This window comes from Carex rostrata, chromosome 16 (assembly GCF_964058835.1).
Source record: "Carex rostrata chromosome 16, lpCarRost1.2, whole genome shotgun sequence".
Classification (NCBI taxonomy): domain Eukaryota; kingdom Viridiplantae; phylum Streptophyta; class Magnoliopsida; order Poales; family Cyperaceae; genus Carex; species Carex rostrata.
Window position 1 is genome coordinate 755,924 of NC_135933.1, and position 115,509 is coordinate 871,432.

The 115,509-nt window shown below is 36.0% G+C and overlaps 11 protein-coding genes and 1 long non-coding RNA gene across 16 annotated transcripts in view; 6 read left to right on the forward strand and 6 right to left on the reverse strand.

Annotated features, from left to right (window-relative positions):
* Positions 1-4,869, forward strand: part of NOA1 (P-loop containing nucleoside triphosphate hydrolases superfamily protein) — a 5,316-nt gene extending 447 nt beyond the window's left edge. The window contains exons 1-13 of the mRNA XM_078317036.1: positions 1-25; positions 515-700; positions 1,222-1,308; positions 2,239-2,318; positions 2,411-2,492; positions 3,048-3,068; positions 3,161-3,206; positions 3,291-3,409; positions 3,487-3,600; positions 3,712-3,807; positions 3,906-3,995; positions 4,281-4,390; positions 4,532-4,869. The exon at positions 1-25 is cut by the window's left edge and continues 447 nt beyond it. Coding sequence (XP_078173162.1) covers positions 1-25; positions 515-700; positions 1,222-1,308; positions 2,239-2,318; positions 2,411-2,492; positions 3,048-3,068; positions 3,161-3,206; positions 3,291-3,409; positions 3,487-3,600; positions 3,712-3,807; positions 3,906-3,995; positions 4,281-4,390; positions 4,532-4,775 — 1,300 coding nt within the window. The 3' untranslated portion in view covers positions 4,776-4,869. The remainder of the gene's footprint in view (positions 26-514; positions 701-1,221; positions 1,309-2,238; positions 2,319-2,410; positions 2,493-3,047; positions 3,069-3,160; positions 3,207-3,290; positions 3,410-3,486; positions 3,601-3,711; positions 3,808-3,905; positions 3,996-4,280; positions 4,391-4,531) is intronic.
* A 208-nt stretch (positions 4,870-5,077) lies between these two features.
* On the reverse strand, positions 5,078-8,881 carry LOC144567016 (RGS1-HXK1-interacting protein 1-like). Its single transcript, XM_078317037.1, has 9 exons — positions 8,616-8,881; positions 8,320-8,386; positions 7,875-7,952; positions 7,486-7,538; positions 7,091-7,174; positions 5,796-5,848; positions 5,621-5,685; positions 5,483-5,541; positions 5,078-5,337 (listed from the first exon to the last, which is right to left on the reverse strand). The coding sequence occupies exons 1-9, from the start codon at positions 8,811-8,813 to the stop codon at positions 5,248-5,250; spliced, it is 747 nt and encodes a 248-aa protein (XP_078173163.1). The 5' UTR covers positions 8,814-8,881; the 3' UTR covers positions 5,078-5,247.
* A 2,973-nt stretch (positions 8,882-11,854) lies between these two features.
* LOC144567857 (RNA-binding (RRM/RBD/RNP motifs) family protein) lies at positions 11,855-14,729 on the forward strand. Of its 4 annotated transcripts, none has more exons than XM_078318061.1 (8): positions 11,855-11,991; positions 12,344-12,427; positions 12,509-12,589; positions 12,839-12,978; positions 13,317-13,371; positions 13,984-14,053; positions 14,261-14,323; positions 14,422-14,729. In XM_078318061.1, exons 1-8 carry the CDS (start codon positions 11,930-11,932, stop codon positions 14,572-14,574), a joined length of 708 nt encoding a protein of 235 aa, XP_078174187.1. In that variant the 5' UTR covers positions 11,855-11,929; the 3' UTR covers positions 14,575-14,729. The 4 variants fall into 4 exon arrangements, with proteins under 4 accessions (XP_078174187.1, XP_078174188.1, XP_078174189.1 ...); XM_078318062.1 differs by having other exon boundaries at positions 13,323-13,371; XM_078318063.1 differs by having other exon boundaries at positions 11,856-11,991; positions 14,418-14,729.
* Positions 14,730-30,821: 16,092 nt separating this feature from the next.
* LOC144567688 (WAT1-related protein At5g47470-like) lies at positions 30,822-34,108 on the forward strand. Its single transcript, XM_078317854.1, has 8 exons — positions 30,822-30,900; positions 30,998-31,208; positions 31,359-31,424; positions 32,365-32,481; positions 32,846-33,083; positions 33,202-33,363; positions 33,535-33,686; positions 33,834-34,108. Exons 2-8 carry the CDS (start codon positions 31,003-31,005, stop codon positions 33,970-33,972), a joined length of 1,080 nt encoding a protein of 359 aa, XP_078173980.1. The 5' UTR covers positions 30,822-30,900; positions 30,998-31,002; the 3' UTR covers positions 33,973-34,108.
* A 5,439-nt stretch (positions 34,109-39,547) lies between these two features.
* On the reverse strand, positions 39,548-47,235 carry LOC144567158 (protein transport protein SEC16A homolog). Its single transcript, XM_078317217.1, has 13 exons — positions 44,786-47,235; positions 44,037-44,360; positions 43,670-43,783; positions 43,459-43,581; positions 43,201-43,377; positions 42,628-42,753; positions 42,402-42,536; positions 42,174-42,301; positions 41,971-42,082; positions 41,508-41,870; positions 41,276-41,386; positions 40,866-41,191; positions 39,548-40,497 (listed from the first exon to the last, which is right to left on the reverse strand). The coding sequence occupies exons 1-13, from the start codon at positions 46,670-46,672 to the stop codon at positions 39,951-39,953; spliced, it is 4,473 nt and encodes a 1,490-aa protein (XP_078173343.1). The 5' UTR covers positions 46,673-47,235; the 3' UTR covers positions 39,548-39,950.
* Positions 47,236-51,769: 4,534 nt separating this feature from the next.
* Positions 51,770-52,511, reverse strand: LOC144567159 (uncharacterized). The gene is made up of 2 exons (XR_013515361.1): positions 52,200-52,511; positions 51,770-52,101 (listed from the first exon to the last, which is right to left on the reverse strand). It is a non-coding gene; the product is annotated as an uncharacterized LOC144567159 (long non-coding RNA).
* A 2,341-nt stretch (positions 52,512-54,852) lies between these two features.
* On the forward strand, positions 54,853-67,674 carry LOC144567161 (nucleolar protein). Of its 2 annotated transcripts, XM_078317218.1 has the most exons (25): positions 54,853-55,341; positions 56,003-56,168; positions 56,727-56,840; positions 57,143-57,276; positions 58,009-58,168; positions 59,011-59,078; positions 59,182-59,277; positions 59,791-59,906; positions 60,144-60,318; positions 60,654-60,764; positions 61,161-61,239; positions 61,564-61,707; positions 61,954-62,067; positions 62,489-62,610; positions 62,940-63,022; positions 63,254-63,378; positions 63,925-64,048; positions 64,269-64,406; positions 64,522-64,618; positions 64,845-64,970; positions 65,452-65,544; positions 66,578-66,683; positions 66,838-66,980; positions 67,086-67,172; positions 67,341-67,674. In XM_078317218.1, exons 1-25 carry the CDS (start codon positions 55,033-55,035, stop codon positions 67,485-67,487), a joined length of 3,177 nt encoding a protein of 1,058 aa, XP_078173344.1. In that variant the 5' UTR covers positions 54,853-55,032; the 3' UTR covers positions 67,488-67,674. The 2 variants fall into 2 exon arrangements, with proteins under 2 accessions (XP_078173344.1, XP_078173345.1); XM_078317219.1 differs by lacking the exons at positions 54,853-55,341; positions 56,003-56,168 and adding an exon at positions 56,329-56,452.
* Positions 67,675-68,300: 626 nt separating this feature from the next.
* On the reverse strand, positions 68,301-80,040 carry MEE44 (Nucleotidyltransferase family protein). The gene is made up of 17 exons (XM_078317220.1): positions 79,489-80,040; positions 78,559-78,934; positions 77,056-77,502; positions 76,434-76,589; positions 74,419-75,840; positions 73,937-74,041; positions 73,486-73,668; positions 72,494-72,556; positions 72,315-72,386; positions 71,742-71,987; positions 70,730-70,849; positions 70,283-70,342; positions 70,116-70,156; positions 69,943-70,020; positions 69,775-69,859; positions 68,923-69,140; positions 68,301-68,839 (listed from the first exon to the last, which is right to left on the reverse strand). The coding sequence occupies exons 1-16, from the start codon at positions 79,926-79,928 to the stop codon at positions 69,003-69,005; spliced, it is 4,032 nt and encodes a 1,343-aa protein (XP_078173346.1). The 5' UTR covers positions 79,929-80,040; the 3' UTR covers positions 68,301-68,839; positions 68,923-69,002.
* A 3,296-nt stretch (positions 80,041-83,336) lies between these two features.
* Positions 83,337-87,857, reverse strand: PRMT7 (protein arginine methyltransferase 7). The gene is made up of 14 exons (XM_078317222.1): positions 87,504-87,857; positions 87,043-87,265; positions 86,816-86,941; positions 86,394-86,558; positions 86,169-86,287; positions 85,974-86,065; positions 85,563-85,834; positions 85,094-85,321; positions 84,858-84,931; positions 84,628-84,721; positions 84,382-84,531; positions 84,115-84,189; positions 83,747-83,843; positions 83,337-83,669 (listed from the first exon to the last, which is right to left on the reverse strand). Exons 1-14 carry the CDS (start codon positions 87,815-87,817, stop codon positions 83,524-83,526), a joined length of 2,175 nt encoding a protein of 724 aa, XP_078173348.1. The 5' UTR covers positions 87,818-87,857; the 3' UTR covers positions 83,337-83,523.
* A 245-nt stretch (positions 87,858-88,102) lies between these two features.
* On the forward strand, positions 88,103-91,102 carry LOC144567163 (uncharacterized). Its single transcript, XM_078317221.1, has 2 exons — positions 88,103-90,597; positions 90,967-91,102. Exon 1 carries the CDS (start codon positions 88,239-88,241, stop codon positions 90,453-90,455), a length of 2,217 nt encoding a protein of 738 aa, XP_078173347.1. The 5' UTR covers positions 88,103-88,238; the 3' UTR covers positions 90,456-90,597; positions 90,967-91,102.
* A 362-nt stretch (positions 91,103-91,464) lies between these two features.
* LOC144567166 (ATP-dependent zinc metalloprotease FTSH 2, chloroplastic) lies at positions 91,465-95,315 on the reverse strand. The gene is made up of 5 exons (XM_078317223.1): positions 95,037-95,315; positions 93,663-94,804; positions 93,243-93,556; positions 92,591-92,831; positions 91,465-91,961 (listed from the first exon to the last, which is right to left on the reverse strand). The coding sequence occupies exons 2-5, from the start codon at positions 94,800-94,802 to the stop codon at positions 91,620-91,622; spliced, it is 2,037 nt and encodes a 678-aa protein (XP_078173349.1). The 5' UTR covers positions 94,803-94,804; positions 95,037-95,315; the 3' UTR covers positions 91,465-91,619.
* A 10,906-nt stretch (positions 95,316-106,221) lies between these two features.
* On the forward strand, positions 106,222-113,077 carry EYE (conserved oligomeric Golgi complex component-related / COG complex component-like protein). The gene is made up of 11 exons (XM_078317887.1): positions 106,222-106,689; positions 107,943-108,032; positions 108,211-108,330; positions 108,721-108,822; positions 109,140-109,387; positions 109,637-109,782; positions 110,026-110,224; positions 110,610-110,868; positions 111,118-111,513; positions 111,778-112,119; positions 112,677-113,077. Exons 1-11 carry the CDS (start codon positions 106,360-106,362, stop codon positions 112,953-112,955), a joined length of 2,511 nt encoding a protein of 836 aa, XP_078174013.1. The 5' UTR covers positions 106,222-106,359; the 3' UTR covers positions 112,956-113,077.
* Positions 113,078-115,509: the final 2,432 nt, after the last annotated feature.

Here is a 115,509-nt window from a genome sequence, read left to right on the forward strand (position 1 = left end):
TGTTGATCCTGAGACCTATGAATTGGTAATGAATTTTTATTATTTGAACGTTTTGATATATATCCTGTATCCGTATGTCATTTAAATTTCCTATATTCCTTATATATAAAGGGCTTATAGCTGTGGTGCTTCTTTCTTAAAAGGGATCATGCAAAACCTGATCTAGTGCAAACCAGCATAGAATGTTCCAGATGAGTTTTCTGATCAGTCTCCAAAAGGTTTTGCCAAAACTAATCTAGAGAGGCAAACTAACCACAAGTCAAAACTGAAAAGGCTAATTATGGTAAGCAGGCCATGAAAATAGAATTCATTTATTAGCATTCTTTTTTGCCCTGTATGGTACCTTCCCCAGCTTTACAACTGGCCCTGATACCGCTCTGATCTTCCGTAAATTAAGATTATCAACTGTTCCCTGTTTACCTGCAAATTAGAATTACTGATTCAACTGCCAACCAAGCACAATGTGTTCAAACCAGAACTGAAGCATCTATTCTACTCATCCAACCATTTTTAGAAAAAGAGGCACCGCCAGTTGAAAACAGTTCTTTGTGGGAGATGTCGGCTATTGTCGCAAGGTCATATGATAACGGCTGTAGGAGGCCACGGCGGCTATCCAGGCGGGAAGCAGTTTGTTTCGGCTGAAGAGCTTAGGCAGAAAATCTCTCACCTCCGCCATGACAAAGTTCTCATTGTTAAGCTGGTAGTAATACTTTTAATTTTTTCATAACTTCATATGGATGGTGTCACAATGGAACAAAATAAGGTTGAGGATTTGTTGCCATTTCTATTTTGAAATGCTAACCAAACCAGAATACAGTAAAAAAGGTACATATGATGTCATCAAAAGTAGCATTTGAAAATGCTTAACCAAAATGCTGCCACGGGCTAAGAAAAGCTGACATGGACATGACACTTTAACCCATTAGGTTGACTCAGGTCGATGGGTTCATATGGCCAAATTTGAAGTTCGTTTTGTTTTTATTAGTGATTGTATTTGATTCTTTCTATACATGTGTTGATGATATCCATTGGGCCAATTAGTGGTATAGCTTTTTATTTGGAGAACAAAAAAAAATAGTAAATCTTTTGCAAGTCCTTTTTTATGGGGGTTCAATACCTCCTGACATGTTAGCTCATCTGATAAAATTTATAGCCAAGGTCAACCCTAGGTATCTGTTCTTGTTGTTTGTTTCTTAATTCTCTCCCCTTTCTTTTGTGTAGGTTGACATTGTGGATTTCAATGGCAGTTTTTTGTCACGTATTCGTGATTTAGCTGGTGGTAACCCTATTATACTTGTTGTAACAAAGGTACCCTTCTTATGATGTGTAATGCATCAACTTTTTTTCTAATTTTTTTAGTGGTCGCAAAAGTATACATCATGTCAAGAGCTGGTCACTCAACTTTGAAAGGTCCACCTGATTAGTTATCTACATTCTTCCGTCAAAAAGAACAAACAGTGATCACATTTCTCTGTTTTTCTCTCCTTCCAATTTCTCGATTTTCGTAAATCTATTTCTTCTCCATCAAGCCAACAATGGTGATGTGTGAATTAAAATGGGCGAAGGAGGAGAGAAGGTTGGGATGGGTGAACAGATTAGAACAGAAAAAAAAAATGAAGCAAAAGGTCTTGAAGAAATGGAATGCAGAGAGAAATGGAGATAATATATTGGGTCTGTCTAAATTGCTGCTGGCAGCATTTCGGCAGAGGTGCTGCCGGGGCTATATTTAGCCATGTGATGTCCAAACAACAAATCCAAACCGTTAGATGTTTAATCTATATTATAATCTACTTGGAGACCAAATTTTACATTTTTTGGAATTTTTTTACTATATATTAAGTTGGTTTGAAAACCGCTGATTTCAGTAAATTTCTGCAGCATTGAAATCAGCGGTTTTCAAACCAGCTTAATATATAGTAAAAAAATTCCAAAAAATGTAAAATTTGGTCTCCAAGTAGATTATAATATAGATTAAACATCTAACGGTTTAGATTTGTCGTTTGAACATCAAAAAATAGAAAAAACAGTGGCAGCACCGCCGGCAGAAATGCTGCCGGCAGCAAATTAGCCACAGCCTAATATATTATATCAAAGAGACCAAATCTATGTTCACAGTTGAGCGACTGTTCCATGATATGTTATGCTTTAGTGGCTTAGAAGAATATGCTATTTATATTTTTCTTTTATATTTTTGCTAAGTTTGCTTTGCTTTAGTCTAAAGGGTTCTATATTAATTAGGTTGATCTTCTTCCAAGAGATACAGATATGAATTGTGTTGGAGACTGGGTTGTTCAGTCTGTTGTTAGGAAGAAATTGAAGTAAGAGATTTAATTCTTATAAAATTCTCTTCTTTCTTTAAAAGTTTTAATAATTTTAGATGCTTATAAGACATACACATATATACATGCAGTGTGCTAAGTGTCCATTTGACCAGCTCGAAGTCATTAGTTGGTATTACAGGAGTTATATCAGCTATACAGAATGAAAAGAAGGTTGTGCTTCTGATGTATCACTTTAATATTTCTTTGCTCTTTTCCTACTTGTTAAAGAACCCTACCAGAGCAAATTCTCAAACTTTAAATTAAATTCGACAGGACTGCTTATGTAAGTGAAAATGTAATAAAAAAACTCTACTTTTATATGTATGTCAAATATCTGCATAGTGACAAATTCGGAACTTGGAATAATTGGGCGATGTCTAAAATTCGTATTCAGGTATAATTAGTTTTCTTGTAATGCATGTGAATATACTGAAATTCTGATGTTTTTAGAAAGAAAATAAATTTTATAAATAATTTGAGAATAATTCGTCAAAATTGCGAATAATTCAGACATAATTCGTTTATTTGTTTGGGAAGGTGTTAAAACAAATTATAAGCTAATTATTCATGAATCTTGTTACTATTTGTATACCAGTTCTGACATGCTTGGTAGTATAAAGGTTTCAAAAAAATTAAACCTGATAAGGAGCTCATTTGTTTAAATGTCCGTTGTATACTCTTTCTATCCCATGTAGCTGCTGAAGCATTTTTGCCTTTATTTTACAGGGCCGTGATGTCTATATCCTGGTAAGCATTTCTGGCTATGTCTAGAAACTACACATTCTATTAGCCTTCACTTATTTATTCTATATCAAAAAGAATACTTGTTTCCCTTTTAGGGCTCAGCGAATGTCGGTAAATCTGCATTTATTAGTGCCTTGCTTCGTAAGTTCGAACCAAACTCTCAGTTTCGATTAGAAAACAACAACAACAAAGGGTGTTTGATTATTCAAAACTGAAAATTGGCAGAAACAATGGCAACGAAGGATCCAGTGGCAGCAGCAGCACAAAAATACAAACCAATGCAATCAGCTGTACCTGGAACAACCTTAGGTCCTATTCAAATCGATGCCTTCTTAGGAGCCGGGGTAGTTCTTCTTTCTCTCTGTCATTTCTTGATTACTATTAAAATTTTCTGTTTCTTTATGAAAAAACCTTGTTGCAGAAATTATACGACACACCAGGAGTGCATCTGCATCATAGACAAGCAGCGGTAGTACAAGCTAATGACCTCCCATCTCTTGCTCCTCAAAGCCGTTTGAGGCCCCGTTATTTTCCTGTATGATTTATTTTTCCTAGTCATTTGATTTGGTTAATTTTCTTTTAATGTTAGCGATAGCCCAAATCCTACATGCTAGTTTCAGCCTTTAGATTGCACTGATGTTTTCAGATTCCGTCAGTTAATGGGCAAACAAGCGCTTCAAACTGTGAATTGAATGGGAACTCTCTATTCTGGGGAGGACTTGTCAGAATTGATGCCATCAAGGTAACGTAATATTTGGTAGAATATTTACTAGTTTTCTTGTTGTTATTAAATAATGACTAATGCAGGCATTGGGTATTTCATTTTTTTCTCTGAACCAGGTCCTCACAAGAACCCGTTTGACCTTCTATGGTCCAAGGAGAATACAAACAACCATGGTCCCTTCTAACAAAGCAGATGACTTCTACCAAGTACGAGTTTCTAGTATATTTTATTTTATTATAGTAGTTTTGCTATGTGCTTCCAGAAATTATGCTTCCAATATTGATGGCCATCAGAACTAACTAAAAAGAGTTTGCACCCTTGTGAGAATCATTCAACAAAAATCTTATGTGAGTCAGGTAGCACAAGAGATGCAAGCAAATGCCTGTGGAAGCTTACTGGCAATGCACATGTTTTATCAAGTAGCCATTTATAATAAATTTGGTGCGTTAGCAAGCAATTTGATAGCAATACACTTTGTAAACTTTCTGCAGAGGGAGGTTGGGTTGACTTTGACGCCTCCAACCGGTAAAGACAACACAGAAACTTGGCCTGGACTTGAAGCTGTAAAGCAGTTGCAAATAAAGTTCACTAAGAAAAATGGGTATGTTACAGGAAAGCTAGCTTCTTATAATTCAGCTTCTGAACTTCTGAGGTTCTGATAGACTATTTAAAAACTAGAACACAACGTCTGGTCCTCCAAAATGAACTAAACAAATTGGTGATCTTTTAAATTATTGTACAGGCCTGCTTGTGACATTGCAATATCAGGCCTTGGGTGGATATCAGTTGAACCATTCGGTTTGCCAGGAGAAGATAATGATGACGAAGAAGAAGTTGGAGAACTCCATTTGTCAATTCATGTACCAAAACCAGTAGAGATTTTTGTTAGGCGTCCATTGCCAGTGGGCAAAGCTGCTGAAAGCTGGTACGAGTACGAGGAACTGTCTGAGAAGGAAGAGGAGTCTAGACCGAAGTGGTTTTATTGACTTATTTGATGTCCAGAGAAGATAACTCTAGATCAAAATAGTTTTACTGATTATTCTATAATATAAAATAATATTATTCTTATGGACGACCAAATTGTAGCTTTTCCTTTTCCGCTTCCAGATTTTGTAAGAAGATTTGATAGTACAATGGCGTTGCTACATTGTAAATAATGTCGTTAACAAGGCCAAATGACAGACTGATCTCGTCTTGCATGATGAAATAGTTAGGTTATCATTGAGTTTGAAATCACGTTAGCGAAGTAAAAACAATTACAACATTGGCCCGAAACACAAGTTAACTATTTTTTCTTTACTACTGTGAATTGGTATTTTTATTTTCCTCCTCACATAGTCCCAGTGGTCTCCAAAGCCCAAACTGGGATGAAAATCAGAATTTGAGAGCGGTACTCAGAAAAAAAGAAAAGAAAAAGAAAGTGATACTGATCAAAGATTAAATTCAAAAATTGCATTATTAAATGGGCACCCCATAATTGAGAATTTTTGATAGGGCAGCACTAAGTGCTTTCTTCTCCCGCTTGACTTCAGAATCCAGCTTAGCTGCCTATAAATTTCAAATTAAACAGCAATAATATTAGAAAATGTAAAAGCGGGAGTTATATTAACAAGAACCAATCCTGTAAATCAGCAAAATAATTCAACCAGCACTGTTTCGAGTGATTTTTTTTTTTTCTGAAAATGAAATTAACCTGGGACTTGAATGGAGAGGCTTGAGGCCTAGGAAGCTGATGAAGAACTTCTTTCAGATCTGGTGCAATTACAATTGTCTTATCAGTACCTAATTTTGAGGTGTAGTGAGATAAGTTGACAACATAAGTAATGTGCACCTCTTATCTCATTTTCTACTCGTTTAATGTTGCGAAGCTGACTTTCAATAGCACGGCCTTCTTCCCTTCATGCGCAATTGTGCATGTAAGATTTGATTACACAAGAAAAGGATGAAGAGGTCACAGTAAATTGGAAAATAGAAATTAAAATATGATATGAGAAAAGATTTTATACTTGAATGTAGCCAAACCCTTCTCAAATTGCCTTTCTGCATTGAGTGATCGCTCCTGTGTTAAAAAAAGAGGAGAAATTGAAATAATCTTCTAACTATATGAAACAAGAAATGCAAACAGTAACAAAAATTACTTCACAGCCAAAGAGAAACTTCCCTGCTTGCCTACAAGTCTCATAAAATCTGGTATAAACAAGTAATAGTGTTGGGCTATTGTGCTAAATGAAGGGGCATGCTTTACTTCACGCCCATATCTTTGTTACTGAAGTCTTAAGAAGTCGATCCTAACCGTTCAACATGATTTACATACTGAAATGTGTTTGGAGACCAAATTTTAATTTTTGTTGGATAACTTTTACTATTTTTTTAGATTTTTTTAAAACCACTATTTTTCAGAAAATTCTGTACCATATAAAAACAGTGATTTTCAAAATTCTAAAGAAATAATAAAAATTTCCAAAAAATGTATAATTTGGTCTCCCAACACAATTTAATATGGAGATCAAGCTGAACAGTTCGGATTGACTATTTGAACTTTGAAATGGCAATATATGAACATGAAGTCAAACATGTCCTTTATTTCATGAAGCGCAATAGCCCATCTCCAAGTAATATTCCTGTATGATCTTACATACATGTAAACTTGCCATCTGATCTCCTTAGCTAACTAGAGAAGGCTCTGGTGGCACACATTTTTATATCAGAAGCTTTTAAATACCCTATTCCAGATAAAGACACCTTCAACCAATTGCAATAGCTGACGTGGCAATTGTAATTTTAATTGCAAGAATGTAAAGCAATTGTTTAATTAGCAACCCATTCATTGTAACTTAAGGTATGGATATACTCTTGCTAATATAATTACTGCAAGTACAACTAGCAATCTAAATTGCTGGTCCTGATCTTTATCTTCATCATGAGCTCTATATCCAGATAAAACATCACAAGTACAACAGTTTTATTGGGTTATCTTAGCCAAAAGCCAATGCACCATATCAATCATGTTAGAACTTAGTATAGTGAATTTGACATGCTGGTTTTTCAACATTCTGCCCATGCACAAAGCAGACTCTTCATTTTTTCAATATTGTATGTGGATGTGGATCTCATGACTTGGATCAACAGCAACAGTAGGATTTCAAATGTTTGTTATTGAATGTGCAACTAGCCACACCAAATCTAGTGGCACCGGATTTCTCTTCAAAGAACTCCCCTAGTACAACTCGATGTCTGTGAGGAACTAAAGGACTGCACCACAAAAAATTTCCATTGAAATATATTAGCAAGAGATAATTACCATTAATTTTCTATTCTCATTAGTGATAAGATTGAGTGATTGTCTTAACCCATTGACATCTGTCTTTGCACTAGAAATCAAGACCTACAACAAAGTCAAAATGAGCACAGTTAAATTTTATTGAGATTCCACCGTAGAAACTAGAAAGTTTGGTGCTCCTATTAGCATACAAATCAATTAATTCTTCATGATGGTTAAAATCAGTATAGCAAACTTAGAGAGCTGCATCCTATTGATTTGGTTGTCGAATAGTCAATGTAAATGGCAGATGAGCTCAATTGAACAAAAAATACACACACATATATATATTCACTGGCCTGATTGAACAGAAGACTTGTTCAAGTACTGATTCTCACTTCACTTCCAAAAAAGCATGAAAGGAGACTTGTTCTTACCTCATTGCTCACAAAGGTCCGTCTCAAAGTTTGGATTAGATATTGTCTTGGACCTGCAAAATAAGAGGGGAAATCATTTCAACAAAAGAAGAAATGACAAATTGCACTGAAATGCATAAAAAACTTCTATTCAGATATCAGCATACTAATACTTCCTTAGCGTTCATTAATCATATTAAGATCAAAGAATGTGATCCAGTAAGTAAATAGAAACCTGTGGAAGGTCATACTGAACCACACGTCATGATTGGCCAGACTGTTGATGTTCACACACCAACATTACTCTTAAGTTAACCTCATTATAAGTTGGGGAATATGTGCATACATAACTAAATAGAGAACAAAACAAAGAGAATTATGATTAAAATGTATGAAGTAAGGAGGAGAACCTTTAAGAAGAACTAGCCCTGTACTAGTTGCCACCCCAAGACATAAGCCAGGGTGTGATCTCGCTACTAATACTCCCTCTACAAAACAAATTTAAATGAAGTATAGCAAATGAAATTGGCACAACCTTTTCAGTTTAATAGCATGATAATAGCCAATGATTCCCATATTTGTAGAAAACAAGAATCATTGAAGCTTTAGTGGGGGTTCTAAGTCATTGTACTTTGTAATTATGTGACTATGTAGGCAGTAAAAACTTTTCTTTACTAATACAATCGTCACTGGGCAATTGCCCAATAACCTTAAAAAAATCATTAAGCCTGATATATCTTTATACATCTTAGCCCTAATTTTAATTCGAAGTAATGTTCAATTAAATTTCTTATGGATGTTAAGCCCCCAACAACACCACGAAAGAGAAGATAAAACAATATAATGGGATTATACCTTTGATCTTTGCAATTGCCATTTCTTCATGTGAAACATATTGACTCTTGATCAATTCAACCTTTTCCTAAGATTGCACAAAAGACCAGAGAGAGTTTAGGATGTAATTCCTTGAATTCTGATGTTTTTGAAAAACATTTCGAGTTATTCTAATCTAATTTACTTTACTTTTAGCTCGCAAATTAGACATCTTCTTCCTTGACATTTGACAAAATACTCCTTTAGAACATATGCATGTAAAATATCAGGGAAAAAGAGAGAGAGAGATAGAGAGACGACGAGAGGAAAGACATTACCTTGACCTCGAGAAGGCGTTCGGAGGAGAAATCCGCGGCGGCGCCGGTGGCGACGAAGGCTGCGTCAATGGCCGAATCGATTGCTGCCTGAGCCGCCACGGACTTCTCCATGGCTTTCTCCATAGCCCGTCGCGCCAATTCTCTGACGATATCCGCTGTATCGACTGACCCTGATGATCCTCCCTCTCTTTTCTCCATTGATTCGATTGAGTGAGAAGTCGGAACTTCAGAAAAAAAAACAAAAAAAGTCGGATTAACTAGCTGTCGCTGATGTTTTCATCCTCTGCTATGGTCGTCATTACAGCAGAATGCAATCATTTTTCTGATTGAAAGCATACGGTACCCTGCAGAGTGTAGAATGAAATTTGCATTTTTTTTTTCATTCAATTTTTATTTTTTTTGAAACCTTGCCGTTGCTGTCATATATATTTTTTATTAATTAAAACGTAAAATACATTCATCGTTCTACATCTAAAACATCATTCAAACTACATCAATATCTAACAACATAAACAACTGAAACAACAAAAGAAACAAATCATATCTTTTAGTGGTAGACACCGATAACCTTCAGTATTGGTTGGCTAGCGACCAAAGAAAATGAGACATTTTTTTTTTCTTTTCTATTTGGATTGCGTGGGAGTGCAAAGATAGAGGAGAGCCGACGACTAGGGCTATTGCCGTCAACTGTCCTTAGCTCTCCCAACAATGGTGAAGGAAGAGAAGGTGCCGATAGACAAGGGAGATGGCGACTAGGGCTATTATCGTCAACTTTCTCTTCTTCCGAAAAGAGAAATCATATTATTTTTATTACATGTCTTATTTTTTAGTTAAAGAACTGAAAAGAAATGTCCGTACATTGAATTTTTTTGTTTTGGTAAAAAAGATTTTATTTTAAATTGCTTGCACATTTGTATTTTGTTTTTTTAGTAATGTGATTATATATGTGTAAAATGAATTAGTTGTCATAATTTATAAAAAAAAACTAGTTAATATATTAGTAATGTAATTACATTTTGTTGGTCCCAAAGACACTTAGAGGGGAGATGAATATGACATTTTTAAATTTTTAACCTAAGTTATAAGTCCCTGGTGTGTTTTATAGTTATTCTTGGCGAAAACTAGAATAACTTGGTCCTAAACTAAAATATAAAATAAATAAAGTAAATTGTAGAGTTTAGAGACACTTAACACGAGAGTTGTTTATAGAGTTCGGCACTGACGCCTATATCTCCGGGGCTCGTGACCTTCAAGGTGGCGCTCCTTTCTTTACCCAATGAGTAAGGATATAAGGTGGAATAGATGAGCCCTTACAATCTTCTGGGAAGTCACACAGCCTGAGCACGGAATTGGCTCACGAGTATTAAAGGCTCAAAGAAAATAATCCGAGCAACAAAAGGCTCAAGGATTGCAAGGTGAGCAACAAGGCTCAAGGTAGTAGTTGATTTGATCACGCAGGATCACCCTAGGAGTTGTTGTATTGATTGTGAGTATTGAAGTAAGCAAAGCCTAGTGTAAAGATATTGGCTCCAAACTCCCAACGGGGTGGTAGTTCACTTTCGAGTGAGCTTCCATGTGAATTTAAAAAAGGTCGCCTACAGTAATCTGATCTTGATAGATGGATAAACATGATTGACTCTTTAGTATACTCTGATCTTGATATTATGAAACATGATTGGCTATTTAGTATAGTTTGAGCTTGATACTATGAAACAAGATCGGCTGATTGTAATAGTTCGATCTTAATAGTTATCAGGGTCAGCTAGAAGTCCGATCATGATTATCCCTACTTTCAATATCGCTTGGATCAGGATCGCACCCAAATTTGATCCTGATTGCTATTTCCCCACTAGTGAAAGGGGGGTTGCTAGCCCAAACCCGGAGGGACCTCTATAGCATAACCGAACTAACGCAAATTGAGGGTCAAACATCGCACTTCCTCAAGGACCTCTCATCCTTGGTCACTTTCCTCAACTGCTCAACAGAGCATTGCACGGCCACAAGCTTGAAGACATGGAGGTGGCATAGCTCGGGGCAGTTCTCATGCTCAACAGCATACAAGATCATGCATGACATCAATGAGAGATCTACCATGAACATGAAGATATAGAAAATCAAAGTGCCGCAAAAAGTAAAGTTATTCTTGTGGTTGGTGTTCCAGGATAAAGTCCTAACCTAGAAAACACTATTGAGAAGGGAATGTCAGGTACAATCAGGGTGCAAGCTGTGCACATCCACTGCAATGGAAACAAGAGACTATATTTTCTTAGAGTGTTCCTATGCTATACGATTCCGACGAAGAATGTTCTCAACTCTCAACAAAGCATAGTACTACTGGTGCATGAAGGAGAAACAATAAGAGACATACGGTGGAAGGGAAGAAGGGGAGTGGGCAAGGTGTGGAGAGCAGCGTGGGACTTAATATGGGCGACATGCCTATGACCTCTATTGAAGGAGAGAAACAGGTGAATATTCTCTGATAAGACCAAACCGGTTCACATACTAACAAAGTAAGTGTAGATAGATGTGAATAATTGGGGGGCATTTATATAAACTAATGGAGAGTCAGGTCGGACAGTGGCCTTGTAAATAATATGTGGAAACCGAACAACAATACATATAGTATGTAGAATTAAACTAGGATTGTAAAACTTTTTTAATCATCAATTGAATCGTTGGAGCAATTAAAATTATGATATTTGTTAACACTTTGTAGTTGTAACAGAGGCGGATCTTATTTATTTATATTGAAATTTAATTAAATTTTATTTTTTTCAGGACTTTTTATATCTCAACCTCCTTCAATAATAATTAAATATTTACCTGTAATATAATAGTTGAAACTCTATTTTATAATAGAAAAATCTTAAATTCAAATCTCACTTACTGTATTTCGTATTTTAATTTGGGTCACCTTTATCAAAAATTTCTAGTTCCGCCCTCAAGTTGTAACGCGCGCAATCAAAATCGTAGTGCTGTCTTTTGCGGTGTATTTTTTCTTCGATAAAAAATAAACATTGCCCTTGTCGGCCGAACCCTCCTAATTCTCATATTTTTGTTGGATTTAAGTTCTACAGGAATAAAATAAAAATAAAGTAAAAGGAGAAAATAAAAAACCTCCAAGAAAGTTAAAATGAAATAAAAAAAGCCCATGTAAGGCCCGCATCTCTAGAAAACACCCACTCGATAATACCTCACTCTGACCTGTGTGGCCCACAACTCAGACTAACCTCCTCTTTCTTTCGCAATTTTTATTATTTTTCTGAAACCGAATTACAAATCGATCCGAGCACACGCTGCAGCGGAGGTCGAAGATGCCTCGATACAGAGACGAGCCAGCCGCAGTGCGCGTTTACACCGTCTGCGATGAATCAAAGTAATTGAAACAGTACTAGAGAAATTTTTCCGGTCGTATATAGTCAGGAGAAGAAGGGATGAATTTAAAACTAAGCTGTACACTGAATTTGATTGATTTTCGTCTAATTAGAGTTATTTTTTATTGAATTAGGGTTTAATCAGACCAAACTTTAGCTGAAATAGGCTCTGAAGCACTATACCGTGTACCATTTGGTAATCAGTACTAACCTATTGCTGCTGTTGATGCACAGAGATTGACTTGACTGGAATTTAGGCAGAAAATTTGAGACAGATTTTATAATCAATGAGTAATGAGTAATACAATTTGTTAAGGTCATTTTTACGGTCCAACCCCCTTCCTTTTTTTGCAGATATCTAATCGTGAGAAACGTTCCTTCATTAGGATGCGAAGAAGAGCTCAAGAAATTATTTGAATCATACGGTCCAGTTGAAGAGTAAGTTCATCTTTTCAAAATTCCTTTATTTCTTCTTTTGGATATCATTATGCTTTTAAGCCTAACCATTATATTTTACAGGTGTAAGCCCATGGATGCCGAGGATTGTGAACCGTATACTGATGTTTTCTTTATCAAATTCTCTCAGGTCAGCAATGCAAGGTGATTATAATTGTACTTGAAGATAAGAAAAATATTTTTGTTTATTAAAAACTTGTACCTTTGCTTCTTTTTGGTCCATCTTAATTAGAATTTAGTTAAGTTAGGTTTTAATGGATACTTACCTAAAAAGGAACATTAACAATCAGTGCTGTGCTTATTCTTTTTCAACTAGTGACCAATCTGTTAGATATTTTTAATGTCTCTAAAATATGTAAATCTTACTTCTGACAGTAACATTATGATCTGAAGGTTTTCGAAGAGAAAACTTGATGAGTCTGTTTTTCTTGGGAATCGAATACAAGTTACATATGCACCTCATTTTGAGACACTTTCTGACACAAAAGAAAAACTTGAAGCCAGGAGGCGTGAAGTATTAGGCCGCATCAATAGTAAGTTTAATTTTGCATCTAGCTCTCGAAACTTTTTGTTTGTAATATCAATTGTGTTCGACCAAATTGCATGGCTGAATCAAGGCTTAATCAGGTGTTGTAACCATATACCATCGTTATCAGACATAAACCATGCAAGTTGAGTCGGATTATAGAAAGTTACTTTACAATACCTACAACTTCACTTTCAGGCTGGGATATATTAGTACTGGACATGCGATGCCAAGCATAGTACCTGGATGCACTGGTTATGTTTGTGTAGTTGCTCTGGAATTTAAATATTAGGTAGTGCATTTCCTGAAAACTCAAATTCATCTTTGTTTTGCATTTTTTTTCTGCTACAGCTGGGAGAACAGAAGGTGCACAAGTTAAGAATTGTCTCTCTAATAAGAGGTATGGCCATAAATTCTACTGTCTTTTGCTTTTACATGCCCTTTTCGTTTTATTTCATTATTAATATGATTAAATGGGGTTTTATCCCAAGTTACTTGCATGTCAATGTAGAAATCCTAGAAATATTAAGGTAATATTTCCCATGAACCTTTGCGAGATTTCATAGCATGTTAAAATAGTTACGTAAAATCTGTGTGCTTATTCTTAACTTAAAAAATGTGCCTTAATTCTATTTATTGCTTTTAGTTTTTTATTTTTTTTCATTTTTTTTTCATTTTTTTTCATTTTTTTTCATTTTTGTTCATTTTTGTTCATTTTTGCACATTTTTGCACATTTTTGCAGCAGTCCTAACTGCTGCTGGCAGCTCTTTTTGTTACATGTTTAATTGCCAATATGGCTGGTCCTCGCCTCCTCAACAAATCAGTTGTAATACTGAATATATAGTTTCAAAACCATGAGATAATGCAAAATAAATGGCAAAAATTGAAATCTTAAAGACCTATTATGAGTGGCCAGTACCAGTCCATCTATGCCAGTTGAACAGTACGAGCACTATAATCTCTGTTCTTTTTAGATTTGGTTGCTATTTTGTAATGTTTTCATATATCCAGAGGCTATGGAAATGCAAGTCAACGATCTAGTACTGCAGACATGGTTTATGATCATGTTCCCTCCAACAAGGCATGCTATTTTCATTCTGACCATGTTAAAAATCCAAACATCATTTCTTTCTCACAAAAGAGTAAAGAAATGTTTCTTCATTTTCAATCTCAAGGAAGTTGTGCTATCAGAAATTAAAATTTAAGATGAATTTTGTTGTTATATTTTAACAATGTCAACTATGTGATGCATAATAATGAAGCATGTAATTTTTTATATTTTTTCCAGGATTATTTTCCCTCTGTATCCATGAATGCCACTGTAAATTTGGTCAGAGACAAACTGGAAAAGGTCTCTCTGTCTCTCTCTCTCTCTCTCTCTATCTCTCTAAGTATCATAATTAGAGGACCTAGCTGTTAAATTAATACTTTTGTTATTCTTTCAGATAGAATATAGCAGTAAGAGCTCAGACAGTTTACCAGCTTCGAAGAAACCAAAGGTTGACACAAGACGAAGAATATAATGGATGTTGTTATCTTTTTGAAATTAAATCTCTTGATTTTACATGTTTACATCAACATTTTCTGTATGTCTACATGTAAAATTTTGCACTATAGTCTTCCCTTGGTCTAGTATGTCGTGGTTTTAGGGTTGCTGCCAGTTTCGTATTAACTAAGCTAGATTGATTTCAATTGTTGCTCAATTTTTATAACTAGTTACTGTAAATATGAATAACTATTTATTATTTAGTTCCCTATGGCTTTAATGTTCCAAAAAAAAAAGTTACTCTTTCACAAAAATACAATCTGTTATCTGTTGTTATGTTTTTTTAACAGATGCTGGCAAAACATGCAGCACGTACGGTTTAAGGAATTTAATTGCTGACGTTTGATACTGGTTAATTTTTAATTCATCGCACTAATTAAGAAAACTTTACTTGGCAAAGAGAGGTGATCGACAATTTAACAATAACGGTTAATTAACTTGTCAGGAGTTATGCCATGTGGTCAGAATTATGGGTTCCGATTTGTGACTGTATAGGCCATATAAGCCAGAAGCCCCAGAAGTATCTTCCCCTTTTAAATGTAATTGGTTTCTTGTCCTTTGAAGTACGTTGGCGTGTGAACCTGTCCCTATGCCATTTAAGCAAGTGTTTATATTTATCGAAATATTTTCCATTTCTATGTTTTCATGCCGCATTTATTTAGTCCATCTAGAAAATCATTTAATTACTACATCAAATAATTTGTAAATTCTAAGAGTTTAGTTTTGGCTCTTTTATTGGAATAAGAAGAATTCAAAATTGGACTGAAATCAACCCTGTAGAATAAATGAGGATGGTAATAAATATATAATTTTAATCTTTGGTTCTCCCTTTCTCGTGCAATAGTTATCACTTATCAACCCTGTAGAAATTATTTGATGCACCAATAAGGCGCCTTCCCATCAATATTCGTAATGCCTCTCTAATAGAGCAGTAACAGTAGTTAAGCATGTAACAGAATATTGTTAGAGGACTGATTGAGAATAGCGAGCTGTAATTAATATGTAATTAGGTGTGACAGATTACTGTTAACAGAAACCAAAGCCTATGTATACTGGCCGTTAACGTTGTAAACAGATTGCGGGAAGAATAATACAAATTAAGATTTCATTCTCAAATTCATTCATTTCTCTGAGTTTTCACTCTCTCAAAGAAATAAAAAATCTTCAAATCGGTTGTAAAAATCTGATTTTATATGCTATCATAGTATAATATCTGTGAAAGTCCGTTTATTTCGCTATCATGTTACGAAACTTTAGGAAATGAGGACTAAATAACAAAGACCTATGATATCGACCTATTTCTCAAATTCTCCATAGATCCATCCCTAGCATAGGTAATTAATTAGACCATTTTTTTACTTGCTTCTAGTTCTTTCCCTACACAATAAGTCAATTTAAGATTCTTGCTAACATGATCTCGGTCATCTCTTGCAATCTACTTAATTAGATTATTCTATATTTTAGAAAGAATATTAATTATAGGGGCACAAGATGAAAGCCACAATTGAGGAGACCACCACGGAAATCTACAAGCTCGATCGAGTCATAAAAGATCCAAGCATGCACTTGAATATTTTCATTCTCTGTTCCTTTTTCTAAATGATGCTGTTGCTTGTACTCATTAACCTTGCTTGTGGAAATGAAATTTCACTGGCTTGCAATCCACACTCCTTTCGATCTGTTTGCTGGGTTAATTAATGCTATCTTACTACTCCATCACTACTAGTGCTAGTTTAATAAATTAACATAAGCAATAATTAATTACTGATGATATATATGTATCATTTAAAAATGATCTGATAGCAAGAAAAAAATGTGTACTTTGCATTGACGTGTCTGAAGAATGAAGATTCTCTCTTCCTTTTGGCTTTTTCTCTTTTTAAACATTTTTTTCTTATAATAATTATCCTAGATTTTCGTCCCTGTCTTAATGGTTTCCTAAATCTTGTACAAAGTAACCTTTACTTCAGGTTTAGGATTGCAAAATGGCAAGTACACAGCTTTGGAATTCAAAGTTCTCAGCAAACAAAAGAAGCATGCGTCAAAATATAAGATATCTCAGAGGATACGCACTCAGAAGTCAGAAAGGCCAACGCATAGGAGCCGAATTTTTTATTAATAGAAATAAAATAAATTAAATATTTAAAAAGAACACTACTTTTGAGTTTTTGCGAAAACTAAGTAGATCGGGCTCTGTAAACCCGTCCCGGTTAATCGGATTAGCCGTTAACCAACATCACGGAAAAAAATAAAAAAAAAAAATTCCCGGACGGGTTTAAGCATCCCGTCCCGGGCCTGAGAAAAAAAAAAAAAAAAAAAATCTGGACGGGTTAAGTAACCCCGTCCAGAATTTGAAAAAGTATATTATATTATATTATTATATTATATTATATTATTATATTATATTATATTATTATATTATATTATATTATTTTTTGTTTTTTATATTATATTATATTATATTATGATTTTATATATATTATATTTTTTTGTTTTTTATATTATATTATTATATTAATATACTTATATAGGAGTACGGCTAACGCGCTTCCTCTAGCATATGGGTCGAAATGCTTCCGGTGGAAATTTGAAATTTCAAAATCCAAAAAGTCGATCTGAACCGTTCATCTCCTTCTCCATATTAATATCTGCTTGGAGACCAAATTTTACATTTTTCTGAATTTTTTTACTATTTATTAAGCCACTTTGAAAATCGCTGATCCAACGGTGGCTTAACAAATAGTGGCTTAATAAATAGTAAAAAATTTCAGAAAAATGTAAAATTTGGTCTCCAAGCAGATATTAATATGGAGAAGAAGATGAACGGTTCAGATCGACTTTTTGGATTTTGAAATTTCAAATTTCCACCGGAAGCATTTCGGCCCATATGCTAGAGGAAGCGTGTTAGCCGTACTCTACTTATATATATATATTATATTATGAATAGAACTAGTTTAGTTGTGCTTAAGTTCACCAAAGTGTTTGGTGAGCTTAACTCCAAAACTTATTAAATCGGTTTCAAATGACGAATCCAAACCGTTAGAACCTGCCTATCTTGCGAGTGATGCGTCTACATGTGAAAATTTTAAACATTTGAATTAATTTAGTATAAAGTCAATCGGTCAAGATTAAAAGATTAATAAATTAATTTTAGTGCATTTATTTTTTGAACGTTTTTTTTTTTTTTTAAAAAGGCAAACAGCCCGTTTCATTGCCATGAAACATAGAAGTTTTACAAACAATTCAACATAGATATCTAAAAGTAAGAACCAACAGAGGCACAGCTGGCCTTACAGAACAAACACATAGTATAGTAAGTGAGATTAGTAAAAACCACGCTCGGACAGAAAAACATAGCATGTTCCTAACAAACTAAATGCTACAGTTATTCAGAGTTGTTTGAGATCCAGCCCACAATTCGTTCTGTGTCTGGCGGAGACACTTGTAGCGGTACCACATCCAAGTCCTGAGGCAGCCATGCATTAACCTCCTCCTGCAAATCAGCCCTCAAGTGTCCTGTCCAGTAAACAACAATAGAGATAATAGTTAGAATAACATTTCTACACGATTGGACAATAGAATGTGTAAAACATAGATCATTTCGTTGTTTCCAAATACACCAAACGACAGCACTAACAACTAATAAAAATGCAGTTCTAGCTTTGGTAGGTAAAGTATTAGCAAACAACAACACATCATCCATCGAGTGCCATTGGTGGCGGACATGCTGACAGTGACCCATATAAAACCAAATAGTTTGAGCATAAAAACATTGAAAAAATAAATGGTCAGTATCCTCCGGTGAATGGCAGAAATGGCATGTGGTATCCCCTTGCCATCCTTTTTCCTGTAGCTTGAGTTTAGTAAGAATTTTATTTTTACTCATGAGCCACATAAATGCCCTTATCTTGGGTGGAATTGGCAATTTCCACCATAGAAAGGGCTGTGTAGGTTGCTCCCCCTGAAAATTAAAAAATAAATACATAGACTGAACAGTATAATATCCTTTACTATCCCAAAGCCATGCTATTTGGTCTAGGTCATGTGTAAATGCGGTAAAACTAATAATGTGTAGCACACGGTGCCATTCTTGAGATAATACACCACCAAGAGATCTCCTAAATTGCAAACATTGTCCTTGGGTAGCTATCACTTCCTGCACTGTGACTTTAGGATTAAGGCATATTTCATAGAGATGTGAAAAAATAATTTTCAAAGGACAGTGTTCATACCAGGTATCCTCCCAAAACAGGACGTCCCCTTGCCTACCTGGTTGATAAGTCACCCCTAAATTACATATATGAGAGAGGGCTTGGATCTCTTTCCAGAAAGGTGACACAGGTATAGGAAGAGAGAGATTGGCCTGTAGGACAGATTTCCATATATTGGAGTAATGTTGGTCCTTAAAGCGCCACCACCATTTCAAAAGTAGGGAATAATTCATTTGTTGGAGATTAAGGATACCCATACCCCCAAATTGTTTGGCAATACATAACTCTTGCCAACACATCAAAGCATATTTGCGTTTAGATTGAGTGCCTTGCCATAGAAATTGTCTACGAATTTTATCTATTTCGCTAAGAACCATAGCAGGAATTTTATAAAATGACAAGGTGTAAAGTGGAACAGCTGAAAGGACGGAATTAATGAGAGTAATTCTCCCTCCAAGAGATAAAGATTGCCCTTTCCAACCTTGGAGTTTATGTCAAAATTTGTCGATGAGAAATCCCCAGTCTCTATTCAGAAGAGGGGCGTCAGAGATGGGAATGCCTAAATATTTGAAGGGGAATTTGGATAATCTGCATTGGAAAAGTTTAGATAGGAAGAGAGCCTCTTCGTTATCTAAATTGATCGGATATAGATCAGTCTTGTCAAGATTAAGTTTAATCCCGGAAATAGCTTCAAACAACATCATTGTCCACCAGGCTCTCTCAACATTCTGGGGATGGGCCTGTAAAAATAAAATAGTATCATCAGCATAGTGACAGTTGGTCACTGCATGCTGATGATCACAAGGAGGGCCTAGTCCAGTGATGTTGTTGTTTTCTCGACTAATTTGAAACATTTTACTAAGAGAATCAGCTGCTAGATTAAAAAGATAAGGGGATAAGGGATCACCTTGCCGGACCCCTCGTTTACAAAAGAAATACGGTGTAAGCTCTCCATTAATATTAACACAGGATTGAGAGCTCACAAGCCATTTGGCAATCCACATAACCCATCGATCTGCAAACCCTCGGGCTTGCATAAGTTGGAGGAGGTAATTCCAATTGATTTTGTCATATGCTTTCTCAAAATCAATTTTAATTACCACCCCTTTAGTATGAGTGTGTTTGCAGTGATGGATTATTTCATGACTTAATACCACATTATCTAAAATATATCTACCTTTGAGAAAGGCAGATTGATGATAATCAATAAGCCTTTGTAATATAGGTTCTACCCGGAAAGTTAAAAGTTTGGATAGGATTTTAAAACTACAATTCACCAAACTAATTGGTCTGAATTTTTTAATAACCTGCGCATTTGGTTCTTTAGGAATGAGACAAATAATATATTTATTAAGGAATTGTACGTCTAACTCTCCAGAATGAAACTGAGTGCACAATTGTATCAAGTCATGTTTAACTACGTCCCAAAAAAACTGATAGAACCTAAAAGTGAGGCCATCAGGCCCAGGTGCACCATTAGGGTCTGATTCAAAAACTGCTCGATGAATTTCACTTTCAAGGAAGGGTTGCAAGAGGTGTGCATTCTCCACAGAGGTGACCTGGTCTGGGGGCCCCCAAATGTTAGCCCCCAATTGACCAAAAGGAGTCCCAACATTACCTAACAAATCTTTATAATAGTTTTGGACATGTTCATGTATCTGTATACTATTATTAGTGAACTGGTCATTGATCTCTAAAGAGAGAATCTTGCGTTTTCTGTGTCTAGTATTAGCCATCCTATGAAAAAATTTTGTATTGTGATCACCCCCCTGAATCCATTGTTGTCTGGCTCTAAGATGCCAGTAACGTTCTTCTTCAAGATAAATATCATCTAATTGAGATTTGAAGAGTATCCAACGATTCAGTTCAGCATTGTCTAAATCTCTTTCATCTTGAATCATTTCTAGTTGTTTAAGTTGTTCGAGAATGGCTTTTTTGGAACGTTTTTTAGCCCCATAATAATTCCGAGCCCACCCTTGTATTTTCTTTTTTAGATGTTTCGTTTTTTTATGCCAAGACAGTCCCATTCGATATGAAGAAAGAGTGTATTCTTGCCACCATTTGATAACAAGAGTCACAAATTCCTCATTTTTAAGCCATTCTGGATCAAACTTAAACTGATGGTTATGCAAAAAAGTAAACCCAGTGGAAAGTATTAGAGGGTTATGATCAGACCCATAGGAACTCAAGTGTTGTACTGTGACCTCTGGAAATTGATCTAACCAATCTACTGTAACAAAATATCTATCTAATAAAGCTTTATTCCTACCACTAGCCCAAGTAAACTTCTTATGAGGTAACTTGAGTTCCACCAGATGATGATCATCCACAAAATCATTAAACTTTCCACTAAGTCTAACATCAAAATTTGTGCCAGATTTTTCATGTCTAGCCCGAAGTGCATTAAAGTCACCACATACTATCCAAGGGTCATCTCTACCTATTCTATTTTGTCTAAGTTCCTGCCAAAATTCAGATTTTAAAGTTCTATCTACAGGAGCATACACTATGGTAAGCATCCAACTACTCCCATCTTGTCTATTTTGAAGGAATATATCAACAGAATAGGTATGAACTGCAGAAGAGATGATGGTAAAATGGTCACTATCACAACCAAATAGAATGCCTCCTGATCTACCATTGGAGGCTAACCAAAGCCAAATATCAAATTTAGAAGAAATAGATCTCAAAGCCCTATGGGTAAACGTCTCCTTTTTTGTTTCTTGAATAGCTATAATATCAATATTATGCTCTACTATCATATCTCTAAGGATCCTCCTCTTTTTAGGATCATTCAATCCCCTAGCATTCCAATTTAAAATTTTCATTTAACAATTAAATGCCCCTCATTATCCTTACTAATAGCCAAAGCATGTTCAGAACCTTGAGATTTCAGCCCTGAAAAGGCTTGTCTAAGCAATTGTTCAAATTCCTGTCTACTCAATTCTTTCAAAGCAGTGACTATGGTATTGGCATCTATGTCCCCATAACCTAAACTAATGCTATACACTTTAAACAATTCAGAAACTTCCTCATCAGTCATTCTAGTGTAAGGAAAACTATTGAGAATGGGGATACCTGTAGAGCCCCCTTGGAGATTATACTTAGACTGTACTCTGGCGGTAGCTCGGGCCATCACTGGGACAGTGTCGCCACCCTGAGAGAGAATTCTAACACTTCTTCGAGGTTGAGGGAAACCACCAGGTCTAGTAGACCGCCTCTTTCGAGAGCTGCTCGGAACTTCTGTCACAACTGGAGTAGCAGTGACCAGAGTGTGTGGAGACCCAGCACTGGGGGAGGAAGGCGGGGGGTGATGGAGCAGAGGAGAGACCAGTTGGGTCATCAGAGAGGCGATGGCATGAATAGCCTGCAAAGTATCAGCAGCTTTCTGGCTAGTGATGGGTATGTCCAGTGCCGCTGACGTGTTGCACTGAAAATCGCCTTGGGGAGTATGGATAAGCACTTGGCTCTGTGGCAGGTGCTCCACTGTGACGAGAGGGAGGAGACCCACCTCTTCAGCATCCCTCTCATTCTCAGACCCGGGTGTAGTAGTAGGCTGAGAGGAACCAGGTGCTGAGGGAGCAGTGGTGGGGAAGGCAGGACCCACAAGAAGAGAGGTGGGTTTGGTATGAGGACGGATAGGAGATAAGGCTGTGGAAGGGATAGGAGAGGTGGTATTGGCATCAGGTGATATAGTAGACTCAGTGGGAGGTAGAGAATCAGCCAGTGGAAGCTTGGTAGGTTGGGGATCAGCTTCAATCTCTTCAAACGGGCCTAAATCCTCTCCAAAATAAGGGGCATAAGAAGAAGAGTTACGGCCGGATCCAGGGCCATAGGAATTGGGTATCCAGGGTGGCCAAAAAGCATGGGATGGACCACCAGGTCCCTGAGTGCTACCATTGATGGTACAATAGTTCACCGGTTCCACATCAGATCCATCAGTTTCATTTGTTTCCTCTACAGGTGCTACAGCTTTACCTTTTCTGTCAGATCCAGTAGATTGAGCAGTCTTTCGCACTGTATTATGGGAAGAACCAGATTTCTCTGAGATAACCACTCCTTTAGAACCTGGTTTGGCTTGAACAGGGTCATTGGGTTGGCCTTTCTTGGCCCAAGCACCAGAGCCCGCATTCTTAGCAAGTTCCAGTTCAAAGATCAGATCGAAACGAGAGAGATAGCCCCCAGAATCTCTGTGCATAACCCAATGTGTGGATGGTAAGAGAAGGGGGTCGCACATACCTAATCGGAGGCGAGCAACTTGTCTATCTCGTTTGATACGAGTGGCATGATCCAACTCCAAGACAGTAGCCCCAAAGTCTGAAAAGATTTTTTCAAATTCCTCCCATTGCCAAAACTTGGCCGGGAAACCCCTCACCCGCACCCACTGTGGAATCATGCGGAGGCCCTCACTATAGCATGGATCCCACGGAGACACTCGAAACTGGATGTTGTCAAGGAGAACGTGTCCCCGTGTCAAAGTAGCGTCAAGCCATTGAGGGTTCGGAGCTTCAATCAAGTAACGATGTTCATCAAATTTACTGGCAAACCATCCAAAGTAGTGGACCAATTTTTTCAGAGCCTGCTCGATCTTGATCGGACCCCAACCTAAGTGATCGGTGAGGAAAAAGCTGCGATGAAAAGCTTGCTCCTCAAGGTCACTAGCTTCGGTGGAGTACAGAGTACGAATGGGGGCGCGCATGGCATGAGCACTCATTGTCGCCGATGAACGCGGTAAGACAGAGATAGTCGGTGAAGAAAGAAGAGTACTGACAGCAGATCGCGCCGAATCCGTCTGAGATGACCCGATCGGATCTGCGGTGTGGACCGGAAGAAGGTTTCGAGACTGTTTGCGCGGTGTCGGAGGGTTGTTAGTCACCGATCGACACTCCGCCGATCGATGCCCTAGCTGATTGCAAAGAAAACAGATCACGACATTCCTACAATCGATCACCGCGTGACCCCGATCAGCACATTTGAAACAGACTGGATTGGACGGAGAGGAAGCTGCGCGAAGAGCCTCGAGTTTGTGGCGCACTATGGTGCCTCGCGTGACGAGAGACTGTATCGTGCTGCCTCGAGGATGCCAGTACGAATAGATGTTTTGGCACACCTTCGGTTTGTCTTCACGCGAAGCAGGCTGTGTCAACAGTTTTGATTTGAAAGATTCAGGCCCAATCGCCATTGCTGGACCTATACTAGCCCGAACAGGCATTTGTGGCCTCGATATGGGCTGTTCTGGATCAAGCGAGGAGAGAGGAGAGAACGCATTGGGCGACATAGGCCTGTGAGCGACTATTTTGATTTTCGCTTTTTCGCTTTTTTTTTTTTTTTTTTTTTTCAATTTCTTTTCAATCGCCTAATTGATCGCCATTATCGCCATTCTCATGCTCTCTCCCCAACTCCATTCATAATCTTTGCATTTCTTTTGAACGTTTTTTTACCGCTTGACTTTATACTAAATTAATTTGAACGTTTAAAATTTTCACATGTAGAGGCATCACTCGCAACATAGGCAGGTTCTAACGGTTTGGATTCGTCATTTGAAACCGATTTAATAAGTTTTGGAGTTAAGCTCACCAAATACTTTGGTGAACTTAAGCACAACTAAACTAGTTCTATTCATAATATAATATATATATATATAAGTATATTAATATAATAATATAATATAAAAAACAAAAAAAATATAATATATATAAAATCATAATATAATATAAAAAACAAAAAATAAAATAATATAATAATATAATATAATAATATAATAATATAATATAATATAATTTTTCAAATTCTGGACGGGGTTAGTTAACCCGTCCAGATTTTCTTTTTCTTTTCTTTTTTTTTTCTCAGGTCCGGGACGGGATGCTTAAACCCGTCCGGGAATTTTTTTTTTTTTTTCCGTGATGTTGGTTAACGGCTAATCCGATTAACCGGGACGGGTCAATTGGACCCGTCCGGTGGGACGGGTTTACAGAGCCCGATCTACTTAATTTTCGCAAAAACTCAAAAGTAGTGTTCTTTTTAAATATTTAATTTATTTTATTTCTATTAATAAAAAAACCGGCGCATAGGAGAAGTGGAGAACCTTACAAATTGACCTCCTACCTTCTGGATATTATGTATGGTCCACAAACAATTTCCCCACGCCGCCTTCCTTGGGAAGTTAATTTGGATGTTACTTTCAAACCAGCATTGGATGTTTCTCCCGTTTATTTTTTATTATTTCACTCAATATTTAGTTTTACATTATTTTTTTCTATAACTGTGTGCGATAATAAGTTTATATATTATGTATTGTAGTTTTATTTGTATTTGAATATATATCTAATATTTTTTTATATATTTTTTCTCTTCTTACTTTGAAATTAATTAATTCTTTTATTATTTATATATCATATTTTTTTAATTAATAATGTAATTTTTAATTAGTACGATATGTTCATATATAAAATTAAATTTAATAATTTTATATTAAAATGTTTTATTTCTTTCAAATAATATGTTATTAGTATTTGAAAAAACTTAATTCTCGAATTTATTTTTCATTAAATAAATGTGTTGTTACTTACAAATATAAAATATAATATGTGTATGTGTTGTTAAGAATAAATAACTGCAGTGTCATGTTATAATAATAAAATTAAGTTAAATTAAGCTTATTTAATAAGTTCAAGATTCTAAATAGCGCGCTATAGCAGTGCTACAACGTTTTCGGACCATAAAAGTTATGGCCCTATCAACGCTATAGTGCGTTATTCCATGCTATATGAGCATAGTGCCCCTTTTTTAGCCATTCTGTTATGACGCGATAAATGCTATTTAAATCTTTGAATAAGTTTGAAGAGTTAAACAAATCATTTTTAATAAATTATGAATACACACACATAATTTTAATGAAAACGATTAATTGTCCATATAATTTTTATTAATCGGTTACATACTGATTAATCACTTAGCGGTAACTCGTCCGTTCGACGAGCGCATACTATTATTTACAAAACTGCTTCAAACATCTACCCTTTTATCTGATTCGGGATGATGCATTCATAGAGGGAAATAATATTGAGCATTTTTTGTGGCATTTTATAAAATATCTATACGACATTGTTCCTTATTGATTTTGGAGTTGTGCTCTGATAATGTCTCATATTCTTCTCTCTCTCTTTTTTTTCTCTTTTTTTGTAAGATCAAAATTCGAAACTCTAAATACAATTTCCATTAAAATATACTTGGAGGTCAAATTTTATATTTGTTAGAATCTGACTATTAATTTTTCAAATAGATACAAAATCATTATTTTTGGATGGTCCAGAATCTTTTAAAAAATAGTGATTTTGTATCTATCTAAAAATATAGTAAACATATTTCGAAAAATATAAAGTTTGATCTCTAAACACGTTTTAATATGAAGATCATGTTGAGCAGTTCGAATTAAATATTTGAATTTAAAATATAGAGATAAAGATGGAGAGTATGATTGAGACACAAAATAATGAATCATTCTAACTTTACTCAAAAAGATAATAATAATAATAATAATAATAATAATAATAATAATAATAATACAACCATTTACACTTATAAAACTTAACAAAACAAAGCATCGTTTCTCAACTTTATTTGTGAAAATACATTCAAAAAACACTAATCAATGAAATATCGCCATAGAAGGGAATAATACATTAAACATTGGCAACTTTTACTAATCAACCACCACTTTCTCAAATACTGAATTATAAATTTACCATTTAATTAGCAAATTAATTACGGAAAGCTACGATATAGAAATATGAAAAGGGCTCAAATGTATCATTTCTTTCACGTCTCACATTCTTTATTTATGTTTTAAAGTTTTAATATTCGATCTGAACTGTTCAATTTTCATATTAAAATATATTTGAAGATTAAATTTTATATATTGTTTGAACTTTTTTTACTATTTTTTAAATTAGTACAAAATCATTATTTTTGATGATTCAAAAATAGTATAAAATAATCAAAAAAATATAAAATTTAATCTCTAAGTTTTTTTTACTATTTTTAAAATTAATAACAAAAACATTATTTTTAGATGGTTCAAAAAGCGTGATTTTGTATCTATTTAAAAAAATAATAAATGTTTTGAAAATAATATAAAATGTGATTTTCAAATACGTGTGATTATGAAGATCTTGTACTGTATAAAACTTTGAAAACGGAAAATAACCCGACAATATAAAGTAGATGTATTATAGGTCACGAACCCGTATCCTCTCAGGTATTGCACAATTATTGCAGAGGATGACTTACTTTACGGTTTGAGATTAAATCTCAACCGGCTTGGGATTCGGGTCACTGTAGGGGGCCCCATTTTTGGGCTTTGAGATTCGTGCCAAGTTAAAAAGTACGGTTCAGATCTAGTAATGGTAAAAGATTCCCTTATCAGGTATTGGAGAGGATATATTTTCGTCAGGTCACCACACCAGTCACCACCACCCATCCCGTGAAAACCGCACCAAGGTACCAAGCAAGTAAAAGTAATACAATGGCGCGATGTTCAAAAATATGGTCGACAAAAATGGACCACCGCCCTCGTTGATCTTTTTGCACTTAATTTGTACTTATCCCGTGCAGTGGTGTCCATGTCTCAGCGTATTTTCAGACGTTGGATATTCTCATGATTCGTGCGTAAGATACGTGGAACAATTTCAATCTTTGAGAAGCAAGTAAAATACGACAGCGTTAGAGAAGATCTCACCACGGACTTTTTTTTCTTTTTTGTGTCACCACTTTTGTTCCGTTTCATTTATTACAGCATCCCATAAAGCACGGAACTCATTTGTCTGCACTCTGCGCTACTGGATTTCAGAAATTTTTTATTTATAGAAAATGTTATAAAATAATAAAGAATAGATTAAAGAGACCGTAAAAGTTTCCTCCAATTCAACTTTTTATTTATTTTTTATTATTATGTTGTCTTAAATTCTCTTCTTGTGACTTTAAACAATTGTACAACATGTTATACAATGAGTTGAACTCTAAAATTTATCAAATTAGTTTTAAATGATGAATCCGAGCTGTTGAAATCTGTCTACCTTACAAGTGATGCATCTACATGTGAAAAATTTAAATATTCAAATTAATTTAGTATAAAGTCAAGCGGTCAAAATTTGAAGGTTAACAAAATTAATTTTAATGCATTCATTTTTTGACCACTTGACTCTATGCAAAATTAACTTCAAAATTAAAAAAAAGTTTACATGTAAACGGATTTCAACAGCTCAGATTCGTTATTTGGAGCTGATTTGATGGGTTTTAGACTTGAGTTCACCAATGAACTTGGTGAACTTAAGAACACCCTAGTTCTATACAATAACATATCAATATCTTTTTATTTAAAAAAAATTATAACATGTATGTGGAGGTCACAACAGATCCAAGTTAATTAAAAAAACACACACACACACACACTTTGGTCATGTTTGGTTGTGGACTAAAGTTAATGAGGCCTAACTTGATTATTTCAACTTAGATCGATCTAAATTATTCATGTTTGATTGATATCTAAAGTTATACCTTGACTTAAATTATTCCTTGTTTGATAAGAATTTGATGACTTAAGGTATGATTTGATATTACAAATTATTTTTGTCCCACAAAATTTGTAATAACAATAATAAAACTATTCTTTGTATTTTTTATTTCTTTTCATTTTGATTGAAAGGAATTGTACAAGAAAACGAGTTATGTATAAATTAATGTTATATCTTAGAGAAACACATTGTATTTAATGAATCTTATTTAATTAAAGTTATATATGTACTAATTTATTTGTCAAAAATGTGTTAGGTTGATGAACAAAAAATTTATTATTTTGTAGTACAATTTAACAAATATTTTATTTAATTATTTTCTAGATTGTATATTTTGTTGATTTAGAAAATTGTGTCATTTAAAAAAAATATTGATTCACGCAAATGAAAAAAAATGCTTATTTTATATTTCTTAAAAAGTGATTACAAATAATAAAAATAATCAAAAGTTAGAGCTCATACTTAATTAAAATTTAACAAATATTGTATATTTCTTATTTAGTCCAGTCTAAAAATCGACTTATTCCGTCTTAATCCAGGTCAATTAAACCACGTTTGATGAAATAAATGAGGCCTAAAGCCCTTATTCCACTGTTTAGTCCACAACCAAACATGACCTTTAGATCTAGAAAAATGTTTCGGCTCATCTATGCATCTAAATTTCAAAGTTTATTCGTTCAATACTTACTTTATATATATCATGCTTAATTTTTGGGAAGGAAACAAAAAGGTGTCTAGCGTCGAATAGGATTGTTAAATCTTATTCTTGTAGATTTTATAGGATTGCCTAAATGTTGGGTATGGTTGAATTGCATTTTTTAATTTGGTTATTCAGATTTTTAAATCTTTAAATACAATATTTTTTATTTAAAAATTTGATCATTTTATAAAATTTTCGGAATAAATGGGTTCAATATTTAGGCAACAAAACAACTTAAAAAAATAATAAAGAAGTTTTTATATATAGAAACAATTAAGCAGACTGCATGCATGCTTTGTACTTGAAAAAAAATTCAACATTGTTTCAAATGTTTGAAAGCACGAGTTTAATATAATTTGTGAATAAATGTTGTATGCAAGCAAGAGATGCGCTGGTTGCACGAGGAGTTGCCAGGTGTAACTAAACCGCCTATGCCTATGGGCTTCAACCGTTAAGGGTCTGTTCGGCGGAGGCTTGAGAATAGGAACGGGAAATTTTGAACTGAAAAATTAATGTTCTCGTGAGAAAAAAAAAATTCAGTCTGAGTGAATTTGTTTTTTCCCACGTGAACAGTAAATGCCGAACAGACCCTAAATTAATACTTAACTGTGGTTGGTGCTGCCTAGCTTTGCTCCAACGTCGATATGTATGGTTTCTGGATAATTTTTCAGTAAACATTTATTTTTACTGCTTGCTAATTTGATTGCCATCTCCGTTTCATTAAACACTTAATTTACGGGATGTTTTGTTGGTCGTTATTATAAAGATATTTTTATATTTTTATTCATCCAAATTTAGTTTTATATGTATTTTATTATTTTTTATTAAACATATATTTTATTTATTATTATCGCTAAGGTTAATAGATAACTAATAAATAATATTTTTTTAGAGAAATAATAAATAATTATTGATTAATTAAATTAAGGATACAATCCAAGTCTATAACTTAAAAATATAACAAAAAATAAATATATTACTGTAAATACACATAATGTAGATAATATCAAAAATTGTAAATTATAATTATTGGTCCTAATATTATTTTTGAGATTTATAAACTTTTTAATTAATTATACAAAACATTGTTTAGAGAGGAGGGTTCAAATGCCACTATCTTTTGTCCCCATCATATGTGCACTTTTTAATTTCTAACAATAAAAATTCTAAAAGTCTAGATGTCAATATATAAACATTAGATATCATCTATATATATTATTTTCTCCACATGTACATAAAAAAATATCATTTTTTAATTTTGATTTTATATGACACAATAAGTTGAAAAAAACAATATATATAATTTATCCACGTCGATGTTTTTTTTTTTACAAAATCTGATACTAATCAAATCAATATCAAAATATCATCTTTTACGGATGCATATATATATATAGAGACTGGACATGTTAATTATTATATATATGACTTGCAGCTAGCAGTTTGATCGGTGACTGGACATGTTAATTATTATATATATGCATTAATTAAGTGCAATTAATAATGCCTCGCTGTTGTCCATGCATGCAAGAGGTATATATGGTCGAACATATATATTAGCATAGCAAATCATACCAACTTTTCATAAGTTCATATATATATATAGCAAAATATATATCATGATGCATGTTAATAGGAAATTAATTAGGACTTGCAAATTAAATATCTAAGTAGCTAGTGTCTAAAATTAAGAAAGTGCCTGGACCGGATGATGTTGCATCAGCTATATATAATATAGTCAATTAATCGTACGTGCCAATGCATCATCATTCAAGACACAATTGATCTACTTGACACGCACACAATCTCCACTATATAGTAATGGGACAACCACCTTTCCTCTTCGAAAGAAAGAAAGAAAGAAAAGAAAGAGAGAGAAGAGCGAGGCCTCCTATACCAGTACTTATACCTTCCAAAGAAAAAAAAAACACACTCATGCATATATATATACCTCCCCTCTTTCTCTAAATAGACTAAATTAATTAACCGCATGCAGGATATATGTTGATGTTGGGTCGAGCAACTGGAAATTGGGTTGAAGAAATGCTACTCATCTCCGGGTTATTGGCTGTGCAATGCATAATGGGTTTCTACGTGATATTTGTAAACCGTGTGCTTGCGCTCGGAGTGAATCCTCTGTTTCTGGTCGCTCTTACTGGTTCAACCTCGGCTGTGGCGTTGCTTCCTTTCGCAGTTGCACTTGAGAGGTAAAGCGGTGTTCTTTTGTGTTTTCGTCCCTCGCTCTTTATTTGTTATGTTTGATTAATTAACTTCCTAGCTCTTTAATTTATGTACATGTAGGAAAAAATGGAATATATTTGATTAACTTCCTAGCTCTTTAATTTATGTACATGTAGGAAAAAATGGAATATAAAGATAACTCCAGTCTTGGTTGCTCAGATGGTGACGCTCTCTCTTGGAGGGTAAGTTTTTTTAGCATTTCTAATCTAATTTATATCAACATGTATAAATTGTAATGGTGTGGTTTTTCTTTCTTCTTCTCTTTCCCTAGCCTTCTTTCTTTGGCTGGGTATGGGTTGTAAATTTTTTCTCTACATGCTTGTTTTATTTTTATTTTCCAAAATCGACCGTACCAGCGACCCTGTGATGTGATCAGCAGGTAATTAATTGGCGAAAAAATTGTACAATTTTGAAACGAAAGTAGAGAAGTGGAACCTATCTTCTTTAATTTCCATCAAAAGCAGGTGGAACGAAAGTAGAGAAGTGGCCTAGGCCTAGCTAATGGGGTAATTTGATGATAAAATAAATAAATAAATAAATAAACTGGGTTCTACATCTACTTTCGGTAGTGGCCTAGCTAATGGAAAATGGGGTAATTGGGAAGGGTTGCTTTCATGGCAGCGACTGAATTCTCCAGTTTTAAGTGAAATATAAGCCTCCAGTTATTCACCGGCACAATTAATAATTTAATATTGCTGTGCCTGTGCAGCATTAATTATGTGCACTAGGTCTTTAGCAAATAGCAAATTAACAATTGCCAGATTTGAAAGTGATACGACTGGATGAAGAGATGCTGCCATAGAAAATCAGGGTTCAATGAAAGAAAATTAAATGAAGTTGCAGTTTTATAGTCTAAGATTCGGTTTAAAGTTGGTTGACTCAGGTTGCAGTCCTTTGTTAAAGGATGCATCAAGAGAAGGGAAAGGAACATACTAAAGGAACCGACAACAAAAAAAAGGCCATTCGATCCTTTAAACAACTCCTACTTCTATTACCTAGCTAGTTATTTTATTTTATTTTCTAAAATAGAAAATTGGCATGATGTTGAGTTGTTGACATATATATCCTTAACTATTTTGTTGAGTTAAGTGATGATGATTTTTTTTTTTTTTTTTTATGTAGAATGACTATATTTCAACTGTTGATGCTGATAGGGATAGAAAAGACTTCACCAACAATTGCTTCTGCCATGCCCAATTTATCACCTGGTCTTATCTTCATAATTGCTGCCTGTCTCGGGTATGATATATACTTATAACTTCATTTTAATTTAACAGGAATGGAGAGGACCCACAGTTTCATATTGGATAATTAATTCAGATCATACAGCTTTTCAAAATAAAGACAACTTGAGCTACTCTGGTTAGCTGCAATCAGAATATATAGTCCGATATATTTAAACCAACCGTTTTCAATTTGTGTGGGTTTCAGATTATATCAACCTGCTTTAACCCGGCAAAATTTGTATTAACCATGTTATTTTTCCTTCCATAGACACACACACACACACACACAAAAGAACTACCTCAGATGTCAGCATAGATCCTTTGAAATTTTACTCCTTTTTCGTAATACTTTTTCGCAACATATATGATTGTAATAGGTTTGAGAAGTTTGAAAAACAGTGCAAGTATAGCAAGGCCAAGATACTAGGAACCTTGGTTTGCCTGGGCGGTGTCATGGCAATGAGCTTTTTGCAAAGTCCCCCTCCCGCTTCTCCGCAACTCAACAAGCCCCACTTTGGTGAGAACACAAATAGTTATGGATACTATGACTGGATGTTAGGCTGCTTCTATCTTTTTGCTGGTGTGGTGATTCTCTCTTGTAATTCAGTTTTGCAGGTAGCTAGACCCCTTTCACCAATTAATTTTTCCTTCTTTCAATAAGACCCCAATTAATTTTAATCAGTGCTTTATTAACAAGCCTTTTACAGTTGTTGAATAATAAAATTTTCTTTAGGCGGCAACTTTGGTCAACTTCCCAGCACCTTTATCAATATGCACAGTAACATCTATGATGGGCTCAATGTTTACCGCAATCGTATTATTTATCATGAAAGGCAAGATAGATATCGGGTCACCAGACATTGGTATCATGCTAATTGGAGAGATCTGCCTACTGGTAAGATTTTACCACACCTCATATCTTTTCCCTCCTTGTATGTATTAAAAATCTTATAAAAAAGTCCCTCTAAGATCAGAAATTTATACACAACTTAAAATAGTTATCTGCTATCTTAAGCTATGGCTGCTATATATGATGTTTAGCTAATTTTTTTTTTATTGCATTAAGGGAGGGGTTGTTATCGGCGCATGTATCGCCTTTCAGGTTTGGTGTGTTCGTAAGAAGGGGCCCGTGCTTGTCTCAATTTTCAGCCCTGTTCAGACTGTTTGCTCTACCATCCTCTCGGCTGTTTTTTACCATCAGATGATCGGTCTAGGAAGGTGAGTAAACGACATTTCCATTTCTCCTGGAAATGCGTTTTAAACATTTTGATTTTCCTTTCCCTGTTAAATCAGAAAGTTGCAAACGGACTTATTATTAGTCATTGGCAAACTAATCGATCATCTAACTATTGTTGTTGAATGCAGCTTTGTAGGAATTGTGCTCATGTTTTGCGGTCTTTACGTAGTCCTTTGGGCGAAGAACAATGAAACCCATGATGTTTCAATAGAAGATGGCATCTTGGTGTCCTCTGTTGGCGATGTTGAAAAGCCCCTTCTTTCTTAGAGAATTTTGATGGCCTCCAATTTTATCAAAGGGAGGCGCGCTGTAGTTGTACATATCTCTCTACTTTTATGTGTATAGGAAATTGTATATGGGGGAAAGACACTGGTATTTCTAATGAATGCATCATATGCTGGTTTTTACTCTCTTAATCCTCCCTCTTTGGTATGGTATTGCACGGGGTAAGTGATCAGTCCACGCAATCCGAATTGCTTTATTATATTATGCATATATATAATCTATGTATGGATAAACGATCTTAATTAATATTCTCATCATCAGTGATCAGTGTCGTAGAGGATGTAAAGTGTCTTCTCTCTTTTTCTTTTTCTGGAACTTCAGCAACCGGCTGCAAAGTATAATTTCACTAAATAAATATGTAGTGTCTCCTCTCTCTCTCTCTCTCTCTCTCTCTCTCGAAACACCTTTCATTTTAAAAAATAAAATAAAATTACATCTAGCATTTCACATCTTAACAACAACATCTAAATGACCTGCACATCAACAATCCAAACTGAAAACATCATCTAATAACATAAGCATCTAAAACAACACAACATTTAATAATATAACATCTAGCAAATCGAACGAATGATAGTCAATCCCTTCTCTCATGTTCTTATATATCCTTGGTTGCATCGACTAGCGAGCAATATGAGAAAGGAGTCATCTAAGACATCATCCTTTTTTATCTTTACGCTGAGATGAGGGTGGCCGGTGTGGATCACAGCCTCCCACATTTCTATCTAAAGTTTCGGTGTATTGACTTTAGAGGTAGATAGGGCTGAGTTATGAAGCAAGGAGGTAATAGGGCTGAGTAAATGATATGGTGAAAAGGTGAGGCAAATGATGGAAGAGTAATAGAGCACTATAGGTTGTTATGGTTGTTGACCAGTCAAACATTTAGAAGCCCATTGCATAGGAACATGTTGACTGGTCAATCATTCATTGAAAGCGTAACTGAATTATTTAGGTATTGGCAACCTGTACAGAGTGTATCTAGGATTTCGGTTAGGATAGGACACTAATTGAATTTAAATAGTTAATCGGGATTAAATCTATTAATTAATCGGATATTAAATAAAGTTTGTTTTGTAATAGAAAGTTAGACAAAATTGATAAAAAATTATTAATTTTTAAAATATATATCCAAAAAAAAAATTTAATATTAATTGAAATAAAAAAAAAATTGCTTCACACCAATAAAGTAAAAATTGAAACAATAGTTACAATACCGTTGATCTCTAAAGAAAAATATTGTTGAAAAAAAAAAGATTTTGAAATATGAATAACAATTCAAAAACAAATACAAATATGCAAAAAAGTATGTGAAAATGGATGGTCCAATGAGTAAAGAAATTGAGAGGAGATAAAAAAAAAGTTAAATGCCTCAATTTACAAGTGAGATCCGGTCTCATTTATCTCATATTTCATTATTTCGACTCAACCCATAAAAACCTATTTATCCCATCTACAATAGTCTTTAATAAAGACAACTTGAGCTACTCTGGGTTAGGGGTGGCAACGAGCTGCTAAATAATGAGTTAGATCTCACTCGTAATCAGCTTGTTTATGGATCAAGCTGAGCGAGTGAGTTTGAATTTTAGGTTCTGAGCTGAAATTGTTGCTCAAGACTGACTCGTGACTTGTCCGAGCGAGCCGAGTTGGCTCGTTATCAGCTTGGTAGATTCATAAATTTGTATATTTTTTTTTCTGCTATATCTTAAATTTTCATAACACATCTTATCAATTATGGCTAAAACAAAATAATATTTATATGACTAATTATTGAGAAATACTCTTAATTCAACTGCAATTAAGCAAATCAACTACTATAAATTAAGTTTACACCTAAATTCATACATACAAAAATATCAAAATCCTAAATTCATACAAACATATTCACAAAATAAATTCATGCATACCAAATCAAAAAAATTCATACAAATTAACTTAGTTGCTTATAATTAATTCTAGGGCTGTAAATGAGCTGAATTTGAGCGAGTTACCTCCTACTCGTGCTCAGCTCATTTAGTAAATGAGCGAGTCAACTCGAGTTGGGATGTCAATAACGAGCTGTAAAGCCAACTCGAGTTGGCTCACAACTCATTTATAACTCGTTTGACCAGTCAATTTCCTTAGTTATAATTATATACTAGTAAGAGTTTATATAAACAAAAACAATTCAAATGATTTAGTAAGAGTTTATCTAAACACAAACAATTCAAACATAATTAATAAGACAACTAACAAAACAAAAAAAATCCAAACAACAACTTAGGAGTCATTTAGAAGGGCATAAGATTTATTATAACGAACTTTGTGTAACTCGAGTTGTTAATGAGCAAGTTGTGATATGCTCAAACTCAGCTCATTTATTAAACAAATCAGCCAACTCGAGTTGGAACTGACTCAAGTTATAAATGAGCGAGTTAAAGCGAGCAATTAGTGAGCGAGTTATGAGCGAGTTACGAGTTTGAGCGATTTTGTACAACCCTAATTAATTCACACATATTTCATACAAAATTATCAATTAACTTAAGCACACTCCAAAGTCCAATTACAATAAAACTGGCTATAACATCCATATACCATAATATCTCCAATCTGAAGTGATCCGATTATCATTAAACTATTAAACTACGTATATTAAATAGCTCGTTAATGACCGAGCCAGACCAAACTCAAACTCATTAATTATGACTCGAGTCTGTGGCGAACGAGCTAATTTTAACTCAGTCCACTAATGAACGAGTTGTTACCGATCAAGTCACGAGCGGATACCAAGCGGGCCACGAGCCACGAGCTTTTTTGCCAGCCCTACTCTGGGTAGGGGTGTTCATCGGTTCGATTCGGTTGAAACCGAACCGAACTTGGCAAACCAAAGTTATAATTCGATTTTAAAAATAGAACCGAACCGAATTAGCATTGCAACCGAACCGAAGTTTTATTTCGGTTTGTTCGGTTCAAACCGAAATATATTAATTTTTTTTATTTAAAACAATTGATTTATAATAAACCGAAATATATTAAGAAATAAACCGGAGTATTAAGAAATAAACCAAGTATTTAAAGCAATTGATTAAGAAATAAACTAAAGTATTAAAAAATAAACCGGGGTGGTTCCGATCAAATTCATATTATATGAAAGTTCAGTCGGTTCGGTTATTTCGGTTTTGAAATTTTTCAAACCGAACCGAACCGAAGTTATAATTCGGTTTTGAAAAGCCAACCGAACCGATCCAATAAACCGAAATAACCGAACCGTTTAAACCGAACTAATTCGGTTCGGTCCAAAACCGATTAAACCGAACCGTTTGAACACCCCTAACTCTGGGTGTGTTGCCCGGTTTTCTTTATTTTGATTATCTGTGAAAGAATCTACGTGGCATTTCGTCTATTTCGCCTCAAAGCCTTAAAATAGAGAATAACTTGTCTGCAAGACTGCAACACAGAAGATTGCACAATTGACACTCCTATGAAATGTGACAATCAGCAGAACTGCAGAAGATGTTGCAAACTTACTTATGAGCCCCTGTAAATAAACTTAATTTCAAAAATTATGCTAATTATTTTTTCTATATTTTGAACGTATACATGATTTTTTATTTCAAAATCCTCATCTTAGTTTTTTTAATAAAATGAGTTCGATATTAAATATATTTTTATGTGTTTGGCAAAAAATTTAGTATCCATATGTATAATTAATTTTGCAAATTAGGCCAAAAACTATAAAATATTTTGTTCAAATAATAAAATTTTGTATGCAAATCAGCCATATACATTTCTCTATAGATTATAAAATAAATTTTGTATTTGCTTGATTGGAAATTAATTTTTAATTATTATCCATGTCATTTTACCTACATGGTTTATTTATTCAAGGTTTTTTTTTCTTCAAAATTTGTAAAATCTGAAGTTGTAATTATCAGACAATCTACAAAATAAAAAAAATATATATATATATATATTTTTTTTGTCCTTTAGATCTTGAACCCAAAATTATTCATTTTCCTAAAACTTAATATTCATCACACAATATAAAAAGATAAGTCAATGTATATGTTTCTCAATATTTACGAACTTAAATTTCTCATAGAAATAATATTGTTTCGACCTGCTTATATATACTCCCACGTGCGTTACATGTGTTGTAATTTTCTCTTCAATTTAATATCTTGAAAAAAAAAATGTCCGCTCATATTGGTTGGTTTTATTTATTAGATTCTGTCATTATACTTTATAAAAAAATAATAATAATAAAAGAAATGGGTGATCAAGGAAACCGCTGTTTTTTTGCACAATATTAAAAAATAGGAAGCTGATATGAGTACCCGCGCTACAGTACCCGCACCTAAACTGCCATAACTGCACTTCAGATCTGTAACTTTTTTTTTAATATTAATAGTCAAATCTTGAAGTATGTAGTCCTAAGAACACAAGTATTTATATCTATATAGTAAACAATGTAAATGATAAATTAATTATTTTTAAATAATCGTACCTGCATTTTTTTTAAAATTTTTTGATGTCGTACCCACACCTAAACTGCCATAATTACTTGTGGGGACCGCAACTGTTCCAGATCTGTAACTTTATTTTAAAATATTAATAGTCAAATCTTGAAGTATATAGTTCAAAGAACACAAGTATTTATATCTATATAGTAAACAATGTAAATGATAAATTAATTACTTTTAAATAATCGTACCCGCACTTTTTTTTTAAATTTCTGACATCGTACCCGCACCTAAACTGCCGTAATTGTTTGTGGGGACCGCAACCGTTCTAGATCTATAACTTTTTTTTAATATTAATAGTCAAATCTTGAAGTATATAGTTCAAAGAACGCAAGTATTTATATCTATATAGTAAACAATGTTGTAATTTTTACATAACTGCTTGTGGGGACCTAAACTGTCATAATGCTGTAATTGGATCCCTCCTCTTTTTACATATGACATTGAAAGTATTAATATCTAAATATTGAAAGTATTTATATCTATGCACTGAAGTATTTATTTTTATGAGGTCAACTATTTTTGTTAGAGAAATGTTGACGCGGAATTAGTGCCGAGGCTTTGAAAGGGTGCTGCTGGAATTTTAGAATAATAATTAGTTAAGACTATATAATATCTTTTTAGAATAATAATTAGTGTACACAGTATAATTAGTGGGGACCGTAATACATTATTTCTCTAAATGGAGTTACTGTGGCACAGGTACTGTGCGGTACTGTAGCGCGGGTACAGTATGGATACACATAAATGGAGTTACTGTAGCACAGGTACTGTGCGGTACTGTAGCGCAGGTACAGTATGGATACTGTATAGCGGTTACAGAAATGATGATTCTAAAAAATATCCCAATTGCATAAATAAATATAATTACGAAATAATTAATTAAATGTGCCAAGCTGTGACTAAAGCTTTTCCTTCAATAAAAATTTTATGTGAGACGAAAATTCCGATCAGGTTTTTCATTGAAAACATTTCATTTGTACTAGCATTCCTTCTGTCGAGATACCATACAAAATTCATCTATTCGAGAAATATGCACAAGGTGGAAATACGGAATAAATTAATCTGAATTTAATAACTTTAAAAGAATTTAAGAATCCATTACAGTTCGTCCTACAAAGCAACTTGGAAAGAAAAAAAAAAAACAGATTTCTCTCTGTTGCCTTCCTTCGATTGGAAAAACAACATAAAAATTGAGGAAATCTACATCAAGAATAAATTTGGAACAAATTATCTGTACAGGTTTGGCATCCACATGCTGTTCTTTTTCTCGCCATGTAAATGGACACCACTTCATCATTTCAAACCATCATTTTAACTACATTGATATCCAAAATCTAAACTTGTAATACAGAAAAAGTAAACTTTTTGCTCACAACAATAATGTAAAAAAAAAGGGAACAAAATAAAAAAGAAAACAGCACCCCACCCACCAGCATTGCATCCATTTAGGTTTCAAAATCACAGCTGGATGTCCTGCAGTTCTTCTGAGGAAGAAGCATTAGGCATGAAATGCATATGAACACTAGGCGGGCTCATCTGTGTTGATTTCACAGAAAATGGGTCATTAAATGACCCACTCCAGGAGGCAGCTCGGGTCCGAGAAACTGGACCTTTACTCCCACTTCCTGGGTTTGATCCAAAAGTGGCCTTGTTCCCATGAGGGGTAATATTGTCCATGCTCGGGAAACGTTGGATGGAAGAAGAGGTAGAAGGGGTAGATTGCAAATTTTGCAGGGGTGGCGGTGAAGTGCTTGTAGAAGAAGAGAAGGATTGCTGTTTCGTGAGAGAGGTAGGTGGGTCAATTTCCTCAGTTGAACGAGGGGGTGAATTGTAGACTGATGGAATTTGGGACGTTTCCGAGGAGTCGGTGGAGGCAGCAGGAGCGGCTGTTGGTACAAAGAATTTGGCACCAACAGGTGGTTTTACGGTGGATGCAGCTGGTGAGTTGAAGAGGTTTGTAGGTGCAGCTGACGCAGAGCCACCTTTGTTGAATGTATCGACATACCTGTGAGAACATAATAGGTTTAAAGTTATTTCTCCTTTATGCTATATTCTGACTTCATAAATATGGTTAAAAGGAAAAAGAATGAAGTTATTTCTCCATGCTTGGAAACCTGACCCAGCTCTAGTAAGCCACTGAAACTAACAAAAAATTTTAAAAGAATGACGTAGCAATAAGATGGAGAAGTTTAGTACAGATACAATTCCTAAACAGACTAGTAAATACTGGATTTGGCTGGTTCAGTTGCTCAGACTAAATATACTTGGCACATGCCAATCTGCAAACCTTATAGAACAGACAAGTATAAAAGAGACCCAAAAAAATGAAATATGATACAAAGAATGATTAAAAATTAAAGTACTAAAAGCTACCTGGATCGAACACCCATCCTACCACGGGCAGAGAACTGGTTATGCGTAGGGGGCATTGGTGGCATCCCCCCAACCATGCCAGGCTCTGATAAGCTATTGCTACCGGTAGCCGGTTTTGATTCAGACAAGCCATTCATTGTCATATTACTCTCCATTTTAATACCAGAATTGTTTAATCCATAATCAGGCAATCCGGTTTGGAAAGAAGTGGTGGTAGGCGGAGGGGCAAGTGGGCCCACCTCAGCAGGAGCCACCTTTGTCCCCTTCTCAACCCATGTCTTCAAATTCTCATCATAGTAGAATTTGTTCTCATCCCCAAGCTTTGCCTTCAATAATTAATTACGACGAGAATATTTATCACATAAATATAAATTTAAATGTTAAAAAAGATAACAGAAGTCAAATATTACCTGCCGATGAGACTTAGACATCCATCCTACAGTCTTTGAAAGGGCCCCACCAATCCATCCTAATCGTGAACTACCAGGTCCATTGCCTTTTGCACCATCTGGGTTGCCACTCTGCAAAATTACAAAATCTAAGTAACTTTCAAAGACAGATTGTGTGTGTGTGTGTGGGCGCGCATGTGTGTGAGAGAGAGACTGAGAGAAACAGGAGAGGAGAAGGGAGGGAGGGAGAGACTTGTTTCGGACTTCTGGTGAAATCAGGCTCTGAAACACTGCGGTTATGCATAGACTTCTTGCCACTGATATTGCCATCATTGGCCCATTGACTGATTGACTCAACCGAGGCAGATGGCATGAGAGTAGACATGGTCATTGCCGACTGGCTGTTCACAAATTTTGGTACAGTCTGACTGGTCATGTCTCTCTGAATAGTGCCACCACTGGCACCAGCAGCAACACCACTAGTTGGCGGCATTGGGGGTAAAGAGGGTACAGCTTGTGTTGGGGCCGGTGCACCCATTACACGCTGTAACGACCGATCAAGTGAGTTAAATATGTTCTTCACAAGCTTGGTTGGAGCATTCGAGCTATAACCTCCCTGAAAGGACATGAAGACACAAGGTCAGAGTAGTGTATTCACATATATGACATCGTTTACATTTCAAGCTAGAGTGAAAATCTGTTGTTGGCCTTCTTACTTGCTGGTGAGTACGTATCCGCTCTTCTAACGAAGAGAAGAGTTGCTTCCACATCTCCAATTCAGGTGCCCGGCCAGAGGACTTTAACAATTTGAGAGAAGCCTGACAATATCTGTATTATGCAACTTTGAGTAAATACACACTCATTTAATACTTCCAAATAATTAATTTATAAAAAAGAAGGAAACTAAACAAGAACATACTTCAGTGAATCAGAAACCTTGCCAACTTCAGCAAGCATGTGTGCATAGATAAGCTTGTAAGGCTGAAATGGTAGAAGCACATACTGAGAATTGCCGAGCACCTTCGCATATTCATACAACTCCGTCCTCTAAACAAATATAGCAACTTTAGTTATATACAACATAACAAAGCTAGACACAGAGAGAGAGAGAGAGAGATTTGGGGGAGGGGGGCAAAGGGGAAATGACCTGTATGGCCTCAGGGCTAACAAAAGTTCTAGGGCATTTCCAATGATCAGCACCAACTAGGCATAACCTTGACGTATCTGAGAAGGACTCGAAATTGGCATCAGCTACTACATAACATGTATGTGCCGCAGTCACCTGCTTATTAGTAAATGTATATTCACAATTTCAGCCTTTACAGATTTACAGAAGTTATATGTGAAAGACCAGAAAGTGTAGAAATACCCACCTCCCCTTTCTCTTTCCAGAGGCAATCACCGAGATGGATCATTACCAAGCCATCATCATTGGTTCTGTTAGCAGTGATAATAGCAAGATTCTCTTCCCAATCATCTAACATCCCGCCTCCTTGAACCTACAAGTCCGACCAATAAAGGTAAAGAAATCATACTTAAACAGTAAGGTATTTAGGTTGCCAATGTGGTCTAGTTTTTTTCAGTCGTGAATGAAACTGCGATTTGGTCAAATGATAGTACTGTGCTATTTGGTTCAGCTCAGTGGAAAAAAGTACCGTTCGATTGAAGAAAATTACAGTTTTGACTTGTTTTAAGGTTTAGGTCTAGGAAACTAACAAATATTACAATATACAGTATTGGAATTGTACAGACAAGATAACACTATTAAGCTAGCTAACAATATCATCTTGTGTGGGACTTAATTTTTCTTAAAAAATTGTTTGGTTTAAATGAATAAGAGAATAATAATTGGTTCTCTTGATTAGCTATATTTCTAGTTTTACAAATGAAGCCAAGACACTCCATGAACATTATCACTTATATGATAAAATAATATTGAAAGATACCTCCATGGTTTGTGGGGCATTGGGAGCACCATATGGAGTAACCATCATGGGAACAGCAGAAGTATCAGTAGAGAAAACATCAGCTGGCTGGCCTGCAATTAAAAGGCAGAGCGTCCTTAATGGTGACCCCGATACAAACTGCCTCTGCGCCATCTTTTTCACCGTTTCTACATAAAACTGCAACATATTTTAAAGAAAAATCCATTAGGGAAAGTTAAGTATAAGAAAGTTATTGTGCGTATCCAGTACTGAATTAACCTGATCACCCAGTTGTGCTGCAAGTACAAGTGCAGGCCCCCAGAGCTGACCTTCTTGTGCAAGATGCAGTGCCTCTTTTCTCTTCCCAGATACAAGAAGGTTTTGTACCTCAAGCGCAGTTGTCTATGAAAACATTTAAAAGATTCACTTATGTCATGTTATATCAATGGAAAAAAATGGGGAGTAGCAGCAAATAAGAGCTTATAGATACCCTTATCTGACTTTCAGATGGAAAATTCTGAATGCAATGCGGGAAAGAGCCATATCTGTCCTTTTTAGCAGATGAAAAGAGCTTTGTGACTGCCATTTCAGGACCATCAACATCCTGTAATTAGAATTTGCACACTGAAGTTACAGATTCAACAAGCATACTAACAATGTAGGAACAATTTAAATTAAAAGGTGGCTCATGGTAGGGTACATCTTACAGGTCAGATGAAGCTAAAAAACTGCCTTATAGTTCCGTATTTTCACTATTAACCATACTTTTGAGACTCGTGTTGTTAGTTCCTTTATTTTATATTTAGTCGTTGCCTCTTTTTCTAGTACTATCCTTTTGTTGAGGGGGGGGAGGTTACCTGTACAGAAGGGTCGGATCCAAAAGGAGACCTCAGCTTCCCATAATGCTGACACATGATTTTGAGGAGAGAGAGAAGCAGTTTCAAATACTCGCCTTTCTGGAAATCAACCAAAGATTCGCAACCAGCAATTCTCTCATCAAGCCATTTGTTCACATCTTTTGTTGCAGCATTTGAACCAACAAGTGGGCCCGGGAAGGACTGGTGACACAAGGCACGAAAGTAGCTCAAGGCACCCTCATCTATTATGTTTGGGTTCTCAGTTTTCTCCTTCACAATTTCTGAGATGTTCAGAACTGATATGCTGCTACTAGCTGTAGCACCCTGTTTGTTAAAGAAATAAAAACAATTAACATCAAGAAAATACAGACAAAACGACAATATTTTTGGGTTTTGATTTATACTTACTCATGAATTCCAAGATCATCTATATAAATTATTTCTGCATTATTTCTTCTCATCTTATTTACTCATTGTACAATTATGCCCCGGAAATAAATGCTAGTTTTTCTACCCCTTAAGAAATTCTATCTGAACGCATAGCATTAAAGAGGACTTAGGACACTAACAAAAAATTTAAGATGGAGCTTCTTTAAGCATTCAGACCTCTGATGAAAAAAAGTCAAATCCTTCATATACCTCCTACTAGACATACTAAAATGCTATATATTGATTACAGAAATAAATGAAAAAAAAAAAAATCAGGACAAGTAGAAGATTTTTTTTTTTTTTAAATCTAGACATTTTACCTGGCTTCCGAAGTCGAAACCAGTTGCATAGGAGCTGGAGTCCTTCATGATTACAAGCTTGCCCCCAAATCCAAATGTGACCAAAGCATGTGCAGGCCGTCCAGAAGACGACCTCTCTTCCTTAGGGTTATAACCAAACTGAGAAAAGGATTCAACATTTGTGCTCCCAAAATTTTGTTGTTTAAAATTAACTGCATTCTGTTCTCCATAGAAGTTGTCTGCTGAGTTTACTTGTTTAAGGCCCATTCCCATGTTAGTCTGACCAAACTGGCCCAGAGACCGGGCCCTGCTATGCACAACTCCAAACGCATTATTTGTCACCGGCTCAAAGGCCTTGAAACCTTCATTTGAATTGAAGAAACTTCCAGAAAGGTTACCATTTAAATTATTTCCATAGAAACTCCCAGAAGGATCATTGTTTGGAAAACTTTCTACATTTGTGTTGGTTCCATAGTAACTAGATGTCACCGCACTAGTTGTTGAAGCCTCTTCGCCATAAAAACTTCCCATTAAGGTATTATTTACAGTAGTATTATCACTGTAGTAACTCTCTGCGAGCTGATTAGGGTCATGGTTTACAGTATTGCTTGCATAAGAGGAGCTCCAGTCCCCTCCCAATTCTTGACCTAACTGGGTTTGATTGTGACTCTGGTTATGGCTTAGTCCTTGGTTCACTTGCTCTTGAGTGGTACCACTGCTAGCAGTTGCCTGTTCAGCTGGTGTATATGACTCAAGAGCATACCACTGTTGCGTGTTTGTATCATAGTACCAACCCGGGTATTGTGGGTCAAAAACCATGTTAGGTGGGTACTCTGTACCAGAAACTGTATTAACTGTACTGCCATTCTCCTCTGCTATTGTTTCCAAAACAGGATGGGTTGGCTGCTGCACATAAGACACCTCTGACTGCAGATTTAAATTCTCCTGTGTTTTGGTCGTGTCACTGAAGTTACCCGGTTGGGAGTTTGAATTAAAATTTGGATCAAAATTATCCACTTGGTACCAAGTGCCAGTTGCATAATCATACTTCCAACCAGGATACTGATTCTCCCAGTTCTGTATTTCATTTGGATCAGCCTGTACCAGTTCAGTTTGAACCGCAGTTTCGACTGCTTTGGGCTGGCTCTGGTCCAAACTAGAATTGTTCAAGAACTCCGAATCATTTTGATTAAGTGGAGCGGCATAGAAACTATTGTTCAAATCTTGAAGTTCACTGAAACCCTGATTTGCAAACATTTCTGCATCCTGCTGAACAAAACTACCACCAAATTGATCACCGACAGGGTTCTGCAAAAAGTCTTGATTCAGATCTCCTGAACCAGCATCACCAAAGACACCAGTATAGGATTCAAACCCTGTATGCCCAAACTGTTGCATGCCTCTGCTGGCACCAGAATCTGACCCAAAAGCACTCCATTGTACCTGCTTTACACTTGTTCCCTTAGACCCACCTCCAGGCAACCCTGCACCTAGGTCTTCACCTTTCTTCTCTGATGTTGCATCGCTTGAAATAATAGCAGTTGGGACCAATTCCTCCTTGGTGGCATCTTTGCCTGAAGAATCAACCACTGTTTTATTTTCATCCACGAAAAGGTTTGAACTTTCGAGTGCAGCTGGGGTGGCGTCTTTGTTTATAGAATCAACCTCCGACACATGGATGGTGGAAACCTTATCATCCAAACTGATATTTGAGAGCCGATTTGCCACTTCAGTACTGGTACTGGCAGTATCTATTGCATCTGAATCCAAACTTAAATTTGAATTGGATGATTCTCTCACCAAATTTTGAGAAGCTGAAGTTGATTCAGTGACCGAAAAGTCATCTTCAACTAATTTGTCGAAAAAATCTTCATCAGTTTGATCCTCAGCTGAGAATTGAGAAGCCATCTGTTTTAAAGGTGGTAGTTGATTTTTGGGCCGAGTTAGGTAAAATTGAGCTGATTTGAAGGGACGTTATCTTGGATCTGTTCACAAACCGTAGAAAACCAGTAAGATCTATGGCTTTCTATTAGGAAAACTACTTACTCCGTCCAATTCTAATTTTCATCCGGAAAACGACAGAAAAATCAAAAGATCCAACTGGTATGCAATTGAATGTTCAGAGCTCAGTAACGTACGAGAGCACAAAAATCCAGTAGATCTAGGGTTAGTACCAGGGTTACCTGGAATAGCCCAGACGGGCGCAACTCGCGATTTGGTACGGACGTTCCCAATCGCGGGTCGCCGTCGACCCGGAACGGTTGAACCGGCGATCCGGGGAGGAAGAGAGATTTCACAGATTCTGGACTCGCGACCTTAATTTTCACTCGTGTCTCGGGGATGAGAGCAAGGAAATCGTTGTTATTTCTTGGTTTGAGATCTTAGCTGTTGCGTTTATTTTGTTTCGAAGAAACACAGCGGAGGTCGAAAGAAAATTGAAAGAATGGGGGCTTGGGGCTTCTCGTTGGGTTGGGAGGTAAATCTGCAAATATTTATTTATTCGAGTAGACACGGTGCATGCAATGCGTTACGAAATATTGGATTTTTTTTTTTTTTTTGGTTTGGTGGAGCTGGAGCACATTGATTTCATCATGTGATGTATATATGGACCAGAGATTTTATACTGAATTTCGTAAATAAAAGTTCTAAATTCCACAATTTTTCGTTAATTATCATACTAATCTGTTTAAGATCAAAAAATTGTAATATACATAATTAAGTCTCTAATTCTGTAATTCTCCTCCCACCCCACTGTCTAGTGATACGATGCCCTTGAAAAATGCTAAGATGCATAGGCAGATTCATGTAGAATAAATGGGTTGAATTGACCTTTAATTTTGTTAAACTTTTTTTATTTATATAATTTATAATAAAATGCTATGAATACTGTAAAATAAATTATAATTCTCAGCATAAAATTTTTATAAATTAATTTTTAATGTGTGTTTGATTCTTATAGTTTGAAATATAAACAAAGTAAAGATATAACTCCAAAGTTACACCGTTGTAAATTTGTGATTGTTGTATTAAAAAATGATATATTTTGAATTATATCTTGTAACTTGCTTGTCTTCTATCTTTGTATTATTTAATGCACCTACCCTCGTGGACATGAGAACTTGAGAGGATAACGGTTGTACATGCATGCACAGCACAAATGCATTATAACAAAAATGGAAAGGTAACTAAGGAGTGTTGACTTAATTTTGGTTGGAAAAAAAAATAACAGGTTGGTATTTAAGAGAATCTTTATGTTTTACGAGGTTAGAAATAGTAATTGCAATTTTGAAAAAGAAAAATTACATAATTTTGATATTTTAGAAGACTAGAATACTAGATAGAGAGTTGACGCATTAAAAGGATAATATCGTGCCCAAGTGCCCAACTATGATCCATATAAGATCTTATCTAATCTAAAAGGCGATCCAATTATGACCCGTTAGAATCCTCGATAAGCTCCAATTCGGGTTCACTGAGTTCGGCCCAACTACGACCCAGTTAATGAGAAAATCACCTACACCTAGTCATGGATTTATCATTGATCTTAGCAAAATGCTATAATAAAAAAGGACGATACATTAATTGCATCTTAATTTCTGTACGGAAAGGATGTAATTTGAGTAGTATACGAATAAGTAGAATGCAAAGTGGCATAAGCATTTGGTATGCCATCAATCATCTGCTCATCAATTTCGTCTTCTCCATTTTTTCCAAACTTTTAAACTTGTCTCTGTAGAACTCGTTTATAGTCTCGAAACCTATAGTGGAATAGCGTAGGCACAGTGCAATTAGAAAAATAATTGAAAAATGGACACATCAGTCAACTTCGCCAAATGGCAATGGTTTTGTTGAGACCACGGAAAATTCGAGAAAATTTTAAATAATTAATTTGAATTTAGTCACTCCGTTCCGTTGGCTTGAAATGTTTTTATAGCTACACAAGTTAAACAGATTCTCAAGTTGTGGCTTAAAAAAAAAAATAGTGAAGTATATGTATAAAAAAAAGGGAAAAAACTTGTCAATGAAAAAATAAACAACAATGGGAAGGTACCACGTAAAATATATATGTGTCGTCTCTCACCTCTTTTCCGTTGTTGTTGAGATTCTGTAGTAGTAAACCATTTATTTGTTATTTGTCCTTTCGTTTTTCATATTTGGAATTAGCTAGGTAACTTGATTTTAATAGCTTTTTTCTTTCAATTGTCATACAACTCAAGATTAATTACAAGACCAGTAATTTGAACCGTTTGGATTGAAATGAATAGACTATGTTTTCAAGATACTCAATGTCAGCCAATTGCAAGTATAACCGTCAGTATACTATGGCAACTTTCTGATGTAAGAGCAGGTTACAAAATCTATTTTTAATCTGCGTGTTCGGAGAATGTTTGAAGGTTGCATTTTGGTATTAGTACTTGATTGATATGTTTTAAGTATTCTGATGTTGGTAATAGAGAAATGGGTTGTAATAATTTTACCATTTTACTAGTGATGTAAACATAAAATCTTAGTATCAGATGTTTGATACTTCGATCACTGATATTTAATTTTATTAATATTTGATACTCTGATCAGTAAGAAAACACAAATCTTATGTCTCAGCTTGCAAACGACTCCAAGTTTTTACTTTCCTTCTGTCCTTTTTTTTTCATAGTGCTTGGCTCACCGGAAAATTTTTTTGCAACTCTAATGGGGATGAAATTTTGGAAATTTTTTACTATTTTTTAAGATTGTACAAAATCACTGTTTTTTTACCGTTCAAAAAACAGTGATTTTCTACCCATCTTAAAAAATAGTAAATCTTGAACTTGGTTTAAACAAACCAGGTCCAGTTTGAATTTGGTTTGAATTAATTTCGAACTATTTCGAATCAATTTTTTTACGAATTTTTTCGAGTCAAACTCGAATCGAATCATGAACTACGAATTTTTTTGCAACCCTAATGGGGATGAAATTTTGGAAATTTTTTACTATTTTTTAAGATTGTACAAAATCACTGTTTTTTTACCGTTCAAAAAACAGTGATTTTCTACCCATCTTAAAAAATAGTAAAAAAATTTCAAAAATTATAAAATTTCATCCCCAATCATATTTTAGTATGAATATCATGTTGAACGGTTCGGATCAACAATTGAGACTTTGAAAATGAAGATATAAAATATGAGGTATGAAAGGCATGAGGCACTGGAACCCTCATCTATTATAACATAACACTACGCTTATTTTTTTCTTAACGCATGCGCACTTTACATGTGTAAGTAACACATTTATTTAATGAAAAAATAAATTCAAGAATGAATCCAAGAATTTTAATCTCTTTTTCAAAGCGCTTGTTCCAACTCATTGATACTTGTTTCAAGTCATAAATGACTCTCTGAAGTTTACATACTTTGCTGCTATTTTTCGAATCTTCAAAACCTTGAGGTTGTATCATGTACACTTCCTCTTCCAATTTTCCATTTAGGAAAGCTGTTTTGACATCCAATTGTCATATTTCATAATCATAAAATGCGACAATAGCTAGCATAATTTGAATAGATTTGATCATAGCAACTGGTGAAAAAGTTTCATCATAGTCAATCCCTTGGATTTGAGTAAAACCCTTCGCTACAAGTCTTGCCTTGTAAGTTGTTATGTTACCATTCATGTTCATCTTTCTCTTGAAAACCCATTTGTTTTGAACGGTTTTCTTTCCTTCAGGAAGATCAACCAAGTTTCATACTTGGTTGTCATACATGGATTGTATTTTGGATTCCATGGCTTCTTGCCATGATTTGGAGTCTTTTCTTTCCATTGCTTCTTCGTAGGTCAAGGTATCTTCGGTATCTATTACCAAGACTTCATGAAGACCCATGTAAAATTCAGGTCTTCTTCTATCCCTTATCGACCTTCTAAGCTCTCTATGTTCTTATGACTCATATTGAGCTTCTTGAACTTCTTCCACAATTTATTGCGGAATAGATTCATGCTCAATTTGAGTTAAAGGAATACTACTTGTACTCCCACTGATTAAAGGAGCTTCGTGTGATATTTCATGATCACCTTGAATGTCATTCATTTCATGATCACTCACTTGTAGGTCTTCTTGAGTTTCCTCAAGTGTCATCCTACTACCACCGTTTTTGATTCTTTCGAGAAACTCCTTCTCTAAGAATACTGCACCCTTATTAACGAATATAGTATTCGTTGACTTGTGCCAAAAGCTATGACATTTTGTTTCTCTTGGGTATCCAATGAAGAAGCATTTATCCGCTTTGGGTTCAAGTTTTGTTGACATCATACGCTTGGCGTATGCCTCACAATCCCAAATTTTGAGAAAAGATATGTTGGGTGGTTTGCCCATCCACAACTCATGTGGAGTTTTCTCAACGGATTTTGATGGAACAATATTTAGTGTAGGAGCAGCAACCCCAAAAATATAAAGGTAGCTCCGTTTGACATATCATTGAACAAACCATATCAAGTAAGGTTCGATTTCTCCTCTCGGAAACACCATTCCACTGTGGTGTCCCGGGTGGAGTAAGTTGTGGTATAATGCCACACACTTTTAAATATGTGTTAAACTCATTGCTCAAGTATTCTCCTCCACTATCAGTTCGTAAAGCCTTAATTCTCTTGTTAAGTTGATTTTCTACTTCATTCTTGTATTCTTTGAATTTCTCAAAGAATTCACTTTTGTTCTTCATAAGATACACATAGCCATATCGGGTGTGATCGTTTATGAAGGTAATAAAGTACCTATAACCATCTCTTGCACTAGTACTCATTGGACCACATACATTAGAATGTATCAATTCCAATAAGTCATTTAATCTCTCACATTTCTTATTGAATGGTGATTTGGTCATCTTTCCAGTTAAACAAGATTCACATATTCCAATTGCTTCACCATTAAGCAAATCTAGAAGATTTGCTTGCTGCAATTTCTTTATGCGTTTCTCGTTTATGTAACCAAAGCGATAGTGCCACAAGAGTGTCTCATTCGTTTGAGACATCTTGAGTCTCTTGTTACTGATGTTCAACATATGTTTATCATCATCTAAATCAAGCAAATATAATCCATTTGAAATGAAAGTATTTGCACAAAATAAACCATCCTTCTCAATAACCATACGAGAGTTATTTATTACAAGACAAAAGTCTTCTGCATCCAAACATGATATAGATATAATGTTTTTAAATACTAAAGAAACATGATAAACATCCTTTAAACTTAAACAAAAACCACTAGATAAATGAAGATCAAGAGTGCTAATAGTGATTGCAGAAACACTTGCACAATTTTTGACCTTCAACTCCACCTCTCCTTTCGAGAGAGGTCTCCTATCTTTTAGTGCCTGCACATTAGAAACTAAGTGAGCACATGATACGGTATCCATTACCCAATTTTGGATAGTTGTGGCTAAATTTAAATTTAATTCTATAACAAGTATACCTTTAAGGCGTTTGCGTTCAACCATGCCTTCATCCACGTCACGTTTGTACTTGGGGCAATTCATTTGTAGTGTCCCTTCTCATGGCAATAGAAGCACTCCATGTTGGAGTTAGGAGCATTTCCTTTCTTGCTTCCCTTGGAGGTGCTCGCTTGAGCTCCTCCACTTTTGTCTTTGAATGAGGGATGCGCCTTACTTGTCTTGCTCTTTGCCTTGTCTTTATTCTTGACAATCTTCTTGCTATTTGGCGCAATGGCAATGACAGATTTATTCTTTGTCTTTCCCATGTCAACTTACAGCAGTTTTGAGGGCATTATGGATTCTTGAAAATTAGGCGACGGCGGTTGGCCCAATAGCAACATCGCGTACATGTATATTTACCTTAATTTAGTTCCATTAATATTTTAATAGCTTGTTAATATTCAACCTTCTAAATTTTAATCATCCAACAACGAAGAGGCTAAATATATTAATATTCCTTCCTATTCCATTCCATTTATTTCTATTCTTCACCTTATCTTCCCTCTAATCTCCATCCAAAAAGGGTGTAAGAAAATATATGTAATTATATAGTTTTTGGAGTAAAGCTAGCGTGTGACATGCTCACCAAGAAAGTTTGGTGAGCATAACTCCAAAAGTATATCGGATCGACGTCAAATGCCAAATCCAAACCGTTGAAATCCATGTACTTCATGAGTGATGCATATATATGCAAAATTTTGAAAGTTTCGAGTTTATTTGCTACACGGTCAAGTGGTCAAAGAAATAATAAAAATTGAATATATAAAATAACTTATAATAAAATGTTCATTTCTTTGACCACTTGACCGTGTAGCAAATAAACTCGAAACTTTCAAAATTTTGCATATATATGCATCACTCATGAAGTACATGGATTTCAACGGTTTGGATTTGACATTTGACGTCGATCCGATATACTTTTGGAGTTATGCTCACCAAACTTTCTTGGTGAGCATGTCACACGCTAGCTTTACTCTAGTTTTTGAATGATATAAAGTTGTCTTTTATTGAACGATTTTTTTTCTTGATTAATTAACGGTTCAAATTTCTTTTTGAAATCTTCCAAAAAAGTAAAGCTGTTAACAATTCTCAATCCTTGAATAACACCTTTTATCCTTACCAACTGAGCTATTGCTCCATCTCAAGCGGTCCAGATTTAATTCCTTAATACGTTTGGATTAAACAAGAAATAGAGCAAAAATAAAACTAATATCAAGTTTGAGAATAGTAGCTAATTCAACTTTTAGTTGAATTAGTAGAATAGTAAGCTAACCCATATAAGACAAACAAAGAATAATAGGTTAGTGCTACTCTTGAACCATCCAAACGTTGAATAGCTCAAAAGAATAGTACTATTCTCGAGTTAGTGCTATTCTTGTTCCATCCAAACACACCCATGGGTGTGTTTGGATCACCCAAGAATAGAGCTATTCTTGGGTTAGCTCCACTATTCTCAAATCTTGGTCATCCAAACACAAATTAGCAAATTGGATCAGCTCAAGAATAGCTCTATTTTACTAATTCAAAGAAATTGTGGGTTAGCAAGAATAACTCTAGTGGGGTTAGTGATATTAATAAAATATTTGATTCCTCTCAATTAAAGTATGTTTAATTATTAAATTAGTATCAAATAAAACATTTGATTAGTACTAAATATAATATAATATTAGATTAGTATTAAATAAATATCATATTAAATTAGATTAATATTAAATAAAATGTTAGATTAAATATCATATCGTAGTCATTTAAATAATAAATATAATATAATATTTGTTTAAATATTAGATTAATATTAAATAAATATAATACCAGATTAAATTAGTATTAAATAAAATATTAGATTAAATATAATATAATATTAGTTTAAATATTAAATGTAATATAATATTAATTTAAATATTAAATTAGTATTAAATAACTATAATATCAAATTAGATTAATATTAAATAAAATATTAATTTAAATATTTACTATAATATTAATTTAAATATTTACTATAATATTAATTTCAATATTATATTAGTATTAAATAAATATAATATAATATTTTTTTGAATATTAAATGTAATATAGTATTACTTTAAATATTAGATTAGTGTTAAACTAAATATTAATTTAAATAGTAAATTAAAAATAAAATAATATTAATTTAAATATTAGATTAGTATTAAATTCAATATTAATTTAAAAATAAAATAATATTAGTTCAATTATTATAATATAATATTAATTTAAATATTAGATGGAAGTATTATTGAAAATATGATGCTTCATATATATTTAACAAGCCATTATAAATATAAAAGTTAGTTGAAAAGATAAAAATAAATAAATCATTATTATATTCCTTCCCTCCATTGTTATTCCAAACATACAACCCAAACAACATTTCTACTAATTCGAAATAGTCAAAGTTAGTGCTATTCTTAAATCTCTTGGGTTAGTACTATTCTCAACCACCAACCCAAAAATCGCTATTCTTGTACTAATCCTTGCACGATTCAAACGTACACATAGAGACGGTAAGTTCGTTTTGAGATTCGTGTGAGGCTAAAATAATTGTCCGATTGTAATTGTCTTCGGTCAGGTAACTGAGGCGATGTAAATCCCCCCACACACTCACACAGGTGACACAGCACAACTAAAACCCTAATTAAACCTTTCACCTCTCGTCTCTTATTTGCGCGAGGAGCTCAAAGCCTTGAACCGCTCTCTTTGCGCCACCCCATTTGGTCTCCTTCCCCGTGCACGCCTGAAAAATAAGCCCCAAAACACACGCACACTCGCTCTTTTATCCGTCTGTCCAGCATAATGGGGCTAGAATCCGATTCAACGGATCTGAAATTGACGGAGCTCATAAAGGAGGTCCGGCTCAGTGACGGGGAGTCAGAAATTGTCAAAGGAGCCATTTCTTCTGTTATTAATGCAATTCTCTCGATACCTGACCAAGAAGTGGGGTCGGATGCTGCTTCCGGATTTGTGCGAGACCTTTCGGTGAAGCAGGATAAGGTGCGGCTCACCTTTAGGAGGCCAATGAATGCACACGTGGCAGGGAGCTATTCGTTTGGTGCAGTTGTGAAGCCAGATATTAGTGCTGATATTTTGGTCCAGATGCCAAAGGTGAAATGACCTGAAATCTTTGTGATTCTCTATGAATGCTGTAGTAACTGACTATGATACTGAATTTTCATGTCCGAGCTCTTGACACAATGCATTAAAAGGCACAATTTGACCTTGTCCAGTCTCAATTAACCCTCAGTCAGAGCAATTAGTTTAGGATTGTTTTTATTTATTGAAACTGGGCACATCCATTAACAAAGTACCATCAATTGACTCTTGAGGCACTGATTTTGTCAAACTTTTGGCCCCAGGTACTCCTAATTACAGAACTAAAAGCTGACTGTCCTTCACCAGGACTCTTCTTTTTAGCTTTATTTTACTTGTGACCTTGTTTAATTGATTAACCTAGGCAATAATCCTCTATTTCGGAGCTAAGTCAATCATCCTTAATTTAAGTGGAGTTTCTCTTACTTACCTTCAACTGTCCATTAGACAGCAGTATTCTTTAGAAAGAGAGACAATCTAATGTTGAAAAAATTTGTGCTGTGAACTAGGTGAAATATTACCAACACTGGAGGTCCCATTACTAGGTCTTTAGTTTGATGTTTCAAATCGTCAGTTATTATCCACCTTTTTTCTCTTGAAAGAAAAAGGGAAATAATCATTCTGATGAGTTCTCTGAAAGGATGTTGTTAATTTCTTTTTAATTGTTACACATTAGGAATGCTTTCACGAGAAGGACTACTTGAATTATCGCTACCATGCAAAGAGATGTCTTTATCTTTGCGTAATTGAAAAATACTTAAAATCAGAGCCTTCAATTTGCAATGTCCAATGGTCCACCTTCAGTGGCGAGGGGCGAAAACCTGTTCTTCTTGTGTACCCAGGTTTTTTTTTTTTTTTGTTACCGTGTTTTATTCTGCGAATTCAATGAGGTGAATTAGGCTTAGAGCACCATTGGGTTAATTGCCCTGGAAACCTTTTTTCCAGTTACTGTTCTGTTTTGGTACAGATTCCTTCCACAAGTATCCTCGTTTGCAAGGTCGGTTTTAGCAGGGTAATTATTTGCATGGCTTGCACCATTGAGGTCATTTGATACAGGGGGCACTTATAAGTTTTTGTTACTGTGCTTTACTGGACATTTGCCTCCACAAGACATCCCTGTTGTGAAGTCAGTTTATTCAGAGTAATTATTGCCATGGTCTGCACCATTAAGGGCTTTGGATACATGGGGCGTTACTAACTGAACTTGATTTTGTATGTTCTTTTGGCTTGTATGTAGTGGGAACAGGTGTATACTCAACTGTGATACCAGTACTTCTTTTGACCTAAATAAGTCTGAAATTCCCTGGCTCAAATAGCACTTAGTCATAAGTTAACTCCATTTCAAGCCTTACTTGAACTATTAACTGCCAATTAAATTTTTTAAGTCTTTTGTATTTCAGCTACAGGGCTTCCTGAAGCTTCCTTTTCCCTGAGGATAATCCCAACAGCTTCAGCTGTGTTCAACGTTTCTAAGCTAAATTTATCAAGAAACAATATTCGTTCATTTTCCCAGGGTATGCATGATTGAAACGTACTTGTATGTCTTGTTTACTTAGGGACTTTGTATCTTTATTACTATTTCTATTTTAATTATGAGAATTTGTTGCTGGTACTAGTAATTTCTCAAGATGACATATCTTTATGTCTTACTTGATAGTTTTTGACATCTTTTTATAACTGAGGAACTTTTGCAATTTAGGCTTAATTCAGATTTTTTCCTCTTTTGTTGGGGGGTGGGGGGTTGGTTAAATACTTATATTTACTTTTAAATATGTTTTTATTAATACTGCCATTATGGTTATGTTAATTATCAAAGGTGGCATTACTCAACCTACGCCAAATTACAACACCAGCATGTTAGAAGACATGTTTTTGGAAGAGAATTCAGAGTTTGTCAGAAAAGTTTTTCTTGAGTCAAGAAGCCTTGTGGAGGCCTTGATTTTGCTGAAGGTATGGTTTTCGTTGGAGTTTCAACTATGATTGGTCGGGTATCTGTTTTCCATATATACTTCAGTCATTGTTCAAATTTAAGCTACTTTTACAGTGTTGGCAGATGGTGAACCAATATTTTCTTGATTTGTTGTTAACACCTAAGATTATCTGGGTTATTTGCCCACAACACAAGTTCAACACCAGAGTCAAGCCTAGAATCTCAAAGTCTGATTAATTTTTTTATTTATTTTGGGTTTTAAAAAGGTCTATTTGGAGTAGGAGAGATTTCATTTGTATATGAGGAATCATGCACACGTTATCACATTATGAATGTTATTTACAAGTATGCCAAGTATATTATGGTGTTAGGGACAAGCATGAGAAATGTTGGATGGTATTTACTAATACAACAACAACAACAACCAAGCCTTTAGTCTCAAAAATGTCGGGGTAGGCTAGAAATGAAACACAATGGTATTTACTAATACAAAAATAAAATACAATCTTGGACACAATTCACAAGACAGCCAGACATTTTCTATATTCTTTAAGCCTGATAGAATGAGTTAATTAATGATAATGTAATTTGTGTTAATAAATAAAGTATAGTTGTCTACACACTTTACATAACAAGGCATTATAACAATCAACTAGGGTTGAGGGTTTGATCACTCAACCCTAGTTGAAAGAAAATAAGTACAGATATGAAAATACAAACTTTAATTTGAAATTTACTTCTAATTTATCTAGGTCTGGGCGCGGCAAAGAAGAACGGTATATACACATGATTGCATCAATGGATACTTGTTATCTGTTCTTGTGGCTTGTCTGACAGCGCAGTCTGCAGGGAATATTGTTAGCAAATCTATGACTGCACGTCAGATATTTCGTGTCATCATCAAGTATATTGGTTGGTACACTTGTACATCATAAGAACTATAATATACGATCATAAATAATGTGTGGTCTTTGGTGAATTTAAAAATGAATGAACTCAATAGAAACCAAAACAGGCAAAAGTGCACATTTGAACACTGATACTACTTCGGAAAAACAAGTTTGTCCTTGATCTGTAAATGGTGCAATTTGGTATATAAACCTTGAAAGCAACAGGATCCTTCTGTTGCTTAACACATGTTTTAGATGATAAGGATGGACAATATAGTACAAAATAATGGGCTTATAGTTATTGAATGGAATTGAGGTGATTTTATCTCAGTAGAAACTAAAAGACCCGTCCTTTCATCTCCTTCCTATCAGTAAATAATAATAACATCATTACTGCTAAATGCTAATTCACATCTGTGCAAATAGACAAATTGAGGGGTAATGGAGAAACAACAAAGAAAACATAATAAAAGGAAGCTGGCAAAAGAGGGGTAATGGAGAATCTCCATACTATTTTGGGCAATATTGTGTAGATGCAGACTGCCATTTCACTATAAACAAATATTTTCAAACAGCCTTGTCAGAATGTATCTACACATCACCACTTTTTTATTATAAATAGTTTAGCATCAAGGTGACTGCATTGTGGTTTTGTGGTCAAAATGCACTTCATGGCATGGAAAAAAGAATCCAGTGGTCCAGCACAGTTATGTATATTAGTATTATGCTGTGTATCCTGCCTGTGGGTACTGGTATGGAACTCAGCATGTATGTTTCAAACTATAAAATGAGATTGATACTTATCAGTTAAATTTCATTTCTTGGTGCATGATACCTTTTTATCAATTCAAATTCTTATATTAGGAACTTCAAATGCATGGGAAAAGGGCCTCTTTCTTCATCCACCTAGGCAGTATAATATCTCCAAGGAGGTCTTTTCTCTCTTCATCTGGTTGATTTTATTTTCAAGTAATTTTTCTGTATTAGCTTTCTTTTTGTTTTGAAATTGGTGCTAAGTCAGAATGGGTTTCTCAGGATGTAAATCAACAGAAGAAATTTCCAATTCTACTATTTGATGTATCTGGTCATTTAAACCTCATGTTTCGCATGACAAGAGCTGCCTTTTTGGAGGTACATCCCCCCCCCCCCCCTCTCTCTGTATGTCTGCTTATGTGCATGCTTGTGTGGCCGGGATCGTCATATTTATTGTGCCCTAACATGCATTTTTTTAAACTATTAATAATTCAAAATTCTAAATCAAATATGTGAACTGGTTATCTTGCTTATATTGTGAGTAACATGTTCATGTCAAAAGTCATAAAATCTGGAGTTATTTTTACAAGTCCAAGAGGCATACAAATTGACTGTTTGTTCCGAATAATTTGGTGCCTTGAGCTTTACACCTTTTGATGTTGTTCAATATGAACTCTGAATTTTAAAATTTTGGATGTGAATGCATTACTCTTGAGAAAGAATGCGATCGACGTTCTTTATGCAAAGAAAAACATAAGCATGATGGGCTTAAAAAACATGGGCATTATAATCCTCCACAGACATCTATCAGCCCCCTTCTGATGTAATTGCATGGGCATTTTATCCTCCACATTTATCTGTCTGCCCCCCTTCTGATGTAATGTCTTTCAGCTTAAAGACGAGGCAGTTTCTACACTTAATTGCCTCGAGAAACATAAAGATGATGGTTTTGAGGAGATATTTATGACCAAGGTCGACTTTGCTTCTAAATTTGATTCTTGCTTAAGGTACTCCTGGCAGCGTCTTGATTCTAAATAATCTGATTAGCTTAGGCACTTGCATTAATCAATGAATAACAATTCGACCCAAAATAGTTTTCTAATGGCTGCCATTTGATTTTACGTGAATCACTGGATACACATGAAGTCTGACAGAACCTCATTGGCCTTTCTTTGAGAGTCAATACTTTTTTAAAGGAAGTGAAAATGGTTTTCTGAAAGAATGTTATGTTGTCGTCGCAACAGGATAAACATGAAAGAGAATTCTAGGGTTCTGGGCCTGGGGTTTTGCATGGATGAGGAGCGGTGGAGGGTGTGTGAAAGGGACATACATCTGCTCCTCTCTCAAGGGTTGACTGATCGGTCAAAGTTGGTGCGGGTTGTTTGGAGAAATTCCCCCTCAAATTGGAACATTCATGATGTAAGATTATATGTTTGCTTTCAGTATTACCAGGTTATCCAACTGTAGTGCACCTTTTCTCTTTATTGTATATAATGTGGGTAATTTTCGTTATTATGAAATGTTATTAAATTTGTCCATGAGAAACTCCAGAAAGTGAGAATGTTTTATATGCCCCTGTTGGCGCCCTAAAAATTAAAAAAATGATGCCTCTTAGTAGTTTAAAACAATTGATCTAATCCTCTTTCCAATTCATTTGCAACAATACTGATCTTAGTGTTCCTCAATATCTGTGAGTCCGTGACCTCTGGTTTGCATCCAATGTAATTTCTAATTGTTTCAATCTTGGAATGTAGGGTTTCATGAAATTTGGGGAGGAACCCGTACTTGTTGGTGTATTGCTTTCTTCCCAAGAGAAGAGCTTTCGAATAGTTGACATTGGACCTAGTGCTGAAAACAAAGATGAGGTATTTCATTTTTAGCTGCATATTTCACACAGAAAGAGAAAGAAGCATCTTGGGGAAGACGATCAGTTTGAAAATCGTATTACAGTTTCTAGTTTCTTTTAATCAATGAAAATCTTTAATTGAGGGAGGGGTAGAATAACTGCAAGAAGATTAATTTATGATTTATATATTATTCTGATTGTTATTTTGTTTGTCAAAATATTTTTGAATTGCTTGTAAATTTAAAGATAGAACAGTTTATATATTTTGACCTCTGAAAGAGGGAGTCATTCTAATTTGCCACTTGTGCTGAATTTTAAGTTTGATATCTCTTGTATGAACTATGAATTGGCAAAAGTGTTTTCTCTTTTCCTTCTTTTTTTATATAGAAGCTTTTACTTTTGTAAACTGTTTTAGGTAATAAAATTTAGAAAATTCTGGGGAGAAAAGGCTGAGCTCAGGAGGTTCAAAGATGGAAACATTGCTGAAAGCACAGGCAATTTCTATTCCCCTATTTTTAACTGTTGCATATGCCCCTGGAAATGTTTTAGGTCTTTCGCATCTATCTCTAACTGCCTTTGTGACTATGATTGGGTTTCATAGCATGATAAGAAAACCCAAATAAGTACAAATTGTACATTAAACAAAATGAAAAGAAAAACACAAATAAAATGAGTACTGAGATGAATATAGCAATAAACAGGGCGAGTACAGTTTAAACATTAAATGGACAGTAAAGATAAACAGCAAGCAGAAGCTAGATAGATGAATATAGTACTCACCAATAATGTTTACTTACAAACTTTTTTTTTTGTTGCAGTGTGGGAGTGTGACCCATGGGAGAGGCATGCAATAATCAAAAGAATAGTGGAGTATGTGCTTCATCGGCATTTCAAACTAGCAAGCCAAGATTTATTTCACAGTGTAGATCAGCTTGACTTTTGTCTACACCTAAATGGAAAAGGTGCTCCTATTCTTAATTTAGTATGTTCTGTACCAGGATATTACCTGATGGTAGTCAAACTTTCCAGCCATGGCTAATTGTGTCTATCTGCTTTTGGGAACAAGCAATCTAGTAGTCCACTGGTGAGGCTGTTGCCATCTTGTGTCATCGTCAAGATCCTGTTCGAGTAATATTGCGGCAGATTTTTATTCTACAAAATGCATTGAATATGTTTGTAATGCATTTTTTGTATTTTTACTTTGATAGATCCGGTGTCACATTCTGGTAAGCTGATGGAGGCATTTGAGACATTGTCCAAAAGGCTGAGGCTTTTGGATGATATTCCTCTTAAAGTGTCTACTGTACAGCCTCTCGACCCAGGTATGTTTCATTTCCAAGTAATATACTGCATTTCACTGCCTCTTTAGTCATTCCAAATGACCATTATGTAGAAGTCCAGATAGTACATATACTAATTTTAAGACACTGGTGTTTTTTTGGTTTGTGCGGAGTTGATTTGCCATATCAATGCATAGCTGAGGAAAATAAAAATATAGGATTGGTTCAAACACATTGTACAGCTAAAGGTTCAGGAGAAATTGGGTTCTGTTTAGGATTTATTCCATTAATTGAGACAGGATTTGGCTGGATCGAGGCTTGATTAGTTGTCCTTTGTGGTTAGATTGGAGTTTAGTTGAGGGTTAGTTCAATAATTGCTTGATTTTTTATTTTTTTTTGGGGGGGGACCTAAAAATGGATTCTTTGTTTAACCCTTTATATGTTTGTGTACCTTAATGTACAGCTTTTAGACATGCATCGGTGTTCCCCCCCTTGCCTCATCCTTTGGTGCATGAAAAGCTCTCAATAAAGAGCACAGAAAGCATTGCCTTGACTTGTATCCCATCAATGGATGTTTTGATTCAGGTATCCTCCTGTATTCCTCGATCTTTTGGGCCATTTTCATGCTTTAGCACTGCAAAATGAAAAACACAATGCTTACGCTTAGAAATGTGTGAAGTATCTTATGCAGCTATCAAAATGACTTGTCATTCATCTTCTGAATTGAGGTAGAATGTAGGAGTGCTTTTGTTATTTTTTTAGAGATATTTTTTTTATGGTGGCTTAGAGATATTTCTCATTTTCCGGAGGACGCTAGTTTTTCACTTTTTAAGGCATATACATGATAGTTTTATTTTTTGTGATTTTGGGAATTGTCACTTCTCATACATTCTTGCTATGAATAATGATCACAGTTGGAGGGGTCTGGTAACTGGCCATTGGATCCCGTAGCAATTGAGAGGACGAAATCAGCATTTCTTTTGAGAATTGGAAAGAGGTACAGCCTTTAGCATGAGAGAAAAGGAACTCTAATATTTATTAACATAGAAGAGCTCTGTGTCGTGTCCACTGAGTTCGGGAATATACTATTGATATCATACAATATTTGTGGTTCTCTCTTGCTTTTTTTTTTTTTTGAATTGCTGGCTAGTGCCTTCTTTGTATTAACAAACAAAAGTATAATTCTCTCTCCCAACTAGTTAATATTCTAACAATTGAAAAAACTTAGCCTCGAGGAGAGATGGGGCATGATTTGTACGGCCAGTGAGGAAGAGGTGAATGTTCACACGTCAGGCTTTTCTTTCTCTCTTAAGATCCTTCATGAAAGAGCTCTCAGTACCTTGACGAGTCTAGGTTTGTGTTTCCTGCTTTTCCTGCTGTATAATTAAAATCTATACATATGACCTCCTTTGAAATAGAATTTATTGTGTCTTATGGTGGCACCCAGGCATGTCTTATTTAACTAGTTTCCATCCTTTTCTGGTTCAATTTTGTTTGGCATCTATTGCATTTGGGTCCATTGGATTTTCATTTTTAAGTTATTGGATTGGGCAAGTCATTGAATTCAAGTCTGATTGTGCAAGCTCTATGTATCATAAGTCCTCTATCTTACTTATTTCAGTATAGGAATGAATTTTCAGTATGTTTCATTTTCCACTTGAAGAAATGAGAAAAACAAGTGCTGGCCATTTATCTTAGTTTTTTCTTTGTTTTCTATAAATTAAGATTTCGTTAGCACTGACATCCATTTCTTTTTAGATGACTCTTGTAAAAGTTGAACCCATGTCTCTCCTTACAGAGGTCAGGGCCATCACCAGCTGTGCTGGGCCTGCAGTTCTTATTTTGGTCATCTTATTATGATGATTATTGAGTTGATATTCTTTCTCTTAATTCTGATAGCTATGAGTGGCAAGGGGAAAAGTATTCATCCTAGCATAGACAAGGAGTTATTCATGAAGAGTCAGCATTCGAGTATGATAAATGGTTTGCACGGTCGTTTTCCCATGTACGGTTCAGTTGTCAGGTACTGCAACATTGTTAGTAACTCATTCATTTCTGCCCTTGAGTTTTGTCTTATAAAAGTACCTTGAACTATCTCAGAGAGAAAGTTCCAGGCATTTCAAATTTCCAGCTATTGGTTTTTTTCTAATTTATCACTCCATCTTTCTTATTACTCCAGGCATAGAAAGTTAACATTCATTACTTTATCTTTTTTATTTATTTTTCTGATGTAACTGTCATAGGTTAGCAAAGAGATGGGTATCTGCACACCTATTTTCTTCATATTTTGCAGAAGAGGTAATCGAGTTGGTGGTGGCTCATTTATTTTTGAGACATTTTCCATTTCATGCTCCTTGTTCACGCATTACCGGTTTCCTAAGGTAAATATTCATTGTTATCATTTTATGTGCTTGTGATGTATATTGTTATTGTACTGAATTTTTAGTTTTCTGTTTTTTGCTTGTTAATTATAAGTAGTTGACTAATTAATGATAGGTTCTTGCGGCTGCTGGCTAACTTTGACTGGGCATACTCTCCATTGGTTGTTGACATAAATAATGATCTCACATCAGAAGATGAGAAAGATATTTATGTAAGACCCCACCTGTCTTTGAACTCTCGATTCTAAATGTTTCTTTCCCTTTTTGTCTGTTAGACTCCACAAGCTACAGATTGCAATTTGGTTGTTTGCAACCAAATTGTGTACTTTCAACCTCTGGGGATCACAGTGTGAAATATATTTTGCTTCATGAAGCTGTTGTATAATTTGCTAGTGGTAAAGAACTTAATAGTATATATTTTTTTTCCCCAAATTGTAGGAGAATTTTTTGTCATGTAGAAAGATGGAAGAGAAAAATGAAGGTGAAATGGATGTGGCTATGTACATTGCAACATCATATGATAAACAATCTCAAGCCTGGACCAAGTTCTCCCCTAGTAAGTTGGTAAGTTCATTTGTTTCCTTTTCTGGAAATAAAATAAATACCAGTTAGTGTCAAATGGAAGGCTGGGCCAGGTTTGAATCTGGATTGGGTTTGGTTTCTGGTTAGGGTTCTTTGGCAACTCCTGATATGATCAAATGTCCCCTGCTTTGACGTTACGATGTTATGTGTCATCTTAAGATTGTTTCAGGTTTTGGGTTGGTTGGATTCGGGTCTTGTGGTTTTTGGATGCTCTTAGGTCACATTTTTGCCAGCTTGACATTCACTGGCACTGGGTGTTCTGTTTGCCTAAACAATGTCTGGAAGCTTATATTTTGGTAGTGATTGAGACTGAAAATATACGATCTCAGGCACCAACAAAACACTGCATCAAGTGCTGCATGATGACATGCTGTAGCTACTACTTGGTGAATCTGGTTTAGCAATATCTAATTTTTCCAATTGAAAATTAAGTTAGCTTTATTTGTCGTGTCTAAATTTCTAGGTGCTTAAGAGGATTGCTTCTTATGCCAGAAGCAGTGCTGATCTTTTGACGGGTATAATCACTGATGGTGCACCTAATGAATACACATGGGAGGTAAGGCCCCAATTTATTTGCACTGACTCGGAGCATCATGAAAAAAGAGGCTTGGTTACCTAAGTTACAGCATTTAGACACACATGGGTGGTAAGGCCCCAATTTTTTTGCACTGACTCAGAGCATCATGAAAAAAGAGGCTCGGTTACCTAAGTTAGTTATAGCATTTAGACAACTGGATGTAAGCAAGTAAGACTTTTGATTCCTGTGTGGTTAAATGGGGGGTTTTCCTTGGAAGATATGCAGAGTTTGCAAAGAGACAGAGGGAGAGTGGAGGACGGACTTGTCTGGAACCAACAATATGGTAGCGATGAGGTTAGATGAGGGAATGATAGGTGCTTTGGAACAGGAGAGAGATATTTTTGTAGCCTCCTTACACCCCAATTTGGTGGGTCCAAAAATGGGTTGAAGAGGGTTTTAGCAATTCTGCTGTCTTCTCGTGCTGCCATCCCATTTCGATCGTAGGATCAAGGTTATCAGGCTCTGATATCCTCCTCCATTATTCTTTCCTCTTCTACCCCTTCCTTGAGCACTCTACACCAGCTCCTGTTGTGAATTACCAACACTGGCAGAGATCACTGCTACAAAACCTTTTGATGATAGGAAGGACTTATACTGCACCTTCCTATCATGATTTTTTTGGTAATATAGAGTTGTGTTCTCTTTTTGCATCCTATTGTTCCTTTTCTCACGGGGTTCAAGCTAATGCTGGAAGTCCTGTATCTTTGGAAACATTAATGTTTTAGCAAATAAGAGAAATCCTTTTGCTTTCTTTCTTTCATTTGCCTCTTTTTTTTTTCTTTTGAGAAACGTAATTGAAGTACTTCGGTGTAATTTGTTAGTACCACTCCTTGAGGCAGTTGTGCTGGATTGGATGATTGCATCTCTGGTAGTCCGGTGTACATATGTAATGGTTATTTGATGGGGACTGTCTTCACCAAAAGTGATGATTATGTCTTAGGTCTCAATTAGTAATAAAATTCACAAATCCATCCCTATTTTACACAACTCTTATTTTTTTGGTGGGTTACAGTGTGTATTTAGAACCCCTCTGACAAATTATGATGCGGTGATTCTCCTTCACCCTAACAAGCTGCCACAACCCCAGCATCTACTCTTCCCCTCTCAGCAACCCAAAGGTTTGCCTCATAGATACTTCTGAAATTTTGCTAATTTCTTTTCTCGTTAAAACCTTCTTTAATGTTTAAAATCCTGTTGCCACCATGTTACTTTTACTGGCACACACTCATTATGTACAAATGTATGCCTAAGACTTGCAAAATAACAACCTAGGTAAACTGGTGACATGGGGCAAACCAAGTAAGGACTTCAACTGCTATTTACCGCTTAAAGGTGGTACAAAAAGTTTGATGGAGGCGAGAGACAAGATATTGGTCAATTTTGACCCAACTCGATATTTCTTGCGTGATCTCCAGGTTCTAAATTATATGAGTCCTTTTCTTATTATGTAATATGGAGTAGTTGAAGTTTGGCACGCATGTCAGAGTATATTAAACATTGGTGAATGTTGAATTTTGTAGAGTGAGTTCCATGACACGTTCAAGTTGTGGTATGACAAAATTGGTGGAGACGCCATTGGTATCACCTGGGAGAAAAATAATTCAAAGGTACTTCCAAACTTGTTTTGTTCCTCTTTTTCTATATATATATATATATTTTTTTTTTTGGAGTATGTGGACAGGGTTTCTAAATCCTTCTCATTTTCAAATTTTATTTTATGTTCCACCTGTATCTATAGTAGTAATAATATTTATTTCTATATTCATCCTTTTCAGAAACGGCGCAGAGACGAAGAGGAAGAGATAAAAATGGACCCATTAGGCATACTAGAGGAGGTAGGTCAAATAGGAAAAGGTTTTGTGAAGAGTGTGCATCTCTTAAAGGCACCAAAGCTGGGGCAGAATGGGAGGTTTCCAAAGTGAAGCTCCTTTTGTTTTAGCATCGGTTGAAGAATTTTTGGATATTATTAGATTAAATTATATATATATTTTTTTTACTGTGGACAGTACAACAGGAAGTTTTGGTAGTCAACAAAATATAGTCGAGCTGTAATTTGTAAACAACTATTTAATGAAGCCTAGTAGTAATTATTTTATATCAGAAAATAGAGCTCTACAAAAGATGCCTAAGGTTTTTGTTGGTTTGTCCTCCGGGACAAGCTGTCTTACACAGTACACATTAATACTTTGTGGTTAAAATTAGTATCATGATGCATATTAAATACATGCGAAGACCTCCCTGACGGTTATTGATCCACTGAGCGTCCGGTGTTTTTTTTGGAAGTTGGTCTCCAACTCTTAATAGGTGGGGGGGACAACAAGCGGCACCTCTACAAATCTGTTTAGATCATATAAAGCAATACTCCGAATAGTGCGTAGATCTGAAATCAGCTAAACGATCAAACGACAAATGAAGCCTTGTGAGATTGTATAGTTTATTAAATACTACGAAACTAGAACAAAAATGGTGCAGACCCATAGTACGGTAGCTAACGGAGCGGGAGCGGTGGAAGCTTCTGGAATAAAGCTGGAATTGAAAAGAGCTCATCGATGGGGTTCTAAGCAGGAGGTTTAATTTAAGGTTCAGACTAAAACAAGATCCTCCTTTACATTAATGTTTCTTCTTTTCCTAAAAGGGCCACGTAAATATTCTAGCATATCAGGCTGACACATTTAGCTAGTAGATTCATACTCTGCATAGATTAACAAGTACCACAGTATTGCATATGAATCATATGAAGTTGTATCTAACATAGTTTATACCAAAATAAGTACATTATGCACACTAGCTTGTAGAAGTACAATAAACAGTGGCAACACTCGCCTCCGATGAATTCTATGAACAAAGAGGTGGGACTATACAAGGATATGCAGGTTAGGTTCTATTGAAGCAACTGGCGCAGAAATTTCATTGGTAATATAATCAAAGAATGACAATCGATCTCGTTACCACACCACTGTTAGAGATTCCAGGGGGGGTGAGAGAGTCATTCTTTCAACCAAGAGGTCTTTTGAGCCTATAGTTGCCAAGTTGCATCACATGCTCACAAGTCCAATACCAGCAAGTTGCATCAGGTTGCGACCTTTTATTGACCAACAAAGTTTCAGCAACTCCCATACCTTGTATGGAGGTTGTGGGTTCACGTATAATTCTTAGACTAACAACCTGGATCTATAGCACTGCCTGCTCATGACTTTACTGCAACACTGGCCAGTACAAGGCTAGCACGGCAATAATTCAAAATCCAACTAGTCTCCACCAAGCTCTGCCATTCCTGGGAAATAGTAAACCAACAAACAATCTCAGTCAAAGAGGGAAATCCAAAACCATCAAAACATTAATGATTACAGACAGTACCTCTGGAACAGGAACTAGTACAGGGAGATTTCATATCTCACGATAATAAGCATCAGAAGGCGTACAAGATGAGGCATGGTTCAAGTTCGTTCATTGCAATCAATGGTGGGGATGATTTTTTGAAGTAACCTTAATTTTGAAGATGTTGCAGCAGCAGTACACTCTCCTGACAAGTTTTCTATCTCTCTCTCCAGCAGAGAGAATGCATCAGCAAAAGCCTACATGTCATCATTTTATATTTATATACCTTTTTTTACTTTCCTCCAGCAGTATATCCCATACATGCCGGCATAAGACCTGAACTAAGTAGGTAGGGGCTGCCAAATCTTGACCCAACCCAGTTAAAGCTGGTCCTGGCCCACTCACTGGCAGCCAATCACTATCTTTTTGTTAAAATTGAAATACAAAATCCAAACCCCCTACTAGCCTGACATACTTCATAAAAGAGATATAAAAATGAACAAAAATCTAAAAGCAATATCCCCTATCCCAATCCAAAATTGAGAATATGGCCTTGCAATGGGGCTGCCCCGAGTCAATCCGACCGGGTCAAATAAGTAACGAGTCTTTTCAGCATTCTTGACCTACTAGCATGTTAAGTTTAACCTGATCTGACTATTTTCTTGAATAAAACTATAATATAATATGACCCCTTGTCAGCCTTCCCCATAAAATACATAATAACATTACACTCAAAGGCTAGTAGGGGTTTTGGATTTTGTTACTAGCTTAGAATCTGAAACAACGAGGTCCAGTAATGAATCTAAAGCAATGAGGTCCATTAATGGTACAATTCCGATACCAAATACAACAACTCTTCTCTCTTTTTCAAATTATTAAGGAAATGCTGACCTTGATGCACTGGTGAATGCGAAAGCAATTTCTTCCTACATTATTGGCTGGATAAAGGGGGTCATCTATGTGAATTGGATCAATACTGAAAAATAAAGTATGGTTTAGAATCTGATAAAATACAATTTATAGGACAAAAAGAAAATTTTATTTAAGTACTCTTCTGACCTAAGCCCTCTTTCTCGGTTCATATAAAGTCCACTACCTCGGATGGATATGCGCATCTGGCGTGGATCAAAAACATTCCTGATTCCAAGTTTAAAGAATATAATTATAGTCAAATAGTACATTGTCATCTACTACTATGAAAATTTACATGAATATCCAAGAACATTTCTCACCCAAAGAAGTACAGAAAGTCCATCAAAAGGCTGCCCAAATTCTGCCAAATGATACAAATCATAAATTAGCTTGAGCTAAAAGAGATTGTCCAATGGTTTGTTCTTTCTATACTCTTAAATCATGAACAGATTTAACCTATGAAGGACAAGAAAGATGAAGGAATTACTTGTTTAATAGGCTGACCAAGATGGTGCTCATGTTGAAGAAACCGTGTTATTAGCAAAACCTACAAAACAGTTTACAAATAAAACCTTATTGAGGTCTTTTTATGCAATAGAGTTGTTGATTTTTCAGACTTTGTTATATGCGTGTACAAAAACTCAAAACATCACATATAGCCATGGAAAAGTGATATATACACATGTATATACATCTTGTTCGATTATCTCCCATGGCATTTATCTCCACAGAAATGACTAAGAAAAAGGGTCGACTTTGTGTTGTTTTCCACTAGAAAAGAGGTATTATTAGAAAATCTTTATCTGCAGGTGCTTATAAGATATTGGACTTTTGCAACGATTTCAATTTCTTGGCTTTAGGCCATACAATTAAACCAGATATACTGCATAACCATGACAATTATGAGAAAACCAGATGAGATATAAACACTTACCAGACAGTAAGAACTTAGACCGCCAGAATAGGAGTGATCCAAGCTTCGATCAGCAAGAAATTTTTTAAGAACCAAGGCAAGAGGCACAGAAGCAGGAAATTGCTTAATGAGCTCTCTGACCTGAACAATACAAGAACAACCAAATGTTGCAAATTATCATATTTTGTTTTCTATAATAGAAGGAATATTAGAAATAAAAATTCAAATAGAATGAGAAGAAATTTTTCCCAATCAAACAGTGAAAGATAAAACATATAATATTGGACTTGGGATGTAATCATAGCACTTGACTGTTAGCACCTTATACTAACCATGACCAGAAAGACAAATGTAGTTGACACAGTTCTTAGACATCTGCACTCCACTTGCAATGCAAACCCATTGCAAGTGCTCATGTGGCAATTGCATTATTCAATTGCACAAATATAAAAATAATTATTAATTTAGGAAGCCAGCATATTTAGCATTGGCTGAAATTGCCACCTCAGCATTTGCAATTCATTTGCAATTGCCAATTGCCAATATTGAAGGAGCCTCACAAATTGAAATTAAGGATGAATTGCAGGGATGATGATTATTTTATATTGCTTCAGTGACAAATGTGGAAGTTTCTGATGGGGCGGAAAATACCATATTGTGCAATTGGCAGGATGCACGTGCTCTTAAGATTAGAACTGACCTAGTGTGACACAACTGAGTACGTGTCTGATTTTCCTGAACCTACTAGGTCTAACCCTACCAAAATGTGGCCAGATCCATACCCAAATTAACCCGACCAAACTGTGAACAGTTCTGAACTCAACATGAGCAACAAGAAACTTAAATCTGCCTTAAAACTCAGGAGCCGAAATCTAACAACAAAATTATCCTCATAACTGGAGACCAAAATAACACAAGCTGAAATGACCTTAGCCAGATGACCCGAGACTCCATATTAATCCTAACCTGAATTGACCAAAAATAAGCTTGGCCTGACATTTATCAGCCATTTCTATGCAAATGTCAAGCATACCAATTCAGAAGTCTGAAGCCCAGTATGAGATGGTGATTTGAAACTTATATCAAGCCGAATTGACTTGACAACGGTACAATTATTATAGGCCTTTGAGATAGTAGAAGCATCAGACTGAGGTGAGGCCTCGCTTTGTTCTCCAAGCATATTCTCTTGGTCTTCTTGCAAACTATCAGATACTAGAGGGTTGTCATTGCAAAGGTTGATATCACTAGGAATGTCTGCCTCAAGCATAATCACTGGTATCTGTAGAAAGCACAAGAAAGATAAAAAACTAATACAATAAAAGAAGTCCAAATGTGATAAACAAAATAACCTATCGATGAGCTATAAGAAAAAAATTCCGAAGTTGGTCAAGTATTGAAAAAATCACAATGTAGTAGGCATGCTGCATTTTAAACTCGTATTCAAAAGGTTCAAAAAATTAGAGTCGAAAAGAATCATATCTCATTGGCTTTCTAAGGTGGGGTATTAATAACTAAACCCTCAATTTGTAGAATTCCTATATAGTAAAAGAAATTAGATTTAGTGATTTTCCTTTAAAATAAAATGAAAATGTGTTAAGAGGCTTACAGCAGTATTTTCAACAGTTTTTAGAGAGTCATTTCGGACCCATTCCTGGTTTAAAAGGTGTCTAGCTGCATGCTGAGAAAAACAAAACAAAGAAAAGATTCTTCAATTGGAGAAGTATCATCAGATCAAATTAGCTCATGTAAAATCTGAAACCATTTTTCATACAAACAGGATATCACCTGAAGGCACGTCTCTTTGATGCCATTTCGGCCTTCCAAAATTCCTGCTTCCTTGATAGGTTCCTGGAGAAAAACACAATCCATGTGAATTTATTCACATAGGTAAGGAAGCTTGGATGACGCCTATTAAAAAGGCATGTCATGTTATCATGTTCGCAAAGAAGAATTTTCTCAGATTTCAGTACAAGTCCACGGGAAGAACTCAGAATGTTTCACAAAGCTTGGTTAGCACCTTTTGAAAGGTATATCATGTTCTATTGTTTGCAAAGAACTCAGATTTCAGTATTGCATCAGTTGGCCACCACATTATTCAGGTGATTTGTTAATTTTATGTTTAAGTACAGAACAAGTCTCCTTTAAAAAAGGTACAGAACAAGGCCGAGACCTCAAGGCATAGCAAAAAAAAAAAGTCAACTGCTCGCTAGTCTCATTATGGTGCTTTCTGATAAAGATGGCAAGCCAGTGGGCAGGGTTAGGCCAGATGAGGCCAAATTTGGTTAGGACCTTCAGGTTTGAGGCATTTTGTGTTCAGATCATTTTCTGACGTGGAATAATTTTTGGTCGGGATTCCCAGGCTAAGGTCATGGGTTGGCTGGATGTGTCATTTTCAGCTCAGGTCAAATCAGTTACAGGTGTGCTTGTTTACTCAGTCAAGGCAATTATTTTAATACAAAAATGCATCAGAGCTTTTTAGGGGTTAGAAAGAACTGGTTTCATATTACTCTGGGTTGGATTCAGATTTCCAGTAGGATTAGATTCATGGAATTGGTTGAGTCATATGGTCATTTTTGTTCTACTTTCTGATGTCTGATTTAGAGAGAGCAAGATTCATATCAGAATCAACTGTCAATTAATTGGTTCCAGATTAATTTGGGTTTGAGTGGTTGAATTTCAAGATTTATCAGGTCAGTTGGTGGGTGATAAAAAGGGAATAATTAATAAAGCAACAAGGAGAAAATAGATCACATCAAAAGGCAGTTGTAAGTACTGACCAGATTTCGCACAGGAGGGAGAGAGATCACAAGGTCAACATCACTAGTAGGCAGAGCCAAACCTGTGGCATTGGATCCAAACAATGAGGTACGAGATCGGGGCCAAAGCACCTGTAGACATCTTGTTACCCTATTTACTGCCCAAGTTACGTAAGGTTTTCTTGTCAGATTGCCAGCACCAACCTGAAAGGGAGCCGCAGGCTAAATAATACTTGGCCAAAATAGAAGAAGTTTTTTATTTTTTTATTTTTATGTACCATTCGTTATCATTTTCTTCTTTTTAATATATAGTTATTAAGCTGAATCAGGGAGTCACAGAAAAATACTTCCAAAAAGTCATCAAAAAATTTTAAGTAAAGAAAGAAAAATATTAAGAAGGGGATTAAAAAGTATATTGCAATTCTATTAATTTCATGCCTTCCTTCACCTGCCCAATGTAGAAACAAATTACCTGCTTACAAAAGTAATCAATCTCTTCATGTAGCAAATTATGCATTGCCAAACGGGAATCACAGTTAATGGAGTTGGGAGGTTGTAGAGGCAAAGCAATGTCAGGCTGAAATTAATAAAAAGGAAATGGTAAAGAGTGGAAACAGTAGAAAATTGTTCATAAAGAGGAGACTACAGACATAATCACATAGCCGGTTTGGTTTGAGAAAGAGTAGCTATTGTCCATCCAAAATCCGTATTTTGTTTCCGCATCAGATGATTATTGGACACAGATACTAATATAATATCAAACATGATAAAAAGATAGGAAGACATATATAAACAGGAATCTCTCAATCCAACTTAGACACCCTCCCTACAAAACTGTATTATTTCCCTTTTTATTTGGGTTGGAGTTTTCTGTTTATCCGTCACTAAATATAGGCAGGTGACTAAAATTTACCAAACTAGTTAAAATAATAAAAAGAAAAGAAGAACCCTGACATGTTGCTGATCCCTAGAATACTGAGTAATCTTCAGCAAGTGTTCTTGCAAAACCGGTGTCCCTGTAAAAGGTTGCATCATAGTCACCCCAGATTTGGGCCAGACCACCTCAGGGCCATCCAACAAAACCTGCCCCTTCTCCACAATCCCCTTCTCTTCCAAATATGCCCCTCTCATCCCCCAATTTCTTGGGCTTGAGCTCCCCGACCTAGCCACTGGCAATCCCCCAGCTCTTCTCCTGCCAAACTCTCCCACAGGCGAAGGCGGCGGAGGCCGTGGTACGCGAGGCACGCACAATACAACTGGTGAGGGTGGCCGCTTTACCTTAGATGGTCGCCTGGCAGAGGAAGGTATACAGGGGCTCCTGTGATATTCCTGACCTGGCTTGAGCTCAGATCTCGACCCTCTTCGTGTGATACCACTAGGCACATTAATAGGCCTCAACATGTAAGGCAACATTTCGCCACAAGAAGAGCTGCAACTACTCTTAACCGGTGCAAGAGAAGGCTTGCTATCCTCCAAGCCAATATCGCTTCCAGCAATAGAAGCTGCACGGGTCGAGGGGGAGGGGGAGGGGGAGGACGAGGGCAGAACAGTCATCTCCTCTATGACTCTGTTGACATCAGCCTCGTGCCAGGCCCAGGCACTATCGTCAGAGCAAAAAGATCCATTTCCGTTTCCACTTCCATAATCAGCCGGGCTCCAGTACATGACCCCACCACCAAAAAATTGGTTAAAACCTCTATCTGTATAGGGGAAATTGTAGTCCATTTCCTCTTCTGACAGGTAATAGGCCTCAGAGTCATCTATGAAATCATTTGCGAGGCCAAAGTTGTGGTTCACGTGGTTGTAGCTTCTGTACACTGGCGGCCAATCATAGCTCAAGGGAAGAGCCAAAGGAGGATGGGGAAGGACATGATGAGGAGTGGGAGGAGCAAAAGGCAATTCAAAATTGGGAGGGCCTCCCTCCCAAAATGGATTTCTTGGGTCTAATGCATGTTTAGGAATATCTTGAGTCTGGTTCAGTAGGGTGAAGGGTGGTATTAGTGGCTCCTCAGTATTGTCAGATGTATCAATCTGTTCTGCTTTCAGTTCTGCCCTCTTATTAGTTACAATCTTGTTGCTTGTGACTGAATCATAATATTTACATGAATTCAAGCACTTGTCTGGCTCCGTGCCATTCATAGCATTGGAGAAATCTCGGGAATTATCAAATACTTGTGAGGCATCAGTCCTCTCTTGAGAAGAATCAGCTGATGGGGTACTCAGAGGTTCAACATTGACAGCAGTAATAAGTTTCTTGGCTCTGGTGGATTGTTGGTTTTTGACTTCTGACGAAAAGGCAGTTTTATTCTTTCCTTTTCTTTTGTTCTTTTTCTTGGCTGGGTTAGCCTTGTCCTTGGCTAAAGATTCAGCAGTCTCCTGCAAATGGAAAGGCACTCATAATGATAGAGAGAAATTAAATAAAAAAAAGGTCTCAAAATAGTTTCCATTTACCCCTGCAAAATCTTAAAACATCAGGAACAGCCTTGTAAAAAAGAAAAGTCTTAGTAGACACCATAAAGCAACAAATTGACACTTTGGCAATGCCAATCTGAACCAACCCCTAGCGAACAGTCCTCGGTGAACATCTTTTTAATTCCACCAAAGAGGCAGGTGTTGGACCCAACCCTCATTGTTTCAAAATAACCTTACCCCCCACATACAAACAAACCAAACATATTGCCACACCTAGATTCAATGCACTCCAAAGTGGAAGTGAGGAACGAGGTAAATCACTTATAAGAATTTCAAGACAAACAAAAGGAAAGGGGTAGGGTCATATCAGGGAGACACTTTTCAAGATCTACAGGGGTATACAGTATACTTCCTACAATTCCCAAGGACATTCAGTGAAGAAAGGTCTGGTGGAGATATTTTACAATGTCTTGTTAGAGATACTATTTTTCTCAGATAATAAGATGTTTGAGTCCTTGCAGGAGTGCATATGAAAACTGACAATTTGAATATATCACCTTTGTCTTAGATATAAATGTTTCTTTAGAGGTCTGTTGGATTGGCAATGTACTCAAAATGCCTTCTGGCTCTTCTTTCACAGATGATATCGTGCTTTGTCTTGATGATTCGGTAGAACTAGAGCAGTTCCTGTTTGCACCTTCTAGTTTGTTACCCTGCTTGCATGTGTGCATGCCAATCAAGAATTCCATATTTCAGAAAAGAATGTTTTCCAGTTTATGTTCTCACTACTGAAAGCAAGGTGTTTGTTTTTTCTGAGATATTCAAATCTTCACCTCTATGTAGCCATATTTGCAGTGCAACCAAATAATTCATCAACTTGCACTGTAGAAACTATTTTAACAACTAAAACTAAGTTCATGTCAAGCTAAAAATGATTAATTGACACTAATTGAGTAATATGCACTAGTTGCCAATAACTCCACAAAATTAATTGCTAGTTGCAATTTGCAAATATGATAATACTGGCTACTTGGAAATACGGCAAAAATTTATGTTATTGATCCCCACTTCTTATTGTTTAAATTATGTTTGAATTTTGTTCATTTGGGACTTCCCACACAATTTAGGACCAAGGCTGCATGGTTCTACATAGAAAAATAGATGCTACATAACTGTTACCTTTGAAGACTTGGGCTTTCTTGGCTTGCTGCTGTTCTTCTTTCCTTTATTCTGCACAGCCACACTTGATTTTGATGTACCAAAATCTTCTAGAAGCTCTAAATTGGTACACTCCGCCGAGACAGCCATCAAAACTTCTCTCAGTTTAGTCATGACATAGTCAGAAATACCGCCCGCCATTGCTAATGTGGTGAAGAATAAACAGTTCCCTCCATAATGACTAACTTCTCTTTTTAAGAGTGAAATCATGTAAAGCACCGCCAATCTGTTAATGACACGTGGTGGGCTTGTTTTTCTTTTATAGGGTAGTAGGCTGATGTCATCAGCGGTAGCAGAGTATCGACTTCTTTTAAAGAATGCTTGCTTTATTGTTTCCCAAGATGAGGTCAATTGATGGCTAAATAATTTCTCTGAAAAGTTCTCTAATTGCTCGACAATCTCATTCACCTGAAAGAGAATATGTTCACGTACAATTAATACTGGAACCACACAAATTCAGTACGGAGTCAACATAAGCTGTCTTCAAATTGCATGATTTATACATGTCCAAAGCAAGATAATGGTTAGGTATGCAACTGTATGAAGGGTAGTATTGACAGCCAACATATTTGATAATTGTGATATGATATAATGAAGGGAAGGAATATTTTGACAACCATCTTATTTGACAACCGTGATAACCAACATCAAAGTTCCTCCAAAATTGAAACCTAAGATTGATGATGTAGATACACTGTGTATCAAGTTTGGAGCATTTTGATAATAGTTGGAACACCGACCAAATGCCTACTACCAAGCCCTTTTCCAAAATAGCAGGATAATTGATTGATTGCTTGATTGCTTGATTTAGATATACGACCTATCAAAATCATGGAGAACACATCTACATTTTTTTTTTAAGTGTTGATAAGGATTGTGTCAGTAATGACAATTTTCAAACAAGTTTGTTACCACCATATCTTGTTCATATGAAAAGTTATCAAGAAGCATGCGTACAAATTGGGAAGCAGGACATAATGAAAATATGCAGTATTATTAAACAAAAAAGGCCACTTCGGACACTGGAACAAATATTTGTGTGCAGCTAAAGCCCAACATCTCTTTTACACAATCACGCCTAACTTTTTTTAATATTTGGCTATTTGAAAATGACACAAACCTTATATTCGGTGTGATGTATAAGGTAAATTATTGAATTTATTCACTCTACTCATATAAATCACTATTCAAATTCAGCTGAACTTAAAAACAAAAATAATTTTACAATTGATTCCAAGTACTATACAATTATTAAACGCCGTTTGGTTAAAACCAAGACAAAGATCAGGGGCATAAAAGTTGGATTCAGTAATTTAAGCTTTTCTTGGTGTCTGAAATTTTTAATGTCTGGATGTTATTTGCAATTAATTCAACAAATATTCCCTGCAAGTGGAACTTCCAGTTTGTCTTTGCAAAACACTCGGCATAATTTGCCAAACACCCAACGATAATATAAAAACTAACCATGGTTCTTGAAGCTTTCCCCAAAAATGCATCGAATACTTTTTGCCTGTCTTTCTGGTCAAGTCGGGACCACCAGTCAAGGCACCCTTTCTTCCTCCAAAACGCATTAGCAGCCATCCCACTTGTCACCACAACAGCCTTCTCCTTAACCCCCTTTCCTCCTCTACCTTTCCTTCCCCCTCCTCCCCCATTAGCCTCTCTCCATGAAATTCTCAGTGCATTTTCCAGTCTATTCGCAATGTAAGACTCCAGGCTGTAATACCCCTTGTCTTTTAGCCAAGCCAGCTCTGGCCATTTCACAGCTTTTCCTGTACCTACGTTTTCCTCTCCAGTTAGGAATCTACCTTCGGAGATAACATCCATCACCTCTACAAACCTATTTATATCAACAGATAACAAGTTAATTACTGAATTGCTTCTCTTTGCAATGTTGCGGGCAAGCCCTTGCATCGAGGATTTTATTATAACTTGATCTCCCAGTTCTACAAATTTAATAGGAACAAATTACCTCCCTTGTCACTTTTACAATGGGTATGTGTCTAGTTAACTTTAACCAATTTTTCAAGATTCTAGAGAGTAATTTGTATCATGTTGCCAGATGATAGCCTCAACTACCTGTTTACATGATGGGCTGCCTGGTTATTTTCTACCAAATAGCATGTTGATTCAACAGTACAGAGTATTGTATATTACTCTATGGCATTCTTAACCTTGCTAATGTTCCTTATTTGGGAGACCATTATAGAGATGCTTTGCTATGACTCAATTATTAAATAATCCCCTACTTCTACAGAAATTAATTACTGTCAACCATTGCTAAAGATCAAATTAGTGATCCTTATTTTTTCCAATTTCTGTAATAACACGGAGGAAGAGGATTATTGACAAATTAGTAGTGAATAGATATTGGGAAAGAGAATGAAGGAGAACCTATCAATATCAGAGATAAATTCTTCAGATACTGTAACCGCATCAGGGTCATGGTTACCAAACTCGCCAGAAGAGAAGAGAAGGATCGACTCGCCTAATTCTGTCTCCGCCACGTGTCCAGCTGCCGCACGAGCCAGCAAGCCACGCGATCGTCGGTACAGAACCGAAGGGGAAGAAGGATTGTCGGTGAGCAGGAAGAAGAAGCAATGGCCATGGCGGTGGAGGTAAGACAGCATGTTGAAGAGTACGGAGATGAGGTCGCGGTCGAGGATGGTGAGCGCGGCGCGGCGACTGGAGACGGGGAGAGAGGAAAACCATCGAAGAATGGAGGTGCGCGGCTGAATTGAATTAGAATTGCGGTTGGGGATTTTAGCGCGGGAGGAATGGAAGAGAGCGAGGTGGTCGGTGAGCGAGTCAATGAGCATTTGACTGGTCTCCATGTTTTCCTTTTGTTTTCTCTCTCCCGGTGTTCGTGCACCGGAGAAGAAGGTAAAGTGAGAGAGGGTTGGGTTGGCATTGTAACTTTTTTGAAGCCTCTGCCAACTGCCGAGATTTTCCACCGAAAAAAGAAAGAAAAAAAAATGGGTAACTTCGTTCGAGCAAAGTTTCTTAGGCACCCCTACAAAATCTCAGAATACCTTAGCTCACATTTCAGATTTCACCCTTTTTTTTAAAAAAAAAAAATTCTCTAAACTCTATATTATTTGATTGTCAGATATTCAATTTTCTTATTAGTCCTAATTTTTTTTTCTTATACGTCATTTATAAGATTTTTTTATTGATTGATAATTGATTAGTTATATATTCATTTTTTTCAATATATTTTTAATATCATTCATGAATATTATTAAATAATTATTTTTTTAATTGATCTATTTTTTTATAAAAATATGTTATTTTGTATGAAAATCTTTTTTTTTTTCTCTTATGATATATTTTATTGCAATGCACAGATACAATATTAATAATATATTATACAGCTTAAAGAGGACGAAATCAAGTATATTTGTTAGATCTTTTTCGTTAACAATGATCATGCTGGTTGGTATTCAAAATGGTGCCCGTTGCCGATAATACCATGGAGCTTATTTTTCTATTGATTAGACGATTTATGTGGTCGTAATTGAAACAGTTAAATAGCCTATTTAGCAAAATACTCTTCATTATCAATACACTGACATGAGAAATTTTAATCTGAGTTATTTTAAGAAATATTCAGTTTAACTTTTTTTTTCCTCGGGATCAGTGCTATTTTTTCTTAATGAAATATTAGTGGTGTATTAATTTTGTGTGCTTTGAATTAGATATATTTTTCTGTTGTGTATTTTACAGCTTGAGTGAACTTTGAGTAGGGCTGTTAATGAATTGAATTTGAGCGAGTTGGAGTTTGTTCGTACTCGATTCATTAAGTTAATAAGCGAGTTAATTCAAGTTGAGAAGACAATACCAAGTTGAAAACTCAACTCGTTACCAACTCGAGTTGACTCGTAACTCGTCAAGACTTAAGACCGATTGATGTCTGAATTTTAAGCAATTTGAATTTCTTAAAGCCGAAAATCATAAATAATACATGATAGAAAATAAATTTAACCAAAATAAAAAACACTAAATTTTTGAATTTAACATAATTTAACAACCAAATAGTACATGTCAAACAACCAAACTATTGGTAATGGGGCATGACTTTGGATGTGGCATGACTTCATTGAAATCGAGTTAATAATGAGCGAGTTGGAGTATGCTCGTGCTTGAATCATTCATTTAACGAGTGAGTTATTAGTGATTTTTTAACGAACGAATTATGAGTAAGTGACGAGTTGCAAATTATTTTCTCATCTCTAGATTTGAGAGCCATTCCGAATAAAAAAATAATTGGGACGAAAAATATAAAATATAAATAAATGCAAACGACATCGTTCTATTTTAATATTGAAACGAACTTTTATTAAGATTAAACATGTCATGGACAAAAATTGTAAAACTTACTATTTTGATGGAACAAAATATCTAATTTAAAGTCTGAATGGATAAATATTCAAATAGAAAAAGTTGTTGGGTACATATCTGATATTGCTTTACAAGAAGGACTGAATAGTGAATAGTAATCACTTCTATAACCTTCGGTAAGAAATATTTGGAGAAAGACTTGCATTGTCTTCTCCTGGAGTTCATGATACGACATACGAGGGAAAATAATGGATGTTGCGTGAATGCAAGACCGACAGACCGTTGTTTTGTAATTTATTGCAGAATATAAGCATAATTATAATTTTATAATATTAGAGATAGTTTAACAATTATATTTAATTGTGCTATTCAATAAAAAGTTATTGTCAAAATAAATTTTTAATATGAATAGCACTATATAAGATGTAAACAAGAGAGTCTATAATAACAAACGAAAGGAGAAAAGATAAGATCGAAATGATGTATCAAACAAGTTTATAATTTACGTTTCTATATTCATTCCTTCTTTTACAAAAGAAGATGGTTTGAATTAGAAGCGGATGTAGAGTATATGAAGAATTTTTTTTAGAAACTATAAATTAAAAAAATAAATTTTATCAAACCAACTTGATTGTTTTATTTTTTACAAAAAAAAATTATAAGAACTAAGATGTCATTTCGGTCTCTTTTTTTTGGACCGAATTGTTATTTCGGTCCCAGCTGTTTTCACATATTTCGTGAAAAAAATACCTTGAAAAATTGTAAAAATACCTGAGACCGAATTGCCATTTCGGTCAAAAAAAAATCGGACTGAAATGACATTTCAGTTATGATTTTTGTAAAAAAAAAATAATCATGTAAACAAAGCCGTTCGACAACAAAAGATTAAGCCTCCTTAAAGCTTAAATCTGCTTCCTTTAGCTTCCTTAGCATTTTTTCATCATGTCTTTGTCGTTGTCATGATTAATTTCATCATGCTATCATCATTTTTTTTAATATCATTATCATCTTAAGATTACTTACTAATTACTATAGTACAACGTACACTATTCTATGCACTAATATGAATAACACCATTCTATCGCTATTCTACTTCTACAATTTAAATAGGTTTATTCTTACGCTATTCATTGATCCCCAAACAGGTGTTAAGAGTACGAATAAAAAGAAACCTACTCCGGTTGATAAAACCTCTAAAATCTTTTGAACTATGTAACATTAAATCTGACACGTTGCAATGTCCTCCAGAAACTGGTCTCTATTATATTAGAAATGGATTATTGATCTATTATAATTTATAAGTATGTTATAAAACATATAAATAGTCTAATAATCAATGTTGAAACAAACTAATGCAAGTTTCGGATAGTTGAAAATTATCAAAATTGTTAAAATGAAGCATTTTCAATTAATGTCCATCCTCTCATCATATTAAAAATTTCATGTTTTGTCATCCAAGTTCAAAATCGCCACAATCACTTTACCAGATGACAGGTACATAATGGAGAAGTGTAAATTAGATGGATTCGAATTGAACCTCTACCCGTGGTAGTATGTTTCATAAATCAAAGGCCCCGAATTGTTCATAAAATCTCGATACGCCATTAACTTGGTCAACCTTCTGATAACAATGCATGAGTAGGAACATACACACACACGACACGACGGAGCCAAAAGGACTTTCAATAAAATTCGGTGAATACTGTAAATGTCAACATAGACACACATTAAAGATTATGAACTTTAACTATGAGGATCAATATATAATTGAACATAATTATATTTTTATGGAGGCCAAATATATATTTTATTAAAAGACTATAATTTTTTTTACCATTTAATCCTCTTAGATCCACACATGCGTATACATAAATTACGTCTTTCAAATAAAAACTAAATAACTAATAGCTATCTAAATCTAATTCAGCCATACAAGTACCAAAAGTTAAAACAAACGTTGTTGGCTAACTTCCTAGAGTAAGAACAACACAAGCAACCTCTCATTCCATTTTGGATGCAAAAATCATCCTAAATTTTCAGGAAAAGGAAAATTTTGCTAAGCATGAAAACAAAATTCACGTGCATCAATTAGAGTTGAGAGAATGAAGATTTTATTCTGAGTTCTCCCGTTAAGTGGTCAAAGGATGCCTCCACCTCAGCACAAGAAGCCATGATACTATGAATAGGTTGGGGCACACTCAGAAGCTGCACTCCTTGTTTCCAGTATCTGCTATCTGCAACCAACACTTCATATTCAGAGAATAGAATAGAGGTCAAAAACATTTGGTCACAGCCTTTCACTGATTCTAACCTGGTCCAGTAGATACAATATTGGAGCTCTTTTCATCTAAAACCCAATCAACCCAAACTGCAAAACCATGACACAAACCCGGTTTCAAAAATTCCATCTGCAAAGATATAAAATTAAATAGAAGTAAATTAAATTAAGAAAGAGAAAAAAGGAAGGTTGCAAAATATATATTGAAAAATACTGAAAGTGGAATTAGAAATTTCTCTATATCTCAATTAACAATACTGTACAAATATATAGACCAAAGGAAAAATCTAAAATAGGAAAGAACCACTATTTCTTAATTACAGCTATTATTATTATTACTATGATTTCTTTCCTTTAACAAATACTATAGCAAAATTAAGCTTATAAAGATAAAATGTTACCTTCAATTTACCCAAACAAGAATGGATTGGTTCTGAGAAGTTAAAATCCATGAGCTGGTACACCCGACTAAGCTCCTACAATGCAAACAAGTAAAGGTTAAAAGCAGATTACTCCCATAAACCTCCAATTTAATTTTATTCATACTTTCCTGTGTTTTGAGGTGTGTTTTTTGCTCGTTGGAAGTTCAATAGTGCAAGTATGCAACAGTTCACACGGACTTGATTTCATGTCCCAAAAAAAATATTTTATAAATTCACTCGAATTACCTCGACTTGACCACATTGCCATAAATACAAAGGCAAGCAGGGGCCTTGCTGCATTTCAGGCAAGTCTCCACATGCCCCTAAAGTCTCATTTACACTTGAGTGGTCAAATCCCTCAACATCCTTCAGAGATTTCCTGCTCCTCCACAAATCCTACAAGAAATTATTTAAAGAAAAAGGAAAGAGTAATTACTAATAAGAAAAAATTCCGTAAACCCTACAAAAAAGTCTCATAGAGAGGATGCTTACAGGAAGAGACATTGCGCAGATCTTCAAAATTCCTTTACAAGGAACAATTAATGCATCTTCAGCCAAAGCTGTATCCAGTAGACTTCTTTCCCTCCTTTGAAATCAACAACCAAAAATACAAATGAGCAACTTTAATTGAGTTGTTTATGAAATGTTACTTTTACCTAATTGCCATGGGATATGACGATTTACTAACAAAATTAGACAAGGAAAAGCAATAGACTACTGACCAAAAGCGCAGATTTTGCCATGGAAGCATGCCTTCATTTCCATAATAAAATGGTTCTCCCACTAATATGTCAATCTGAAAGGTAATTAACAAACAATAAGTAATAAGAGTTTTGACCCTGACTGTCTACCACCAGCATGGTTGATCTTGCCATTGCAATCAACCGAGTACACAATTATGCAGTCATTTTTTTTTTTCAAGAAGCTAATACTTCAAAATAGACCAGTCATCAATTACCTTCCTCTCAAAATCAGTAAATGATGAGGCTTTTGTACCCAAAAACCTAATCCTATCTGGGGAGAAACCATTTGAAGCAGAAATAGACTTTATGAAATCAGCACCATTCTCTCTCAAGCCAGGAAAGCATGCAATTACATTCGAAGATTCAGAGAGAGAAGAGAGAAGAACCGTCAGAAACACACTGTCATCAGCCACCACGCATAATGGAGATGATCTCCTGTCCAACTAAAATAACAAATAGCAAAAGTTTGAAGGTCCTTTAGAAAATATAGCTAGGGATTTGACATTTCTGTCACACAGGCCTTAAAAAATAATCTAAATTCCTTTTAAATTTTGATGTTCAGGATATCCACAATAGTCGTGTACAGAGTCATAGCAGCATTTATAGAATTTATAATTTTTGGCCTTTAAAAGTATTATTTCTACCTCCTTTTTCATAAAAATTAAGACATGAAGAAGAACTCACAGCATTTCTAATGGCTGTAATAAATGTCCGCCTCCAATTGCTATCACCATAGAGCCCAATTCTCTCCGGCGATAAGGTAATAATGATCCTCTCTTCATACCTTTTTGAGGTACTAGTGTTAGTTTTGTTTGCTTCAGGAGTTACATCATAAGATATGCTGATATCATTATGAGAAGCCCTTAAGGATATATCTTGACCCCTTAAGGCAAGCAAGCTGGTATCTTGAACGAACCAAACACACTGCTTCCAGTGGTCGCACCAATCCCTCTTACCTGGTTGAATGCACAAAAGGTACTTGTACTAATCAGGCACTCACAAGTCACCAGTTGTCAATATTTCTTAAGCCCAAGAAAATAAGAAGAGAGAAATATGTACTGTGTTAGGGAACCTGACAGCTGATAAGAGACACACCTGACAGAGAATTAGGTATATACTGTGAGCTGGTCCATCCAGGGGCTGTGGAGTAAAATATTGATGCAGCTTCATCTAGCTGAAGAACCCACCTGTCAGATCTTCTTAAATTATCTATTTTAAAATATAACAGATTTCATCTAACAGACTACACCCTTACTATCATTCAAATAATGAAATGCCAAAACTATTTACCAAGAAATAATAGCATGCACAATTCCCTCATTAGTTGCTTGTACTGTTATCTCCTTTTCTCCATTACTCTCCGGCCTTTTCGAAAAATCGAATTCAAAAATTTTGAATGGCTCTGACATCTATGTAAATACTAAATACTGTATTCATTAGTTCATTAGGCACCAGAAAAAACATAAAAAAAAAAAAAAACAAATATTACTTTGTTTTCTTTCATCAGTCCCTTACCAATTTTATCTCTGAGGAGAGTGCATCGCAATGCATGGCATATTGCTTTGGTTTAATTGTGATGAGGTTTTCACCTGTGACTGGAGAGAGTCGTAAACCATCTGATGCACTTAAATCCTGGTTATGCAAGTCACAGAGCTTCCCCAAGAATGTGCTTTCAACCAACTAGGTGAAAAAAATATAATAAATTCATGAGTTTGTTTAACCATATTTTTGTTAGGCTTCATTTGGGACTGGGGCAACTAGGGTATAAAGTCATTCCCATCTCTCAACAGGGAATAACTTTATCCCTTAGCCCCAACTTATCCTTCTCCCAAACTGGGCCTTGTAGAACTTTCACTTCTTTTTTTCCTTTTTTCTCAGCAATTGCCAGGAAACCAACCTTTAAAGCCTATAGTGGACAGAGAGATTAAGGGGCAAACCTGACCATAGATAGTGGCTCGATATGGGATCATCTGTGAATTTGGTTCCAGAAGCTCATCATGTGCATGTTGCAAAGTCGGTATCAAACCCTCACCCAGTAACTCGGAATCCAAAATCTCACTTACCTGCATTTAAATTTAATCCAGAAGAGAAAACACAAGCCAACAATTAAATCATAATCGACCATGGAACCCTCTTAAACAAAAGGAAAAAATAAATTACTCACCATTAATTGGGCTTGAGAGTCAAGTTCATGTCCAACCCTCAATTCGTCAGACCGTCGTGGAAATAGCTTCACTTTCTTTTCCATCCCATTTGCCCGCAAAACCCTTCGCATTAGCTTCACCATGGGAAGGTACGATTCACATGCTGACACCTGTCCCTCTTTTTCACCTCCTATTCTGGCCATGGCGCGTGCTGCCATCATTGATAGCAGTCCTGTACCAGACCTGTGTGCAAATCATAATTCACCACACTGCCTTATAACAGTTAGTAACTATCAGACTAGTTCTGGAACAACTTCCCTTCAAGGATTTTAGTACCAGTCTGTTGTGGCCAATATCAAGCATGTACCGTCAGATACAGACCTCAGTTCAACTTAGTTTGACATCTAATACATGCCAGTGTACCAGTACCGGCCAAGACCAACACCTGCGGTAGTAATTCATGCAATGAGAAAGGCAATACCCTATATCGATGACGTGGCACGGGTGGGTTACGGCGGCCTCAATAGCACGGCGGTACGCACAGTTGCGGTACGAATCATTGAGCATGTCCAAGTAAGAAGTGTTCGCCAAGAGAGACTTCTCTTTATCTTTTTCTTCTTCGTTTATGACTACCCACTCGGATTCGCCAGTGAGAGGGTTGAGGCGGAGGTGGAAGGATTGAGTCGACATTGTTGAATGGACCGGGATACTCCTGGTGATGGTTAAGGATCGGAGCACGGAGGTGAGGGTATAAGTGGAAATCGCTGGCTTGAGGCCGAACAGGAAACTCCGCATGTAGGTACAAGTCACTAGTCAGTCAGTGTTAGTTTTGACTTCTCATGTTGGGAACTTGGGATGGGGTAGGTTTTACTAGGTTGAGACGAAGTTGCTCTTAAGTTTGAAGGAAAATTCCGGCAAAAGATGATTGGAAAATAAAGATGTGATTAAGTTGGGTCGGGCAAGAAGCTCAGCCCAAAAAAGGCCCAAACGATATAAACCCTTTAGAGCTCCTCCCTCTCCATTTCTCTCCTTTGAACCAGACACCCAAAGCAAAAACCCTATTCAACTAATACATGGAACCACCGCTTTTGTTTAACCAATTCGCAAGGTTAACAATATCAGCACCATATCACCATTGACGACCTCTCTTTGGATTCCCAAATGGAAGAAGAGGAGAGACTCTTCTTCCCCTCTTAAACTCGCTTCTTCCCAAAGGATGCTCTCTCTTCGACGCATCATTTCCTCTTCTTTCTCCCATTTTTCTCTCTATAACCCCGTAAAAATAAACAATCTCTATTCAATAAGACCCGTAGCAAAATTTCATATTTTCAGAAGCTCTTTTGAGGGTGTTTGCTCGAGGCCCAGGTCTCAAAGGGGTATATACTCCAAAGGTCATCTCTTTTACCCCCTCAGTCTCTCTTTCTACTGTTCTTCATTCGAGAAAGATTGTGCTGATTCCGCTTCTACCTCTTCTTCTCCTCCATTGGCACCACTAGACCTCACACAAGAGCTGTTGGACCTCGTGCATGACCCACCAGCTGCGTACCGCCATTTCATTCGTGCGGGCAGCTGCCAAGTCAGTGTTAGGTCACGCTCTGTAATTGCTCACATTACCTTTCGTGCAAAGATGTACTCACAAGCCCGTCAGATCATTCAGGATTTGATTCTCACCACCAAATCCTCTCCAGATTTTCAAATTTTAGTTGACATTTTACAAGGAGCTGCAATTGCATGTAAAAATCCTGAAAAGGGAGTGTTCGATGCCTATTTTGGTGTTCTTATAGATTTGGGATTCTTGGATGAGGCCGTAGTGGCATTTTACAGAATGAGAGATTTCACTATTTTCCCTAAGCTGAGATCGTGCAATAACTTGCTTGATGGACTCAACAAGTTGGGTCGAAAAGAGGTGTCTTTAAGGCTCTTTGAGGATTTAATTGTTCTGGGTTTGCGCCCTTCGGTGTACACATTTAACATTATGATCGGTTTTTTATGTAAAATTGGGGATTTGGATAAAGCAATGAGCTTTTTTGAAAGAATGAATGGATTGGGTTGTTCCCCGGATATAGTAACATATAATTCTCTTATTGATGGCAATGGGAAGGAGGGAAATTTGGATCAAATTATAAAATTCTACTGTAAAATGAGAGAGAGTGGTTGCCAGCCTGATCTTATTACATACAACACCATGATAGATTCTTTTTGCAAATTTGGTAATTTGCCAAAGGCTTTTGGCTACCTCAGAGAATTGAAACTGCATGGTTTGAAGGCCAATGTTGTCACTTACAGCACAATTATAAATGCATTCTGCAAGGAGGGCATGATTCGAGAGGCAATAAATCTATTTATGGAGATGACAATACGAGGTCTAAGACCAAATGAGTATACCTTCTCTTGTTTGATTGATGGTTGCTGTAAGAGCAATAGATTTCAAGATGCACTTAAGTTACTTGAAGAAATGCTTCAACAAGGTGTTCAGTTGAATGTGGTGACTTACACTTCTTTAATCGATGGTTTGTGTAAAAGAGGGGAGATTGGCGAGGCTGAAGAGATTTTTAGGTCAATGGAGAGAGCGGGTTTGTCTGCCAATCAGTTAGCTTATACATCTTTAATTTATGGTTTTTTCCTGAGTAAAAATAGCCAGAAGGTTAATGCATTGTTTAGTGAGATGAAATCTAAAGGGATTGAGCCTGATTTGTCTATGTATGGAACTATAGTTTGGGGCCTCTGTAATGAAGGGAAGATAAGTGAGGCTATGCTTTTGGTTAGTGAGATGGAAGGGCTTGGTTTAAGGCCTAATCTTGTGATATATTCTAATTTAATCGATGCACATTTTAAAGCCGGAATGGCAGCTGAAGCAGTTTCTATGTTTTACGAGATGGCCAATTTGGGGATTGTGCCGAATTTGGTTACATATTGTTCATTCATAGACGGTTTAAGCAAAGAGGGGTTGATTACTGAGGCTAAAAAACATTTTGAGAAGATGAAGGAATTAGGTTTAAGTCCTAATTTATCGGTCTACACAGCCTTAATTGACGGGCTTTGTAAAAACGGGTCAGTGGAGAATGCACAGGACCTGTTCGATGAAATGCTTGAGGAGGGATTGAAGCCGGATAAGGTAATCTATACTTCATTAATTGATGGGTATCTGAAGCATGGGAGGTTAAAGGAAGCATTGTTGCTTAGAGAGAGAATGGCAGAGAGTGGCTTAGAATTGGATTTGATTGGTTATACTTGCTTTATTTGCTGGTATTGTAAGAGTGGTAGGATGCAAGAGGTAAGGGAAATGCTGAAGGAGATGCGTGAAAAGGGAATTACACCTGATGAGGGGGTTTACAACTGTTTGATAAGTGACTATTTGAAAATGGGAGATTCAGAACAATCATTACATTTGATAAGTGAAATGAAGAAAAAGGGTCTTGACCCGAGTTCATAGGCTGGTGTTTTGTCCATGCAACAACTGGTTGTTGAATTTATTCTTGTATTTAGTTGGTGAATGCTCCAGGAAATAAGTGCAAAAGGAGACTTTAATCAGGTCGTAGATATGTTCACATCTCTGTTAATCATCCATCAACAAGGTATCTCATCTGAGCCCAGGCTTTTAAATTTCTTGGTACCACTCTTAAGGGTGCTGGGTTTACCTTACAGGTTTGTGCAGTACTCGAGGAAATATGTTCAAACCAGGTTGAAAACATGTTTTACCATTATTGTTGGATACCAAATTATTTTAATTAAGTTAATTAATTAATTTATTTGGCGGTGCCTAGGGGGTTTGTGGTGTTCGTGTTTGAGCACAAATGAGAAATGAAATGCTAACTTTTATCCAATCTCTCTGATGTTAGCATCTTGCTTTTCAACCCTTTTCTCATTTGAATTAACCAGATGTATGTTTCATTTAATTTGATATATATATAATGCTTTTTAACTATGAATTTGTTTATATGCAGAGCTCACACTGACCTGGCGGTATGCTTCTTTGATGTTAGCCTTTTAGGTTGTTAGTAACTTGCTATACAGAAATAGTCTTCATTTTTCATTCTGTATCCTTCTAACCTTTCAATTTTGCTTGGCTCTTAAAATTATTATGGGAAAGGAGTCTAATGAGGCAAGGAGAATAAAGGAGAAGATACGAATTTGCTTCAAAGTTCTCAGCAGTTGTCTTAGTCATAATTTTTGTTCCTTTCAGAAAGATGTGGCTTGAAGCCTGATTTTATAGCAAAAATTTTGTACAATGACGGTTATAAAAATGTCCAAATTCTTTTCCTTTTGGTGTTGTATGGAGTATGGACATACAATTTGGAGTACACAGTATGTTATGTCACTAATATTGTAATACTGTTAATAAAGAAAATTTTATTATCATTACCGTATATACTTAAATATCTTAGTGGCCTTCCTGGCTACTTGATGCTTCCAGGATGCAATTTGCAGGTTGAGATCATATATTTGAATAAAAACGATTATAAAAATCCAGACAATAACTACCTAGACAAACAACATTGATATTGTACAAAAATAGATATATTCTACAACAGTTAGTAATCACAGAGGAATTCTAAAACCAGAAAAATAAGTTTGTCACTAGAAAGAAGAAACCCTCTCAAGCTGGGACAGCTACAGGGGTGGATGGTGGCACCCGGTTCTCAACCGGTATCTCCACAAACTCGGACAAAATAGCCCTGAACTCGTCTCCAGTCAAGGTCTCTTTTTCTACAAGCAGCTCAACTATTTTATCAATCGCTTCTCTATTGTTTTTGATGTGAGTCAAGGCCACCTCATAAGCCTGGTCAGATATTCTCTTCACAGCCCCATCTATGTCCTCAGCCAGTTTCTCTGACATCGAATTACGTGCCATCATGCGCATGAAGACATCAGCACTCTGGGCACCTGCATCCATGAGTGACCATGGACCAATCTCTGACATGCCAAATGTTGTCACCATCTGTTCCAAAAGAATGAGAAAACCTTTAGGCAATTAATTTCAGAGACCATTTTTTTTTCTTTTAATTTTAGCAACCATTAAAAAGCACAAATACATATCACTTGGTAAATCTAGTTTGACCTCCAAATATGATCTCAAAGCCACTCCCAGTATGATATTTTTGGTCTAGCATAGATTTTTGGACTTTTGTCCAATGTAATGTTGCATCTTTCTCCATCAAGTATACGGTATACCTGACACCATACCCACCGGCATCCATCCCATTGACTCGTTATCATATTTGTAGTAGTTTAACTATAGTTTGTCCACATATCAGTCCTAACAAAAGGTGTTCACCAAAAACCAACATATCTTATTTTTGCAACTATGACTTGGTATTTTTGCTGCCATCTGCAAACCAACTAAAATCAAAGTTAATTCATCACCATTTTTTTTTCTTTTAAATTCAACCTGCATAAATTGTTTCATACTTAGTTCATAGGATACAATCTAAAAACCGAATATCCAAATCTTATGTTTCAAGCAACCAAACAGTTGGTATGACTGTAAATATCCTAAAATAATCAATGTTAGTCGTAGATAATTGAACTTTTGGGTTGCAGTCAATTGATAAAATGAAATATACAGACCTGTTTGGCTAAGCCGGTAATTTGTTGCAAGTCACCGGCTGCACCAGTGGTAACCTCAGGCTCTCCAAATATTATTTCTTCAGCAGCTCTCCCCCCGAGACCGCCAACTATTCTAGCGAATAGCTGCTGTTTTGAGATCAGTGTCGGATCATCCATTGGGATGAACCATGTCAGACCACGCGCTTGGCCACGCGGGATCAATGTCACCTTTTGCACAGGATCATGGCCAGGTGTTAGGGTTCTGAAAGAAAGACGGAAGTAAATGATAAATTCAGAAGACAAAATGCCTATAATGTATATGGGTACCACGCCCCTGCTGGCATATGCTCTTGGAAATTTAGCACTTCCAGTGCATGGCAGTGCCATGCAGTACTTTACCCAAGTGAAATATAATACATGCTTGCCTTAACTCTGCAATTGTATCACACTACTTGACAATTATTAGGGACATATATGCAGAATCATCAACATACAATTAAACTTGCAAATGCAAAACATTGCAAGGTCACTTCAAATGAAAAAAAAAAATCTTACACAACCATCTTTCGAGTATATAGCAAAAGATGCAAAATTAAATGTCCAGTTGCGTTATGCAATTAGGAAGCACTGTCAAGGCACAAATGTCCTCAAAAAGAAATAATTTTCCACTTACCCGCAAATGGCATGGCCAACCTCATGATATGCCACGAGGCTCTTGCTTTTTCCATCAGTCATGACAGTCCCCTCCATTCCAGCCACAATTCTATCAATTGAATCATCTATCTCTTTTGAAGAAATGGCAGTCCTGCCCCTACGCCCTGCCAAGATGGCTGCCTCATTCAAAAGGTTTGCCAGGTCAGCACCACTGAAACCAGGCGTTCTCATCGCTACTACATCAAGAGATACGTCAGGATCAAACTTTTTATTGCTACCATGCACTTTGAGTATTTCGGTTCTGCCCCGTACATCAGGTACATCAACAGACACCTATACACAAAAAAGGAGATAAACTAATAAGTCCTCAAAATTTTGTTAAAGTAATGCAGATAATTAGAGGAAGTAGTTAATAACAGTCGGAAAGAACACAACTAACCTGTCTATCAAATCTGCCAGGTCTCAACAGAGCCGAATCCAAAATATCAGCTCTATTAGTTGCAGCAATCACGATAATTCCTGTATTCCCCTCAAAGCCATCCATCTCAGTCAGCAGCTGGTTGAGTGTCTGTTCCCTCTCATCATTCCCTCCACCAATTCCGGTCCCACGCTGTCTTCCCACAGCATCAATTTCATCAACAAAGACAATGCATGGTGCGTTCTCCTTAGCCTTCTTAAACAAGTCACGCACTCTTGATGCCCCAACCCCAACAAACATTTCTACGAACTCAGACCCTGAAATGGAAAAGAAAGGCACCCCGGCCTCACCAGCTATGGCTTTTGCAAGAAGGGTTTTACCAGTACCTGGTGGGCCCACAAGCAAGACTCCTTTGGGGATGCGAGCCCCAACAGCAGTGAACCTCTCAGGTCTCTTCAAAAACTCGACGACTTCCATGAAGTCTTGCTTAGCCTCGTCAACACCCGCCACATCATCAAAGGTAACCCCAGTGTTGGGCTCCATTTGGAACTTGGCACGTGATTGGCCAAAACCAAGTGGGAACCCAGGCCCACCTGGCCCACCCATCCCACCTGATGCCCGTCTGGAGAGGAGGAAGAGGCCACCGATTAAAATAAGAGGGAAAGCAAGGTTGCCAATCAGGTTTAAGAGGAGGTTGCCAGAATCCTCCTGTGCATTGTGAGCGGCAAAATCGATGTTTTTCTCGCGCAACTTTTGGAGAAGTTCAGGGCTGAGACCCGGTAACTGGACTCGGACCCGTTGGACCCGATTTCCTAATTCTGGAGAGATGGCTTCTACAATTGCAATTGTGCCGTTCTCAAATAGGTCAACCTTTTTGACACGGTCCTTGTCAAGGTATTCTAGAAATCGCGAATAGGACATGCGGGAGGAAGAGACACCCTGCTCGTCGGCATAAGCTTGGCTTGCAGTGGTGATGGCCGGCAATGCGATCCCATTTCCAAGAAGCAACTTTAGAAAATTTCTTCTGTTTTTATTTGCTTTCTGGGCTTGGTTTTGGTTCAAAGAAGCTGTGGGAGGACTGAATCTGCGTGATTTATTTTCCTGGAATTTTGGTTTGGTATAGACAGTGCTTGCTGAGAGGCATATTGATGGAGAAGCCATTCCTGTTCAGTGAGACAAAAAATTATTTTCAATCAGTTTATAGAAGATAAAAATGTTTTTTTTAAGAACATCATACTTCTAATTGGAATTTGCAAAAACATATTTTAACTAATCCAAGGGCGTTCGTTCTGAGATTAAACACCAGTGCTACAAGGAAACTATGGCAGAGAAAGATAACATAAGAGCACATATTTTGTGAAACCGGACGATAATTTAACAGAAACGAAATCTAACCTTTAGAAGATCAGTAATCCAGGAGACTCCAGCAACTAAGTTTTAGATGGGCCTGTAATGGGGTTTATATAGACTACAAAGACTCTGAGTCTGAGGAGAGGATATTTTCTTAAATTTAATCTTTTTTGGAAAAAATAGAGGAGATTTTTATTCTTCTTTTTCTTTGCGTGGAGGAATAGAAGAGCAGAGAGTAGTTTAACGGGATGGATTGATTCTACGTGGCCGATTTTGTCTCCACAATGGAGATAAGAGCAGATCAGCAGAGAGCTCGAACAAGGCGATTTAGCGTGGTTCCGTCTTTGCAACGACAGTTCTAAGATTCCTTTCTATGGCTTCCGATGGATTTGTTTACTGCAAGTGGGACCAGAGGAGATCCATTAGTACTTGGCGTTTTTATCATCTGAAAATCTATCTACTCGACTTCGGATTTCAAAAAAAAAAGAAAATCTATCTACTCTCCGGTTTACAGAATCGAAGAGCTCCGAGACTTTCCACTTTTATCCGCTTTATTCATTCATTAATTCATAAACAAACAAGAAAAACACCTACATTTTTATTAGAATAATTATAACAAACCCCCCACTCCCATTCCCCCATTTTCCCCGCACTCTCTCTCTTCCTTAACTGCCATATATCCCCCCCACTAATTTCCCTAAAAGTTTCATTTTATCCCCCCACTCTCATCCCCGCATTAATTATGCATTCCTCTAATAACAATTCCCGCGTTAATTATTGCTTTAAAAACAATCTGCGCATTAATTATACTGTTATCTAATAACAATCACTGTTAATAAATGTTTATCTGTTAATTGATGTTCAAAAAAGTATTTATCATTATTTCTGAGAAGTATTTACCCTTGTAACATAGAGTATTTATCCATGTAACATAGAGTATTTATCATTATGTCTGAAAGTATTTATCATTGATGTTTTACTGTAAGTTGCAATTATATCTGAGAAGTATTTATCCATGTAACATAAAGTATTTATCATTATGCATGAGAGTATTTATCATTGATGTTTTACTGAAAGTTGCAAGTATGCCTGAGAAATATTTATCCATGTAACATAAAGTATTTATCCATATAATGTCAAGTATTTACCCATGTAACATAAAGTATTTATCATTATGTCTCAGAGTATTTATCATTGGGTGAGAGGATTGTTTATTTAATGGTCTCCAGTTGTGCGGGGACGATTAAAAAAAAAAAAAATTTTGTGCGGGAACAATTAATGGATTGATTTATTCTTTCATAAATAGAGATCATTGCATAGGGTTTAATACCTGATAAATTCAAGTTAAATACTTTGATGCTTCAAGTTAAATACTAACAGTTTTTTAAACGTTCATTAATGATTGAGCGGTCCCCAGTTGTGCGGGGACGATTCAAAAAAAAAGGAAATTTTGTGCGGGGACAATTAATGGATTGATTTATTCTTTCATAAATATATATCATTGCATAGGGTTTAATACCTGACAAATTCAAGGTAAATACTTTAATGCTTCAAGTTAAATACCCGCAGTTTTTTAAACGCTCATTAATGATTGAGCGGTTCCCCCATGTTTTTTTTGGCAGTATCTGCGGGGATAAATGCGGGGATAAACCTGCGGGGATTGTTATCACTGTCCTTTTTATTAATATCCAACATTAATTAGAAAAATATCAAATCTGATCAGGTATTCTTATTTTTATTAAAAAATTCACAAACCGTGACTATAAAAATGTCTCGTTTCTCTCTCCTCTCTTTCAAACTCACTAGAATTGAAAGAGAGAAAGAGAACAAGAGAAAAAAGAAAATAGAAGGCGATATCTGAGACGAAAATGATAATTTTATAGGCGATATTGAGGTAAATTTTATTAATTTTTTTAATTACTTAATTATTATTTTTTCTACAACTTATAAATTGAAATTAGTAAATGGTTACCATTTACCAATGTAGTTTATTGGTTATGTCTATTCTGATTTCATTACATATTGGAGGGAAGTTTTTGACTGACCAATATGAGATTTATTACTCCAAAGAACCACTAAATACATATTTTGTTGAGTAAGATATATCAATTGAGGCGTTGAAATCAAATATTTACGAAGTGAGTGGTTATGCCTCAAATTCATGGACTTAGACTTGACAACCCAAATAATCCATAATGGCAAGTATATTAGAGTCACGATAGCGAGTGATGGTCCATTGAGATGCATGATCGCACGGGCTGTGAAGTCCGACGATAATCTCTGGAAGTTTTTGCCAAGAGAATTCATAGAGAGTCAGGGGTTGAAAGTTTAGCTCAAAATTCGGTTGCACTAAATTATCAACCACACACTCCTTTATTCGTATCCGAACCAGAACCAAAAACATACATCAATACACCCCAATCACAATCTCCACATTTTATCTCACCTCTAACTTGCTAACTAAGGCCTATATAAGCATCTTGACGCTTAGAGAACACATCTCTGGACATCCATTCATCATTCCATACCAGAGAGCATATAGAATTAGATTAGAACTAAGGTTTTCTCTCATGAAGGCTATGCAAATGATAGATTAGTAAAATAACGAAGTCTCTATTAGAAGAGAAGGAAGAGGCAAGATCTGAAGACGGTGTGCATGAGAGAAGAGACATCATAGGTGCTCTCCCTCTATCTCTCTCTATTGCTCTCTTTCTTTATGTCTTTTGTCTTTTTTTGTTGTTGAATTCGCCATGAACGGCTAAGCAACCCTTTTTTTATGGCGAAGACATGTAATCTTGAATTCTTATGAGTTTAATACAAGGTTTATTTATATTTGTCGTTTGCTTTATGATCTGAATTCTTTCTGAGTTTTACGCTTTGTATTCCTACTTAACTTGGTTCTTACCAACTTCGTATACACATTGAGATGCGCACTCCATGATATGCATGGGAGGTAGACCAATAGGCAAAGGATGCAATTATCTTAGATCCAAGTAGAATATACGTAATTGTTGACACTTGTGATTCAAACTTCAGAAATCTATTAGTATATAGTTTAGTAGATAAACATCACACTCTATAACTAATAGTGGAGTAATCTTAATTGTTGTTATTATGAAAGGCATATAGGAAGAAGGTAATTGTGAACTTAACCCTTTTCTAATATTAGTAATTATGACTTATTATTAATTTTTATGCAATTGTTTAGGTACCTTTACCAGTCCCACTCAATTAGGGTGTAATATCATAACAGTGACTAACACTAGAACATGATTAGCAACTCTCAGATTGCATTTGATACCAGCACAGGACGTGTGCGGTTTCGGCCAAACCGTGTGTGATTCTGACTGGAGGGGAAACCAGTCGTGTACGGTTTGCACAATATGTTACGTTACGAAACTTTAACAATTAAATTCTGAATATCTTAAAAGCAAGAGTCGAAAATTGTGCTAATAAAATAGACATTTAAACCTTAATTAAGGTTCCTCTAAATGAGTAAATTAAGTATGAATCGAAACCGCGTCGGAATTTCAAAGTTCTGAACCTTTATAGGTCCAGTGCGTCCGCACTGGTGGTGAGTGCGGGTGACTGACCCGCACTGGATTCTGTTTTTCTTGAGTTGTTTTTTGAATTTCTTCTCAGTGCGTCCGCACTGAGAAATTCTGTATTGACTGAATTTTTCAGAATGGGACTAACTACTGAGTGCGTCCGCACTGGATTTGAGTGCGTCCACACTGGAGTATTCTTCTGTGTTGATTGAATTTCTTTCCAAAATCCGTCTAAGTACTGAGTGCGGGTGACCGACCCGCACTGAAATTGAGTGCGTCCGCATTACGCTCAGACATTTCCCTTGTTCAGTGCCGTTTTCATGAAAATTTGACTAAGTACTGAGTGCGTCCGCACTGGAGTATTCTTTTCTGTGTTTTCAAGCTGCCGAAATTCTGCCAAGTATTGAGTGCGGGTGATCGACCCGCACTGAAAATGAGTCTGTCCGCACTCGTGTATATTTCTGTATATTTTCAACTGCTAAAAATATGTTCCAAGTGCTGAGTGCGGGTGACCGACCCGCACTGAATTGAGTGCGTCCGCACTCAGGGTATTTTTAACCCTAAAACTCAAATCGAACCTTCTCTCTCTCCCCACAGCCCACTTTCCCTATTTTTATGTGATTTTCGCCCAAGAGAGAAGAAAACGAGCGTGAGAGCTTCCTTTCCCGCTCAAGCCCCGATTGTTGTGAGAAATCAAAGTTGGAACCAAGCAAGCGGCCGTGGATCTCTCCTAACTCTCCGATTCGGTATTCCTTTCTCTCATTTTCTATTTCGAAACCTCGAATTTTCTCGATTTCTCGGGTTTTCGTTTTAAACCCGAGATTTGTGTTCGAATTGCTCGTGGACTAGTTCCTCTACACTCCTTGCTTGTTTATTTGTCAAATTTTTTTCCGATTTCCTTTCGATTTCCTTCCGATTTGTGGATTTCAATTTTTAGGGTTTTCATGCCAAAACCTAAATTGGGAATAATCGTGAATTGATAAGTTTAATCCAACCGATTAGACTTGCAATCGGTAGGGTTACCTCTTGATCTTGAATTTCTAGAACGTTTAACGGTTAATTTGAGGTTTTGAACAAATTAGGGTTTAACCAATCGGTAAATCGAATTGTTACGAGAACCAAAATAGAGAACTGGTACCTAAATTGTTACCAAATTGGATTGTATATGGCTAGAGGGCCTAGATGCAAATATGTGCAGTTGTAGAGATGGTTAATAAGAAAGAGGGAACCGAAAAGAATTGAGTAAGGAATCTACCAACCATTAATACACTAAAGTAAACGTATAGACCACCGAACCAAAGTTAAACCAAGTATATGTGTAATATAGGCGTAGACTCGGTCGAGCAAGATCTTGCGAGACACTTCGAGACGTCTGATCCTTAATTAAGCGGTACACTCGTCATAACCAGGTGCGGGATTCTTGGACTTGTTTGATACTTTATTTTCAGGAATTAAACTGTTTATTCGTTTGTCATGTTGAATATCATTGATTGCATCATTGAATTGTGTAAAGCATTTGCATAGCCCAATCAAATTAAACTCGAATTGATGTGACTTGAGTGATTTGCATGCTGGTATGGTTGTAGGTTGTGTCGATCTATTATGATCTGATTTGATTGAAAGTCACCACGATTTGATATATATGTGAATGGATTTACGAAGTTAAGCACTTGGATCCAATGAATTTGCAAAGTCGGGCTGTATGCTGGCTTTGATTCCCAGGATCCTAATGACCTTAGGTGAACGGCCCTCAATGTTTCCCAGTACCGGTTGGGACGAGGGAGGGTGATTATGTTATGATGTGTGAATTGGAATCGTGGGTGACTAGTGTGTAACGTCTATGGCTCGGTGGCATTTTCCTACGTGTTAATGCATTTGGAAGGTCAATTGAATATTGTGAATATTGGAAACGATTCTAAAGATAATTTTCTTTATGTGACTTGAACCAGACCTTAATAAACGGTTAAGCCAAGCGATTACAGATGGGTGTCAGATAAAGGGTCCAGCTCGGTGGGCCATCTGTAGGTGTCAGTAACCCTACAGATGTGGGTTTGATAAAGGGTCCAGCTCGAAAGAACATCTGTAGTTGCTACAAGCCCTAATGAGTCGAGTTAAGCCAAATATGTGCTGTGTTTGAAATTCATCTTGGAAATTCCGTAAATTGTGATTCAGTTCGATTTAGTTGTTGTCGAGTATTGGCATTCTGTTATTTATGAATATATATACATCTGTTTGAATTGCTATTGCATGAGTTTCATTTTTGAATATGGAGTTTGATTGCAAGTCCAATAATCTAAACTGTGACAAATTTCGCACTGAGAATTTATTCTCACCCCCACCCTCGGGTTATTTTACAGGTATTGGTGCGACTGATTTCGGAGAGGCACGCGAGTAGTAGGCCTTAGTAGCTTACCATTACATTGTAGGGTTTTCGGATACCACTTTTGGGGTTTTGCGGTAACCAAAACCCTTTTGGGCTTAAGCTGCGGAAAGAACGTAAAACAAAAATTTTCACTTCTAACTCAAGCCGTGAATTAAAAGGGATATGCCGGAAAGACCAAAGCAGAGTTCCTTCTGAAGTCTTTCATTGCAAGGACCCTTTTAATCCTTTTTACAGATCTACTCCATGATTGATTTCTAAAACTTTAATCTACTTACAAATTAAATAGATTAATATAACATATTTATACCTTGTTTCCAAATCACAGTTGGAATGCAGACCGAGCGAGTAGAGCCTCACCAGGGAAGGAGTCGACTCGGAGTATCACACGTGTGATACCTCTATCGGTTATCCACCAGGACTAACCGGAGAGCGGTTTATTTCTTCTGCCAGAAATACCGTAAACCGCGGAATTATGCAAAAACACTATTCACGGGAATAAGACGAAAACCCGTAAACACGAATTTTCGGTTGCTCAGTTTCATCAATATGCAAAACTGACATACCGCGAAATTCGGTAAAACACTATTCATCAATCCCGTAAATATTCTCCACAACAACCCGCAAGATTATACGTCAACTACGTATAACTTTCTTTTCTCAACCGAAACACTATTTGGGAGAGAAACCGAGAAAGAGAGAAAATACCGATTCGTTTCTGCACGAAAAGATACATGTGAATGTGCATATGTATATATGTGAATATATCTTTCTCTCTCTACCCCTCCACCCCTATTTATAGTGTTTAGAGTTGGTTGCAAAAGACCAAAATGCCCTCCAAGTTCGGCCTATTTACAAGACATGCCATTGACACCTCATCCTTTTTATATGTGAAATGACCAAAATACCCCTTCCACACCCTTCCACATCCTTCTCCATGCTTCTACACATGCAAGGTGGCATAGGTGTGAAATGACCATTTTGCCCTTGTGGATAGGATTGATGACATGTCATCTGGATAGGATCAATGACGTGTCATGCGGATAAGCTCGAATCTGAAAAGACCCGAATGCCCTCGGCCCGAACACAAATAATATTCGTATAATTATTCTAAACAATTATATATATATTTTTCTTTCGGTTATTTTTTTCGGTATCGATGACATGTCATCTGGATAGGATCGATGACGTGTCATGCGGATAAGGTCGAATCTGAAAAGACTCGAATGCCCTCGGCCCGAACACAAATAATATTCATATAATTATTCTGAATAATTATATATATTTTTCTTGCGGTTGTTGTTTCGATAATTTATACAATGTGTCCTGCACATTTATAAATTAACCGGTCAACTTTTATATAACGTGTCACACACGTTTATAAATTAACCAATGTTTTTGTTTGTTATTTTTACATAACATTTATAATTTAATTATAACACGTATAATTAATTATAACCATCTTATCATTGATCATAACCAATTTATAATCAATCAAAATAAGATTCTCCGATTAACTCTTATATGGTGTGACCCAATAGGATCTGTGTTATGTTGGTAAATAGAGTTAAAACCGTTTTAACTTCTATAATCATGGGTGGCGTCTGGCAACACATCATGACCATCCAATTACACAGATGATGATGTACTGTACAATATCACGATCCAGTAAACAATTTACTTGTGTCTGTTCCTCTGTCTCATAGCTATCAGATCAGTTTCAAGGTAGATGTGTGTCATCCTTGCTAACTGAATCTTTTCTTGATCTTGAGCATATTATCAAATATGATTACTCTTGTAATCATACCGCGCGCTGATAATCTTACTCTATCAAGGGGCCCAGTGATGCTATAACTCGTATAGAGATACGAGGGACAAGTAGTATTCTTGGCAGACTATCACTTCCTCAGCTAAGCTATATATATCGAAATGCTACCGTTATGACTGCTTTTTACGGACAGTGTTAGATAACACTCACACATATATATTTCTTAGTGGGAACGATAAATACCTCATACTTTAGAACGTGACACTGAATGAGAAACATTAATGACACGAACACAATTCTATTTAATGTCTCATTCGGGGTCTGTCAAATACCATGTTCCTAGAACATGTATCTATGTGATTAAAATGACATCTCGTGTCAAATGGTTTGTAAAACTTAACCATCTTTTAATCCACATACTAACCTTATAGCGGTAATTAGTGTTCCTGCTAATTACCTTGGTTAGTGACCTTTTAAGATTAAGAGTATATATCATCTATATTATGGAGTTTCACAATTTCAGTCATGAACTCGAAATGATCCATAAATTCAATAATACTCAAGGCAACAAAATGATATTAATCATCCAATTCATGAACAAAGCTTTATGATAAATTATCGTATTATTGACTTCTAGATTATTACAAACTAACATACATGACCCTAGATTCGTTTTGTTGTATAGAGTTAGGGTAGGCCTCATGGTTGGTATCCGGATGAGATACTTTTGTTGTATTATATTCTGACCAGACTGTGTACTCTGATTTACATATATGAACCTGTTTTTATATTATTTTATTGTGAAATGCTTGATTTATTTTAAATTCCTTGTAAGTATACATGGAGTGTATACTTACGGCGGGGGACTGTTACGACCCGTGGCCGCGGGGTGTGACACAATAGCATGCGGATGATGACAAAACCACATGCGATTGAGTAACCTTACTTGACAGGTCTAAGCAGTAGCATGCGGATGATGACAAACCGCATACAATTGTTTCCAGAACCTAGATTAGACGAGTTTGAAGGATAGAATGTCTGAATCCCTAGAAGCCCATCTTCTAAACACTTAATCTACTATTACTTCACTGTTGTAACTCAACATTACAACCAAACAACCAACAATCAATCAATCAAACACAACCAACCAACCTAAAGGAACTGATAACCTAGACTTGACTTGCGATTATATCTCTTAATACACAATCCATGTGGACCGACACCTCGATCTATACTATATGTTAGGTTTATGTGCTTGTAAACCAATAGTAGAGTAGACAATTAAGGTTACAAATATTTTTAGCTCTGATTTTGACCCATCGATCCACCATATCTCTCTTCACCTGACATAAGAGGCAATGTCCCCATCCAATTGGAGGGTTCATGTTTGCTCAGTCCTCATCAAATATTTCTCTAATCGACGGATCAAAGGTGCTCAGGAATTCACCGTAATTTTCAGGTGAATACATACGACACATTCGCCTCCTCACGAGGGCTTTATCCGTTCATAAATTGTTAATAATTTTCTTTTTTTCACATAAAATGGACATGGTAAGACCTATGGTTTAAAATAGGGGAAATTAGATCCATGCCACTCCAAAACTTCAAATTTAGAAAAATGCCACCCCAAAATTTTTCTTTTGCTAAATGCCACTCCAAATCACATTAATTCATAAAATTGCCACAAATACCATACTCATGTATAATTCTAACTTAATAATTTACAGTAAAAATTAACTGACCGAAATACCCTTCTTCAAAATTGATTTTTCTCTTCTAATTAACGCACCATATTTTTATATAGATATAACTACGTAATCAAGCAAGTTTACTGCCCAGGAAACGGTTATGTTAGGCCAAAACAGTTGAGCCAAAGTTTGATAAGGGTTCTGTTTGAGGCAACAGTTGAGTCAACGTTGAGGCAAAGTATTTTTTTTGTGTCAACTGATGCCAAAGTTCTACCAGTAAAATAAAAACAAAAAATGCTTAAAACAGTTGAGCCAAAGTTTAATAAATATACTAAACCAAAAGCATCAAAAGAAACTAAAATTGGAATAAAACAAATAAAACAAAAAAAATAATCCTCTTCAGCATCAAAAGCTGCACACCCAAACCAAATTTTATGTTTTCAGTCATATGCCAGTAGGTTTGTAAACTCCAATTAGTCCAGAACTTCATCCACTAGATGATGTATTTCTTTGTTTGATTCTCTGAAGATTCTTGCTCCCCTTTCCCTCCACAGGAAATCCATCGGGTACCAAAATGCCAGTCGTAATCAAGCAAGTTTACTGGTCGAACATCACTATGAATGGATCTGTACCAGCACAATTTGATCTGCTAGCTACTGGTACGGATGATAGTGACTGGGAGAACATGGTCTGGGAGGAGAGGCGGACGACAGCAACTAGACTGGGGTGGCGGCGACTGGGAGGAGAGACTCGACGGATATTCTTTTCGACTGGGAAGAGAGGATGCACAAATGGAAAGAACGACGGGTGAGGGTTTTGTACTGTTTAAACTATCAAATTTGGAACGGATCAGACCCATTAATGGTGTAGAAATGAAAGGGTAAGGGTATTTGTGGAATATACAAAAATACCACTCAAAATACAACATTTTTTGTTTATTTTTTATTACAAATGTATAATAATTTGGTAATGGTGGCAATTTTCTTAATAAGTGAGATTCGGAGTGACATTTAACAAAATCAAAATTTTGAGGTGGCATTTTTCTAAATTTGAAGTTTTGGGATGGCATGGATCTAATTTCCCCTTTAAAATAACAATGAATTGTGACAGATGTAGGAAAAAATTAATTAAATAAATAATTAAATAAATAAATAAAGAAATTACTCAAAAATTGCTTTAGTGGTCGCCATTTTTTGCCTCAGAACACCTTCTTTTTCTCTCTTTGAATTATGATGAATTTGAGAGGGAGGAGAGAGAAACAAAGCATTTATAGTGAAAACAAATGAAAAAAACAAAAGTTAAAATCCCAAACTGCTATATTATATAGCGGTTTGAAATAAAAATTCAAACTGCTAGGTATTTTTAAAAAAAAAAAATTCAACAACGTATTTATTTGTGGTAAAATGTATTTAAAGTTGGTTATTAATAAAAATGTCCAGTTTAAATTGGTCTCTTAGAGCATCTCCAATCCAGCAATTGAAATTAATTGTTAAATTAGCAATTATGAAAATTTTAAAAATTAAGCAATCCACTCTTACATTGGTGCAATCAACAAAACAATTGAGAATTAAATATTTGACCAATAAGAATTAAACATTTGACCAATAAGAATTAAACATTTGGCCAACTCATCTTTAGAAAATGATTTCTAATTAAGCAATTTTTTTCAACAATTGCTAAATAAGCAATAGCCATACAACTCAGCAATTATAAAAATAATTAACACATCAGCATAAACAATCCATAAAAAATCACTGTTGGAAGATGCTCTTACATCTTCCATCTCTAACCATTTTTTTTCATCAAATCCAAACGGTCTGATTTTTTACATTACGGCGGCTGTGGAGTAACAGGGGTACGTGCAAATGCAACTGACGCTGGGAGAATCCTCGAAAGTCGAATCAAAGTTCCCATTCCAATCGAGTCCGACTTTTCGCTCGCTAGTTCTTACCAGCACACTAACGACTCTCTCTCCCCGTCCAACATGGTGGTGGTGGATCTATCGGAGTTCGGGGAGGAGACATTCGATCACAAGCGATGGATCAACGCCTCCATTAACTCACACAGGCTCCGCCGTGCTTCGTCCACGGCGGAGGCGGATCCGACTGAGCTAGGGGCGGATGACGGGAGGCTGATGTCGGAGCTGCAGGATGCGCTGCGCCAGGAGGCTGACACTGTGGGGGCCGCTGTTGAGAGAGATAGCGCCGATGCATTGAGGAGGGTTCCCATGGCTTGTAGGGACGCCATGAGGCTGAGAGATGACGCCATTACTATACGATCTCTTGTTTCATCCCTTCTGTCGTCTCTCAGACAGGTTTGTGTGTTTTCTCTCTTAGATCGGTAAGAATTGATAGCAATGGGATCTGGCTTCAATTGGTCAAGCTATAGGATGCAGTTGTTTGATTCATTTTTCTATGTCACACCGGAAGGGTACTAAGAAGTTTCCATGACATTCTGGTGTACAATTCCAGCAAACATTTTATACTTAGCCACTGGTATCGGATCAAACTCATAGCGGTGTATTATCCAGGACATTTTCAAAGATGGGCGAAGTTAAGCAATAAGTATGGCGACCACAATATTATTTGAAAATATTAAACCTATAAATCAAACAAGCGAATAAGTAAGATCCTCAATAATGGACCACACTTAAGTCAAAACTAAGGTAAAATAACACAAAAGTGCGTTTCTACACATTGGCCTTTAGGTCTCTCGTTTTGATTAGATACTTGGGTTTATAGTTTGTAGAACAACAGCTGGTTTTGTTATAATTAATACTAATGGTAAATTCTTCGGAGGAAGCAGTTTGTTTGAATAAAAATTAGCATCGGCAACTTAAAGCTGAAAAGAAAGAGTATTAATTTTTGACCAAAACTTCTCTTTTACCTTGTATTAGAAGTAATGACCATTCAGAGTTTTTAGTTGAACGAAAGATGCGTATATTTTCTGCCTGCAAGAAGGGAGGAGATGAAAGCACAATGTCTGCAACAACCAACTTTTTTTGTTAATTCATGTTTTAAATGAGATGAGATCCACAAGAATGCTGCCTAACAACTCCACATCTTACAACATTGTCCTTAGCTGTTACCTTTTAATTCAGGGGTGGATCTTAGTGTGCTCCAAAGGTGGCTAAGCCACCCCCATGATTCTAATTTTTTTTTTATTATGTATGTTAAAATTTAATTTAATTTTCTCTTTTCTTTAAGGTTTTATATACTTTAGCCCCCTTATATAAAAATCAAATGTTTACTTATAGCCTAGCGGTTAAAGTTGCTCGTTAGGATGTGGGAGAACTTGGGTTCAAATCCCAACTCCCACATTATACATTTTTACATTTTATTTTTCAGCCCCCCATCTAAATTTTCTAGTTCCACCCCTGCCTTTTATTGTCTTACCACATCAACTTTGATTATTTTGACCCTCAGCTTATTCCTGCATCATCAGATCTGGTAAGAATAGAGGGTGCATACCGGCACCACATTTAACTGATTCAGTATAAGGTTTGAAGAATGACGTGCTCACTTGAACTTCTATGAATCAATAACAATATTTGATACTTTTGGTCAGGCCGAGGGCTCATCAGCTGAATCGATTGCGGCTCTTGCTGAAATTGACACGGTGAAACGGCGCATGGAATCAGCATACACCACGTTACAGGTACTTCTTATGTTGAGAAACGATAGGAGCACTGTCTTATCCTTAATATAATTCTTGATATTAACTAAAAAGTTGTGTATGTTACTGGCATATGATCCACATTTTTTTTGTTGCTGTTCTTCTTCTTTTCATATTTTCTTCTACTTCTTATTTCGTTTTTTATTTTGGGCCTAAAAAGGATGCGGCCGGACTGACAAAATTGAGTGCTAGCGTGGAGGATGTATTTGCAAGTGGAGATCTCTCTCAAGCTGCTGAAACACTTGCTACCATGCGACATTGCTTGTCAGCTGTTGGTGAGGTATATTGTATCATCTCCAAATTTTATCCAAATCTGATATTAATATAGGTTTAAACGAAAATCAATTTTACCCTTCAAAAGATGACAATTCTTGCATGGCCTTCAAAAACATGGAAAATACATGTGTGCCCGTAATTCCTGGATTTCTTTAAAAATGCCTCTCCATTATGTATGTTACTTGAATACTTCTATAACAAGAAACTGCGATGAAGGTAGCACATATTTGAATTAAATGACAAAGGATAGCTGCAGGAGATAGTTGGGGATATAATTATTTTTGTCTTCCTTTGTACATGTGCTGATTTTTCGCTTTGACAGCAGTGATTTCCATTTTTGAATAAATGTCATAAAAAAATACTTGCCTTATAATTTGGGACATGAAATTTTCAGGTGGCAGAGTTTGCCAATGTGAGAAAGCAATTGGAGGTGCTAGAAGATAGGCTGGATGAGATGGTGTTGCCTCGTTTAGTTGATGCTTTAACATACCGCAAGGTTTGTCACAACATATCTTTATGTTCTTCTGTATAGTAGCACTTGATACCCATACTGTTTTAGTCAAGTTCTAGTTCAGGCTGGCTGTCATAATTTGATTTTTAGTTTTTTTTCTTGTTTTGTTGTTGTTGTTGTTTTTTGGGTGTTTTAGTGTTTTTGTCACTTATTGATGTATACATAATTGTATAAACATCAAGTTCTGAGAATCTAGTTCGTTATATGATTGTTCCTCACCTTACCTTAGTTCCAATGATGTATATACTGTATACTATACCAGCTTACAATTTTTCTCTTGCAAACTTTTGTTTCCGATTTAGGTTGATGCAGTTCAAGATTTGAGGGGTATACTTGTCCGGATTGGGAGGTCTAAATCACTGGAGTTGCAGTATACTAAGATACATGTTAAGCCTCTGAAGAAACTATGGGAGGATTTTGACATAAGACAGAGATCTAACAGACTAGAAATAGAGAGGCATGGTGAGAGTGCTGGTACGGTCTCCTTTTCTAGCTGGCTCCCAAGTTTCTATGATGAGATACTCCTTTACCTCGAGCAAGAATGGAAGTGGTATGTTTATGTTTACATCTTAATCTTGGTCAGTGGTCAGATTCTGATTCGGGACCATGATGTACTAGTGTAATTCGTCAGTACTTCTAGAGAGGTCCCAGTTTGATTATTTTTTCCCCTTTTGTTGGGTTTTTCTCGGCCCGTCATGCTACGGACTGGTTTCCACTGATGCTGATTACGTTGTTATAATTTTGCTATTAAGTATACAAGTATTTGGGTGAACTGTCGGACTATGTTTACTTTATACAGGTGTTTGAGTGCTCTTCCTGAGGATTACAAGTCTCTTGTTCCAAAGGTGTTAGTTGAAACCATGACTGAATTGAGTTCAAGCTTTGTTTCTCGTATCAACCTTGCTACTGGTGATGTAATTCCAGAAACAAAAACTTTTGGAAAAGGTCATTTCTGGAAACTTGAAATGAAAAAGTTTAATTCTTTTCTGTAACTTATTTTGTAAGCTACTTAATTTCAAACTGTCCTTCACTTGCTGGTGGTCAGTGACGTCAGTCATTTGGCTGAATTTTTTTTATTTTGTTTTTTTTTTTTTTTTTTGGGGGGCGGGGTGTTGTCCAATTTAGTTCCTTTTTTTTGTTGGTAAATGTAATATCTCATATCATGATGGTCCAATTGTTGCTTCTCAGGTATAATTGATATTATATCCGGCGACTTGCCAAAAGGAACTAAATTGCAGAGTACGCATCTTGAAGCCTTACTTGAGCTCCACAACATGACCAACACCTTTGCCAGGAATATCCAGCACTTATTTTCTGATTCTGATCTCCCTATTCTACTTTCCACCCTAAGAGCTGTTTATTCCCCTTATGAAACCTTCAAAGTTAGGTGGGTTGTCTTTTCTCTAGGTAGTATTGTAATGACTCCTTATGCACTATGAAGACTTAATAATTTTCTATTGTTGGTAATTGGATTAAAATTGCCATCATAGCTTAGATAATAAATGAAGGGTGTACCTTTACCTAAATCCAACTTCAGAGAAACTTTGTAATAGCTTGTGCTACAAGAGAGTGTTTGAGTTGGAATATATTCTCTGTCTATATTTTCCAATTCAAGTAGGTTTTTACCGGGGATACTAGAAACAAAAATTGATTCCCACAGGTATCTCCATATACTCATGTGAGAAGTGGCAACCTGCACAGGTCCTGGATGGAACCCTAGTGCTACATTATTATATTTTTATAAGCTAATTCTTGCACATTGTCTTTATCAGGTATGGTCAAATGGAGCGTGCTATTCTCTCAGCTGAAATAGCAAGAATAGACATACGTGGGGCTGTGGCACGTGGGGTCGGTGCACAGGGAATTGAGCTGAGTGAAACAGTAAGAAGAATGGAAGAATCTGTTCCTCAAGTTATAGTGCTTCTAGAAGCTTCAGTGGAAAGGTGCATCACTTTTACTGGTGGATCTGAGGCTGATGAGCTCATACTGGCCCTGGATGACATCATGCTTCAATACATTTCATACCTGCAGGTAGATTCACATAACAAAGTATCGGTTGCTGCAAGTTTGTGGATTGCTGCCAATTGTTTTTCTGCTTTTCCTTACCCGACTCCTTTCATGTTCAGTGATTAATTGTTAGTCAGATTGAAAACTGTTGTACACAGATGACGGTTAATTGGAGCAAACTTGGTTTAAATTTAGGTGTCACTGTGGTAAAATTGCATAACTGATGTTGACTAAATTGGTGATGATTTGACTTTCAGAACACTTAAATTACAGGAAACTCTGAAATCATTACGTACAGTGTGTGGGGTAGATACATCCAGTGTGACACACACTGGCGATGCCACAAGAAATCAAGCTGCAAAGTTAGCTGAAATGGTGTCAGAGGAGGAAGAATGGTCGATAGTACAAGGTGCTCTCCAAATCCTTACTGTGGCCGATTGTTTGACAAGCCGAGCCTCTGTGTTTGAGGCCTCTTTGCGTGCAACTCTGGCTAGAATAGGCACCAGCTTGTCCCTTTCAGTGCTAGGTACTAACTTATTGGAGAAGTCCAGGGCAAATGAAACTGGAGAGTTGTCGCTTATGGGTAAGAATGGGGCCCTTGATGTGGCTGCTTTGCATCTTAGTGACATGCCAGAAAAGGCTAAGAAGCTTCTCACTTTACTGGAACAGGTACATCAATTTGCAAATTTGTTGAGGATAGTTCAAGCAACTACAGTACAAGCTGGGTTATCAATTTTCAACTTCTGAATTTTATTGTGAATTTATTCATTAAAGAATTATTGTGGTTTATTTATGAACCATGACTAAAAAAAAGTTATCATAGTGCAAAAAAAAAAAAAAAAAAAAACCACAAAATTGGGTCTGGTTCAGAACTACCAAAAGTACTGCTAGTCTTATGCTTTTTGTTCTAAATCTTCCTCTATCGACACGCAGTCAAAGGATCCGAGATTTCATGCTCTCCCTCTGACCTCACAAAGAGTTGCTCTATTCTCGGATACTGTAAATGAACTCGTATATGATGTACTGATCTCCAAGGTGAGGCAACGTCTAGCAGATGTGGCCCGCATGCCAGTCTGGTCGTCAGTGGAGGAACAGAGCACACTCCCTCTGCCTAGCTTCAGTGCTTATCCTCAAGCATATGTAACAAGTGTGGGAGAGTATCTTCTAACTCTGCCTCAGCAGCTTGAGCCGCTTGCTGAAAATGTTTCTGGTGGAAATGGAAGTGAAACAGGAAATGAGGAGGCACAACTTTTTGCAACTGAATGGGTATTCAAGGTACGGAGGATTATTCTGTTGGTTGCATTGTTTACGCACCTTGAAACTTCCAATATTTCAGATTACACCCTTTTATATGCCTCTCCAAAACTTAAAAATTCATTGAATGTTTAATATGTTTCTAACTTCATATATGAGTTCTTTAGTTAAAGTTAATGACCTTCCAGTAAAATTGTCCCACCAGTTGCTGCTATATAAGCAAGAAAAATAAAAGTCAGCTACAATACGGGAAAGGAGTAAATGATATATTATTTAATTTAATAATTCATAATCTTCAATAAGTAATGGATGCTTATCTTGAACAAATAAGGAGGAGAAACAGTGCTTTGATAAACATGGGGCACATTTGAAAAAGGAAAAACTGAAGAGCCTAAAATGTTCATAGTTTAATTCAGACTGACATTTAGGAGGAACTTGTTTGAATTCAAACCGACACATATGAGACTTATAGAGCCTCGGAGAGCACAAAAGCGAATGTTGCTGTTTTCATTCTGAATATTACCATATTGTCTCTAAAAACTGCAACTAAAAATTAATAAAATGTATTATAATTTCAGGTGGCAGAAGGTGCAACAAATCTTTTCATGGAGCAGCTAAGAGGAATCCATTACATTACTGAGCGTGGGGTTCACCAGCTCTCTGCTGATATAGAGTATCTGAGCAATGTTCTAGCTGCTCTCTCCATGCCAATACCTCCTTTTCTTTCTACATACCACACAATTTTGTCTACACCGAGAGACCAAGTTCGTGATCTCATTAAGTCTGAAGGTGGGGCCCAACTTGACCAACCCACTGCTCATCTGGTGTGCAAGATTAGGCGCATCTCCTTGGATTAATGTAAAATAGGAAACAAGAAAGAGACTGCTTTTCTCGTTTGGGAATTGGGAGGTTCTTGATTTGGTAGACACTTGTAATGTTTTGTTTGTTGTTTAATAATATAGTGTTCTTCTGTAGTCTGTACACTCAGTGTCCAGTCTGCACGCATGCACAAGGTATAATCCTCCCCCACCCCCTCCCAATTAGAATGGAAATCATTCTATTTTCAAGTTCAACTTGTGAAAAAATGTTTTGGTCGATCAGCAAAAGGCTCGTTGAAATCAGCCATTTTGAGTATGCTGGCTAAAAGCATGCTCCATAACTCATCGTGTAAAAAGGAAAGGGGTGGGAGAAAAAGGAAAATCATACAAACTTACTACCTCTACATTCTGACTTGGGTAATTAAAATCATTGAATTTGTGTAAGCAACATCACCTCTTCTTCGTTCCTCTCCCTGGCCGATCTTGTTGTTTCTCTTCTCCTCTCCTGAACCTTTTCTTTAATAACCATTTTCTGAATTACAATCTAAGTGTCACTTTTTGTTCGAAGTATTAGTTCTAAGGTTCTAAATAACAATTATCGTGTCATTGTGGGAAAGTTAACAAAAAGCTATCATAAATAGTGTAGCTATAACAAAAGTTATCTTACATAGCGTTTTAAATATATATATATATATCTCCATTTCATTATTAAGCACGTTGAGTGTTCGATCTGCCAACTGCTACGATTGAAAGATGAAATTTCAGATTCAATCTCAGCCCTTCAATCACATAATCTATCTTCTTTTGATTGAATGCATTCGAATAATGTGTAAAAGTCTAAATTTAACTAAAAAAATACTCGTCACACGAATTGCCACACGATAATTACATTTAAAATTAAACATATTCTGAAATATAGCGATATAATTTTCTGTTTCCTTATTTCACCCTTTCCAATTGAACCGACTCCACCTTCCATTTCTATCTAAATTCAAAATCATGAATAAATATTCACTACCCGAAAACAATTAGATGGACACTTTTATGGTAATAACTAATTAAGAAATATAATTTCTATGGCCTTTCACTATTATGACTGCCAATGTATTATTTGGCAAACTTGGTAGTATTTCATTATTATATTTCAGTCCAAGTCCATTAATAGTTTAATTTTACAAAATTCATAATATTCTCACTTCGTAATTAAAATTGAATGAAAATATAAGATATTATCACATAATGATTTCAAATCTAAGACCAAATTTCATTCTAAAATTAACATAATAGCACCAAATAATTAATAATTTTATGTATTAACCAAATGATTATGCAGACAAAATAATCTAAAATGCATTTGAATCTCATGTAGATATTTGCTGAGCCTTAAAAATGCCTCTTTTTTAGACAAAGAGAAAGAAAAAGAGAATGCAAAAGAGAAAGAGAAAGACAGAGAGGAGGCGGAAAGAAGAAGGAGAGAAAAAGAGAAGGTGGAGAAGAAGAAGAAAACGAAGAGCAAGCTAGTCTCTTCGATTTCCTTACCTTGATCAACTTTCTCCTTGTTTGTAAGAAGGGAATTTCTTGTTTTCTCAAATTTAGGGTTTGCTTGGGTTTGAATGAAATTGAAAGTTTGAAAGAGATATTTCTTTCTAATATGTTATCTCTTGATTTTTCTCTCTATTATTGTGTGTATACCTCAGTTTAGGGCTTAAACTTGAAAAGAACAATTGTACCCATTTTTTGTTGGTATAGTGAAATTTGCCGGTGTGCTCCGTGGTTTTTTACCCTCCAAGTTGAGAGGGTTTTTCACGTAAATCTGGTGTCTTTTGTGATTGTGATTGATCTCATATTATCTAGATTTGGCTTGTGCATTTTGACTTTGAATTTTTCAGTACCAACTGGTACGGTGCTTATATTATCCATCTCTCACATTGGTTGATTATACAATAGGCATTTCTCTCAATTGGTATTTTTTAAATTCCCAACAAAAAATAGACATGAATTTTTGCTTTAGGGTTTTGTTTTAAGGATTTATGGCATGTTAATTCCTCTCCTCTTCCTCTTCCTCTACTTGTCCTTCTCTTCTGTAGCTTGTGTGTGCATGGAATTCATATCACCTAAGGTATCTTATATTTTGAGTTTGGATCCTGACCGTGACTAGGGGTGTTCATTGGGTCGGTTTATTTGGTTTTCAACCTAAACAAAAAGGTTTGAATTGAATGATTCTGTTTAAATAGATCGGTTCGGTTGAGTTTTGAATTACTTTTTTTTTTTATATATATTTGGTTCGATTTAGATCTTTTAAAACCAAAAATATCAAACTGACCAAACTCTATATGTTTCGAGTTACTTCAAAGGATCTGGACTGTGTGGAAAGAAACACACATCTGCTGCCATAAAATGCTGTAGAAGCTTGCTGCATGTGAATTTGCACCGAAATTTTTAAATATACTATACTTTCAAAAAAAATAAATCAAATAACCACAACTTCTGAAAATTTCAATTTTTGACATGGCCGTATTCCTTAGGTGCGGCCACCCTTTTTTTTTTTCCATTCAAATTGAACTGCACGAAGAAGAAGAAAAAAAAAGTGGCT

What these genes read in the sequence shown, in the direction of transcription:
- LOC144567163 (XM_078317221.1), top strand. Translation starts at nt 88,239, where the DNA reads ATGCTCTCTCTTCGACGCATCATTTCCTCTTCTTTCTCCCATTTTTCT.
- MEE44 (XM_078317220.1), bottom strand. Translation starts at nt 79,928, where the DNA reads ATGGAGACCAGTCAAATGCTCATTGACTCGCTCACCGACCACCTCGCT. An exon ending in GAAAGCCCAAGTCTTCAAAG is followed by an intron (nt 76,590 to 77,055) that starts GTAACAGTTATG and finishes ACATGCAAGCAG; the next exon opens with GGTAACAAACTAGAAGGTGC. An exon ending in TTGGTCAGCCTATTAAACAA is followed by an intron (nt 70,157 to 70,282) that starts GTAATTCCTTCA and finishes ATCATTTGGCAG; the next exon opens with AATTTGGGCAGCCTTTTGAT.
- LOC144567166 (XM_078317223.1), bottom strand. Translation starts at nt 94,802, where the DNA reads ATGGCTTCTCCATCAATATGCCTCTCAGCAAGCACTGTCTATACCAAA. An exon ending in CTGGCAGATTTGATAGACAG is followed by an intron (nt 93,557 to 93,662) that starts GTTAGTTGTGTT and finishes TTTTGTGTATAG; the next exon opens with GTGTCTGTTGATGTACCTGA. An exon ending in GTTGGCCATGCCATTTGCGG is followed by an intron (nt 92,832 to 93,242) that starts GTAAGTGGAAAA and finishes TCTTTCTTTCAG; the next exon opens with AACCCTAACACCTGGCCATG.
- LOC144567016 (XM_078317037.1), bottom strand. Translation starts at nt 8,813, where the DNA reads ATGGAGAAAAGAGAGGGAGGATCATCAGGGTCAGTCGATACAGCGGAT. An exon ending in ATGAGAATAGAAAATTAATG is followed by an intron (nt 5,849 to 7,090) that starts GTAATTATCTCT and finishes TTTTTAACACAG; the next exon opens with GAGCGATCACTCAATGCAGA. An exon ending in AAGGGTTTGGCTACATTCAA is followed by an intron (nt 5,686 to 5,795) that starts GTATAAAATCTT and finishes TTGCGCATGAAG; the next exon opens with GGAAGAAGGCCGTGCTATTG.
- LOC144567688 (XM_078317854.1), top strand. Translation starts at nt 31,003, where the DNA reads ATGTTGATGTTGGGTCGAGCAACTGGAAATTGGGTTGAAGAAATGCTA. An exon ending in CTTGTAATTCAGTTTTGCAG is followed by an intron (nt 33,084 to 33,201) that starts GTAGCTAGACCC and finishes AATTTTCTTTAG; the next exon opens with GCGGCAACTTTGGTCAACTT. An exon ending in TTGGAGAGATCTGCCTACTG is followed by an intron (nt 33,364 to 33,534) that starts GTAAGATTTTAC and finishes TATTGCATTAAG; the next exon opens with GGAGGGGTTGTTATCGGCGC.
- LOC144567857 (XM_078318061.1), top strand. Translation starts at nt 11,930, where the DNA reads ATGCCTCGATACAGAGACGAGCCAGCCGCAGTGCGCGTTTACACCGTC. An exon ending in TCTCAGGTCAGCAATGCAAG is followed by an intron (nt 12,590 to 12,838) that starts GTGATTATAATT and finishes TATGATCTGAAG; the next exon opens with GTTTTCGAAGAGAAAACTTG. An exon ending in AGTATTAGGCCGCATCAATA is followed by an intron (nt 12,979 to 13,316) that starts GTAAGTTTAATT and finishes ATTTTTTTTCTG; the next exon opens with CTACAGCTGGGAGAACAGAA.
- LOC144567158 (XM_078317217.1), bottom strand. Translation starts at nt 46,672, where the DNA reads ATGGCTTCTCAATTCTCAGCTGAGGATCAAACTGATGAAGATTTTTTC. An exon ending in ATGCCCCACAAACCATGGAG is followed by an intron (nt 42,754 to 43,200) that starts GTATCTTTCAAT and finishes TCGGACTTGTAG; the next exon opens with GTTCAAGGAGGCGGGATGTT. An exon ending in TCTGGAAAGAGAAAGGGGAG is followed by an intron (nt 42,537 to 42,627) that starts GTGGGTATTTCT and finishes ACTAATAAGCAG; the next exon opens with GTGACTGCGGCACATACATG.
- PRMT7 (XM_078317222.1), bottom strand. Translation starts at nt 87,817, where the DNA reads ATGCGGAGTTTCCTGTTCGGCCTCAAGCCAGCGATTTCCACTTATACC. An exon ending in ACTCTCAAGCCCAATTAATG is followed by an intron (nt 86,942 to 87,042) that starts GTGAGTAATTTA and finishes ATTTAAATGCAG; the next exon opens with GTAAGTGAGATTTTGGATTC. An exon ending in TATTGTATCTACTGGACCAG is followed by an intron (nt 83,670 to 83,746) that starts GTTAGAATCAGT and finishes TGTTGGTTGCAG; the next exon opens with ATAGCAGATACTGGAAACAA.
- LOC144567161 (XM_078317218.1), top strand. Translation starts at nt 55,033, where the DNA reads ATGGGGCTAGAATCCGATTCAACGGATCTGAAATTGACGGAGCTCATA. An exon ending in AGTTCTCCCCTAGTAAGTTG is followed by an intron (nt 64,971 to 65,451) that starts GTAAGTTCATTT and finishes CTAAATTTCTAG; the next exon opens with GTGCTTAAGAGGATTGCTTC. An exon ending in ATTTCTTGCGTGATCTCCAG is followed by an intron (nt 66,981 to 67,085) that starts GTTCTAAATTAT and finishes TGAATTTTGTAG; the next exon opens with AGTGAGTTCCATGACACGTT.
- EYE (XM_078317887.1), top strand. Translation starts at nt 106,360, where the DNA reads ATGGTGGTGGTGGATCTATCGGAGTTCGGGGAGGAGACATTCGATCAC. An exon ending in CTCGAGCAAGAATGGAAGTG is followed by an intron (nt 109,388 to 109,636) that starts GTATGTTTATGT and finishes TACTTTATACAG; the next exon opens with GTGTTTGAGTGCTCTTCCTG. An exon ending in AACAAAAACTTTTGGAAAAG is followed by an intron (nt 109,783 to 110,025) that starts GTCATTTCTGGA and finishes GTTGCTTCTCAG; the next exon opens with GTATAATTGATATTATATCC.